The 137,617-nt window shown below is 53.7% G+C and overlaps 7 protein-coding genes and 1 long non-coding RNA gene across 9 annotated transcripts in view; 3 read left to right on the plus strand and 5 right to left on the minus strand.

The window, feature by feature from the left end:
- The window catches only part of BAK1 (BCL2 antagonist/killer 1), a 15,825-nt gene extending 6,647 nt beyond the window's left edge, over positions 1-9,178 (minus strand). For both annotated transcript variants that reach the window (XM_068419467.1, XM_068419466.1), the window contains exons 1-2: positions 9,099-9,178; positions 5,002-5,119 (exon numbers count right to left, since the gene is read on the minus strand). In XM_068419467.1, the coding sequence (XP_068275568.1) occupies positions 5,002-5,089 (88 nt within the window). In that variant the 5' untranslated portion in view covers positions 5,090-5,119; positions 9,099-9,178. The remainder of the gene's footprint in view (positions 1-5,001; positions 5,120-9,098) is intronic.
- Positions 9,179-30,692: 21,514 nt separating this feature from the next.
- ITPR3 (inositol 1,4,5-trisphosphate receptor type 3) lies at positions 30,693-72,331 on the plus strand. Its single transcript, XM_068419491.1, has 58 exons — positions 30,693-31,071; positions 38,392-38,462; positions 42,131-42,252; positions 45,394-45,480; positions 45,670-45,828; positions 45,945-46,043; positions 46,164-46,247; positions 47,164-47,310; positions 47,697-47,792; positions 48,926-48,976; positions 49,547-49,689; positions 49,835-49,934; positions 50,217-50,377; positions 51,076-51,217; positions 51,454-51,615; positions 51,761-51,933; positions 52,061-52,180; positions 52,343-52,525; positions 52,603-52,854; positions 53,142-53,286; positions 53,453-53,600; positions 53,743-53,939; positions 54,092-54,221; positions 54,506-54,563; positions 54,773-54,938; positions 55,105-55,269; positions 55,478-55,546; positions 55,990-56,115; positions 56,277-56,399; positions 56,580-56,780; positions 57,149-57,400; positions 57,486-57,611; positions 57,912-58,037; positions 58,158-58,278; positions 58,997-59,181; positions 59,313-59,461; positions 59,642-59,750; positions 59,915-60,005; positions 60,234-60,403; positions 61,085-61,259; positions 61,342-61,526; positions 61,889-62,089; positions 62,624-62,734; positions 63,003-63,098; positions 63,375-63,476; positions 63,751-63,837; positions 64,491-64,601; positions 65,095-65,287; positions 66,252-66,377; positions 66,892-67,064; positions 67,178-67,342; positions 67,820-68,012; positions 68,507-68,602; positions 69,028-69,152; positions 69,429-69,594; positions 70,319-70,479; positions 70,982-71,143; positions 71,481-72,331. Exons 1-58 carry the CDS (start codon positions 30,983-30,985, stop codon positions 71,547-71,549), a joined length of 7,995 nt encoding a protein of 2,664 aa, XP_068275592.1. The 5' UTR covers positions 30,693-30,982; the 3' UTR covers positions 71,550-72,331.
- A 1,104-nt stretch (positions 72,332-73,435) lies between these two features.
- On the minus strand, positions 73,436-77,245 carry UQCC2 (ubiquinol-cytochrome c reductase complex assembly factor 2). Its single transcript, XM_068419076.1, has 4 exons — positions 77,074-77,245; positions 74,749-74,823; positions 74,339-74,408; positions 73,436-73,614 (listed from the first exon to the last, which is right to left on the minus strand). Exons 1-4 carry the CDS (start codon positions 77,209-77,211, stop codon positions 73,520-73,522), a joined length of 378 nt encoding a protein of 125 aa, XP_068275177.1. The 5' UTR covers positions 77,212-77,245; the 3' UTR covers positions 73,436-73,519.
- LOC137674013 (uncharacterized) lies at positions 77,054-78,662 on the plus strand. Its single transcript, XR_011049791.1, has 3 exons — positions 77,054-77,244; positions 77,953-78,113; positions 78,492-78,662. It is a non-coding gene; the product is annotated as an uncharacterized lncRNA (long non-coding RNA).
- IP6K3 (inositol hexakisphosphate kinase 3) lies at positions 78,555-93,283 on the minus strand. Its single transcript, XM_068419075.1, has 6 exons — positions 92,646-93,283; positions 88,737-89,063; positions 83,402-83,624; positions 82,234-82,406; positions 81,347-81,522; positions 78,555-80,116 (listed from the first exon to the last, which is right to left on the minus strand). The coding sequence occupies exons 2-6, from the start codon at positions 88,933-88,935 to the stop codon at positions 79,646-79,648; spliced, it is 1,242 nt and encodes a 413-aa protein (XP_068275176.1). The 5' UTR covers positions 88,936-89,063; positions 92,646-93,283; the 3' UTR covers positions 78,555-79,645.
- A 5,241-nt stretch (positions 93,284-98,524) lies between these two features.
- Positions 98,525-111,595, minus strand: LEMD2 (LEM domain nuclear envelope protein 2). Its single transcript, XM_068419391.1, has 9 exons — positions 109,903-111,595; positions 108,550-108,590; positions 107,817-107,892; positions 106,482-106,558; positions 105,752-105,831; positions 103,238-103,383; positions 102,082-102,183; positions 101,888-101,990; positions 98,525-100,735 (listed from the first exon to the last, which is right to left on the minus strand). The coding sequence occupies exons 1-9, from the start codon at positions 111,560-111,562 to the stop codon at positions 100,585-100,587; spliced, it is 2,436 nt and encodes an 811-aa protein (XP_068275492.1). The 5' UTR covers positions 111,563-111,595; the 3' UTR covers positions 98,525-100,584.
- A 4,585-nt stretch (positions 111,596-116,180) lies between these two features.
- Positions 116,181-120,304, minus strand: MLN (motilin). Its single transcript, XM_068419460.1, has 4 exons — positions 120,188-120,304; positions 118,585-118,701; positions 117,084-117,192; positions 116,181-116,267 (listed from the first exon to the last, which is right to left on the minus strand). Exons 1-4 carry the CDS (start codon positions 120,302-120,304, stop codon positions 116,260-116,262), a joined length of 351 nt encoding a protein of 116 aa, XP_068275561.1. The 3' UTR covers positions 116,181-116,259.
- Positions 120,305-133,278: 12,974 nt separating this feature from the next.
- LOC137674010 (green-sensitive opsin) overlaps positions 133,279-137,617 on the plus strand; it is a 4,485-nt gene continuing 146 nt past the window's right edge. The window contains exons 1-4 of the mRNA XM_068419074.1: positions 133,279-133,639; positions 135,384-135,552; positions 136,910-137,075; positions 137,189-137,428. Coding sequence (XP_068275175.1) covers positions 133,279-133,639; positions 135,384-135,552; positions 136,910-137,075; positions 137,189-137,428 — 936 coding nt within the window. The remainder of the gene's footprint in view (positions 133,640-135,383; positions 135,553-136,909; positions 137,076-137,188; positions 137,429-137,617) is intronic.

A 137,617-nucleotide genomic window follows, 5' to 3' on the forward strand; every position in this document is an offset into this window, starting at 1 on the left:
CAGGGGGAGCTGGCCTTAAGGTCCTGGTAACACTGTTCTTCCCAGTTTCTTTTCTAAGATGCAGAATTTGTAGGTGACAGAGATGGTATGGATGGCTCAGAGCCCTGCTCCTGTGGTGGAGTATCACCATTCAGGGTGGAGATTCACAGACATTAAACGAGGTGTAAAGCCTGGGTAAATGAGCTACTTGGAGGAACACCAGAGGCGCAGGACCCTGCAGAGCCATGGCTTTAGGTGATCGTCCCGCAAGGCGTGCTGGTGACATCTGCACCAGCAACGCTGTCTAGGAGCAGTGCAGCTCGCTTCAGCCAACCCAGCTGAAACCCCTTCCCAGCATCCCAGTACATCCACCTGCCAGACTGGCCATGCAGTTCTCTGGCCACTGGAAATTGCATTTCCAACGCAGAGATGCTCCTGCCTGAGCAACATCCCAGGGCTGGGAGGTGAGGACCTGGTCTGGTGGACACAGCTGTCCTGGCAACACTGCTCTATAAAACCCTGTATTGTCTCCAAAACAACGCTGGCCCCAGAGTTTTTCTGGAGGGTCACATCTACATGGCCCGTGTGTGGCTCTGGGGAGACGGGCCCAGGCCCGGATGGGGTGCGGGGAAGGGAGAGGACCTGTCGTGCAGAGACTCAGGTTACACCGAGTTGGGTTTGGGTAAATAAAGGTGAAGGGAAATGACAAGCCCTGGTCGCTGTGTTTTCAGGGGATTGGTTTTCGTTTTGCAGGAAGGGGGTTTATTTGGTGGTAAACAAATCACCCCCTTATGAGGAGCCAGTGACTGTTCCACCGAGAACCAGAAAACGAAACCGACTGACTCACAGTTTCAGCGAGAGGCCTGGCAAACACTGCGGGAGCAGAAGAGGAAGTAAGTGTACCAAAAAAATCCCTGCTTTTAATTACCCCAAGTGCTATTTTTAGCAACACAAGGACAGGAGAACAAGTGTCTTTTTCCCCCAAGTGCTAGCCCACAGCACCCACTGGGACCATCTCTGGGTCTCTCCCACTGAAAGGAAGCGGATCTGGATCAAGATTTGCCTTGTGGGCTCCCAGTACCAGCAGCGGAGAGGAGGAGAGAGGTTTGGAGCTCCTCTGGGGTCTTTGGGCTCCCTGTGGGATCACCGGGGTCATGTGAGGGGGCTCACGAGCTGCTGTGAACCCCCACACTGCAAGGGGGGGAAACCCGCTCCACTTCCACTTTCCCTGTCGTCCTTGGTCCCCAGCACCCAGACCAGACCTACCCCAACAGCCTCTTGCCTGGATCTGCACCGTAGACAACACTGACCAGACCCCAGCCAGCCTCAAACGTGCAACATCTGCATTTCTGTGCAAGATCCTTTATCTCTCACCATTCCTATCTCCAAGGGAGCAGCTGCACTACGGTAAAAACCGGCAGGTCTCACCAAAGTTATCCATCAGACCTTGTTACAACTAAATTACAGACTGTAATAACGACAGATGCAACCTGGCAGCGTCCCTTTGGAGCTCAGGAGACAGGCAGTAACGACACTGAGGTGCATCTGTTTGCACAGAGGGAGATACCCAGCCTGGAAACAGCAACTGGCTCCAAAAGAAGACAGCTCTGGGGAACCAAGAATGATCTCTGGAGCTTTCTGCCTCGAGGGGAAGCTTGACTCCACCTCATGGTAGTTGCAATTCAAGTGTGGGATGAGCAATGTCTGCGTTGATGGGTTGGGGTTAGCTTCAATGGGGCAAGGCAGCCCCTTGTGCAACCTATCGCCTGTCAACAGCGATGCCACCCAGGATCAAAGGCTGATCAACGTGATGCTGCATCGTGCTGGCATAACCCTGCCCAGCTTGGGCCCGAGAGCAGAGCCTTCTAGACAGGTAACTGGAAAACTGCCTTCCCCAGAGGCATCTGCACAGCACAAAGCCCCTTCGCCTTATTCTGCTCTTTAGAACAAATATCTTCCCACCCAAAAGAGGAGCGATGTTCTCAAAGTGCCCCCCTGCAGAGCTGATGGGCAAACACCCTCGGGTTTAAGAGGGAAATTAATCTGTCAATAAGAGAGATCCTCTGGACTGGACTGAAAAAATCTGCTTTAATTTTTATGTTCAGTGGTGCCCCACCAGCACACCCAGAGTTACAGGCTTGCAGCAGGGGCTGAGGGCTGCAGCAAGGTTTTTGCTCTCGTATTTTGCTGCCCAAGCTGAGACCTGTCCCATATTTGCTAATCTACTGAACTGGGAAGGGAGGCTGGGCCCAGTGCTCAGCGGGATGCTCAAGGTGGGTGGGCATCTCAGCTCTGGCGATGTACCTCCCTCAGCCCCACCAAGTTCTTCATAAACGGTTTCTTTTGGGCACCCTTTGCAGGCCAGAACAACGGAGTGAGGAGGCAATTCCAGAGCAGTTATTTCCCAGCACAGCCATCAGAAGGATGACCTTTTTTTAACTTTAAAAAACAAAAACCACACATTGATGGGAGCTGCAGTTCAACAGGGAAGTCCAATATTCTGTCTGTGCTGGAGATAGGAACTACATGAGCACCAGACAAGAGACAAGTATGTTTAAATGGTTTCAGTTGCTCTATAGAATATATGAGAACCCAGGCTTAAACAGGCAGCTCACATTTTTCCTACTCATTCTGCAGGTGGTCCTGGTGATGAAGACACAGAGATGCTCATAGATGCATGGCGAACGTCCCTAAGCAACTATTCATCAGTTCGTGACTTGCTTCACATGCAACATCAAGTCCAGAGCTAAGGTAAACAACCAAGGACCAAACCTCACGCCTCTCTAGGTGTGTTACGTGAATATTAAACACACACAGACGGATGAGAAAGCCCAGGTAATCCGAGGACGAGACACAGCAAACTATGAGTCAGGGTGGCTGGGCTTTCCACGCGCAACCCTGCCACCTTGGACGTCCTTGTAGAGACTCACATCAAATCCATAGTAGTAATAAGTGCATATAGCGACACATCACCTCTCTTAACAAAGTGCTTTGGGATTCCAGCTGACATGGTCCACACAGGAGCCAAGTGTGACCACATAAGCAATATTTTCATCACATGGACGAGCCCCTCTGCAGCGTAGGGCAGCTGAGCTGCGTTGGCCATGGTTACCTGCAAAAGTGGGGCCAGCCATGCCCGTGGCTTGTCCCACAGACCTAAACCTCAATGGAATTATCCAAACCGTTCCTGCAGCCGTGTGTGTGCCCTGGCAGCACGCCTGAACAGGGAAGCACTGCCGTCCCTGTGTCACAGATGAGGACTGAAGGAGGGCAAGGTTAATGAGTTACTTTTCTGAAGTATGAGCCCCGTTTCCTGAGCTCGGTTCAGCACCGTTGGTGCTGGGCCTCCCACCCCTCCTTCTGCAATGTTTGCTCCCCTTTGCATGACTCTTCATGAGCTAAGCTGCTCCTCCTCTTCATCACGTACAGCCAGGAGTAGGAAGCTCCTGCCTTTGTCTACAATGCCCTAAAAACACCACAAGTGCAAACTGCCACCCAACCTAGACACGAGCAGCAGCGTCTTGTCCCTGCCCTGAGGAATGGCTGGTACCACAAGGGCTCAGAACAACGCTCCAGCAAATCCTTGAGCAGAAGATAAATCTCTTTGCTCCCTACCGCATCTGAAGATAAACAGAGTGAGCAAGCACTAAATGAAAACCAGGCTTAATACCTGCTGACGAACGCCTCCTTCCACCCCATAATCCCACAGCACGTGTTGGTGGAAGCCGCGTGTTTCTGCTTCCACTGGAGTCCATGAGGCTTCTGCCTAAGAGGAGTGCGGAGATCCCACCTCCAAATTCCAGATGGACGCCCCTGACTTTTGGGAAGCAGAGGGATGCCGGTACTGCCAGTAAGTGTTTGCGAGCGTACAGGAAGCATGACTGTAAAACTGTGTGGTTAGAGCTCGGGGCCTGATCCTCTCACGGGTTTTCACATCAGCATCTCGTTGGCCTCAACAGGAAATCAGCCTACGTAAACAACTGCTCTTATTTATTTCTTTTCGTACCTTGTAGACTTTGGTAAGGGAAGGACAGGGTATTTTTTTTCTTCCAGGGTATTCATGCAAGATCTAGCACAAATGGTACTCTGAGATGGAGAGGAGTCCCGGTAATACCAGAGTATAAATAACGTTATCAGGCCAATAAACCAGCTCTGAGCTGGATCTGAGCTCCAATACATAAACATTTAGGGATAGCTCCTAATCTCCGTTATTGACAGAGCTGCAGTGACTCAGCCTATTTACAAGTCCACCTGCAAAACAGGTTAAGAAGTCACCCATGTCTAACAGCTCTCTGTGCAGCGGCATTTGATCATTCCGGGATGAAACGGGAGCTGAGGATTTTCCTGGGTTCCTTTCAGCCCCGTTCCCAGTTTCACCCATTAGTGTGAAACGCAGTTACCCAGTCTGCTGGGCTCGGCACACACGAGAAATGCACCGAACCGCTTCTGAACGCTGGCGAGCCGGAGCTGTTCATCGCTGCTATGCCACGGCACACCGGAGACCTGATTTCATCCAGCAGCCCATGCGGCAAGACTGAAACTGGCTGCCCGAGCCCAGGCACTGCTCAGCGAGGCGTGTTTTGCTGTGTGTGTTTGACACACCGAGCACCTTTCACTCCCTTGTGCTTAGGGAAGGGAAAGTCAATGGCAACAGGCACCAGCCAGCTGGGGCGATCTGCCCCACGCCCCGGCCCCTCTGGCACCTCGCTATGCCCCACGCTGAGCTGCCAGCGTACCCCAGCCCGGCAGCTCCCTGCACACTATTTTCTCCGTGCCTTTCAAGCCCCGCTTGCTGCCCACCACGCTGATCCAACGCCAAGCATCTCCTGAAAGCATCGCGTGTGACCTCTCCCCGTTCAATTCAGCATAGCTTTACAGAGCTGATTTGTTATCCCAGTCTTGCAAAAGGCCCTGGAGGTATGAAAAATCCATCTTTTCAAAGAAACACAGCAGAAAAAGAAAAAAAAAAAAAAAAGAATGAGTTGAAAATGCTTTCTCCCCTGAATATCACAAGCTTTTTACCTGAATTGGGCTCTTGTGACAGCCTGCGCCCATTGCTTCCCCGGCGTCCGTGGGCCCTTGGTGGGTCACCGTCGTTCCCTGAGGCCATTGCAGAGATGCTTGGGAGTAGCAGCTTTACCTGGAGCGAGGAGAGATGGTGAGTGCACCAGGTTATGAGCAGCCAGCCTTGCTCCCTCACACACCTCCCAGGCCAGACTTAGGAAGCCCCTTGGGCTGAACCAGCGCTCGGAGGAGCAATGCTGCCCGCTTTTATCTCTGCCAGCAACCTGGCTCCTCCCTTCCCGGCACGCTCGCTCATTCCTGGCCACACCAAGTCCCTGGGCTAGATTTCTCCTCTCTTCCTGACTCTTCTCGGTAACGTGTTTGCAGACAGTCATATGCCAGAAGAGGAAAGTCACCCAACTCCCCACCCTTGCTGGAAACCTGACAGCTACGCTCTGACCCGCTCAGCAAGTGCCACAGGCTGCCCCGGCTCGTACTCGGCCCAGCATCTGCTTCACACTGGGATGAAAACAAAAAAATCACAGCCCAAAGGGCTCTACGACTCCGCGGCTGCACCCAGAGAACGTGTCTGGGAGCTGCCCGAAATGCTGCTGCCCCGACCTGCACCCAATGGTTCAGAGCGTGGCAAGAGCAAACCCAGCCGTGACCAGGGCGAGCCGCGGTGGCTCCTGCGCAGAGCTGCGGGGCCCATCCCTCCTTGCAAGCACCTCTGGCTTGTTTTCCACAGCTTCCACAAGAGATGAGCTCTCTGTTTTCCTATATCCAGAGGCTCTAATTCCCCCTATTCTTTATGTTTCTTATTCCGAGCTCCTCTCAGAACGAGAAAATTAAATGAGAACCAAACGCACAGCTCATGCTGCCCCTGAACTTCACAGGTATCCTAAACCCAGCCCTGGGGTTTAGGGCTCATCGCAGCCCTCAGTTCCTTTACCCCCTGCTCGTTGCACTGACCTCACCCCCTGGTTTTTGCAGAGAAGGAAGCGAGACCACGCAGTTGTCATCAGCGTTAGAGAGAGATCTCTGCAGCTCCCAGCCTGTTGGCATGCCAGCACATGTTCCCAGGCCAGACCTCTGCAGGGCTAAGCTGGTGGCTTTCCTGATTTGCACCAGGTCTAAGTTAATGAAGGCACATTGACACCCAGAAATTTAAATTGTATTGTGGGCAAAAATTTTTAAAAAAGCGCTGGTTATGGATAAATAACCACCTATGTCAAGATTAAAAGAGCAACAAATGGTCCAAGCTCATAACTTCACATTAATTATTCAGAAGAAAAAATAAATTGAGCCCATAAACAGTAATGTAAAGTACAGCCTGCAGTCAAGGTGGGGATGGGGGGCTGGAAATGCAAAGCTTAGCTTACCAGCCTGGCTTAGGAAGCCATCGTGTGTCTGCAGAGCTGCATTCAGGGAGCCTGAGCCCCAGTGACACACAGATGGAGATGCTGTTTTTTCCTACGTGCCTCCGAGGACAGGATTTCCCTTTTCCTCCCCAACCTCAAACATCGCCATCCAAGGAAAAGCTGAAAATGTGATGAGGATCAGCAGCTGGGACGGAGGGTAAAGCTGGGAGGAGAGCTGGCTCCCACTTGCCCAGATCAGCAGAGACCTGGGCTCCAGAGCTGCTCCTCTCCTTGCTCCTCTCTGCTCTGGGACATGGTAGAGGCAGCTCAGGGAGTGCTTGGGGCAGATGGACGTGCCCCCATGGAGGAAACCCTCCCACGCTTCATCCCCAGCCCCTCCTCGGGTGCTTAGCAAGGCTACAGCTGCAGCCCACCTCAGTGCCCTCGAAGGGGAAGCACGACCAGGCTCAGAGCAGCTCTCTGGAGCACGTGGGTAAGCAAAGCGGTGTGAATTTCCACCATACTCCACGCTGCTACAACCCGAGGCTGTACTGGGCGCTGGGGAGGATGTGGATGGGTCCAGACAGAGAGTTCAGCTGCCTCTGGAGCTCCTACAGTTTGGTCTATAGGTGCAACCGGTTGTGTTTCACATCAACCCGCTGCCTCTGACCCCGACCTCAGCCACGAGTAACAGGGAATTTCTGATGCAGACCGGCCTGCCCAGCACGAGGGATGGCTGGTGAGCAGAGGACTCCAGTGCCCCAAAGGCAGCTGACTCATGTGGTTCCGCACGCTCGCCGTCTGCCAAGCCCTGAGGAAGCAGCAGGCTGCGACTGCGGCCAGCATTTACGAGGAACTTTCATTTTCAGTTTCCTTCTCAATATAGTTTCTTGCAGCGCTTTCTTCTCTTGCAACACGGGACACCGCAGCCCTTCTGCACTCACGCACATCTGGGACTGGCTGCTGTGTCCCCATCAGCATGCTGCTGGTCCCCAACCTGCTCCCAGGGCAGAGCCCTGAACTCCCCCTCCTGCAAACCAAGTGAACGCCCAAGGTCTCTCACTGCCAGTCTCTGCTGGGGGTCAGAGTGCCTCGGACCATCCTCTCCAGCATCAAGAGCGCTGCTGCCCACATTCCTCCTGCTTCCCAGCGCAATGCTCCTTGGATTTCCCCCTTTGCTATGAGAATACTGTGCTGGAAGAGAGCAGGGAGGGGCATGAAGGAGGATATGACACCCATACACTTAAAGACAGCCCAAGGCTGCAGAAAACAAAGACTTTCCAGGACTTGAGAGAGGGCTCGAGAGAGGGTTGGGGGGAAGCTGCAGGTCACTGGGAGCAGTGTCTAATTCTCAGCAGCTGCTAAAAGATTCAGCTCCACCCTGACTTTTTGCTCTTGTAGGAGGCTGCAAAGGGTTAAAAGCAGCAGACAGGACCTAGGATGTGGATTTAGCAACACCTCCAAGGTGGCACAGGAATCTTATCTTTATTAACGAGCACATGCCATGCAAAGAAAGAGCCTTCCTGGAACCTGACATCTTTCCCTAATAAAAAAAAAGACCTTTGCCTCAACTGTTTCTCATTTCACCTTCATCTCCTTTCCTTAAAGGCCTCTGACACATTTCCCGTGTGCCCTCATGATGTGCTCACCACTTCTCCCAACTTTTCTCCAGAGGAAGGTGTCTGGGTGCAGGGAAGATGGTGGGACTGGCCCAGAGAGGGAGGCAGAACTGCGAGCTGCAGGAGCAGCCGTAACCTGGCTATGGGGCTCTGAAGTCACCCCCTGACGCGTTATGGAGATCCTGTTCCAGGAAACGCGTGGAGCATCCTCTGGGATGAGCATTTCACGGGTCTGGCCCTAGGCCCGTGCCTGGGAGTGATTCCATGGTGCGGCGTGCAGGGCAGCTCACCCTCTCCAGGACAGAGATCCCGCAGGACCCCTGTGCCCCACTGCCACCCCTGCACGCACAGTGCAGGACCGGCCCCGCTGCCCCCAGCCTGGCCTAGGAGAGCAGACAGGTGGGTGTGCCCACTTTGGTGTTTACCCACCCAGCATGGCACCGGGGTCTAGCTGGCCCACGAGCCCCAGCACATGCAGACATTGCAGCCAGGGTCCCCCCACACCCCCTGTGCCCACGTCCCGGAGGTCCCCAGCGCTGCTGGGTGAGAAACCGTGTGGGCAAGCCTGCAAAGCCACACATACCATGTCCGTGTCTGAGGTCACAGCCCAGAGCGGGGTGAAACACATGTCACCCTGGTCCCCAGCGTGGCATGACCCTTCCCACGGACAGCTCACACAGGCCTGTCTACCCTGCACCCCTACACTGAGCGCTGGCACGGGGATGCCGGGTGCGGCTGTCACCATGCAAGGGGGGCAAAAAACCCCAGCTGGAGAAAATATCATTAAAAGGGGCAATATTCCCTCTCTGGGGCAACGATCAGCTCGGAGCGAGACCTTCCAGCCCTGGCCCAGCTGTTTCACACACCAAAGTGCTGCTCGCTGAAGTACCCCCACGTACTTTCCCCTTGTTCACCGGGCGGTGCAGGATGAGGCCCTGCGGCTCTGCCCACCCCTCCCGCCGTGCCAGGCTCCCCCAGAGCCCTCCGGCACCCCGGGGCTCCCGGCGCATCCCTCCACCCGCACCCCGGGGCTCCCGGCGCATCCCTTCCCCATCCCTCCCCCGGCTCACCGGGCCCGCTGAATAAAGCTAACCCACCCCGGGGGAGGCTGGGGGGTCCCCCCCCCATAACTCACCGCGTCCCGGGGTGTCCCGCGGAGCTAAGGCATCCCGGCGGGGAGCTGCTCCATCCCCTTCCTGCCTCCTCCCCGGAGCGCGGCGCGGGGGAAGGAAGCGAGCAGGGCCGGGGAGGAGGAGGGAAAAGGAGAAGAGAGAAGAAAAAAAAAAAAAAAAAACAACTAGAAACCCAACCCCAGACCATAGATGCAGCCGCGGAGCCGGGCCGGGCTCAGCTCCCTCTAGAGGCACCTTCCCCAGAGCGTGGGAAAGCGGCTGCGGTGCGGCTCTGCGCAGCGCCGGGCACCGCGGAGGGGCCGGGGGCAGCGGGGGGTAGCGGGGGGGCAGCGGGGCTCCCCGGGGGCTCAGGGGGTTGGGGTCACGCTGGGGCATCGCCTGGCTGCAGGACGCTGCGCAGGGCTGGGGGTTTTGCTGGGTGCGGGGTTGGGGGCAGCGGTGCGGGGATGGCACATCCCGTCCCGGCACCCGCCTCGCCACGGTTCCCCGGGAGTCTTCGGCTTCTCCGTGGGTTTTCCAGTGATTTTCTGACCTTTTTGTTAAGGCTGCGGCACCTTAGCACCATCGGTTTGCCCTCCATCGGGTTCCCCAGTATGTAGGGCCAGGAGCCCTGTTACAGTGATTATTAAGAGCATTTCTGGTGTCTGGTAGGAACCTTTGCTGATCCACCAGAAAAAAAAAAAAGAGTGACTGGTGGCAGAGGTGATTCAGGCCAAGTGACTTAGGGAACTTGAAACCCACTGAGATTACGAAAAATCACAGTGGCTGGAGGAAAGGGTGTGATTCACCCCAGGGAGCGAGACAGCTGCTTCGCTGGAGGTGGCTCTTGGGCTCAGCAAGCTGTCCCAGCTGCTTTTCCTCCCCTTGCTCCTTGGGACGCTGCCAGGGGCTTCACTGTTGGTGCTGAAAAATGCCAGATAAGGAGAGGTTTGGGGCCGGTATAAATGCCTGACTGTTAATTATCAAATTACCTGTCTGTCCATGGTAGGAGCACTGTTCCTGCCCTGGGATGACATGCCCCGTGGGATGCTCCCTGCCTCAGAGCTGAACAGAAAGATTTTGGAATTCTTGACTTACTTGGCTCAGCTTTGCTGGGGAAAATGGGCCCCTGGCTGCCGAGGGTCCCGCTCTGGCTCCAGAGATGCCCTCTCCCCTTGGCGGTGGGGGCTGCTGGGGACGTGGCCTTGGCAGACCTTTCTGAGGGTGGGAGCTGCATCAACACCAGTGAAAAGCAGGTTGTGGAGGGCAAAGCAAAGGATGCCTGCGGGGGCCAGGGGCCAGGAGAGGTGTGCCCTGGCCAGAAGTGGCTTTTGGTGGGGTAAGATCATCATGGAGCAGAGGAAGATGAGGAATCAGCTAATGGGGACTGTCTCCATCAGTCTGGTAGCAAGGGGGTCTGCGTTCCTCCTGACATGCACTCGCAGAGAAACTCCTGAGGGGGAGGCTCGAGGTCTTGCGTCCGGTGTATGATATTCGTAGCTGCTTCTAATCGCATTGAGCAGCAAAAGTTGTGGAAAATAAGCTGTGCAGGAGGCTTGGACAACTCTGCTGTGTCCACAGCAAGGAGTTTGTGGGGACTGAGCTGTGGGTGGGCAGCAGGGACTCAAATCGCGATGTGTCCACAAATGGCTGCTGGAGAGTGTTAGAGAGGGGGGAGATATCAGGGATAGAGGGAAATTAGCTTGAAATCACCAGCTCTGTTATGGGAATGGCCAATGTGGACATCAAGACGTGATGGTGGCAAACAAGTATTTAGGAGATCATTTGGTGAGTGGTCTAAATCCTGCATGTGGCTCTGGTGTGGACACAGCCTGCTTTGCTACTGCAGTGGCTTTAAGATGTTGAGGCAATAGGGAAGAAATTCCCAGCCGGCTCCGCCACAGTGGTGCGGATGTGAACCCACAGCCCCTTTTGCTGGTGTAAATAGAGAGATATATTTCCTGGGGTAAATAAGAGGTGCGCGGCAGACACAGAGAAGGACCCTCTGCTTTCAGGATTCACATGGCCTTTTAGGATGTGGCTTCACCAATTGGTTGGTGTAGTCTAAATCTGTGAGAGGGGGCTGCACTGGGCTGTGCATCCCCAGCCCTCCTCTTGTGCCAGCAAGAGCAAGGGGCTGGCATGAAAACACCCTTTTTGTGGTGAGGAGCGCTGTGGTCTGTGCTTCTGCGCTGGCCTCCCACGCCTGGAGATGGCAGAGGAAAGGAAACTGGAGGGTGGGAGAATCTCCGTTTTGAACAGTCATGATGACATGGCAGTTTTAGATGAGTTTTTTAGGGGGAAAAAAAAAATCCAACCCCCTTCTTGCAGCCAGCAGCTTGTGGGTTAGCTGAGCCAAGGATGAGCAGGCACTGGCAGAGGCAGGCAGAAGAAACACCTAGCACGGAAGCAAAGCTGAGCTCCTGGCAGCATCCCTCCGTGAGGGATACGGTACATCAGCGAGAGCAGCTTTACACCACTGTTACAGCAGCTCTGTGCAGCGCAGGGACATGGCGGGGAAAATCCTGCCCCTGCCTGAGACCACAATCCTGGGAAAATACCCCTCGGGAATGTGCCTGAGTGGCTGAGGGATAAACAGGTTCTTGAGTTTGCTGCTGTTTCAGTTCCTGCCGTTATTGTCACGAACGTATCGCGTCACGATGGCAGATGCAGACGCTGCTTTTAAAAGCCGTTTGCTCTGCTGCTGCCTGCAGAAATGGTCGTTTTGTACCTGTCTCTTTTTGGCCGTGGTACTGCACTGCTGGAGGGGTTCTTGTGTGTTTTCATGAGCCTTTCCCCTTCCTCCCACCCTCCCTCGCTGGTGTGAAATTTTAGGGCTAGGCCAGCCCATGGCGGAGGTGGGGATGCTGCAAGAAGGAGTCGCTGTGGGTAGAAGGGAGGCTTCGCTTTTTGGGCCCCCTCTTCTCCCCCAGCCCTGGGTTGTGCACCCTTTGCCCCCCTGGGTGCTGCCTTGCCCCCCCCCCCCACCCTCCCAGCCTTGTTTCAGCCCCTGTCACTGCCTCAGTGCTGCAGCTCTGGGCGGTTTGGGGCCGTTGGATTCAAATTCAGTTCTGAGCCGTTGGGCCACCGGCCTACCCAGCAGCCCCGCTCCCAGCGCTGGCACCAATGGATGCCCCAACGGCCACCGCAACGGCCACCGCAACGGCCACCCAGGCTCCCAGCCGTCCGTCCCTGCTCCGGCTCCTCAGGAATCTGTTTGGGCTCCCATGGAGCATGCAGGGGGCTCAGGAGCCCGGAGCAGAGGGGCAAGAGCTGGGTGCCGTTGGAGGCCGCAGCAGCCCAGTGGAAGACCAGCAGGCCTCATACTGGGAGCCCTGTGAGGGTGCCGAGGGGATGAGCACGGAGCCGCTGCTGGGGGAGCTGGAGGAGCTCAGCCTCGCCAGCTCCCTGGGCAGCAGCACAAGCAGAAGCTGCCTGACGTTGAGCACCAGCAGCTCGGAGCTGGGGCTGGGCAGTGAGGAGGGGGACAGTCCGGCCGGCAGCCCGGTCTGGCAGCGCGCAGGCAGCGGGGTGGCCAGCGAGGAGGGGACGGCCAGCGAGGAGGGGACAGCCGTGTCAGAGGCTTTCGGTGACAAAGATCTGGAGATGTAAGTGTCGGGGTGGGGTGTGACATGGGGCTAAGGGCCCGACTTGCTGCAGTGTCCCTATCGAGGGAGCATGTCCTCATAGGCACGGGTGCCCGAGAGGGACAGGGAAAAGCCGGCTTGGCTGCATTGGTCTTGTCAGACCCCGATCAGCTGGGGTTTTGCAGAAGGCTGCTCCTTTGGACTTCATAAACAACTGCTCATTTGGAATTTATAAAGTCTGGTTTTCCCTTTAATTCCTTCAAACATTGAAATGAGCCCAGTGTTTCCAGTAAGGCTGCAGTTGGCTTCCAGAAGCCACACAGCTTCGGGGCATCCTGCATCCACAGCAGCCAGGATCCGTTCCCACCGCTGCCTGTGCTGCTCTTACCTCCCCAAAGGTCCCCAGGCAGCTCTGTATGGAGCGTGGCACCCATCAGAGACCCGAGGTAGAGCCCTTTGCTGGCCTTGGCCTCTCTAGGCTGCTGACAAGGGATGCAACGAGGTCCAGCTCTGTTAGTGTTGCTGCTAGAGGGTCAGAAGTCGCAATGCTGGTGCTGCTGACCTTCATTTGAACACACCTGGCTGTGCTTTGCCTCCAGGGATGAGCTGCTTCAAGGTCTGGATGCTGATGGTGAAGATGTTTCCTGCAGTGCAAGCCCCGAGCTGATGTTTTCTATGGACTTTGATGCTGCACAGGAGGAAGAGCAGCTCCTGAAAGGTGAGAGGATGGCTCAGAGGGAAAGGAAATCCCCACCTTCCTCATCCCTGAGGACTCGAGGGCTGCCTGGGGCAGCTGGTTGGTGGGAGAAGTCCTGAGGAGTGAGTGGTAGCCCCTCTCCCAGCCTGTGTGCTGCTTTTTGTGTATGAGCCTTGGGGCTAGTGCTACACGCTGTCTGCTGGCTCAGTGTTGGCATCAAAGCTGCGTGTTGGAGGAGACCAACCAGGGGGATTGCCCAGGGAGTCAGATCATTTGGGAGAGTACCCAAGGGCCAGGGCAGAGGGCACTGAAAATTGCCCAGGGGACGCGAGGGGCTGGGGCACTTTGTCCACTGAATTCAGTGCCCCGTGTGCCTGGCAGTAAGTCCTTTTGCTTTGCTGTGCTAGAGGATCTGGACCTGGCATGGGACCCTTTTTCAGACACTCTACTGTGGGCATGTTTAATTGCTGTGCCAAGGACCACACTGTTTTCTTTGGGCTTGTTTTAAACAGCAGATCAGGGGGCAGGATCCTCGAAAGAGAAGCTGTCCCAGTGGAACAGGCTCTTCAACACGAACAGACATCGCTGGACTTCACATGAGGTTGGTGAAGGGATATGGGGCTAAGGAGGTGGTCCCTCCTGAGAAGGATCTACGTGCAGGCAGATCTAAGTGCCCTCAGGCCTTGGAAAAGGCGTAGGGATAGACCAGCATAGGGGATGCTAAAACTGATCCCTGGCACTGCCGAGGCACTACCGTGTCAGGGGCTGTGGGCTTTCAGGGGTGTCTTTGAGGTGGTTCTGTATCTCCATGGTCCTTTTCAGCTGAGCAGGGAATGGTCTCGGGATGCTGCGGGTCAGGGATGGGCAACACGTGGTGTTGGGACGTTTGCTGAGATGGGATGGATGGGAGTGAAACAGGGATAGTGGCAAGAGCCAGGCCTTTGGGATTCCCTTCCTGGTCTTTTTACAGACCCCCACTGTGACCGTGGTTGTTTAATTGGGGTAAGTCGTTACCCAGCAGCTCTGGAACAAGCTGTTTGTGCAAAATTATCTTGCCATCCCTGAGAATCCCGTTGTAATAGCTCCTGGATGTCCCTAACACGTCTATCTAAATTAGAACAGGACATGCTCCTGCAGACTAGGTCTTCATCTGAGATGAGGGACAGGTCAGGGATGCTGGTGATTTCCCCAAGTATCTGCAAGACAGCGTGAGCAAGCCCAGAGGAGGCCACGGGTGGAGCGGGGTGGGTGTCTCCAATCCAGACAACATAAACAGGGCAGGTTTGCAGCAGGGAAACGAACCTGCAGCAGAGCAGAGCCTCCAGCTGCTGGGTCAGGGCCCTGAGAGGTGCTGATAAAGATGCAGGACCTGGTAGAGCTGCAGGAAGCAGCTGGGGTGGCAGAAGGGTTGGTGGTTTAATAAAGCCGTTCTGCTGGAGCGTGGGTGTGGGGTGTGAGTGGTGCAGCATGTAGATACAAGACAAATGAGGCCCCCTCTTTGCTGGATGGTGAAGTGCATTAAATCAGCTCTGAGAAATGGTCCATATTTTGTTCCAGACAGCGAAGAGGGACTCCAGGGCAATGTTTTAACAGTAGCCTTGGGGAGCTCCCTGAGGCTGTTAAAAGTTGTTTTTTTAATAGATTTCCTTTCTACATGGCATAACCACACTACAGATCCTGCCACTGCCTGGTAAAAACAGGAGACAAGAGCCAAGTTAACAGTCAGGGTGTGGGAGCCTGGAGACCAGACGTCTGCTGGGTTTTGTCGCTCGCTCCCTGTGTGACCCAAGGCCAGCCTTTTCCCTGGCTTGCCTCAGTTTCCCATCTGTGCCAGGAGACATCTATTTGATTACACGAAGTGCTCTGAGATGTCTGGATGATAAATTGGCACTGCAGGGCGAGGGAAGAGAGGTAGAATTTGTTTTTATTTTCAAAATCACTGTTCTGGTTTTGCTGGGATAAAATTTATAGGATCAATATTCTGTTCCACGTTGTTTCAGTCTGTGGCCAGCTGTGGGCTGGTGATCAAGGCCATTAGCAGTTAAAACCAGGGCAGCTGACCCAGGCTGGCCCACAGGTGTATTCTATAGCATTAACATCACGTTCATTATAAATGGGAAAGCTTGTGGGGATGGGGGGCTCTTTGCTCTGCTCTTTTCCTTTTTTCCTACTCTTTTCTCAACGGTTGTGATCCCTGGAGGAACTTGCCACCACTCTATTGGTTGAGTATAACTTTGTGGGGTTTGTATTAGTATTGGTATTGGTTTTCTTATTTTATTAAATCTGTTTAAATTTCAACCCATGAGTTTCACTCCTTTTCCCAATTCCCTTTCTCAGCTGGGGAGGGGTCTTGGGTGATAGAACTTGATGTTATTTAGCCCTGAGTGGCTAAATGGAGACAATCAGCTGCTGGAATTAGCGTTACCTCAGAATCAAGCTGTTGTACAGAAACACTTTATCAACTCTGACATCATATTTATTTTTTTCCTCCCCCACTGCAGCCTTATGCCCCGGGAAGCTCGATAGAAAGCGAAGAGGAGCCTCTTTTGAATGCGGCTGCCAGTAGCTCTGCAACCTCAGGTCCCCTCCTCCTGCCTGCGGAGCCCTCGGATGCGCTCCTGCCCCCGAGGTGAGCTCCCCCGCTCCCCCCTGCCCGTCCTGGGAGCGGGACCCCCCCCGTGTCCCCCAGCACCCTCTCAGCGCTGCCGGGCCAGCCGTGTCCGGGAGCACCAGGTGGCACTCTGCGCCTTCCGACCGAGCCGAGCCGCGCCGGGCCGGGCTCCCCCCGCGGGGACACGGGCACGGGGGGATGTGCGGGGCCACCCCGGCCCCCTGCCCCAGCCTGGGGGTGGGGACAGCGGGATGGGGTGCATCGAGGGACCATCTCTGCACCGGCCAAGGAGGTTTTCCATCAACATGTGCAGGGCTGGTCGCCCCACGCTGCGTGGGTGTCAGGTGGGCAGGATCGCCTCCTGCCCAAACCAGGACCCCAACCCCTACCCGAGGCTGCGGGGGACTGTGGGCTGCGCAGCCCGGGGCCGGTGACACCCCATGTCGCCCACAGCTCAGTCCAGCCTCGCCACAGCGGGGCTTCCCCGTCCGGAGGGTGGGACTGAGGGACAGTCGCTCTCTGCTCCCCTGGGTGCTCCGGAGCTGGGCAGGATGGAGCTGGGCCAGCTCACCTGGCTCTGTGGCACCCAGCTCAGCGGGGCGTGATGGCTCTCCAGGGATGCTGCGGTATGGAAAGGAACAGCAAAACCCCTGTTGTTCATCAGGTTTTACCCAGGGTTCCCTCCTGGTTCCCTGCGGGGTTGCTGGGGGAGGCAAAGACACCTTTCCCAGTGGGGCAGGGTGGGAGGGTGCCAGTGGTGGCAGTGCCAAGCGCTCCGGGCCGAGGTGGGAGCTGTGATGCCCAATCTCCCCACAGAGCACAGCCACCCTGCCAAGACCACGGGTGCCTCCACGACGAGTTTATCACAGCCGTGTTGGCTCTGGATGGAGAGAAAATACGAGACTTCAAGCAAAGCGCTTCTCACATGCACCAGATTTATCAAATTGATTAAAAAAAACCCCAACAGATCCTGGCCTTGTTCCTACAATAGCTATTGGAGCATGTTGGACGTTAATCAAACCGTGTTTGCTGTGTCCAGAGAAGCCAGCGTAAGCCAGCTTGTGCTTTTCAGGCATTGGAAGAGCTGTCAAGTTATAATCTGTTTAGGACAAAATAACGTATAAATACACCTTCTGATAATCTGTTGCATAAATATGGGAAGAGAGGGGGGTTTCTGTGACTGCGTGTATCTATCAGAGGGCTGATAAATCTGTGCAAGGCTGAGTGTCATCGTAAGGGCTCCCAGCAAGAGGGGAGGCAAGGGACTCCCGAACTCTCCTCCTCCTCCTTTCCACCTTTGTCCCTAGCAGAGAATTGTTCTGTCCAGACCATTCCCTCCAACTTTTCCCGTTGGATTTGAAATATTTCAAATAACAGAGCTCCCATCCCTCCCCTCTGGGAGGCACACCATGGTCTCCTGGGTATTTTTCCTAAGTAGGTAAGAAAGCTTAACCCATCACGTCCTGGCTGTGAGTCCTGCAAGCACCTTGAGAAGACTCTCAGCTCCTTGGCATGTCAGCACAGAGAGTCCTCAAGCTGGGGACTTTTCTGGGGTCGATTCTTGGCTACGAGGACATGTTCAGAGCGTTATTCCCATTTGCTGTAGTACTCCGGGCACGTGTCTGACATATTTCTTTAACCCATGTTTTCTGAAGACAGAGCAGGAGAAAGCGTTGGCTGCTTTGGGAGAAGCTGGATACAGCTGGGAGCAAGCAGAGCAGGAACCCCTGGAAAAGCCTGAGGTCAGTCTAGAAGAGAAAAACGCCATTGGTACACTGACACGGGACATGTATCCTGGTGCCATGTGCCACCATGGTGCTCTGTGGCCACAGATGTAGTTCTATCTCCGTCAAGTCATTGTGGAACCAAGGGCAAGGCGCTTGGGCCAGTATGCTTAAAATTGCATCGTGTCAGGTCCATAAACCCATTTTAGAAAAGCTGGTGGCTTCTGTAGGTAAAAAACCAGCATGTTTTAGTTGAGGTTATTTATTAAATGAGCCTGGTTTTAAGTCTCCCCTTTGAGAAGTCTGGCTCTGCGCTCCCTGCCTCAGTTTCCCCTTTCATACAAGGGCTTGCATACCAACCCCTCCCCTCCAAATCACCCCATGGATCAGTGCCATATTTCTAAACACCTCTGAAATCTGGGCTGACAAGGGTTCCAGGCAGTACCAGGCGACTGGCTGCGGAAACCCTCCATCACCGCGTGGAGGAAAGGCGGGGAGCTGCCAAGCCTGGCTCGGCGAAGGCAGATCCGCGCTGGTTATCGCTCCTCGCTGGTGAGACGAGGGCAGCTGAACGCCAGCGCGCTCCTCCCGACGGCAGGGACAGCCCAGGAGAGAGGAAAAAGCGACTTCCTCTGCTCCCTGCGCAGGAAGAGCATGTCTGGGAGGTGGGGAAGGGGTGCTGGGGGGGCTGCCTGCCCCCGCTGCCCACCGGGCACATGCGGGTCACCCCACAGCATCCCATCTTCTCCCTCGTGCAAAGACGTCTTGTCTTCAGTAGCTGCAACAGGGGGATGGAAAACTCCCAAGCAGCATTGGAAAAGGGAGCGTGGAGGCGGTTTCTTTGTCTCAACACCGTGCGGGCCAGGAGTTGTACCGGGTTGTTTGCTTGGTTATTTTTTTCCCTTCTGTTCCCAGCTCTCTGTGCAGCCACCTTGCTCTGCAGTGTGTGGGTGGGCGCAGACTCCCAGCGTTTAGGAAAGCACCCGGAGTTTAGCAGAGATGCTGCTCTGTCCGAACCCATGTGCCATGAGCCAGGGTCTGACCCCGAGAGCCCGAACTGTGGCTCCTTTCAGCCTCCGAGGGGGTGGCTGCAAACAGACACCGATTCATAAGCGCGGTCTTCACGGGCAGATAAAAGCAAGGGCATGGCTGGCACGGCTCCCGGAGCCGCAGCAGTGGGGAATTGCTGGTGTCCAGCTTCTCTGAGGCAGTAAATGGGGCTGGAGGCTGGAGGGGTCCAAGCAGCCGGGCGCCAGCGGGGTGTTGGAGCAGCCTTGCTTTGTGCTGATGGTGTCAACGTGCCAGCACGGGTCCAGCTCTGGTAGCGAGAGGTGCTGGAGGTGCCCAGGGCCCCGCGCTGCCCAGTGGCTGCAGGTAAGGGAAGGGAAGAGCCTGTTTTGGGGCGCAGGGCAGCGCCAGGAGCCCCGTCAGGCGGTGGGAGTGGGGCAGCGAGAGGCAGTGCCGCTCTGTGGGCGCTGATCGGTCCCTGAGGTGCATCCTTTTCCCTCCCTAGATCCAGCTACTGGAAGAAGTGGGGAGCAGCCCCCGACGGACCACCCCACATCAGCAGCACTCCCAGAGAAGAGATCCACGCTTCCTCTCTGCTCCCCACCTCGGTACTGCTCGGGCTCAGCCCTGTCCCAAAGAGCTCCTCAACTCCAGCTTTTTCCTCTTCTTTCCCCTCCACTTCCCCTTAATGAACACACCACGTTTCCCTTTTTGCTTTCTCCTTTCCTTTTCCTTGGGAAGGACCTGTGAGTCTCACCCTCCTGGTTTGATTTTTTTTTTTTAATTAGATATTTAGTGTGAATAAATTGTTCTCACTTCTCCCTCTGATTATTCACTTTCCCTTATTAAACAGGTCTGTGTTGAATTACTTTTCCTCCTTTTCCAACCCTTCCATCCTCCAGCTTTTTCTCGTTTTCCACATTAGTTATTCTCTGTGGCTTTTAAGGTTTTTTGTTTATTAATTTTGGGGTAAGAAGAGACAAGCCTCTACCTCTGTTCCCCACCCACTGCAAAAGGATTGGTGAGATGGCCTTGGCCAGCGGTGAGCTCCATCCCCTGGGGCCGACAGGCAAAGCCAACCTCTTCTAGAGGTATCAGAGAGGGGTTGGGGGGTCCTGTCACCATGAGGTGGAGAAGTCCCCCCCTGCTCTTCATTTTCCCCTGGGTGCATGGGAGGGGGTGTCCCATCCCCGCATCCTCGCCCCATCCCATCCCCTGCCTCCGCTCAGCAGCTCTGGGCGCTTGAACCACTGACCTCGGCGGCAGTTCCCAGCCCCGAGTGGCTCATTCACGGCCGGGCCGGAGGAGCTGCTGGCAGCACGGCTCCTGCTAATCTGGGAATTGTATGCCAGGAAGCACACACCCAGCCGACCTGCCCCAGACAAAGCCTGCAGTGTGCGCACCAGCTCTCCCCAGGCGTTCCTCTGCACAGCTCGGGGCTATTTCTGAGCGGTCCCCAGCGCGTGGGTCCTCGCTGGTTCCCTCCCTGGGTTTGCTCAAGGGTCAGGCACCTGCTTTGGCTGCAGGGAATTGTATGCCAGGAAGCACACATCCCAGCCTGGCACAGCATGAGACGCTCTCGCAGCCATCTCGTGCTCCCGCCAGTCTCTGGGGCATTCGTAAAATGGGGTTGTAGCATCTAAACTCTGCTGGCAAACCTGAAAGAGATAAATCCCTCCATGATCACCTCAGGGTTGTTTACTCTGGACCCTAACAATGGCAAATTAACCACAGCCATCATTGCTTCCTTGCTAGGCTGGTTTGTCAGATCTGTCCTGGCAATAGATTCTTCCCATGTAGCCTTCCTGGGTACCAAAACTCTGTCCTTGACACATCCTTAGAAGCCTTGAGCTCCAAATAGACTTGACTGCTGTGTAAAACCATCTGAGATTTCCCGAAGAAAAGTGCTATATAAAATGTAGGTATTATTAGCAATCTCCCTCTGCCAGGTCAGATGTCAAACACCAAGCACAAGGCTAGGAGGTGGTAGGAGGAAGGGTTTGCCTTGGCTGAGTCATTTCATGGCAGCTTGTTTCAGGGTTATGTGCACCTTTTTGGGAAGCAGCTGGTGTCATCTGCTAAATTAGGTTTGGCAGAGACAGCAAGTCATTTCCACAGCACCCGAGCATCACAGGGCAGCGTGGTCCTTGTCCCCACTGCGTAGGTGGGACGTGGAGTCACCTCCGCTGAGCTGCCCTTGGTGATGCTCAGGGCGGGCTGGTGGAAATGAGCTCGGTGAGTTATTCTGCTCTACCCGTTAAGGGCACAGTCGGGCCCGCTGCCTCGACAAGAAGCTCACGTTCACGTGACGCTCCCACATCCTGCTCGCTGTATTTTAAGAAGGTTGTTTACAAACACCGATGTGGTGCTAGAGCGAGCGAGGCTGCTCACAAACCCTGTGAGACAGAAAAGCCTCTGCAAACCTCATTGTCTTCCCATGCGCTGAGAGAAGATGATCCGTTGCTGGAGTGCTCTAACTGCTCTTCCAGCTGTGGAGGTGGATGGGCTGGTGGGACCGCTCTGGCACTGGGAGGCTCCATCCAATCTTCTGTATCATCCAGCGCTTGGGTGCAACCTCGTCCTGAGATGCACGGTCTTGCTCTGCTTATTCTGCATCTCCAGTAGCACCACGAAGCCCCAGCCGTGGACTCCTTTGTGCAAGATGCTGCACCAACACGGTGTAAGACAGACAGCCAGTGCCTGAAATAATTTTCAATCTGAGATTTCCACAAAGCTGATGTAAAGTTGCATTACAAATGCGAGACACTCAGCTATTACAATGATACGAGCTAATAGAATAGAATATTTAAAATGAAATATTCATCTGGATCCTCAGCCTGTGAAAGGGATAGAGCTCTGCTGGCTTCTGTGGACTCACACTAATTTATTTTTTATTACGACCCATTTGTATTATGATGGCGGCCGGGAGGTTCTAGGAGCTCGCCTCCAGCCTAAGATCCCATTATTTCAGGTGCTCTAAAATCACAGAACAGCTTGACAATCTGTGCCCCAAATTCAAAACCGCTAAGGATGTAGCCTGGTATTTTTTAAAAACAAACCTGTTCTCGAACACACACACAGAGCACTTCCTCCACGCAGGGCGTCTGCACAGGCAAGGACCCTTCCCTGGCAATTCAAAAGTCCTCTCCCTCTGCTGATGGTGTCACACCAGCTGAGAAAAAGATTGTCATTTAATCAACAAAGAGCCCTTACAGCCCCAGACCAGACAGGAGAAATATTTGCCAAACAAAGACTCTATTTTCAAGGAAATCCTCAGACTTCTGCATCGAATGAGAGAAATAATTCAAGCTCTGGAGGCAAGTGGCCGAGGCTGCCGTGGGTAGGAAATTCTCGTGTCATGGGCTGAGCCGTTCTCCTGGTGGAGTCACCCTCTCTGGAGGGGTTTAAGAAAAGACTGGACATGGCACTTAGTGCCATGGTCTAGTTGACAGGGTGGTGTCAGGGCAATGGTTGGACTCGATGATCCCAGAGGGCTCTTCCAACCTGATTGATTCTGTGATTCTGTGATTTCCAGCCAGCGTGTCCTGCACGGGGCCGGGTGCTGTGTGCTGCTCACACCTCCCTCCCGGCAGCGTCAGGGCATCTTCCTCGCCAGAGCCATGATTTTGATCAAAGGAAACGTTAGTCATTGGAGACTCAAGCCTTTGGTGTTAAAATTAAATGCTAGATGTGAAGCTGGTATCCATGATAAACAAAACTCCGCTTTACCAGCACGAACGTGCTTTGTGTCCCAGTTTAAAAGTCCATCGAGGAAATCGCATCCTGCCTCTGTGCGGGCTGTTCATTAGCTGTGCTGAACTGGTGTTGCTCCGGGGACAGCCCGGATGGGTTTTTCGAGCCATCCATTGCTCCTGGGACAGCCTGGATGGGTTTTTGGAGCCATCAGCTGCCCAGCCAAGATGCTGATGCCTTCAGAATTCGTGGTCCAGCTGCTGCTCTGAATCAGGCAGGAAGGAGCTGCGTCTGCTGCAGCATATAAAAGAGCTTTTGGGTCTGTTGGGGGGATATAAAATGCAATACAACACCTATAATTTTTAAAGCCAGCTCTGGTCCTGCAAATAAAATACCTCTATGGTTCCTTTTTTTCTTTTCTTTAACAGCTACAAACTCTGCCCAACTATTTCTCTCCCCTCTCATCTTGTGACTGTCTTGGTTTATGGCACCATCACAACCTCCTGATTGATTTACACGTGAAGTCAGTAAGCAGTCGCTCCCATCCTCTCCCGTCCCGTATCCCAGGGCTCCGGGGCTGCCGGGTGACTCAGCACCGTGGAGCACCAGCATGACTAACTCTTCCCTCTACAATACACAAGGATTTTTCGGGTCTTTGTTCAATGCATTCCTCCGCGCTGGTGGAAGCTGCCTGAGGAACCGCCCTGGCACAGCGGCGTGACTCATCCCCAGGAGCTGCACCCCGATCTTGGGGACATGGAGGATGTCCGGGTCCTCCAGCGCCGCTTCTGCACGTATCCTGCTGCGGGAGCCAGGGCTGGACCCACGCACGTGGCCGTGCCAGGCTGGAAGCGGGCAGAGCAGCCAACTTTCTCCTGCCCTCGCCAAGCCTGGCGCTCCCTCGATCACACCCAGCAAGTGTTATTCTCAGAACTGGATGTGGCCAGTCCCTTGAAATCAGATCTCAGGCTGGTTATTATCCATCCTCCCGGTGCCCTTGGGGCTGTTTCCTCCTCAGCAGCGTTTGGACCCGCTGCAGGGGTTTGTCCACCACAAAGCTGATTCATTGCTGCTGGAGTTCCCGTCCAGCCTCTTGTCACCCCCAGCATGATGAGATGGGTTTGGGAGTGAGGATGTCCCTCACCTGGGACATCCATCCCTGTCAGGGGGCAAACGTGTCCGATGAGGCACCACTACTGCACACCCCATCTTTCCTTTCTCTCTTTCCTGAGCAAAGTTTAAGCAGGAAGATGCTGAGAGCCCAATTCTCTGCTCCAGCAACACCCAAGTGAGCCCACCCCGGCCCTTTAATTGAGCGGTGGGTGGGGAGCCTTTAAAGGGGAGGGAGCCAGGGGGGCAATTCCCATGGGGCTGGGGGAGTGGGAGTGTCCTTCTGGCAGCCTGGGCTGATGCAGCTCTGGGGCCGATGGTGTCTCTGGTCCCTGACCACGGCGGGTCCTGCACTGTGAGTACTTGCACTGGGGAGGGTCTTTGGTAAGTAGCTGGTGCATGTGGGATTTGCTGCCTTGGGGCACATGCAAGAGGGATGTGAGCCTCGAAAGCTGCTCCCCCCACGCTGGGCTCACTCCCCCACCCTGTGTGGGGCTTGTCTGAGAGCAGAGGGAGAGGGGGAGCACAAGGCTCCCCTGGGATGAAAGCAACCTGTGTGCTGGCTGCCTCTGAGGGTGTCCCCATATGCCCAGCCCTGGCACCCAGTCCCATCCCGTGCTCCTGCTGCAGGTTTTCTGCTGCCCTGGGCTGGGTTTAGCTCTGTCTATATGCAGCCCCCTGGTCAGGACACAGGCACAGTCCCACTCCCCACACTCACCTCCCTTCACAGTGCCCATGGCTGGGATCCCCACGCTGAAAGGTCCTGAGCCCTGTGTGGGACCTCGCCATATCGAGCACCTGTGTCCCCATGTCCCCCCTGTGATGGGGTGCTGGGAGCCCTGCTCGGACCCCAGTGGGGCTCCTGCATGTTCCCGTTCTCAGCACGCCCTCGCCAAAGGGGAGCAGCATCTGCTTGTCCCCCCCATCCCTTGGGGATGTGACCGGTGTGACGGAGGCGGTGGCATGGCCCAGGCAGGGAGGCAGCTGGTCCTGGCCCTGCGCCGCATGGTAACCCAGCCTGTCATTCAGCAGGAAAGCATGTGGTTATCTCAGCGAAGGCTGTAATTAGGCTGCTTGGCACTGACTTGTCTCAAAAAGCCGGGGAGGAGGGAAGAACCTCAGATCAGCCATTTTATATGAAACTTTACAGGGAGAAATGGAGGCCAGGGCAGGAGAGGTCCGTGATGGGAAGCTAGCTCCTCTGTGCTCTGCTCCTCCTCTCCCTGACGTGCTCACGCGTCCCTGCGCCCCTCAGACCAGACCCACCCCAAGAGCAGCTGGACTGGGCGCTGTAGTTCACCCTGTTCAAACCCAGCCTGGGGGAGCATCCCCATCCCAGCTGGGACGCAGTGGGATGGAGCCGGAGCCCGTCCTGCCGCCGGCAGCGCGCGGAGGTGGGCAGCGTGCCCGTCCCGGGCTGTAGCTCGAGTGCATTTCCCATCTGCTCTCCGATAAGATGTGTTGTTCATTCATCGCTGCCTGCTGACCACGAGCCAGGCGAGAGGGCCTGCGTGGTCTGCTTGGAGGCAGAGGAAACGCTGCTTGGCATGGCAATCCATCTCCAGAAGAGCTCTTGAAAGAGGAGGCTGCGCCGCTGGCTGCTGCGTGCTGGAGCGTGGTTTGCAGCAGATCCCTCTGGATTTCTTCAGGGGCTGAGATACGCTGGTGTGCTCCGATTCCAGCAGCGCTCAGGGTCACTCTGGAGCTGCTGGCTGCTCCTAAAAACCTGCCCGTCGATGGGGACCGCGTGAAGTCGAGTCTGGGTCCCTGCCCTGATGTACGGGAGCGAGGAGGGCTTGGGGAAATACCAGGAGGCTTTGCCTGGGATGTATATCAGTGTGTGCCCTTGGAGATGAGCCAGCAAAGCTGTTAGTGATGCTCTCACATGGGCATGACTGTAGTGGGCAAGAAATCAGCTGATTTGGAGCAAAACCGTTGTGCAACTGTGGAGGAGTTGGCGTGGCAGCTGCACACAGGCGATGAGCAAGGTGCGGGGCAGCGGCCGGCCAGCCGAGCCAGGGAGGGTTGTGCAATGCAAAAATCTCTTGGGCAACGCACCAGAAGGGATGGGGAAATGGGGAATGGGGCTCTTCCCTCGCCCGTTCTGCCCCTGCCGCTGGCTGCCATCCCGGCCCATGGCGAGGGTACGCCGGGCAGCCCCAGCCCCTGCTCCACCCCACAATTAACCAGTGTTTGCTTATTAGGGAAGCTACAAGCCTGTGCAAACACTTCCATTTGCTTTTGATAAAGTGAAGGTAGGAAAAGAAAAAAAACCATGCCCATGAGGTGCGGCCAGTCCCGGCAGGCTGCTCGCGTGTGTCTGGGTCGTGCCAGGTCCGGGCTCCCGAGGGCCATCTGCCAAGGACCGAGAGTCCCCCCCTGCTCCGAGCACCCGGCTGATTCCCGTGTCACCCAGCCGTGCTGGTGGCTGTCCCCAGCCTCGCTGCTCTCCAGACAACCACAGCGTTTGTCCCAAACTTGGCCTGGTGTCGCTAACGGCAACTGCTAATTGTTCTCTCGTTCTGTACTATATTTAATTCCCCACTATTATTTTTTCCCCTTTTAATCATAAAAAGCCTAAATTTCCCTCGGGGAAGGTTATGGGCTCAAGTGTGGAAATATACCTGCAGCTTGGACGGAGCTGAGCCACCGGGGCATTGGCTGTATTTTTAAACCCAAGTACAAAGTGTCTTCGAGGCGAGCGTCGCTTAACCCTTCTCGGGGAGGGAGGATGGGTGGGAGCAAGGGGTCTGTCTCCTCTTCTCGGCTCCCGCTGCTCACCCTGCCCATCCTCGGGGTGGGATGCACCAACCCATGTGCTCGGACGTGTGGACAGGAGGGTGGGCAAGGAGCAAGTGTGGGACTGGAGGAATTGCTCCATTTTGCCCTATTTTCCTGTGGTATCCTCCTCTCTGTCCTCCTGGGGTGAGACCAGCGTGTGGGCATCCTCCAGCGCACGGTGAGGGTCAGGCTGAGCAGGACCATGCGTGCACCAGCATCTTCTCCTTCCCAGGCCATCTCCTGCCAACCCTGCGGGGATGGAGGTTCAGGTTCTCCGAGGTAACCCGGAGCCTCAATACCCTTGAGGATGTGGGACAAAGTCATCCAGTCTGAGAGCTATTTTGGGGGAGCGCGGCCGCTCCCGGGAGACCGTTCGCACAGCCACAGTCGGAGACGGCCAGGCACGAGCGGAGGCACAGATGGGACAGGCAGGAGGGAACTAGCCCTCGTCTCTGTCGGTTAATGAAGTCACCCGAGGGGGTTTCAGCCCTGCCCCGACAGACCTTGGGTCACCTTTCAAACAGCTGCTGGGGGGGAGGTTTGGGTTTGCAGCTCAAACAAAGCAGGTTTGGTGTCTCGCCCTGGGGATGCACATAGCATCTTCTGCACCAAAGGAGCAACATTTTTTCCACTGGTAGTTACTCTGGGCTCTGAAATCCTCACCCAGAAGGAGAAACAAGGTTAAAAAAAACCTTTTTTTTTGATAGCTGTAGCCTGGAGTCGGTCCTGGCCCAACTCTGCTGCTCTCTGTGGGGCGGCTGGGGTGGGAGGATGGTGCAGCAGCGTGAAAGGCACCATACAGAGCCCGGACGGCCTTTGTGTTGCATCAGCAGCAATGGGGTCACAGCACACCCAGAGCCAGCAAGACGAGGGGGCAAACTCGCCTCCTTGCCGAAGAATCCCCCTCTTATGTGCGTCTGTCGGCAGAGCCTTCCTGCTCCCCGCTCTGCTCGCGCACAAAGCAGCGAGTGTCTCCCTTCCTCCCCCTCGAACAAAGGAGGCTACAGTTATTTTTCGCTTTCTTCTTCTAAGTGGCTTCACCCTTGAGTTCCCGGCCCTGATTTGGGATGCTTGAGGAGACGCATGCAAAAGCCAGATGGGGACCTGGCAGGGTGCAGGGATGCTGCTTGGGTACCACTACCCCACCTGCCTCCCCAGCCAGCATCCCTGCTCGCTCTCCTCGCCATCAGCAACATATGTGCTCCCAAAGCATCTGGACAAACCTGAGCTCCAGTTGGGCTCCTGTCCAACCCCAGGGGGCTACAATCCTGGCTGAACCTGTCAGAGGGTTGTGGCATGGTTGGGAAGGCAACACCATCCCACTTTGGGGAGTTCTTTTGCCAAAGGAGCATCCTGTGGACAGGGCTGGAGGGAAGGAGGTGGCCCCATAGGTTGAGCAGTTGCCTGCAAAGGAGTAATTTCAGCATGTGAAAGGAATGTGGCTCCAGCCTTGCCAGAGATGGAGGCTGTGCCTTAGGGATGGGGATGACTGCTGCTGGACTGACTCACCGGCTTCCTCGCTGGGAGGCAGAAACTCCCAGTTTATATTTATCACGTGGTTTAAAAAAGGGGGTAAGGAAGGAAACGCTCTTATTTTTAACTCCTCTATCTCCCCGGGGCCTGGGGTGAGCAAGTGCTGGCACAGCGAGGTGGCCATCCTGCTGCATGTGCCTGTGAGCATCCCCATGGCCGGGGCTGCTCCCTCACCTGAGGGCTGCAAACTGTTTGCAGGTCCCCACAGTATTTTGGGGTCTGAGCCCGTGCACAAAATGTCCCTGCAGGGTGGGAGCAGCCTGGAGACCCTGTGCAGAGTGGGGACATGCAGGGTGGGCAGCGTGATGGCTCAGTGTGGTTGTAGCTACGTTGAGGGCAGCTGAAAGCGACTGAGCCACAGGAGAAATGCACTTTTTTTTCTCCTAGAAGCGACCTGCCCGTGCTGCTGCCTGTGTGTTGGCAAACCTTGTGTGGCAGATGCTGGGGGTCCCTGTTCGTGCCCACCACAGGGTCAGAGCTGTCATGTCCCAGCTGCTTGGAGCTGCATGTTGCCCTCCCAGGGCTGGAGGATGGGGAGGGTTTCATCCATCCCGGCTCCATCCAGGGAGGGTTTGGAGATGCAGTGTCACCATCCCCAGGGTGCAGGGTAGGCAGGGCTGCACCCCAGAAACATTTTGGGTTCCCCATCCGCAACTGAGCTGATTTGGGACGTTCAGCCCCGAGGACGGGCTGGATGGGGTGTCCACCACCCTGGCACGGGGACGGGGCTGCCTTCTGCCGTGGGATGGGAAGGAGACGTCAAGAGGCTTTGTCTGGCTGCTCCCTGTTCTCCTGGGTGGGAGAAACCAGGCCAGACGCCTGTTTGTTTAGTGTGATGGTTTTTTTGCATTTCCAGATGATTTTTATTGCTGGGCACTCTGCAAACATGAGCTGTCCCTGGGGTTGAGGGATGATGGGTGCATGGGGAGCCTGCTTTGGGCCAGGCTGGGAGAGGCGGTGTCCAGCCTGGCCGTGCCCAGCGAGGCTGGTGGGACCGGTGTGGGCACCGGCACGGGCACACCGTGGTGCCCCTGGGTTGAGATGCTGCTTGTGCCTTAGATCAAAGCAGCTGATCTGTGCACAAAGTTTTGGTCTGTGATTCCTTGGGGGCTTTCTTTGAGCTCCTGTTGTGAAACCTTCATTTGCTTTTAACAGCAGCAAGTTTTTTTTTCTTATGATCTTCTCTTTTCCCCCTCTGTTGCCCTGAGATAAAGGCTTCTAAATTTGTCCTGTGCTGAAAACGCAGCTAATCCTGATGGACCTGAATTCGCATCTCCCCCAGAGGAATTGCACTAATTTTTTTCCCTTTGTTCTGCCAGGGGACCTGTCCGTTTCCTAGTGGAAAAAAAAAAAAAAAATCACTATTTAGGGCAAGGTTTATATTCCTGAAACCTGTGTGTTTGTTTGCGAAAAAAGAGGACAGGAGGGAAATAAATGAGAAAAGCATCATGCTTTTTTTTTTTTTTTTTCCCTTCTGATATTGTTTTTACAGCAGGCAAGTTTTAATTAAAGTGAGGAACTAGGGCACTTGTGCTGTCCAGAAGATGCTCTGAGGATGCGGTCCTTTCCCACCAGTGTTGTATTGGGAGCCTGGAGCTGCTCGCCCAGCCCTGCAGTGTTGGGTTGGCTGCGGAAAGGCTCCTTATGGGCTGCAGGGACTGGGTTGGCTTTGGAGGGGTGGGGGGAACTCCTTCCTGCCCACAGCTCCGGGTGGTGATGGGTGGGTTGGGTGCGGCAGTGTTGGGTGCTGGGTGAACCCTGCGGCACCGTCAGGCTGGATGGGGATGGGGATGGTGGCTGGAGTGTCGCCCTGGTTTGTGGGTGCAGGGAGAGAGCTGGTGCATTGGACAGGGGGAAGGTTTGGGTGATGGTGCGGGAGCAGGAAGGGGACAGAGGTGGTGAGAGGTGAAGCGGGACTGAACTAGTCCAGCTTGGGAGTGGCAAGCTGGCAGGAGGCAGCTGGGCTTCAGGAAGCCGCAAGCGCTCGCCTGGGGCAGAAAAATCCAGCGAGAGCTGCCATGTCCTCACCCGGGGCTTTCCCTGCTGCGGGTGGTGCGGGATCCCTGCGCCTGCCCCGGCCTGGGGGACGTGCTGGCCCAAGGGCAGCTCTTGGGGTGTAGGAGCAGGGGACGGAGACAGAGAGCTGCGGCTCCTGGTGTCTGCTCGTGCTGCAGCGAGGAGGGGGATGAAGCAAATGCAAGAGCAGGAACTGAGCTGTGGGGTGCTGGGGTGGCAGGAGAGGGGCTCGGTGGGACAGGGACTGGTCGCAGGAGTCGGGGGCCTCAGTTTCCCTCTGCCACGTGTGGGAGGGTGCGGGGGCAGCGGGAACACCCCAACGGCATCGGCCACGGGCTGTTGGGGCTGGAGGCTGAGGATGGCATCGCAGCCCGGGGCTCTGGCTGGGTGGACCCTCCGTTCAGCGAAAACACCCCAGGACCCCACCTCGCTCGCAAAAAACCCCCGGAGTCTTTCTAAGCAAGGGCAGCAAGCTCGGGAGACCCCCCGATGGGGCGGGCTGGGGGGTTTCTGTCCTGGGGAGCAGAGGCCGAGCACCCCGGGAGCCCCACTGGCCATGGGGTGGGGGGACACGGGGGGCGAGCACCCCGGGGAGCCCAGCTGGCCATGGGGGGGGGGACCCCGGGGGCCGCTCCAGGGCAGGGGGGGGTGCGCAGCCCCCCTAGCCCACGCTACCCCAAGGCAGGAGGCGGGGAGCGGAGGGTGGGGCCTCTTTTTGGGCACCCACCCCGAGGCAGCTCCGGTTCTCCTCCCAGGCCAAAACTATTTGCATGCTTTTTCGAGCAGGACTTCCTGATCGCCCTCCATTGGCTGCAGGTAGAGCTGTGCGGGGAGGGGGGCACGGGCAGCCGGGCAGAGCTCATGCAAACCCCTCACTGAGCTTCATCCCCCCCTCCCCAACTCCTCCTCCTCCTCCTCCTCGCCGCCCGCCCGCGCCTCCCTTCCTGCCCCGCACATGTAAAAGTTGTGCGTGGGGCTCTCGCTGCTGCCCCGCTCCCCCTTTTGCTGCTCGCAGGGAGCCAGCGAGAGCCGGGCTGGGGTGACACCCCCCCCCCCAAACCGGAGCAGGGTCCCCCCCTCCAAGCTCTGCTCGCCCCATGGTGGATTTCGGCAGGGGAAGGTGACTCCGGGAAGAAGCGGCACCACCATGAATGAGATGTCAAGTTTCCTGCACATCGGGGACATCGTCTCCCTGTACGCCGAGGGCTCCGTCAATGGTTTCATCAGCACTTTGGGGTGAGTGAGCTGCTCCCCGTGTCTGCCAGCCAGCCAGCCCGCTCCTGGGGCAGCCGGACACCGCAGCGGGATGGGACGGGACGGCGTGGATGGGGTGGGATGGGAAGGGAAGGTGGTGCTGAGCCTGAACCCCGTGGGAAAAGGGGCCAGAAAGCTCCAGGTGCTGCAGCAAGGATGGGCGCAGGTGCTGGGGAGGGGAGGCTGTGTGCCTCTGGGCTCTCCACCGGCTCCGGGTGCTGCCAGGGGCGGGATGTGGCCCTGGGGGGACCCTGCAGCCCACCCTCTCTGGCAGCCGTGGCCAAAACTGTTTCCCCCCCATTAGGGGCTGGGGGAGATGAAATGGGCTTAAGCAGTGAGAGGGGTCGGTGGGGTTAGGGAGGGGTTGTGTGTGGCTGAGCAGGATGATTCAGGCAGCCGGGATCCCTCGGCAGCACAGGGTGATTAAGTGCTTCCAGCCCTGTCCGCTGTGGCTGGAGGCTGCCGTCCCCTGGGACAGGCAGTGGTGGCTCTCGCTGTCCCCCCTCGGGGTCCCACACACCCCATGGTCAGCAGGGATCACTGCAGGGTCACCAACACCCGGGGGCCACCAAGCGCTGCTCAGAGCTTAGGGGACCAGGGTGCTGCCAGGTCCAGGCTGAGCCAACTCCTTGCAGCCCCCTGGACATGTCAGCATGGGCGAGGGGATCTCACAGCCCGACCTGGGGAGATGAGCAGAGAGCTCTGGGACCTGTTCCTTGTCCCCACTGTGTCTGTGCAAGCCAACGGTGCTGCTGAAGTAGGACCTGGGCAAAGCCAGGCCAAGACCTTCAGCGATGCCCTTCTCCATCCACTCTCTGCTCGCGTTTGCCCTGCGGGGTGGGGAGATGCCGTGTCCCCGCTGTGGTGAGGGCTCTGGTGGGGCTGTCGGATGCCCCTGGGCATGGGTGGGTCTGTTCCTGACCCCAAAGCAGGAACCCAAATCTTGCCCGCAGCCCCGTGCGGGTGGACGTGGGTCTGTGCCAGCGCGCCTGCCCCACGCTGCGTGCAGGAGAGGCTGAGCTCGGGCAGGAATGCTGCCTTGGATGGGATTCCTGGGGCAGGAGCTGCCCGGCTCTATAATCTGCGATGAATGCACTTGCTCCCACATGCCTATGTATAACCGGAGCTGTACATACCTTCGCCTACGTATGTTCGCTCAGCCACCGCTGGGCACGTGCAGCCTCCGGGCTAATGCCCGCCGAAGCCTGCCTTGGGCTGGCTGTGCAATGCCGCCCAGAAATGAGCTGCTGGGTGCAACTGGGTGCAGACCCGGGCACAAAATCCCTGTGCGTGCAACTATACGGTGTCAGGCAGAAGGTCCTGCACGTGCAGGATGCAGCCCGTCGGTGCCCAGCCCTTCCTAAATGGGTGGGGGAACATCCCCATGGTCCTTTTTGGAGAGGTCTCCTTGTAGCTGGTCCGCTCTCCCCGTGTCTGCGCCATCCCACGGCAGGGGCTGCAGCCTTGGCGGCTCAGCGCTGAGCACCCATCCAGCCTGACTGTGAAATCGGGTCTGGAGGATGCTCTGCTGGGACCCAGCACCAGTTATTAGCCCACGCAGCATGTCCAGTGGCTCACCAGCAGCTGGATTACGAGGTGTTTAGATTATTTGGAGCTCCGATCCCTTTGCACCTCTGGCCCCCAGGTCCCCCTTTTTTTAGGATGCTTCCCTAGACTGACTTATAAGCATCTGAAAAGCAGCGCTTGCTTGGAGAGCCCCTTCTCCCAGACCCCAGCCCTGCTTTCTCCGGGCTGTTTCCCACCCTCTGAAATTGTTTTCCCTTGTGCCCCACGACCTGGGAGACCCAACCACACCTTAAATCACTCCTGCGATAAGAGATTGGGTGACTCACCGAGAGTGCTTCTCCCTCGCCCTCGTGCCACAGCTTTGGGACCTTATTTAACTCATTTGCAAGGCAAATAGCCCAGCCAGCCCCACGCGGGTGCTGTGTGCCAGGCTGAGCACCCTGCCCTCCATCCTTCCTCGCAGAGGGACTGGTTTGGCTGTGGGATCGCTGGGGGTCTGCAGTGGGATCCTCTTTACACGGGATGACACGGAGTGTCACGTTAGGGACGTACCCCAATGTGCCGGTGCTGTGACATCCCTGCGCCAGCGTCCCGGCAGGGCAGTGGGCTCCCCCCGAGAGCGCTGCTGGGGTCTCTGGGGTGTCCTGGCTGATGTGGGTGTGAATGTCAACTAAATACCGACCCGGTGGTGCTTACAGATGGGGCCGCGGGGCTCTGTCTGTCAGTGCTCGGGATGCCCCGCTGGCGAGGGGCACAGCGGAGTTTGGAGAGGCTGAGGAAGGGGAAAGGGGTCTGGGGAGAGCACGGGGAAGGAGGTGGGGTGCACGCTGGGGATGCTCCCTCCTGCCTGGCCCTGCTGTGGCTCGTGCTTCCCGTTAAACCCATTAACCCCAGTGCTTTGTCACTGGTGGTGGCTGGCCCAGGAGCCCTGCCGCCCCGGTGACAGCCCGCAGCCCTGCCCTGCTCTGCGGGGAGATGGGCTGGGGCTGAGCCAGCACACGGGGCACTGGCCTTGCCTTCAGAGGGACGGGGTGCCGTCCTTTGCAGGAGCTCGCCAGGCTCTTAGCAGCTCTGCCACGAAAGCAGGAGCTTTCCCTTGAGCCCCGGGTGCACGGGGGTACCTGGGGGCTGACCGGCCGCTCACACAGCACCGGACTCCCCTCATTAGATCGGTGTCCCACAGTCAGTGGGGTGCCTTGAAAAGCAGTGAGGAAGCAGAATCAGGCCCCTTATTAACACTAAGTTTCAATTGATTTTATTTTTTATTTTATTTTAGTCTATTTTATTTTATTTCATTTTTTGAAGTGTTTTCCTCCCTTCATATGGGAGCTTGCTGAGGATGATGGAGGGGGTTGGTGGCAGAGGAGGCAGGGGGAGCCCTGCAGCCCCCAGCTGAGCCTCCTCTGCTCCCAGTCCCCCCAAATCGCGCTGTCAAAGGCCCCTGGGCACAAACCCTTCCTCCCACAGACCCTCTCCGCAGTGGCCGGTTGCTCTTAAGGAGGAAAAACATCCCACTGAAGGGTGGGGTGTCCTGCGTGCTCACGTGCTGGGCTAGGTGTGGGAACGCTGAGCCAAAATACCCAAACTAGCGAAAACAGCCCAAAAGGAGGGGGTTACTGAGGAAGCCCCGTGGCAAGGCAGGGCGAGAGCTGGCCGCTGTAAAGCAGCAGCCCCCCGAGGTGTCGGGGAGACCAGCCACGCTGCTGGTCTCATCCCTCAGCCATGCTGCTCTGCGCCCTGGGAGCGACACGGTCCCTTGGGGGAGATGGGGGACGGGATGGGTACATCAGAGATGCCAGAAGTGGTTTTGAGGACATGGGGAGGTGCCCAGGAGGAGTTTGTGAGACGCAGGGACCCGAGGGTGGTTTGGTTTTCCCTCTTGGCTCGATTTGAGGTGGGGAAGGGCTCTGCGGGGCTGCCCGACTTCGCTGCAGTGGCTTCGCTGCTGCAAATTAAAGGTGTCCGAGGAAATGGCAGCTTGAAGTGGTTTGGGACAAAAGCAGCTGCGTGTGTCAGGGGTGTGGGGTTGGCGCTGAGCAGCAGCTTCGCCAGGGCACGGCACCCCTGTGGAGCTTGGCTGTGCGGCTGCTTTGCTGCTTAGGGACTATGGCTGGTAACTCCTGGGAGATCCAGGCTTTTGGGACCAGGTCTGGGATGGGGGGGAACCAGCCGCTGATATGGGGTGCTCTGCAGGGATCATCCAGGCGAAGCAAACCAAGCAGGGAGAGGAGCTCGGAGACCTTGATTTGGTTCGTGCTGCAGCGTGATGGATGTTGGTGATGCTGGGAGCCCTGGGAGACACTGCTGTGACGAGTGTCCCCATCCCATCTTGTGTCCCTGATAAGCCAGCACCGAAGGGCCAGAGCCAGAGAGGAGCAGAAATGCAGTGCAGGTGCCTGTGCTTTGCCAGGGGCACGTGCTGCCCCGTCCCTGCCATCCCCGGGGCTCCCAGGACGCGCCGGGGGCTTGGGGACAGGCACTGGGGGCTTGCAGAAGGGTTGGCGGCAAACCTGCCTGGATGGCGGCTGGCTGTTTGAGGTGAAATAACACCTTTGGCAGCTGTAATTGTGATTGCAGGTGGATTTGCAGGGTGGAGCATTACGGGGAAACGCAGCTGGTTAAAGGGTAACTCCAGCTCTGCCGGGTCAGGACGAACTCGCCTCTGCGGGGAGGAGAACGTGAGGGCGAGAGCGGCTTCCTCCTCCCGGTGCTGGGACAGCGGGGGGGAAAAAACTGCATTTTTGTGGCTTTATTTTTATTTTTATTCCTCCCTGCGGGCTCAGTGCCCATCCTGCACCCCAAACCGGAGGGGCTGACCCAGCCCTCTGCCCAACAGCGAGTTCTCCTCCTCCTCCTCTTCCTCACCTCCAGGGGCTGGTGGGCTTTGCAGTGGGGTGCTCCTGCCTGAGCTGGGGCTCCCCTCCTCCCAGAGCTCTCCTTCCCTGCGCACCCCCGGACCGTGCCGTGCCGGGGCTCCCCACAGCCAAGGAAGACCTCTCCTCTCCTCTCCTCTCCTCTCCTCTCCTCTCCTCTCCTCTCCTCTCCTCTCCTCTCCTCTCCTCTCCTCTCCTCTCCTCTCCTCTCCTCTCCTCTCCTCTCCTCTCCTCTCCTCTCCTCTCCTCTCCTCTCCTCTCCTCTCCTCTCCTCTCCTCTCCTCTCCTCTTCCCCAGCCCAGGTCCCCGTCGCTGGAGCGGCTCCTCTGTGTCAGCCCCAGCTGGCCGCTGTCCCCAGCGAGGCTCGGGGTGTCGAGCTGGACGAGCTGCTTTTCCCCTGACCTCCGGCGAAGGCTCTGCCTCGTGCGAGGCCAAGCGCGCTGGCCCCGGGCCAGGGAATCACTTTATGTTCGAATTTTATTTATTTTTTTTTTTTTAAAGCATGCAGAAAGCCCCACTGGAACCACTTCAGTGACTTGCACGGCTTAAAACTAACCAGATGCTTGCCCGCGCTTCGCTGGGCTCAGCGATGCGCAGGATCCGGCCCCTCGTGCTCCCCAGGGGGGTCATTTGAAAAGGCAAAAAAGGGGATGTTTTCATCGGCGCATCGAGCCTGCTGCTTCGCCCAGGATCTCCCTCCGGGTGCTCACACACCAGCAGCCTGTTTTCTCATTAACACCTGAGAAATGAAAGCCACCCCTCCGTGTGCCCGGCGTCCTCAGCCCCGCGGCGCGGCCCCGCTGCTCTGATAGCAGAGGGAGCTCCGCTCTGCCCCGTCCCGCCGGGCTAATGCGGGTTGTTAGTGGAAATAATCCTGGCCCCAGCAGTCACCCAGGTGCCTCGTGTCCACACTGTCAGAATCCTTTTATTTTCAGCAATTTTTAAACTGAAGAATGTTAGTCTGGAGTATTGGTTTAATGAAAAATAACACTTTGCGTTCCTGCGGAGTGTGTAATCCTAGGATTAAAGATGCTCAGACTGCCTTGAGATTATTAACTAATTAAGACTTCCAGCCTGGCAGGTCACTATCTCTGATCCTGCGTGGGGGAACAGTACCACCGGGTGCAGGGAAGCGGGCAGAGCCGGTGTGGGTGGGAGGCTCCCGCGCTGGTTACTTCGGCACTGAAAATGGGCCACGCGGGTCAGGCGCTTCCTCGGAGACCCCCCTAAGTGTGATGATGGAGGGGTTTTAATTTGTAAAGTGCACAGATGAATTGAGCCTTCTGCTGGCACTGGTGGGAGCTGGGCACGTGCTGAGGGTTGGTGCTTTGCTGGCCCCGTGGGTCAGCCGGGGCTCAGCCTTCCGTGGTCTTTGCTCCCAGGCGCATCGAGAGTGTTTGTTCCTCCCTGTCCCTCGTCAAAATAACAGTAATAGAAACCAAAACCACCTACAAGTGGCATCGGGGCTGGGCTGAGGCTTTGCATAACTCCTGTGGGGCGTTTGCTGAAACCCCGCAGGTTTTGGTGTTTTTTAACAATCTTTGAGGTCTTTGGTAATTGTTTGTAAGCTTCTGCTGCCACCAAAAGCTTTAGAGATACTGGTTTTCTCTCTTTATTTGAAATGTAAGGTTAATCTCCCCCAACCCCGGGGAGCTCTAAGGAGCTGGTGGCAGGGCAGTGGCAGCGCTGGGTGTTCACAGCACCCTCCCAGCCCGCGCCGCCACCGCCAAGGACGCAGCAGCGCCGGGGTCCCCAGGGTCCCAATCCATCAGCGTGGAGGCCAAGTTCCTCTCTGCCGAGCTATCCAAAGGAATTTTCCCCTCCTCCGGAGAGCTGGGGGAAGGAGGCTGGATCTGCGAGCTGGATTTCTGTCTCTCTTGCCAACCCTTTGCAGCACAACACATCCACCTCCGGCAACGTTTTGGCTGTTGGGTTTGTTGGGGGGGTCGAGAGTCCCTTGGGGAGCGGAGGGAGCAGCACGGGCTCCGCTGTGCCCTGTGCGGCCGTGCCATGTGCATGCAGCTCGTTTCTCCAGGCTGCATCTTCCCCGCTGTCCCCAGGACAGATGGGTCTGTTCCTGCATCCACTCGCTCACTGGCTGCCTGAGTTCAGCCTCCACAGGTGGGGACACGCTTCTCACTTCCTCGCCTGGGGCAGGAGCAAAGTTTCTCTCCATGGTGCATCACTTCCCAGGGACTGGGAGAAAGCAGGCGAGCGGGTCCAGCCTGTCTCGCTGGAGCACCCAGTTCCCTTGAAAGCCCGTGCAGACCGGGTGGCCCCGGCACTGCGAGCCCCTCAGGCGATGCTCGTCCCTCCGTGCTTTGGGGGCTGAGCAGAACCTTGTGCCGGGTTATTCTTTGCTGTTCTTGATAACTTTGGAAAGCAACGTCCCATCTAACCTCAAACTGGTTCTCAGCACCCAAGGCCAAGCCTGCAGGATTTTGCTCAACGTTGGGAAAACAAAGAGGTGGGCAGGGAGGAGACACGGAGCCCTTCTCATCTGATGGGCAGAGCCACCGCCTCTGATCAGATAATAATTAATAACTGGTTTCGGGGGGGCCCTGCTGCCTCCATCTGCAGCAGCTGCACCCTCTGCGTCCCGGTGAAGAAGGAGAACCATGGAATGAAAGTTGAACCCATCACGTGCCAGAGGAACAGTGAAAGAAATGGCAAGTGGTGGCGAACAAGGGGCGATGTGTCTGGAGCAAGCACCCGAGAGGGGCTGCTCACTCCAGGGGCCGAGCATTGTCCTGCTAAATATTTTTAGAGTGCAAATGGGTGGAAAACAGGAGACGCAGCTTTAGGTGTTGTCGGTTTGGACCAGGTGATGGTGGCGCAGCTCAGGCCCCGCTGTCACCTCGTTGTCACTGACCCCCCTGCTCCTGCTTTTGTCCCCGCGCAGGCTGGTGGATGATCGGTGCGTGGTGGAGCCGGCCGCCGGCGACCTGGACAACCCGCCCAAGAAGTTTCGAGGTGAGACTGGGGCTGGGCTGGGGCAGCACCGTCGCTGCCATGAGCGGCCTCGGGGATGATGCTGGCATCCGTGCCGGGGATGAGGACCAGGGTCCCAAGCATCCCAGCTCGCCCGGGGCTGGGACGTGCTGCTTGTGCTTTGCAGAGGAGCCCGGAGAGATCTCAGGCAGCCTCCGTAGGCTTGTTGCTGTGGCTTGGCCAAACCACCTGCCTTCCTCTGTTTGCTTCTGGGGTCGTTTATGCGTTTATTGGAACCATGTCCATGGTGGGATGGTCCTTGGGACCCCTTAGCCCAGCCCTAAGGAGCAGGGGTGGCCGGGAGCCACCCTCTGCAAAGGTGGGTCCGACCATCCCGAAGTGCATCCCTAGGAATGCTGGCAGCGGGGTGTCTACCCACCAGGAGCCAGGGACAGGAGGAGACGGACAGAGGGGCCGTTGCAACAGGCAAACTATTTCAAGGCGAGCCTGTTTGTTAGCACTCAGCACTAATTACAGCTGCTGTGCTTGGCTGCACCTCAGAGAGCTGGGGGATTAAGCCACCCATTTAGGAGGCAGGCAGGGCTTAGGGAGAGATGGTAAATCCTCATCTGTCCTCAGCCATCACGTTTTGGGCTGCGTCGTCTCCTCCGGTGCTCAAGGCTGTGCTCATTATTTCCCATTTGGGAAATAACTCCGGGCAGGAGCGGGCAGGAGCAGGCAGGAGCGGCCAGGTCCAGGCGGAAAAGGGGATGAGTCAGTGGAAGCCAGGGCGGCTCCTGGCCCATGGAAATGGTCTGGAGAAGCCAGGACAGGCCGCTGGGAAAAGCAGGTCGTGCCTCCTGCTACCCCGGTTTGCAAGCCCTGGGGCTGGCCAGTGAGGTGGCCTTGACCTTCGGGCTCCCCAGGGAGCAAATGGCTGCGCTGAGCCCAGGGGATCACGTCCCTGTGTCCTGGTTGGGTTTGAGTGCCCGATGCCCGGAGCACATAGCTGGGGAGCTGTGATATTTCCCCAAACCAGTGATTGTGGCGTGGGATTTGGGTGTTGGTTTAGGGCAGCCGTTCCTTTCATCCCAGCTACTGTAATTTCAGGCCCCTCTTTTAAAAAGATCTATTTAAATATGGGTTCCCCGCTTTGCTTTGTGCCCCCACCTCTTTCTCAGGGTGGCTTTAACATCCCACGGCAGGGACCCTTCCCCATGGGGGTCCCACCCAAGCAGTGACCTGCCTCTCCACGGGAGCCATTGCCACTAATTTGTCCTGGGGCTAATTAGCGAGCCATCCGACAGCTCCCCAGAGCTCTGCACAGCCCGGGGAGCCGTCCCGCTCCCAGACATTGGTGGGGCTGGATGGGAAGAGCTGGAAGCAGCCGTGGGGTGGCCAGTGCAAGCCTTGTCCCAGCAGCTGCATTGCCTCCCTGCCTGGCCATGGGCGGGTGTTGGATCTCTGTTCCAGGCCAAGGACTGGTCTCGACTCAGCCCTGCTCCACGCAAACCCTATCAGGATATCCAGGCGCTTGTTGTAATGGCCGGAAAAGTAGCGGTCTGCCTTCTTGATAGCTATCACCGCGAGGGAGGTAAAAACAACGGGCTGCTGCTGTTCCCCTGCGGCAGCAGCGAGAGGCTTAAGAGGATTTTCATGTGCTGTCGCCGTCCCCGTATCCTGTGGCCGGACCCTGCCCTATCCTGCGCTGCGCTGAGGCCCGGCTTGGCTTCCCGGTGGGAAAACAGGACCCTTCTCCCTGAGTCAGGTCCAAATGGTTTTTTGGACATGGCAAAACCCAGCTGGGAGCCTGTCCCTGCAGCGAGGGACGCCCGAAGGACACCTGGCACCTCGCAGTTATTTGCTTTTCTCTGTGGTTTCTTTGCCCCTCCGAGGCTCTTCCCAGCCCCACGTTCAGGCACATCAGGAAAAAAAGCAAATAAAGCGCTTCAGTCCTGCGCTGCGATGGCTGCGGGACCCCGGCCGGGCCCCACTCCCCCCCGGGGGGGTTTGCAGGAGGTTTTGCCTCCGTGGCCGTGCTGGGTCGTGGCGGCTCGGCCCAGCCTCGCTCTGCTGGGTTGCTCTCGCCGGGCAGTGCTGACGTGGGAGCTTTCCTCTCCTTCCCACTTTTCCGCCCACCATCCGTCTTGCAAAAAATTATTGTCGGTGCTTAAGCCTGGGGGCCAAAATCTCTGCCTTTCGATGCTGGAGCCTTTCTGTGTGCAAACAACTCTGTGCCTCAGTTTCCCTCGTTGCAAAACAAGGCTTAGGATTGAGAGGGGGACGTCAGGCAGCTCCTCAGGGCAGGGTGTTTGATTTGCACCTATCTCTTAATAGCTATATTGGGGTTTTTTTCCCTCCCTTCCTAGTTTCTACTTTCTACCAGGTCCTTTTGCAGCCTAATTAGCAATTTAATGAAAACGATTTAAGGTGGTGCAGGTGGCCCAGGTGTTTCTGTAGCCCTGCTCAGAGGAGAAGGTGGGAGAAGGCAGCCGGGCGTTGCAGCAGCTACGCTGGGTCCCCGGCTCCGAGCCCGGCGTTGCAGCCTCTCTGGCACGGGAGATGCCGTTAGCAAAGAGACCTGTAAAACGAAATGTGAAACTTGGCCTCTCCCCAGCAGCCCGAGCCGGTGAGAACTGTGCTCTGCGCTTGTTTGGTCGTCACTCCCAGGTAAATAAATACGTGCTTGCCAGCAGCTCGGGACCGGGGCCAGAGATGGAAGTGATTTTTTTTTTTTTTTCTTTTTGTGTCTGAAGTTTCTGGGCTGCTATTTCAGGCATAATTAGGGCGATCCGGGCTGCAGAGCCCTTCCTGCCCTCGCCCCGCACAGCTTCCAGCCCCGGACAAGGGTTTGGGAGGTGTAAGTGACTCCTCGTCTCCAGACATCTGCTCTCGTGCTTCGGTTCCCAAAGCCTGGACCTGGGTGTCTGCACTTCCCGACCCCCGTCCTGGGGTAAAACAGGCAAACCGGGGCAGTCCGCAGAGCAGAGCTACGCTGCAAGTGTTTGGGGGAGCTGGGATGCAAACCTGTGCCTTTTCAGGTCCCCAAATTGGTGCTTTTAGGACTGGAAATGCAGCTGTTGACATACAGATGTTGGGAGCGGTTGCTCGTAGCTTCCAGCGCCGGGGATTGAGGCTCCTTGTGAGCAGTCACGGGGCAGCAGCGGCGTGTTTGCCAAACCGGCGTGTGCCGATGGCACGGCTCGCTTGGGGTGGCCGGTGGGCAGGTAACGAGGGAGGTGTGGAGACGTCTGCTCGTGTCCTGGTGTCATGGTGCCCATGTCCTGCTGGCTTCCCTCCCTCCCAGCGGGATCCTCTCCTCCTCTGGTACAGCTGGGCTTCATCAGTGCTCTTTCTCCCCCTGAAGTTTTCCTTCCCAAATTGCGCGGCCGTTTCCGATGGGAACACTTCTATCGTGAGTCCAAGAAGTGGAGTCACTCCTGGACTCATTATTTACCCTGATTTGAAACTAATCCACCAGCTAGTACAAGGTGACGTGACCCTCCACCAGTCCCAGCCACGTCTCCCTGGGACCCCCCCAGCAGCGGACGGGGTTGTGGTGGGTCCGGAAGACCATCTCCCAGTGATGCTGCTGGGATTGGAGCAGTGTCCCAGAGGAGCACTCACCTCTGCCCCTCGGTGACGTTGGCCCTGCTGGCTGGTGGCCACGTGGCTGCTGTAGCCTCACGCTTGCCTTCCTTTCCTCCCAGATTGCCTCTTCAAAGTATGTCCCATGAACCGCTACTCTGCCCAGAAGCAGTACTGGAAGGCCAAGCAGACCAAGCAGGACAAGGAGAAGATTGCGGACGTGGTGCTGCTGCAGAAACTCCAGGTGAGCGGGGCTCCTCGGGGCAGGGGCACGAGGGACCGTCCTTCCCGGGGTGGACAGTCCCTGTGGGTTCATTGGGTGACGATGCCCGAACCTCTTGTTGTGCAAATCCTGATATGTTTTGCTTCCCAGAAAACAGCCTGCGTGGGAGGCCAGGACCTGCCCTGGCTTTTGCTGTATCCCTCTGCTCAGCTCTGTTGTCTCCTGTCCCACCACCCTCCTCTCACCATGGACCATTAGCCACAGCCCCTGTTTCTAGAGGAATGGCTCCTGTAGCTGCCAGCTCTTGATTAGCCATGGGATACTGTGTCTAATAAGGGGGTTTTGAGATAGGAGCCATGTGAGGTCCTTTGCGCTGGCACCTGCAGGACTGAGTGTCACAGTCCCAGATGGACCATCCCTTCTGCGCCCTGGGTTACCCTTCTTACGAGGTGCTCTGATCTGGCCTCTGATGTGAGAGGCAATCGAACCTTGGGTCCTGCCCCAGGCTCCTGATGGGGCTTTCATGCCATGCCTGCACGTGTGCTCCTGGCGCAGCGGGGAGCCCTGGGCAGCGTGGCACGGCCAGCCTTGGTCTGTGCCGTGATGGCGCAGGGTGAATACACCAAGGAGCCACAGATGATTTTGTTGCTCCCATGCAAGGTAGATGTCCCAGGGAAGACCTGCAGAGAAGGAACCAGGGGACTGAGCCGGCAGGGAGAGGAAGGGAGGGGTATGATGCTGCTTTTGGGGTGAGAGGTGGTGTCCACTTGCCTTTCCACCCTCATCACCGTGCCCAGCTTTTGCTGTCTCAGCCCTTCTGATGCTCCTTGTGCAGAGGAGCCCACGGCAGAGCAGGGAGAGGTGTTCTGCGAGCACAGCCCCGCACCCCCCGCAGCACCCAGGGGTGCCTGGCACGGAGGCAGCCGGGACCTGCTCCAAAGGGCTGTGGAAGAGAAAGGCTCCTGTTGACTTCCATGAGGTTTGGAAAAGGCCCATGTTAAACATTGCATAATCGCCTCAGACAGCTGGCGAGGCCCCGAGGATGATTCATAAAACCGAAGCTCAGGAGAGATTCATTAAATCATCTCGTCAGGCTTCAAGCCCAGCCCCACAGGTCCCCCAGTTTTGCCTTTGGGGAGCGAGGTCTGATGCAGTGTCCGGACTGGGCGTCCTGGCTTGGCTCGGCGATGCCGGGACAGGGTCGGTGCCTCCTGCCGTGTCCAGCTGTACGTGGTCGCTGGCGAATGGAAACACTATTTTCCTGCTCCGGTTGGACTGTAACTTGTAATGTCAACAGCTGTACTGGCCACGACTGGACAGAGAGGCTCATTTCTGAGCCTGATTGATTGCACCTTCGTTAAGATTTGTCTTAAAGAGATTCTGTCATTTCCTCGCTCCTTTCCGCTGCTCCCGGTGTTGCCCTTTTGGCAAACGCTCCCGCGCATCCGGAGCCAAGTGCCGGGGGAGCCCGGGCAGGGAGGGAGCTCTCTGCAAACCGCTGCCCGTGCTGCTGCGAAGCCCCTGGACGTCCTGGCAGGACGCTGGACTCCAGGCTGCGATTTATCAGCGTCTCCCGCAGGCTGAAAACATCTTCCAACCCACGGAGATAATTTCCAGACGTGGGAGCAGCCTGGGTCTCGAGTGGAGGATCCCTGCCCAGACGTCCACGATGCCCCCGGTTGCCTTCCCCAGCTTGTGCTCTTGTGCCGTTGCTTTTAAGTGGGTTTAAGGCTCGGTGATTTGCGGCTGGCTAATTGTAGGTGCAGCCAGACACCGTGGAGACGTGCCGTGGAGGCTTTCCTCCCGCTCTGCTGATGTCTCCCCATTCTCCCTGCACCCTCCTGGGCTGCATCCCTGACACCCCATCCCACCGTGGCTTAGGGACAGACCCCATCCCATCCACGGGACAGGCTGGGAACATCAGCCCCCACCGTGGGTTTGCGCGCTCGGGGCAGCCGGTCCCCGCTCCTGGCCCTGCTGGTGTTCGGCGAGGGAGGAGCTCAGATCTGGACGCAGATCTAGGACGTGCCACGGTGCCAGATCTCTTGCCGGAGCCGTGTTGCTCCATGGGCTTGTTGTTAAACTCGCAGTTCTGCATCGGTGCGGGAATTCTTGGCAGCACGTTTGTTTTCCTGATGGCAGCAGCCACCGCCGCGGGGCTCATCCCCCGTGTGGCACCCAGAGCTGCGTGGGGACAGAGCGGGGACTAAAGGGGTGGTGACATTCAGAAGAGCGAAGGGTTTGTACTGCCACGACATGTGCTGGGCACATGCAAAGCCCTGGCGTCACCTGCTCGGGCACTCAGGGACCACCTGCCCCATCCTCCCGGTGCGGAGCTGCGATTCCAGCTGTGTTTCCCAATTCCTTCTGCCCTTCAGTGAAAGGGGGCAAAAGCAGGATAGGAAAGGGAGGGAGATGCTCTCCCAGCTCCATCCCTTCCCATCCCACCTGCGGGGGAGTGCTGGGCTGGCGCTGCCCGGGCTGTGCCCAGGCTGGTGCCGGCGCTGTCAGCGCACCCTCACCATTCCCAGACACATCCACTGCAGGAGCAAGTTCCTGCCTTGCTCCGTGTACGTTGGCATCACTCCTCCGACTGCCAGAGCCACCGCACGGAAAATGTCTGTGGTTTTGGAGAGAGGGGCTGCAAGAGGTGCTGAGCAATCTGCTCTTGGGGCATCTTGGCTGGCAGGGACACATCCTGCCGCATGCGCTGCAGCACGTCTGGACGTGCGGCCGTCTCTGGGCACGGTGCCTTTTGCTCTTTGGTCTCGGTGCTGCCGGGAGCCCCCTGTCCCCACAGCCCTGCTGCAGTGGGGCTGAGATGGGTGAGTTGCCCACATGCACAGGGTCCCTTTTTGGTGCTGCCCTATAAGACCTGCTGGGGTTTTTGGGGAATTTGGGTGCCATTTTGTCCCTGTCCTAAGTTCTAAGTCCTTGGTTTAAAGCTTGCATGGACTTCATACAGCTGGTCAGGGCCACACCAGGGTCCTGGGCTGAGCTCTTGGATGCTGAGGACCATATTATAGCTCTGGGGGATGGAGGGATGCTGATGCTGCATCCCAGCCTGTCCCATAGCTGAGGGTGCAGGTAGCCCCTCCGGGGCTTGCTGCAGGGGGTGAGGAAGGTACTGCTACACTCAGCTCTTCTCCTTTTGGTGTTCAGCATGCAGCCCAGATGGAGCAGAAGCAGAACGAGACGGAGAACAAGAAAGTTCATGGGGACGTGGTGAAATACGGCAGCGTCATACAGGTACGGGCGCTGGCTCTGCCCTCCTCTGTGCTCGGCCAAGGGGTTTTGGGGGGAGATGCACAGATCCAGCACACGTGAGTCGGGCAGCTGCTGGGAAGGGGCTCGCAGGATCACTCCTGGGTACGACCAGCCTGGGGACCCTGGGGGGGGCTGCACCGCTGCAGCCCACCCCAGCGTTCGCCTTCCCAGCTCCTCCACATGAAGAGCAACAAGTACCTGACGGTGAACAAGCGGCTGCCGGCCCTGCTGGAGAAAAACGCCATGCGGGTGACGCTGGATGCCACCGGCAACGAGGGATCCTGGCTCTTCATCCAGCCCTTCTGGAAGCTGAGGAGCAACGGAGATAACGTGAGCGAGGGGCTGCAAAGCCCCCGAATGAAGCTGTGCAGAACGCACCACGCGTGCCGCCTGCCAGGGCCGCCCGGGCTCATCCCTGCTCCCTCCCTTCCCATTTTGCTCCCTAGGTAGTCGTGGGAGACAAAGTCATCCTGAACCCCGTCAACGCCGGGCAGCCGCTGCACGCCAGCAACTACGAGCTCGCTGACAACGCCGGCTGCAAGGAGGTACGGGGAGGCTGGGCTGCCTGTGTGGGGTTTGGCTTTTGGGGCTTGCCTGGGTTTTTGCCTTTTTCTTCCTTTTTCTCCTTGTCCCAGGGATCATGACCTCGCTCTCTTGCTCCTTAGGTGAACTCGGTCAATTGTAACACCAGCTGGAAAATCAACCTTTTCATGCAGTTCTGTGACCACATGGAGGAAGTGCTGAAAGGGGTAAGGAAGGAGGTTCGGGGCTGCCGGCTGCGCGGGACACGGTGGGCTCTGGGGCCCCGGTCCCCTGCGGGGGCAGGACGTGTGAAGCCGTTTGGCTGCGTGACAAGGGCAGAGGAAAGAGATCCTGCCTTGAGGACCTTGATTTCTAGGAGAATTCATCACTTGGAGAACTTAACAGCAAGCTAGAGTTGGATATTTTAGTATCTCCTGGCAGCAGGTACCCAGGGGCGGGGGCATGAAATTACCCTCTACCTTATTGTATTAAATTGGCTCTCGAGGACAATACGAGGCACACGCAGTGCCAGCCGTGGCTTCGAGCTGCAAGGACAATTTGGGGCTGTTTAGCCGTGCAGCAGGGCTGGCTGTTGCCTGGGAAAGGAACTTTCCCTGCGGAGCTATTGTTCGGGGCTGAGGTCTTCCAGGAAGCATCTGGATGGATATTGATTGTTATGATCTTACAGACCCTCGTCCCCAGGCACCGCACTTATCCCCGGCTTCCCGCATCCCCTGCATCCTCCTCCCCGGGGCCTTAATGCCTTAAACACATTGGTGAGCTCCAGGGATGTAAAGTGGTGGGTTTGCACCCATTTTACAGCCTGGGGAGGGGAAGCAAAGAGAAGTGGCTTGCGGGTGTAAAGGGAGTGATGGCGTTGCAGGGTGCCCCGTGCCCTCCCCTGGGTCCAGAGGAGCATTTGTGCTGCCAGAGGCATGTTTTAGCACAGCTCAGGGAGGTAGGACTGGAAGATCTGACGGTGCCCTGTGATGCTCAGGCTCACACGGTCCTGCCATGCCATGACTGGGAGCTGTGCTCTGCTCTGGATCGTGTACCTTTGCAGAACACGGGGTCACAGGAGGAGATAACGTTGGCTTGCAGGACAGCCATGTTCTTGGGTCTCACCACCATGTCCTGGTCCAGGGGGATGTGGTGAGGCTCTTCCACGCCGAGCAGGAGAAGTTTCTCACCTGTGACGAGTACAAAGGCAAGCTGCACGTCTTCCTCCGCACCACCCTGAGACTGTCGGCCACCTCGGCCACCAGCTCCAACGCCCTGTGGGAGGTGGAGGTGAGCAGGGAGGGGATGGAGCGTGTGTCCGTGGGCTTTCGGGGTACCTCTGTGGGCTGCTGTGCTTTCCCCAGGGGGGTTTGCTAGAAGCAATGGTTATTTCTATACATTTCCACCTCTAGTAGCCTGACTGCCCTGGTTGAAGCCAGCACAGGGCTCGAGCTCCATGAGAGCGCTGGGAACTGCAGCTGCTGGTGGATAGGCACCAGTGTCTGAGCTCTGCACCCCGAGTATATTTGCACCCTGAGTATATTTTTGAAATAGGACGGGGCTCTTATCACCGGTGTGTTTGCCCCAGGGTCAGCAGAGACTCAGAGACCCGACCGGCATCCCGGCTCCTCGCAGCTCCATGTGCCACCAGCTAATCTCTCCTCTGCTTCTCCTAGGTGGTCCACCACGACCCATGCCGAGGGGGAGCTGGGCACTGGAACGGCTTGTACCGCTTCAAGCACCTTGCCACGGGCAACTACCTGGCAGCAGAGGTAAGGGGGCGAGCAGGGGGACACAAAGACCTGCCCTGCCCTCGAGAGGCTGGTACCTTCCCTCGCAAAGGCAGTGCCCACCAGCCCTTAGACAGAGCGGCGGTGCCCAGGATTGCTTCTGGCCCCGCTCCTGTTTGCCTTTGGAGCCATCCTGCCCCGGGCCTCCGCGGCTCCTCCTTGCTCTCCGGAGCTGTTGGCACTGGGGCTGTGAGCATCATCGTCCTCTGCCTGTTTGCAGGGCGAGGCTTTGCCCGCTGAAATCCCCCACCCCACGGTGCAGGGGTTCGCTTGCCAAAATTGCTGTGCACTGGCACAACCTCCTGGTGAGGTGGAAGTGGGAGATATTTCATCCTGCTGTGTCTAACTCTTCCCGATCAGGTTCTGCCCATCCTCATCCTCTGGTCCATAGCAGCATCCAGGGCTGTCCTTGCCTGAGGAGGGTGTGGGCAAAATCTGGGCTTGGGAAACATCATTTGCCAAATTTTTTTTGCTCCTATTTAAGGTCAGCTCAAGGCCTCCTGATAGAGGCACAAAGAGGTTTCCACGCTTAGATAATGTGGTTTATATGACATATAAGCTGCCAGAACCAAGGGAAAGACAGTGTTACACCCTGCTGCTGGGGAGCAGAGATATACCGGGGTGGGTCTTGGTGCACCATATGCCAAAGGTGCTCCCTAGCTGGAGAAGACAACCAAAGGCAGCCCCTAGAGCCCCTTCCACCACTGCACGATGGAAAACAGCAAATACTGGGGCACTGAAATGGCTGCTTTAAACCAAAAGACACTCAGGTGACGTCTTCTGCAGAGGAAAGAAGATCACAGATTGATCCCCATCCCAGGCTGGTGCTGCCTGGCTTGCGTGGCTCGCTGAGACCTCACCCTGGGGCCTCGAGGGATTTACAGCAAGAGCTCGCCTTGTTGCAGTGCAGAGCCCCGGGTCTGCTCGCCGGGGCTCACCCCGTCCCGCTCCTCGGGGATGGGTCACGTCCTCCAGCCCCGTCCGGGCAGGTTTCCTCCCTCTGCGTTGTGATTGAGGAAGGCAGGAATAGAGATAACACCCCGTGCTCAGGGTTTTGGAGGGACCGAGTGGGGAGGACTGATAGCTGTCTTTCATCTCCCTCTTTAACTTTTCAGGAAAATCCAAGTTATAAAGGAGACGTGGCTGAGCCCAAAGCAGCGCCCACGGTGAGCTGTGTGCAGCCTCGCTAGCAGAAATGCTGCTGCCGCTGCCTGAAATCACGCCGTCTCTTAGACCCTGCCTGAAAACAGGGATATGCCCCGAAACAGAGCCCGCCACGGGGACAGGGACGGGGCCGAGGCTGTGGCCGGAGCCCGTCCCGCTGCCCAGCAGAGCATCCCCGCGCCCCGCGCTGTAGAGTAGCATCCCTAAGTCCCGCTTGCGAGAGGACCCTGCCGAAATCTCTTGGAGGGGTCCCCAGTGCATGTTGGATCCCCAGGCCACGGGGAAGTGCTGGTAGAAGAGAGATTTGGACTTTCAGGGGGTTTTTTCCTCTTTGCCGTTGGTGAGGTTTGGAGAAAGGGGTGGCCTCATAGCTCAGGTGCATCACGCCGCGCTTGTGCTCTTGCAGCCCCTTGTGCATCTCCGCGCTGCAAGGCTCAGCCCGGCATCCGAGCGAAAGCTTCTGCTCTGAGCGTAGCCGCTGCGTGTCTCCTCCGATGCCGTGCGCGCAGGGAGGCTGGGCTCGGCGGGGCGGCCGCCCTGCGCCGGGCTCAAAGCCGCTTTCCCCGGGGCAGGGGGGCAGCGGCCGCGCCAGCCGCAGGAACACGGGGGAGAAGATCAAATACCGGCTGGTGGCCGTGCCCCACGGCAATGACATCGCCTCCCTCTTCGAGCTCGACCCTACCACGCTGCAGAAGACCGACTCCTTCGTCCCGCGGTACGTGGGCCCACATCGCCAGGCAGGGGTTGAGATGAAGAAGGGAGGCTCTGGGTTTGGGGATGTTTGCTGGGTGCCAAGGGAGGTGGCGGGTGCTGGCGTGTCCACGTGGGGACTGCTCACCATGGTGCCGTGCCGTTTGCAGGAACTCCTACGTGAGGCTGCGCCACCTCTGCACCAACACCTGGATCCAGAGCACCAATGTGCCCATTGACATCGATGAGGAGAGGCCCATCCGCCTCATGGTACGGCCCCGCTCCCTCCTCCCAGCTGTGGATTTATCCCCTGTGCCCCAACAGCTCTTAGCATGCTCCTTCCCACCCAGCACCCAGGCTTTACCCAGGGACTGAAATACCCTGATGATCCAAGGGGGTGGCTGGACACCAGCCTAGAGCCCATCCCAGTAACCTAGAGCCCACCCCAGCCCTTCTGATGGGGACAAACTGGGTCACTGACTTCACCCGGGTTGGTGGCAGATGGTGGGGACATGTTTGGCGCTGCCCTGACTCTGTGATGCTGCTTCCCAGCTGGGCACGTGCCCCACCAAAGAAGACAAAGAAGCTTTCGCCATCGTCTCCGTGCCCGTGTCTGAGATCCGGGACCTGGACTTCGCTAACGACGCCAGCTCAATGCTGGCCAACGTGGTAGAGAAGATGAACGAAGGTTTTCTCAGCCAGAATGACCGGAGGTAAAAAGTCATTTCCCCTGGGAGATGGTGCCGTGCTGGGCTCCCCCAAGGGCTCTCCAGCATCGCTGCAGGATGGGGCCCCTGCCTGGGTCTTGGTGCCAGCACTGTCTTGCTTTCCTGCCCGCAACCCAAATCCACGCCTGCTTCTCCCAGGAGCCTGGCGAGGAAACCAGATAACGCCGCAGCCCCGCTCCGGCCCCTCCTTTGCTGCTAGAAAAATATCAGAGGGGCTGAGAGATGGCCCCACGATAGGGGCAGCCGGGTTAGTCACGGTATTATTTTTAGGTGGGTGGGTTCTTGGTGCTTCCTGAGCAAACACAGGTCCCCCATGGGACAGAGCCGAGCCGCTTCCGCCCTGCCAGCCCACCCCGCGCGGGTCCCACAAGGGTGACTGAGGGGACAGAGTCGTTGAATGCAAAATCCCAGGCGTGAAGCACGAGCAAAGGCGCCTGGCATTTACCCTGGCACGTATAGTTTCCTTAGGAACCATAGGGGCTGTAAAACCTCTTGCTTCAGGGCAGCCTTTAACCTCTAGCAGGGAGGGGAGGATCGGCCAGCAGCTTCCCTGGCAGTCTTCTGAGCCCTGGGCGTGGGCTCTTTGGTCCTCCAAAATGTGCCGGCATCATTGCAGGGACCCAAGTCTGCATGGGGTGGGTGAGCAGCCCCCCCCAGCCCACTTGCACCATGCTCCTTTGCAGGTTCGTGATCCAGCTGCTGGAGGACTTGGTGTTTTTCGTCAGCGACGTCCCCAACAATGGCCAGAACGTGCTGGACATTGTGGTGACCAAGCCCAACCGGGAGCGGCAGAAGCTGATGCGGGAGCAGAACATCTTGAAGCAGGTCAGTGGCCCTGGGGCCCTGCATCTGAGCAGGGCTCAGGTCCTGCAGAGATGTCCTGCTCTGCCCAGGGCCATGCTGGAGGCCAGGGATCTAGAAAACCCCATGGAGGAGGTGTAGCTGGTCTCCAGCTCATGTCCCAGTGGTGCACCAAGCCCTCCTGGCAAGCCCGGCTGGTGTCCAGCCATGCATGGAGGTGGTGGTGTGACATAGCACTTCTCATCTCTGCTTTTGGGCAGATCTTTGGGATCCTGAAAGCCCCCTTCAAGGACAAGGGTGGGGAAGGGCCCCTGGTGCGTCTGGAAGAGCTGTCGGACCAGAAAAACGCTCCCTACCAGTACATGTTTCGGCTCTGCTACCGCGTGCTCAGGCACTCCCAGGAGGACTATCGCAAGAACCAGGTACGTGGCGGGTGATGGGGTGAGCCCCCATGCCGCCACATGCTCCAAAGCCCCGAGGGGCTGCCGAGGTCTCGGTGGGGCAGGGGAGCACTGCCAGATGCCAACACCCAGCCCCGTGCGTTCACCACCTCTCTGCCCGCTCCAGGAGCACATCGCCAAGCAGTTCGGCATGATGCAGTCCCAGATCGGCTACGACATCCTCGCCGAGGACACCATCACGGCCCTGCTGCACAACAACCGCAAGCTGCTGGAGAAGCACATCACAAAGACGGAGGTGGAGACCTTCGTCAGCCTGGTGCGCAAGAACCGTGAGCCACGGTGCGTGTCCAGAAAGGCCCCGTCCCAACGGGCTTTGTGCAGCGTGATGGGTGGGATGTGCCTCGACCAGAGGTGGAGAGAGCCCCCGTGGACCCCCCTCTTACAGCGAGCTGTCTCTGCTCCATAGGTTTTTGGACTACCTCTCGGACCTGTGCGTGTCCAACCACATTGCCATCCCCGTCACCCAGGAGCTCATCTGCAAGTGCGTGCTGGACCCGAAGAACAGCGACATCCTCATCAAAACTGAGTGAGTAGCCAAGGGGAGAGGTTTTCCACGTTCAGGGTTTGGTGCCTGGTCGTGCCTGTTGCCAGCTCCTGCCGTGCCCTGGTAAAAGCCCCGTCACCCCTTGAGGTGCAGCCGCTCCCCGTCCATGGGAGCATCTCCAGTTTTACCCCTTTTCCACCCCAGGCTGAGGCCGGTGAAGGAGATGTCCCAGACCCATGAGTACCTGAGCATCGAGTACTCGGAGGAGGAGGTCTGGCTCACCTGGACGGACAAAAACAACGACCACCACGAGAAAAGCATCCGGCAGCTGGCGCAGGAGGCCCGGGCTGGCAATGCCCATGATGAGAATGTCCTCAGCTACTACAGGTGATGATCCCACAGCATTTTCTCCCCAGGTGAGGAGGTAAGAGTTGCACATACTCCCTCTCCCTCTCCCGTCCCAGGTACCAGCTGAAGCTCTTTGCCCGCATGTGCCTGGATCGCCAGTACTTGGCCATCAAGGAGATCTCCCAGCAGCTGGGTGTGGACCTGATCTTCCTCTGCATGGCAGATGAGATGCTGCCCTTTGATCTCCGGGCATCCTTCTGCCACCTCATGTTACACGTGCATGTGGACAGGGACCCCCAGGAGCTGGTGATGCCTGTGAAGTTTGCACGGCTCTGGACCGAAATCCCCACGGCCATCACGATCAAAGAGTGAGACATGTTGGGGCTTGCAGCAGCTTTGAGGGACAGGGCAGGAGGTGGGATGGCAGATGCCATCCTGTGTAGCAACTGGCTTGGCTTTAGCAGGAACTGGGAGGGGGGCATTTGTGGAGTGAATTTGGCAGGTCTCAGCCTTCAGAAGGAAGCAGGCTCCATCACAGTCATGAGCATCACTTCTGGCCCTGATGGCTCAGCAGCTGCCTGGACAGGGCTCCTTCCAGGCTGGGTGCGAGGAGACTCGCTGCCATCCAGCTCACCCCCATCATCTCCCCTGGCAGCTACGACTCCAACCTCAACGTCTCACGCGATGACAAGAAGAACAAGTTTGCCAGCACCATGGAGTTTGTGGAGGACTACCTCAACAACGTGGTGAGCGAGGCGGTGCCCTTCGCCAACGAGGAGAAGAACAAGCTCACCTTCGAGGTGCGAGTCCTGCTGGGGTCACTGGCATGTTGCAGGATGCAACACGGTTTGGCTGCAACTGCCTCTGCTACAAGGGTGGCCATGCTGGCATGCCTCTGCCCCACGTCTGTTTCTTCAGCTCAGCACTGAGCACAGCGAGGTCTGGAGTTGCCTTGTCCTTCCCCAGGTCGTCAGCCTTGCCCACAACCTCATCTACTTCGGCTTCTACAGCTTCAGTGAGCTGCTGCGCCTGACGCGGACACTGCTGGGCATCATCGACTGCGTCCAAAACCCCCAGCTGATGATGCAGGCGGTCTACAACGACGAGGTGACGGGTGAGTCCCTGCTCTATAACCTCCTACTCATTCTTTGATTAATATCTACAGCATTTTGCAGTCTAAGTGGGTCCTTCCGTTGGTCCTCTGCCACCTCCCTTTCCATCTGCATTAACTCTGCCCACTGTGGCCGCCTCTGTAGGGAAGAACGTGCGGAGGTCGATCCAGGGCGTTGGGCAGATGATGTCCACCATGGTGCTGAGCAGGAAACAGTCCATCTTCAGCACTCCAAGCCTCAGTGCTGGGACTGCCCCCGAGCAAGTGGACAGAGGGAGGAGCGTTGAGAACGAGAACATTGTGGTGATGGAGACCAAGCTGAAGATCCTGGAGATCTTGCAGGTTGGAGCCGGTGGGGAGGGAGAAACATTGTGGAGCTGCAGGTGGGACCAGTGGGATGAGGTGGTGAGGGGAAGACATGGGTTTCTGATGCAAGAGACAGCTGGCATGAAGAGGGCACTCACTTTTGCTTTCTTCTTCTTCGCTGCTGCCAGTTCATCCTGAATGTGCGGCTGGACTACAGGATTTCCTACCTGCTTTCTGTCTTCAAGAAGGAGTTTGTGGAAGTCTACCCCATGCAGGACAGTGCAGCCGACGGGACGGCTCCAGCTTTTGACTCCACAAGTAACTCTTCCACTTTGCTCCTGGTACAGCTTCAACTCAGCAAACCCCACAGGCTGGGGACACACAGGTGGAGGTGACAGCTCCAGCAGCTCTCCACCCGCCGCTGCTGCTGGCAGGGAGCATGGTGGGGGACTGGAGCTTGTGCAGGAGGGATGAGGTGTCCTGTGTCCATCGTGGATGCTGAGAGCAGGGGCCAGGGAGCTGGGTTGGTTCCTGTGGGGTTTCTGCTGGTGCACAGGGATCATGTTGGCCACCCCTTTCATCTCCCTTTCCTCTCCCTCCAGCTGCAGCCATGAACTTGGACCGGATCGGCGAGCACGCAGAAGCCATGTTCGGTGTGGGGTGAGTCCCTGCCCCCTCCAGTGCATAGTTAGCCTGGCCATAGGGCTCTTCCTCTCCTGTCCATACTGCCGAGGCTGAGAGCTGCAGGTGATGAGGAAGATGAGGCTCTAAAGGCTACTGCAGCTGTCCCCATCAGCCCCACGGGGTGTCTGAGTGCACGCGAGCTCCCACGTGGCTCCTAACACCAAGCGCTTTCGTCCCGGCTTCAGGAAGACGAGCAGCATGTTAGAGGTGGATGACGAGGGAGGGAGGATGTTTCTGCGGGTGCTGATCCACCTGACGATGCACGACTACCCGCCGCTCATCTCCGGCTCCCTGCAGCTCCTCTTCAAGCACTTCAGCCAGAGGCAGGAGGTCTTGCACACCTTCAAACAGGTAACCCTGGTGGGACTGCTGCTCTGGAGCATCTCTAAGCCCACACTTGGCTGTGGGTGCAGGACGTGGGATGGGTTCTGGCCGCTTTCCTTGGGATGGAGGTCTGGAAGGGGAGGGGAATGGGATTCGTGCCCCAAACTGGAAACCTCTGGAAATGTCACTGCAGGTTCAGCTGCTGATCTCAGCCCAGGATGTTGAGAACTACAAGGTCATCAAGTCGGAGCTGGACAAGCTCCGCACGATGGTGGAGAAATCAGAGCTCTGGGTGGACAAGAAAGGCAGCAGCAAAGGGGACAGCACGGTGGAGGGGAACAAGAAGGAGAAGAAAGAGGTGAGAGCCCTGAGCAAGACCCTGGGAGCTGGGGCAGGAGAGGAGTGGGAGGCAGAGGAGCAGCTAGCTTCAATCCAACACCTAATGCCTCTTGATGGGCCGTTCACCCCTCTCCCTGGAAGAGCAGGGTCAGGGAGGGTCCTGCAGTTCTGCCCCAGGCTTTAGAGAGGTGCAGTGGGACCCTGGTGCTGTTTCTGTCCCCTTGCAGCATGCTGCTGACGAAGAGGTCATTGCTCCGGGAGAGAAGAGCAGCGAGAACTATCAGATAGTCAAGGGGGTAAGTGAGACCGACTCCTGTCCCCAGGGCTGTTCCTGGAGGCGCCGGCAGCGATGTCTGCCTGGCCTGGGCTGGCACGGGTGCACCCGCAAGAAGGGAAAGGGTGAAATCCTGGGGGGGATTTCCAAGCTCTCCTGTGGTTCAGTAGAAACGAGTCTAAGCCAGGACTTGTTCCTGCTGGCTCAGCGCGAGGAGGAGCCCTGTCACATCCCCGGGGCTCGGGAGTGAGCCTTGCGCTGGGGGGACTGGAGGGGAGAGGATCGGTGACGGGTACGAGGGCTCCCTGCGTGGTGCTGGAAGGAGGATGTCTGAGGGGGGTGCCAAGACTTGTGAGCGATGCAGGGAGCACCTGGGTTTATGGAGGGCACATCTTGCCATGCTGGTGGCCATCCTGATGGGCTCACAGGCTCAGTTCCCCTCTGCCATGGCCCTTCTCTCCCCAGATCCTGGAGCGGCTGAATAAGATGTGCGGGGTTGGAGAGCAAGTGCGCAAGAAGCAGCAGCGCCTTCTGAAGAACATGGATGCCCACAAAGTGATGCTGGATCTGCTGCAGATCCCTTATGAGAAGGTGGGTGGGCAGAAGCTGGCTGGTCCTGAAGTGCCCAGGGCAAGGGGTGGGGGATGCAGGGACCCCTCTGCGTGGCTGGGTCCTGCAGCTGGGCAAGGCAGGAGGTGCTGCTCTCCATCCTTTGCCAGCTCTGGGTATTTCTCTTCTCTGCCCTTCCTCAGGGTGATGCCAAGATGATGGAGATCCTGAAATTCACCCACCAGTTCCTGCAGAAGTTTTGTGCTGGCAATCAGGAAAACCAAGCCCTGCTGCACAAACACCTCAACCTGTTCCTGACCCCGGGGGTAAGGAGAGGGGACCAAAGGGTGGTCACAGGCAGCAGCACAGGGACACACTTCAGTCCTGCTCCTGCAGAGCAAGAGCTACAAAAGCCAGGAGCAGAGCCTGGGAGAGGAAGGGTGAGGGCAGGAGGGGAGGCTGTTCCCCGCAGCCCCCAGCCTCACTCTGCTCACCTGGTCCCACAGCTCCTGGAAGCTGAGACGATGCAGCACATCTTCCTCAACAACTACCAGCTCTGCTCAGAGATCAACGAGACGGTGCCGCAGCACTTCATCCACTGCGTGGCCACCCACGGCCGCCACGTGCAGTACCTCGACTTCCTGCACACCATCATCAAGGCCGAGGGCAAGTACGTCAAGAAGTGCCAGGACATGATCATGACCGAGGTGAGCACCCCTGCCCCCAGCCCGTGGGGCATGAGCGTGGGGTGTACCAGGGCACAGCTCCCGAGAGGCGTGTGGTTGGCTTCTTCCTTGAGGAAGAGCCTTGCTGGCCATGCTGGCTTCTCCCTGGAGTAGGAAACATCTCCAGGAGCTCAATGCAAGGTCCAAGAGCCAATAACTGTTTTGGAGTCCCACAAGCTGCAACTTTTGATTGCAGTGCAAATGCCTCCTTTTCCCTGTAAATGCACGGCCCTTTCACCCTTCACCGGGTGCTCCCTCTCATCGCCCTGCTGCAGAGGACACCGTTTTCTGCCTTGCGAGGTTTCTGACCCTCCTCCTCCAAAGCGGTGACCACTGACCCTTCCCTGCAGCTCACCAATGCCGGGGATGACGTGGTGGTTTTCTACAACGACAAGACTTCACTGGCCACCCTTCTGGAGATGATGACAGCAGCCAGGGATGGGGTGGAGGAGAACAGCCCGCTGATGTACCACATCTCACTGGTGGACCTGCTGGCTGCTTGCGCTGAGGGCAAGAACGTCTACACGGAGATCAAGTGCACATCCCTGCTGCCCTTGGAGGACGTGGTGCGGGTGGTGACACATGAGGATTGCATCACGGAGGTACGGGGTGCCCAGCGAGGAGGGTGCTGGTGGCTTTGCTTTGATTGCCTTCTCCTGATGGTGCCTCTGCCTCTCTCCTTGGCAGGTGAAGATGGCCTATGTGAACTTCGTCAACCACTGCTACGTGGACACAGAGGTGGAGATGAAGGAGATCTACACCAGCAACCACATCTGGACTCTTTTTGAGAACTTCACCCTGGACATGGCCCGGGTGTGTGGGGAGGGCTGGGTGGGAGGGACACGGCAGCAGCAGCTGCTGCATCAGATGGGGACAGACTGGTGTCTCCAAGGCTCCCTTGGAGCCTGGGGAGCCAGTTGTGGAGCATGGGCACCATGGGGACTTGTGTAGCTGCCACACTATGGGCTGAGGAGCAGTCAGGGCTCTTTGGCATAGACCCAGGAGCTGTATCACCAGCCACATCCCTTGGCTCAGCAAGGTGCCAGCGGCATCTGTCCAGAACACGTGCTTGCCTCGCCCTGGTGCCATCAGCATCCTCCCTTCTCCCCACAGATGTGCAAGAAGCGAGAGAAGCGCCTGCCGGATCCCACGCTGGAGAAGTACGTGCTGACGGTGGTGCTGGACACCATCAACGCGTTCTTCAGCTCCCCCTTCTCGGAGAACAGCACCTCGCTGCAGGTAGTGAGGTGCTGCATGGCCAAGCTGTGGCCAGGGGAGGAAAGGGGCTCGTCGAGTTCCCCCGAAACAAGCTCTGGACACACCTCGCACTGATACATACCCACTTGCTCTCTCCTGCAGACCCACCAGACCATTGTGGTGCAGCTTCTCCAGTCCACCATGAGGCTGCTGGAGTGTCCCTGGCTGCAGCAGCAGCACAAGAGCTCGGTGGAAGCCTGCATCCGCACGCTGGCCATGGTCGGTAAGGGGCCGTGCCGGAGGGATGCCCTGTTCCCCACCGACCCCGAGGATGCAGCCACCTTTGGTTGCCTCCACTCCAGCAGCAAGCAAGAGCCGTTGTCCCTCCTGCAGGTCTTGGCAGGGCACCTCGGCGAGAGGCTGCCGGCCGGGAGCGGGGAGGTTGGACTCTGGGATGTGCTTTTTTTTTCTTGAGCTACATCTCCAGGCATGAGCAGGGTGGTGTGGGGGTAACCAAAGCCTGAGCTTGGCTGGGACATCCCTGGTGTATCCCTGGAAACAAAGCCAGCATTTATGGTGGTTTTCCCTCGCCAGGACTTTGCCCTCAGCCTGCCCGTGGCCGCCTGACTCAGGAGAAGGGTTGTTAGCACTGAGTCACTGTGCGGAAAGGATTGCTTGGTGGTTAGACACTGGGTGGGGATTTGCCTCTGTCATTTGAGGCTTACAATGTCTCCATGCTGGGCTTTCTGGAGGTGGTGCCTCTTTTCATCCTACGTTGGGCTGGGGGACCTGTGGGCAACGTTGTGCTGCAGTGGGGAGGGAGGGATGGAAATACTCTACCCCTCACCAGCCTGGAGGACTTTCCTCTTGTATTTAACCCAAAGCTTTGGTGCAAATGAAGGGCTGGTGAAGGCGTGCCCAGCCCAAGGCAGAGGGTAGGACCCAGCCGATGGTGTGGGCTGGGTTGTGGCTGTCCCCAACCCTGGCTCCATCTCCTGCAGCCAAGAGCCGCTCCATCGCGCTGCCCATGGACCTGGACGCCCACGTCAGCTCCCTGCTCAACAGCAGCTCCACCAGCACCGTGCAGAGGAACACATCCAGCTACAAGACGGCCACGCGGACCTTCCCCCGTGTCTCCACCACCCCCAACCAGTGGGACTACAAGAACATCATAGAGAAGCTGCAGGTACGGGGCAGGGGGGTGACGGTGGTGTGGATTCAACTAGCAAGAAGGCGCTGGTGTTGCAGGGGTCCCTCTCTGGTGCTCGTGTCTCCTAGGCATGCATTGGCCCTAAAGGTGTGTGCTGTGACTTGTAGGACATCATCAACGCCCTGGAGGACCGCCTGAAGCCGCTGGTGGAGGCTGAGCTGTCTGTCCTCGTGGATGTCCTCCACCGGCCGGAGCTGCTTTTCATGGAGGGGACGGAGGCGTTTCAGCGCTGTGAGAGCGGAGGTTTCCTGTCCAAGTGAGGATGCTTTGCAGTTGCCCAGGGGTTGCTGGGAGTGCTGGGAAGGGCTGGTGACCTTCATCCTTTGTGGTTTGTGCATCCCGGGGTGTGCCTGCAGCCTGGAGCGGTGGCGGGGATGGTTCCCTCAGGGACCCCCTTGTCCCTCTCGGCTGTGTGACGGTGGCTCTGCTGTGCCAGGCTGGTACAGCACACCAAGGACCTCATGGAGACGGAGGAGAAGCTGTGCATCAAGGTGCTGAGGACGCTGCAGCAGATGCTGGTGAAGAGGAACAAGTACGGTGAGAGGGTAAGCACCATGGTCCTATGGCATGTCCTCAGCCCCGCTCCTTGTCTGGGCAGCCCCCCTTCGCAGGCTGGCAGTGCCCTCCCCACCGCAGCCCACGGGTGCGCAGCCTTGTTCTGCTCCAGCGCTGGCACTGGGAGACTCACCACGTTTATTTGTCTTGGCAGGGCAACCTGCTGCGGAAAATGCTCCTGAACAATTACCTGCAGAACAAGAAGTCCAGCTCCAAAGGAGAAATCGTGGATGTTGCTGGGGGAGGTGAGTGCCCGTCTCCTGCACCTTCCCTGTCTCACACACACCTTGAATGCTCAGCTCCCGAGCCATGATGGGCCAGGTCCGTAGCTGGCCGCCATGCCCCCATCACCATGGGTGTAAAGCATTTGGGGAGATGAAGGGATGGGACTAAGATGCCCCTGGCAGTGATTTAGCGGTTCTCATTCTCCTGCACCACAGCAGCATCACGTCCATCCGTGTCCTCTCATGCAGGCCAAGACCAGGACTGGTCTGCTATCGCTGCTGTCCAGTGCCGGCTGGACCGAGAAGGGGCCACCAAGTTGGTGGCTGACCTCATCATGAATACCAAGAACGAGAAGATCTTCCAAGAGAGCATCCTGCTTGCCATCCGGCTACTGGACGGGGGCAACACCGAGATCCAGGTGCTGAGCCCTGGCTGCGTGGTGGGCAACAGCCCTGGCGGGTAGCCCCGGTTTGATGGGTGCAGTGTAATGGTCCCAGCACTTGGCAGGTGTGGGTGCAGGGCAGTCCTCGGTCCTGGGTTGCCCCTGGGCAGCAGGATTTGCCAAAATACCGTTGGGTTGCATGTTTGCTGGCTGGCTGGAGGAGGAGCTGCAGAAATCTGTCTGGTTTGGGGTTTTCCAGCTGGTGGCTGGATGCTGGGAAAGGGGCAGGTTGTTGCAGGTTGGTTCTGGAGCAATGCTGATGCCCTCTGCCGGGTATCGCTGAGATGGCTCAGGGCTGCAGCTCTGGGGTGGTAACTCGTGGGTTATCTTGAATCTGTTATCACGGGGAAGTCAACAAACCGTCCATGCAAAAACCAGTAGGGCTCCAGACCTGGAGCTGCTGTAATCGCTGCTTGCTCTGTCCCTAACCCTGCTTTTAGGGTGAAGGAGAGCAGGAGAGCACAGCGGCAGGGGATGATCCACCCCTGTAAATCCAAGAGGACTGTGATGTCCAGGACGGTTGCACAGAAATAAACCTGCTCACCAGGTTATCTCGGACAAGGTCTTGAGTGCTGGAGGCTACCAAATCAGAGGGGCAGGCAGGGACAGTTTGGACTTCATGATGGAGACTTGAACAGCTGTCCTCCCTCCTCCCAGAAATCCTTTTACAACCTCATGACGAGCGACAAGAAGTCGGAGAAGTTCTTCAAAGTTCTGCATGACCGGATGAAGAAGGCGCAGCAGGAGACCAAGTCCACGGTGTCTGTGAACATGAGTGACATCGGGAACAAGCCTCGTGAGGACAAAGATGAGCCTGACCCTGGCACCAAAGGTATGGGGCTGTGTCCCCTTGGTAGAGCCGATGTCTGTCCCGTTGGATAGCCCAATGCTAACGAGGTTGGATTGCCCTCTAGGACGAGGAGACACGTTCCTGATGCCTGGCACCCCCTCCCGATACCCGATGGCCATAGGGTTTCGGAAGGGCCATGACACTGGGGAGCAGGGTCAGAACAATGAAATGGGGGTGACGGTCCTGATCATGGAGCCGATCCTGCGATTCCTGCAGCTGCTCTGTGAGAACCACAACCGGGACCTGCAGGTTGGTTACGGGGGCTCCTAGGGTCCAGGGCTCAGGGCAGAGGCCTCAGGGGTGTGGGAAGGCTGGGCTCTGCCTCAGTTTGGTCCAAAAAGGCACTGCACCAGCTTCTGTGCCTCAGTTTCCCCATCTGCAAATGCATCATCCCTATGGATAACTTTTGGTGTTGTGGATGGAGCAGTTCATGACACGACTGTGTCCGTGGGACTGAGTGCTGCTCTCGTAGGTCTGTACATTACAGGGGTGGCCCCAGCCCCATTCTCCATCGAACTGCAGCTGGAAGGGGTGTTGGGAGGGGGATCAGGACCACCCCCCCCATCAGAGCGGTGCTGCTCAGCCCTGTAACTGCATGCTTTGCTCAACAGAACTTCCTCCGGTGCCAGAACAACAAGACCAACTACAACCTGGTGTGCGAGACGCTGCAGTTCCTTGACATCATGTGTGGCAGCACCACGGGGGGGCTGGGGCTGCTGGGCCTCTACATCAACGAGTACAACGTGGCCCTCATCACCCAGACCCTGGAGACCCTGACCGAGTACTGCCAAGGGCCCTGCCATGAGAACCAGGTCTGTGGGTATCGCTGCAAGTCTGGGTCGTTCCTGGTGTGTTTGGGGCATTTCGCTGCTTCTCAGGGGCACCCAAGGGAGGATTTGGGGGGGGATGTGTGGGAAAGCAGTGGGCACAGGGGCAACTCTTGGTTCCAGGGTGTGAACGGGAGCAGAACGTGGGCAGCAGAGGATGCCAGGGTGCACGGGGACACTGCATGGGTTACGAGCTACTGCTTGGCTAGATGCAAATGTAAGACTGGACATGGCACTTAGTGCCCTGGTCTAGTTGCCATGGTGGTGTCAGGGCAATGGTTGGACTCGATGATCCCAGAGGGCTCTTCCAACCTGATTGATTCTGTGAAATGGGGGTTAAATAATATAGTGATGCAAATGGTGCCCTGTCCATGGGGAGAGGAGATTTGGGGCTCCTGGGGTAATGAGGCAAGGTCAGCGCTGTAGGCAGGGCACTGTTTTTGACCTGGGCAGTGTTGGAGGGTGAAGCCGGGAGGACTGGCAGCATCCGTGGAATAACACATTGCATTGCTTCCCCAGAGCTGCATCGTGACCCACGAGTCCAACGGGATCGACATCATCACAGCCCTCATCCTCAACGACATCAGCCCCCTCTGCAAGTACCGGATGGACCTGGTCCTGCAGCTGAAGGTGGGCAGAGCCTCGGGCTGGGGTGGGGGGGTACATGTGCGTGGGCTCACTGGCGTGGCCATGGGGTGTGCTGCGGGGGTGAGGAAGCTGCTGTGTCAGGTCGTGGAGCGTGTGGACTTCGTGGGACCGGGCTGGTGCATCTCCACTGTGAGAGGTTCAGATGTCTCTAGCACTAGGGAGTTGCAGCTGACCAGGGAATGGGGGGTTGCTGCCCGACCTGGGCAGAGGCAGGGCACAACTCCCCTCAGCAAGGGCTTCTCCTCACCAGGACAATGCCTCCAAGCTCCTCCTGGCCCTCATGGAGAGCAGACACGACAGCGAGAACGCTGAGCGGATCCTCATCAGCCTCCGCCCGCAGGAACTGGTAAGGGCAGACAGCGAAACACCCACAGCCTTGCCCCAGTGAGCCCCCAGCCTGCCCTGGTCGTGCCCATCGCTGGACCTCTCTGCCCGTGGGTCCTGATGCAGTTTCTGGTTTACAATCCAATAAACATCTCGGCTGTTGCCGCAACACCGGTCACACACCACCTCCTGCATGAGCATCCCTGCCTGATGGTGCTCCCAGGGCCACTCACGGATGGAGGAGGAAGACAAGGCGAGGAGATGGGGAGAAGCTCACTGTCCCTCTGCTGCCTTCCAGGTCGATGTGATTAAGAAGGCCTATCTGCAGGAGGAGGAGTGTGAAAACGCCGAGGTTTCCCCCCGGGAAGTCGGCCACAACATTTATATCCTGGCGCTGCAGGTACTGATGCTGCAGTCTGCTGTGACAGCAGGGTCCCTGCCAGGCTGGGCTCCCCGCACTGTGCTGGGCTCCCACTCACCAACTGGCACATCTTTCTCTGTATTTATTTACATTTCCTCCAGCCAGGCTGGCCTCCTCGGGGAGGCATGGCTGGGAGATGTGCTTTTGGCTGCTGTGAAGAGCCAGCCCTGCAGCTTGTTGTCCATCCCCCTCCCCTGCGCACCCCGTGTCCCGCTCCCCTGTGCTCACCCAGGTATTCCTGTCCCTTTTCCAGCTATCCCGACACAACAAGTCTCTGCAGCAGCTCCTGAAGCCGGTGAAGCGAATCCAGGAGGAGGAGGAGGAGGGCATCTCATCCATGGTACCTCGGGAAGGGAGGCAGAGCCCCCCCAGACCCTGACCGGGGACCGCACAGAGCTGCTTCTCCCACCCTCGCTGAGCCACCCTGCGTTTTGTTGTTTAAGATTTGATGGGTTTTGGTATTCCCCAGGGGGACTAAAGACAGACAGACTTATCAGTGGCTTTGTAGGCAAAACTACAAGTCCAAAGGCACGTGCACCAACCTGTGGAGAGCCGTATTTGTGGGGCTCAGCCATAGCATGACACCCAGCTTGCCACAGAGACAGGCTGGTGGCCCTGATGGGGTCCTGCTGGTACCCACTTTCTCCCCTTCCCTTCAGAAGAGGAAGGACGGAGTCCTTTGCTGTCATTACTTGCCTAGGTACCTTAGATCCCCAACGAGATTCAGCAGTAATACGATTTCCCTGGGGTTTTCTGGGCATTGATTTGTAATTTGTGGATTAGCAGCATTTGGATGTAATTATAGCAGGGAATCGGATGTCTGTCACCTCAGGGAAGGCTTGTACCCCTTTAGGAAGCTTTAATTCATTTGCTTTTCCCTGAAATCTCATCAGCTCTGGTAGATTTTGAGGAACGCTGTTGTCAGGGCAGAGTTAGACCTGGCTCCTGCGGCTGAGGCCACTCTTATCCTCTCTCCCTCTCCCTCCCTCCCAGCTCAGCCTCAATAACAAGCAGCTGACGCAGATGCTGAAGTCGACGGCCCCGGTCCAGGAGGAGGAGGAGGACCCGCTGGCGTACTATGAGAAACACACATCCCAGATTGAGGCAAGACCTGTTGGGTTGCCAGAATGGACGCGGTCGGTGAAGCCCACGCGGGCTCCAGCTCCCCCGTGCCCGGTTATTTTGCACTAGGAGCCTTCCCATCCCTGTGCTGGCAAGAAGCAGATGGACCCTTGGCTCTGCAGGGAGCTGGTGGTGTCAGCAGAGCCCTCGGGTAGCTGGGGAGGGACAAATTGCCCCCAAACCCTTCCTTTTTCTCCCAGCAGCAGTGGGGGTGCAGCCGTTTTGGCAGCCCCGTCCCTGTGTGCCATCTCCTCACCCATGGGCCAGCGCGGGTTCGTGCGCTCTCAGCTTTCCTCCAGCACAGCCAGGGCTGGTTTTGCTGGGTGGATTTTACAGCCGAGTGATCGGTGATGTTTGGAGCCTAGCGGAGTGGGAGGGAGGAGGGGAAGGCACAGTTGGGTCGAGGAAAGAGGAAAGCGAAGCGTGGCAGGGGCAGGATCTGACGGCACCCTCCCCTTGGCCCTGCTTCCTGCAGATTGTGCGCCTGGACCGCAGCATGGAGCAGATAATCTTCCCGGTGCCTGGCATCTGTGAGTTCCTCACCAAGGAGACCAAGTACCGGCTCTTCACCACCACGGAGCAGGATGAGCAGGGCAGCAAAGTCAGTGATTTTTTCGACCAGTCGTCCTTCCTCCACAACGAGATGGAATGGCAGAAGAAGTTGCGCAGTAAGAGCAACCCAGCCCTTCCCTTGGGGCTCCCCCCCACCAGCACGGGCACTTCGAATAGCCCCTGCTGTGAAACTGGGAGGCAAACCCTGGCAGCAGCCTGGAAATCACAGCTCCGAGCTCCTTGTGCCCCTTGCTCTGTGGAGCACAACACAGTTTGCAGGGGGTGGAGGTTAATCAAGGTCCATGGGATGTATTTCCTCCGTGCTTGTTAGTGCAGTTCCTGCATAGTCTGAAATGCATCTTACAGCCCATTCCCTGGGATTACAGCTGCAGGTGTTTTCCCCTGGAAAACCTTCTCTTCATTTATTTTCAGTTGCCTTCTCCTAAGCCAGGATCTAACAGCTACATATGGGCAATAAAACTTGTTTCTCTGCACCCCGCAGACCCGCTTAGGTGCTTTCAGGGCTGCATCAGAACGGAAATCCTGCCTTAAAATAACAGGAGCTTGATAAAGAGTCGCACTGTAAATGCTGCGATGCAGCTAAGGGGTGGTGCAGCAGCTCTGAAAACACATGCAGATCCAGTCAAAACTATCTTAGGAATTCAGCAGGAAACAGCTTCCCAGTATGGATGGGAAATTGCTGGCTGGGTCCCCTCTGGGACCGAGCACCAGCGCTGAAAACACAAAGACATGGTTGTTTTGGAGGACGTGAGGCTGCAGGAGGTGGGAGATGGGGAGGAGGGTGAGGAGAACGGAGCCGATCTGATTCCAGGGTGCCAGAGCAGGTCAAAGGGCCGAGAAGCCAAGAACTGTGAGCAGTAACGCTTTGAACCTGTGCTCCTATTTCAGCAGATGAGGAGGGAGCTTTTATTAACCTTTTTGAAGGGAGTGGGAGGCGAGGGTCCCTCTGGGCCTACTAGCTGTGCTGAGCCGAGCCCTTCAGGTGTCTGGGAGGACAAAACCTTCCCTGGTTGGCACAAAGTTGGCTGAGATTTGTGTGTCTGCCTCCTCTCCCTCCAGGCATGCCGCTGATGTACTGGTTCTCCCGCAGAATGACACTCTGGGGAAGCATTTCCTTCAACCTGGCTGTCTTCATCAACATAATCATTGCTTTCTTCTACCCCTATGTTGAAGCCACTTCCATGGGTAAGTGCCCCAGCAGCTGCTGCTCCTCGAGGCGCAAGAAAAAGGGGACATTCACATGCAGGAAAACTGGTCTCCTTACCTGTACTGCCCCCACCCTCAGTCTCCTTTGGACTCCTAAAGCCCCAAGTCCTTTCTGCTGGTCAAAGGAAGGGGATTGAGTCAAGATTTCAGCCCTCCCACTGCTTCCTTCATAGGGACAAGTCTCTTCTCCTTGGGCTGTGCTTTCCCTGTTGGTAAAACAGGGGAAGCAACAACAGCATACGTACCTGCTGTCAGCAAATCCTCCATCATTTACAGGGGCTTTGAGACCTCGGATAAAAGATGGTAGAAAAATGTATCAATAGGAACCATCTTAGTCGATTGTTGGACATTGTCTTTGCAGTCAAGCATAATTTCTCTCGTTCTTCCTTCTGGTAATCTGCACATTAGTTTTCCTGGACAGCAGCACAGTGTTGGGTTGGCAGCACGCATTTAATCTCATGCCATTTAATTGCTGTGGGTCTCCTCTTCCCAGGAGTGCTGGATTCCCCACTGATCTCGCTGCTCTTCTGGATTCTGATCTGCTTCTCCATCATGGCCTTGTTCACTAAGCGCTACGGTGTCAGACCGCTCCTCGTGGCACTGATCTTGCGATCGATTTATTACTTGGGGATTGGACTCACTCTGAACATACTGGGAGGTCTCAATGTAAGTTCTCCAGGTGCTGGAAAAAGAGTGTAGCAGCCCACGACACAGGAGGGTCTTCTGCGTTCATAAAGTGCAGCAAACCCCACTCCCTCCCATTTCTGGTTGTTCCCCAGCTGACCAACAAGATTGTGTTTGTGGTGAGCTTCGTGGGCAATCGTGGGACCTTCATCCGAGGCTACAAGGCCATGATCATGGACGTGGAATTTCTTTACCACGTTGGCTACATCCTGACGAGCGTCCTGGGACTCTTTGTGCACGAACTCTTCTACAGCATCCTGGTACAGTAGATGCAGACGTTTGGGGCATGGAGTCCCCCTGTTAGGGGCTAGAAGTTTCCTGTGACACCTTCCAGGGGCTGATCAATAACAGCAGTGAGAACAATACACTGTGCTCTAATCTTGGTATAGGGTGATCTTTCTGCCTTCCGACAGTATCTATTACTGTCTCTCTCCTGGCCTTTTGCTATCTCTCTTTCTAATCACTACTGTGTACTTTAACTGGGTCAGCTGGGAGACAACTTGAGGTGAGAGCAGAGGCAGGGTGCATGTGTCCTATTCTTGGCCCTCCCGCTGTGATAAGTCCCTTCATTCTTCTCTGCTTTGCTAAAGTAAGCTGGGAAACTTAAATGCTTTATGTGAAAGTTAGTCAAGGTCTGCTGAGTGATACAAGATCTCAGGATAAAAGGCACTATAGGTAGGTCAGGCATTATCAAGAAAAGCACCCCACGGCATTTCTTTGCTCCTGGGTCCTTTCAGCTGTTTGACTTGATCTACCGTGAGGAGACCTTGTTTAACGTCATCAAAAGCGTGACGCGGAACGGGCGCTCCATCCTGCTGACAGCCCTCCTGGCTCTCATCCTCGTCTACCTCTTCTCCATCGTGGGCTTCCTGTTCCTGAAGGATGACTTCATCCTGGAGGTGGACCGGCTGCCGGACAGTAAAGCCAAAGGTTGTTCAGCCCTTGCCCTCGCTGGCTGTGGTGCCCGGGCTAGAGAGGGACGGGGCAGAGCGTGGGTCCCCTTCTGCAGCGGGACCATTGCATGAGACCCTGCTCCCTCCCCGCTGCAAAAGCACACACGTGTCTATGTGTGAGAGCATCGTGGGTTTATACCCTTGGTGCAAACTCTTTGTAGCACTGGTTTTGGAATTGGCAGAGAAGACACCTGTGCTGACTTCGGGTCCTCATGCAGGGTTTTGGGGCTATAAGTGATTGCAGAGAAGGGGGTGGGCAGCTACGAATGGAGTTTTAGCACTGTAGAGGCCTTACTGAAACGTGAGCAAAAGGTTCAAAGCCTAGGAAAGGAGAATGCAAAGCAGCTCTTTTTTTCCGAAAAGCTTGAAAGCTACAAGAAGAGGCAGTTGAAAAGCACCCGTGACAGCAGCGAAGAGCGTTACTAAGGCAAGCTGGTGCTCTGACAGGGCTGTGGTGTGTTTTACTTGCAGATGACCCCTTGGGGATGCAAAGGAACATGGAGACCTTCATGGAGTCATGCAGCGGTGACAAAATTAGCTGCTCTGCTGTGCCCGCTGCCTTGGAAGGTAAGGGAGCTCGTTAGAAAGGTCAGCTCTGTTTGTTAGACAAACAGTACGTTGGCTGCCTGGTTTGTCAGTGAGCTCAGAAAAATCCGACAGTAACTTTTCAAAGATGGAAACAAACCACCCACTCTCTGACACATACGAGGCAAGAGGCCTGCAAATTTTGCACTGACCCTGGCATAAAAAAATGTTGAAGTAGATTCAATTTAGTCATAAAGCAAGCGGGAGCTTCAGGAGCGCTCAGCCAAACACCTCCACAGCAAGAAGGAAGCTGGAGGAGCTGCAGGGAAGTTGCTGGTTGGGAGACCCACAATGAGCAGCTGCTCCCAGGAGATTTGCCACTGCGTCACTGCAGCAAGAGGCATCCCTGCAGCTCTGGATGCTTTGTAATGCTCTGGGTTTTTTTACTTCCCCCTCCGGTACTCTAGAAACAGACGCTGACCAGTGGGAACGTGCCTGCGACACGCTGCTCATGTGCATCGTCACTGTCCTGAACCATGGCCTCAGGAACGGCGGGGGCGTGGGTGACATTCTGCGGAAGCCATCGAAGGACGTGAGTTTGGGCAGCACACGGGACCCCTTTTTTTCTGCTAAGTCCTGCTGCACACACTGCTGTGCAGCTGCCCTCCCTCCCTGGGAACTGGGCCACTTCCAGCTCTGTCCCCCACACTGTCCTCCAGTGCTTCCCTCCTCTCTTCCCCTGTCACATCCCTGTTATTCCTCCTCACCTGGTACCCTCAGCCCATGGCCCGTGTAACGAGGCAGCGCTGTTGGAGTGGCTAGAGGAGATGTGCAAGAGACACACGTTTGTCCCTTTCATCCATTACAGGAGTCCTTGTTTCCTGCTCGGGTTGTCTACGACCTCCTCTTCTTCTTTATTGTCATTATCATCGTCCTTAACCTCATCTTTGGGGTCATTATTGACACTTTTGCTGACCTGAGGAGCGAGAAGCAAAAGAAGGAAGAGATCCTGAAGACGACCTGTTTCATATGTGGTGAGTGCTGGGACCTCGGTGTGCAGGAGTTGCCCCAAAGCTCTTCCTCTCCGCTAAGGTTGAGGAAGGAAAGGAGTTTCAGCTTGGTTTCTGCTTTTCATTTGGTTCACAGCAAAACTTTAAAACTGTTCACCTGTGGGTCACTGCAGTGTGAGGAGGCTTAAACAAGGCCACAAACTGAGAGGGGAAATTGGCTGTATTGTTCCTCACCCTCTATTAATGAGGTGTTAAACTAAAAAGCCACATTGTGGAGTTCATGTCGCTGTGCCTCTGTCACTCCTGAGACTGTCACTTAGCCAGTGGAAAAAAAAAAAAGCACCATATTACCAAGGAAATAAAATACAGAAAATGTTCTGGAATGCTTTCAGTCCTCGGAAGGCATCCAAACAAAAGGGAGAAACCCAGTAAGTCTAGCTGCTTTTTTCTTAAAAGATCCACTGGGTGCATTTCATGCTTTTAGATACAGAGGCAGGAAGCATAGCTAGGGGTGCTTTAAATAGAAGCCTCCTGAATACACAACTGGGTTATTTTCCCCCTGTTTTAGATGCTTGTTGTGTGCTAAATGCCAACTAATTATTAAAAGCACTTCTTGAAAGTCACACCTGGGAGAGGATGCAATTATCTGTACTTTCACATTTGTTTGCTTGCTCACTCCCTACTTTCTCCTCCCCTCCCCTCCCCATCTCCTCCCTCCACCTTCTCCCTTCTCCACTGCCTTTCGCAGGACTTGAAAGGGACAAGTTTGACAACAAGACCGTGTCCTTTGAGGAGCATATTAAATACGAGCACAACATGTGGAACTACTTGTACTTCATAGTGCTGGTTCGAGTGAAGAACAAGACAGACTACACAGGGCCAGAGAGTTACGTGGCGCAGATGATAAAGGTATGTGTCCTCTCAGGGCAGCTATTGCAACCTGCCTGCCCGCAGGAAATACTGGAGAACAATGGGCTTGCCAAAGAAAAACAGGTTTGGGAAAATATTTAGTAACGTTGTTGTGCCTTAGTTCTTTCTTAGCTGGTTATTTCCACTTTGCAATCTCAGCCAACAACACGTTTTCTATTTGATGTTTTGTACTGTGTATCGAAGGATTGAACCAAAGGCAGAACCAAGCAGTAGAGAGTGTGACTTCAAGGGGATTTCAAGGCAAGAAGGGAGGGAAAGGAAATTTAGAAAAGAAAAACTTCTGAACTTGAGCCCAGAAGGCTGTAAGAAAAAAAAACTAGAAATGGACCATGTAGAAAATGTGCAAAGTTACAGACAAGAGGAGCCTTTGAGAATTCCTTTAATCCCTAAGCACAGGCAGGTTTCCTGTTAAATCCTACCACGTCTCTTCCCTCCTCTTCACCCCCTCTCCAACTCCCGTTCTCCGTGGTCGCTTTTCCAGAACAAGAACCTTGACTGGTTCCCCCGGATGCGAGCCATGTCGCTGGTCAGCAATGAAGGGGAAGGGGAACAGAATGAGATCCGCAATCTTCAGGACAAACTGAACACCACGATGAAGCTGGTGTCCCATCTCACCTCCCAGCTCAATGAGCTGAAGGAACAGGTACTAAACATTTTTAAAAATAGGAACATTTGAGGAGCACCTGACTGTAGAAACCTGCTGTCCTTACCAAAATAGACACCGACTGCAAGGAACAGGAGGCAGAACCAGCCCAAGCCAGTACAACTTCAGATACAAAGTGCTCCTGCAGCTCCTTTTTGGGGGGTTCCAGGGACGTGCTTTTTGATTACTTTACTTCCTCATCAGCTAGAGTCCAGCTCCCAGGGTTTTCTGGCAGATGCTTAAAGCAGCCTGGTCAGTCACACACTGGAGGAGCCTGTTAGTAAATGGAAAGGTGGTCTGGTTTCCTACCTCACTTGTGTCCTTGTTTGAACTCTAGATGACAGAGCAACGGAAGCGCAGACAAAGGATGGGGTTTGTGGATGTCCAGAATACCATGAACCACTAAGATGGAGAAGAAGCATCAGCTTCACCCACCGAGGGACTACACATATGTATCAGCTAACGAGGCTGCTTCTTCCTGGTTCCACACATGGATGTCACCGTCAGAGAAAAACGGACCATGTGGAAAGGCTTCACAGTCAACGTTTCCCTTAGAGCTCTTGTAAGCAATTTGGGAACCAGGGACTGGCCAGGATTCTTCATGATACCTGGACCCACAGGTTATTCTCATGCCCTTGTAGGAAGATAAATTATACAGGACTTTTATTCCTCATTGCAATAACTCTTTATTTTGCAAATGTGGAGGGTTGTATCTTTATCTCCATGCGCTACACTCTGACGGCCTCCACCTCAGGTGTAGTGTAACTAGCTGTAGGGCTGCAATATTTAACTTATTCCAAGAGTGGCACTAGTACATGTGGATCTTTGCAAACCAGCCGTCGTATCTGCTGTACCTGCTCCATGCTGATCCCTCTCCATTTAAAGAATTCTGTTCGTCACTGTGGTGCAGTAAAGAGGAGCTAAACTCAAGGAGATGGATTGGTTAATTTAACTCACCAGATGAGTATCCAAGCTTGTACTAGTGTGAACTAGTCTTTTGCCTTCTGTGGACCAAGGATATCTGGGCAGTAGTAGGAGGAGACTGCAGGTTTACAGGAGTTCACTGTGAAGGGGTGTCCTGTGTTTTAGTTTCATCTCTGGTGTAATGTTTTACTTTTTTTTTTTTTTTTTGTTATTGTTGTTACTTAAGAACTAAAGTGTAAATTGCCTTAACTAAATTAAATACAAAATCATGTTATAATAAAAACAACTTAAACATGGTAAAGAAAGCGCCCTTCCTGTTTTTTCTGGTATCTCATGGGGTTGTGATAAATAGAAATACAGAACAATCCAAAGACCTAAAGTGCTCCACAACCCCATGCTCTCCGCTCCAGCTGTTAAACATTAAAATATGGTATCATGCTCCAGTCAGAAGCTCAAGAAGAATGCTACCATGGAGAATTACCTTGAACACCAGCCTTGTTTTCTGAAGCTCTGGATTAGAGCCTGCTGCAAAGTTTTAAAGTCTTTCACTACTTGCCAGGAAACCACTGTTCAAACCCATAAAAAGGAACAGCTGGTGGTGCTGCCTGGAGCCAAGCCGAGTCCTGGCATAGCTCTGTTCTAGACACTCATCCTCCCAAGCCAAGCAGTGCTGCAGCCACCCCAACTACAGTCCTGTACCTCTATCTCCCAAGACTAGACACTGATGCAAGCATTAAAGCTTTAGAAAGGGATAAAAATAGGCCATAGCAATGGACTAAGCACACTTGAAATTTGTTTATGGCCCTATATATGAACAGATCAAAACCTCTCTTTATCCCTCAGCTATGCAGTAACCCATATGGAACCTTCTCTTCACGCTGAGGGAAATCTCTGTATAGCTAGCTGGAGCAGCAACACACTGCTGCAGCATGTGATTGAAATATCAATTAAACTCTTACACTGCTCCACTGTCACCATGGTAAACTCACCCTCAGTTCTCTCCTGCGTCTTCTCAAAAGAAAAAGAAATGTAATTATTAAAGTTATCCCTCCCTCAATTTCACTGTTACCAGTGCTAACTCACAGAAATACAAGCATACTTATGTTTTCACATCATCACTATTGTTATCTTCACAAGCAAATTTAAAGCTAACACCTACTTGCTCTGTGCATCTCCTGGTTGTTCCACTTCTTGTAATACAAAGCATCAGGTCTAACACCACAAAGTGCTTTCTTCTACACTACACTGCTCCAATATGGCTTTAGCACAGATGTGTTAAGCTATGTCCTAGATTTTCAGGAAAAAAAGAAGAGGGGAGCACTAAATATGAAAGGTGTAAGGTGTGGGTCTGAACAGAAATGCTGTTGCTAAGAGGCATAAATGGTTTTATTCATCATGGCAACATACAGTGCTTTAGGAATATATACAGTGGAGAATCGGGGAGTTAGCCTATCACTTTGAGTCCTCGTCAGGTTTCTTGGCATAAAACTTCTCTCGCAGTTTTTTCCATGTCCCTTTTTTCATGTCTTCCATCTGTTTCAAAATGTCTGGAAAAAGGAGAAAAGAGAGATGGGGAAAGAGGATGAAAAGAAGACAAGCAAAGGAATTAAAGCCCTCTTATAAAAGCTTTGCCTTACATATATTTCCCTTTTTTTGACTTTTCATCTTAATGAATTTCTATTTCAGGGCCTGAGGCAAGTTTGTTTTCCCTTCCAATCAATTGTGCGGGGAGTCCCTTATCACTAACAACTAATATTCAGTTTCCACGCTCTGCAATCTAAGTTAGGAACTGGAGCAGAACAAAATTGCACTAGCAATTGCACTACATTGCACTTAATAAATGATCTGGCTGAGAGTATTTCTGCACTGTGGTACCCTGTTTTCTCTCAAAGTCTAATACGAAAGGAGAAATACTGAAGGGAATTTGAACGTGGTGAAACAGAAGCTGAGAATTTTTAGTATGATATAGCAAACATGCATTTCTTTCACACAGCTCCTGCTATCTGATCTCAAACAGCCCTTGCAAACCCTCTGCTCTTCCTGCCCAGTGCAAAATTCAATTGACTTTTCGCCCTGATAGATTACTGAAGATCTCCTCGATTATTCCTGAACTTACTCCTCATTAAACATCCTAATATACTGGCACGGCAGTCCCATTCTGTCCTTTAGTCACAGGTGTTTAGTAGAAGTGATGCAGTGAACACCACAAAGACTAGAATGTACTTTATCTCCTGCACTGACTTATTCTCGAATCAAGCACAGTATTAGTACCTGTTGCTAGGATCATCTTGCAATCTTCCACTGTCACTCCAGTGAAAGTTGTGTCCTTCAGGCGTGGATACTTCACAAACAAGAAAGTAGGTTTGAGAAGGAGAGAGAGGGAAAAAATGTTACTTGCAGTGCATTAAAACAGGCAAAAACATCCCCACACAGCAGGGTCCGAGCTCATTTTCAGTCACGCTCTGAGAATTCTGTTCATCCCTACCAAGAACTATCATCTGCATTGTTCATACATGTCACAGAGGTCTGCAGCTTTCCCGGAGTGACCAGAGGCACCAGCTAGTGCTGCATCCACCTGAGCGCTCATTTGTCTGTTACACATTCCCAGAAAGCCTGCTGGGACGAGGCAGCCAACCGACTCACCCCCTAAAAAAGGGATAATGGCTAATGCCAAAGCTCACCTTGTTTTTGTAGTAGTTGGTGTGGATTCTGACTAAGCTCTCATACATTCGGTCACAGGTCTCGGGGTCAGCAATCTGGAAAGGGATAAAAGTATCACATAAGTCTTATTTTAAACCTCCATAGCATTTTAAACATCACTTCAAGGCTTATGAGGACAGTCAAGGAGCAGCTGAGGTGACTTCTCAGTGCAATGTAGGATGCTGGTGACCCCTACTATGCTGCTCCAGAACGCAGATCATTGTCTTTCCCCTCCACTGCTCACCAGCTTGGCCTACAAGAATAATGAGGCATGTGATTTCCAGAATGGACCTTAAACTCTGCTCAAAAAAGATTTGACAGATCAACTGTGAATACAGTTACTGAGAATACTGCTGGACAGTTTTCTTATGCTTATTGGCCACTGCTGTGAAATCTGCGAGACTTCTTGCTCAAAGGCCAGTTTTGCTGCCTGTTTTATTCTAAAGCATCAAACAGGATAACGTACCAGGATGGAAGTTAGAAAATCCCAGTGCAAGCTAAAAATAGTTTATAATTGATAAGGGAAAAACAGCATGAAAGACACTGAACAGTTTGTGAAGGGTCAATGGATTTCTGTTTTGGTCCCGTAAGTTGGAAAGATCTTGCTAATACCTTAGCAGATCCATCAGCCTTGCAGAGCCATCTATTTAGCAGCGTGGATGGCACTTCATCTTGTTTTTCTATTTTACAGTGGGGGCCAACTCACCCAGAACTCTGCATTGCTGCTCGATGACATCAAACAGAAATGATTCAAACGGATACATGAATAAGAATAGTATCAACAGAAACATGTCAGGATAAAATGACACAGCTCATCTGCCCTTGGGACGTTGGCACAGGTTCAGCACAAGGCGGGTAATGCGTCCTCTGTGCAAACTAGGAAAACTAAGGCAAGGCTCTTCTTATTCAGTAGGTAATGGCTGCTGCAGGAGAGAGGACATAGGGACAGACACACTGTCAAGAGTAAGCACCATCACACTGCAGGTGCTCTTCAGCTTAACGTGTCTTGCAGTCACATTTCAAATGACCCTGCTAATGTTTTAGTAATGACAGCAGAAATAGCTATTAAATGGGTAGCAGAAACAGTATTCCCCCCTCATAAAATCAGCAAATCTTATTCCATGTGAATAAAACAGACATTAAACTGACAAAGTATCCTTTATGGTCCTAGTTCTTTTCTCAGACGTTCCTCCTGCTGTCTACCAGAACATTTCCCTTTGCTGTATTAAGCCTTTATACATACAAATTGACATCAGTGCTGCAGGCATCAGTTTAGATTTTCAAGACGAGTGGCAGCTTTGGGATCTTGTAGCCAACTGGTGCAGCACATTCAGCTGTCCTGAGCATATGAAAAAGAAATAAGTGCTTTCTGAAATGTCTGCTGCAGCCTATTCTGGTGACCAATATAGAATTAGGTGCCTGTAATGGCCCCTTGAAGTAGAAAACGCATCTGGAACAATGTTTTTATGCTAAGAAAGGGCACATTTACATTCCACAGCAGCACCTCCAAGCCTGTAAAGGTCTGCAGCCCAAGTCAAGCACTAACTTCTCTAATTTATTTCAGGACCAAAGCCTAAACTCCAACACAATTACAACTGTAGCCAGAATCCAATTTTATAGCCGCTGCATCCTCACAGTGCCAGGCATTTCGCTGTGTCCTCCGCACTGCATCACACTATCATCCTATCATTATGGTAAGCAAACCACACTAATTAATTCGATTCCAGCACGGTGCTTACAAATTCACAATGCTTTGTATCCCACTTCCATAACCACGGGAATGGGGCTCTCCAAAGCACCTTGTATGGAATATGGCATACAAGGCAGCTTGGAGGGAGGGAGCAGGGTGCCTTCTATCACCGCAGCTTGTTCTATGCAGGGAATAAGCTATGCTGGGGCCTGTGTTTTAAAGGTCTGTCCTGGCCCCTGAGGAGACACGGGGGAGGCTCTGCGGGGCCCTGAAGAGACCCAAGGAAGGCTCGTTTCACAGCGGGGCCCTGAGGAGACCCGGGGCAGGCTCATTTCACAGCGGAGTCCCGCAGGCACAACCTCCTCCTCAACTGCAACCGTGAGAGCTCCGAGGCGGGGGGGGCGCCACGGTAAAAAAAACCCGTGTCAGCACCAAACTGAGGTTTGCGCTCAGAAACCGCCACAGCCACCTCCGAGAGATCGTTAAATCGCACCCTCGCCACCCCCGGCCCCCCCGAGCCGGAGGGATGAGGCGCCTGCGCGGCCCAGGCCCCGCCTTGACACCCCCCCAGCCCTCGCAGGCCGCCGCCGCGGTGCGCCGCCGCCGCCGCCCTCACCTGCGTGTTCTCCCCCTCGCGAAAGGCCTGCGCCACCCGCTGCCGCAGGAAGACGCCCAAGTCCCGCTGCCGCTTCGTCTCCTCCACCGGCCACTCCTCGCAGAGCTTCAGGAACCGCCGGTACCTGGTGGCCGCCATCGCTGCCGGCGGCTCCGGCCATGGAGGGGTCACGTGAGCTACGGCGGGCGAGGGGGGTCACGGGGCTGCGCATGCGCGGGGCGGGCCCCGGCGGGAGGGCGATGGCGGGGGGGCGAACGGGCGCTGCCGCTCAGCGCAGCCCGCCGGGGGGCAGCACCGAAGCGGAGGGCTGGGGGCGTCCCGGGAGGCTGCCCCGTCCGCCTCCCCCCCGTTCCTGGGGGTGCTTTCGGTGAGGGCTGGGAGAGCTGCCAGGCGAGGCCCGCAGGCCGCCCACGGGGGGGGGGTCGAGGCCTGGGGAGCTGCGCTGCTCCTCAGCGGCTCCGAGGAGCGCCCCGGAGGGCTCGCAGCCTCCCCGGAGGGCTCGCAGCCTCCCCGGTGGTGGTGAAAGGCAGCCTGGCTTTGCCCGTTCATTTGCTGCGTGGCTGCCTGCGCTGCCGAGCGCCGTGCCTTGTGCAGCTGGCAAAGGGATCTTGCTCCTGCCGTGCTGCAGATACCCGGGCCATGCAGCCAGCAGTAGCTGCCTTAACGCTTGGCATCTGGCCGTTTTAAAACCTAGAAAGCCTTGCCTCTTTTTCCCCTTTTCCACGTGGAGTACATAACACTGTATGCTGTCTCGGAGCTCCTCTTGGCAGGCAAATGGTTAAATACTTGATAATTATGTGCTGTATATAAGGGGTGACAGGGAGGGGGCAGGATGCCTTCTATCACTGTGCAAGCAACAGGTTGCTGTTTTCTTCCCAGGAGCAACGGCAGGTGAGGCATTCAGCCAAGGAGGATGTGTTGCTCTGCTGACGAGGGGGTCTGGCTGCTGGTGCCGTGCTTAGACCCTTCTTCACCCTTCCCTGCTTCCAGATGTGCACACATCCAGCCAAAAGAGGCTCAGCAGTGATGCAGATGCTGAGGTGGGTCTGTAGAAACCCCATCAGCAGAGCTGTTCCCAGCCACAATTAGCACTGATCACCTGTGCATGTGTGTGATCCAAGACAGCTGATGACTCAGTCCTTTCACTACTGAAGTGGAGTGTTTGTGGGGTTTTTTTAGTTGTCTGAGTTTGTGGGCAAGAAATACACAACACTGTGAACAATATCCAGTAAATAATGAGGTTTTTCCGAGATGGACCTTAGGCCAAGTGAAATATGCAACTGGGCCAGATGACTTAAATTTTCTGGCCATAAATTGTAGCAATTCACCAGCTGTATGCAGTAAAATACAAGTGAAGGTGTCTCTTGAGATCTGGTGTTTAAACCTGTGGAAATAACAGCTCTCTTCAAAACACACAGCCCTAAACAAAAGATAACGTAACCTAAGGATGCTGTGGAAGTGAAAAAGAGATGGACAACAGGTGAGAGTTAATTAGACAATTTTATTTATATCCCCACTCCCCAGTAACGGGGTTCTGTAGCTCTGGTCCTTGTGTAAGGACTTCTTTTTCAGGTTTCCCACGCCATGCAGGAAGGAATTGTGTTTGTTCCATAATAATAAAATCTGTCCTCAAAAGCTGTAAACATTATTGTGAGTCTTTTGTTAGTGTCTCTTCCAAACACACACACAATATTCGTATCAAAGAATTTCTAGGTGACCTTTAATGTCCAGTCCCTGACTCAGTCTCACACTTTTTTTAAACTTTTTTTTTTTTTTTAAGCAAAAATACCTCGATGTGAATGCTTTTGTGACTGGTAGCTGACAGAATCATCGCATTCCCATACTTCCAGCCCCTCCAGAGCCCCTTGCTTAGAAAGTTTCTGAAACATGCCCTGTTATAATCCTGCAGGGATATTAAACCTTCGCAAGGTCCCGGTCTTGGTCTGAGGTCCCCCTGCTTTTACACCTTCAGCAGCACAGAACCTCTGCAGCATCTTCTGTATCTGTGTTCCAACACCCGCGCCGTACAGAGAGCACCCGGCCGTCTCACGGCGCTGGGCGTGCGGAGCGTGAATGTCAGGGGGTGCGTTTTTCTGTCCCGCTTGTGTCTCTGCGTTCAGCTCGTAGCGTTGAGCGTGAAAGTACTGCCGCAATCTGTTCAGACCTGCCAGCTCATTTTAGTAGTCTCACTCAAACGCGCGATATCTCCTCAGCCCGCTTGGCTTCATGAGCGTAGAGGTGAGCAGGTCCTCTTTTATCATTAAGACTCTTTCAAGTAATGCTTGCTTTCTGCTCACAAATAAATCAAGGACAGCAGTAAAACGAGAAAGGAGAATAAATCTCCTGATTGATTGCCCAGAGAACAGATTCTTTCAGCTCTTTCCTTTTTACGCTTGAGTTCAGCAATGGCACGTAGTGGTTTTTGCGCTCTCCTAGCAAGCTGTCCATGCTCTCATTCCAAACCGTGCACGTGACACCCAGCAGCCGTGAGGGTCCCGTACAACCGACCCAATGCGGTACTTCTCAGGGCTATCGGTCACTAGGAAATCCGGGGTCTATTTCACAGAATTCGTCATTTTCCTTCTGAGATATTCTGAAGGATTTTGATGAGATTCTCCAGGCCAAAAATATAGCCGTGGTCTGGGCCGTCGTAAGTGGTGTGATTGCATTTGGAGCCTTTAAAAGTGGTGTGGGCAAAGTCTATCATGCGGACGTCAACTCGGCAGTGACTCGTGCCGTGAGACGTGGTGCAGTTTGTTCTTTGGAAGTGAAGGTGATTGTCCAAGGGTGCCATGTTCTCCTTGTGCTCCTGTCCATCGTAAATGATGAGAAGTGAGCTGGAGTAGAACCTGTAAGAGCTTTGCTTCCTAATGACAGAAAGCAGAGCTCTCAGCCGCAGGACGATGGGCTCCAGGAGGTCCGTTCGGAGGTGGTTACCGTTGCACAGGAACTGGCGCAAGGTTTGCCTGAAGCCCTCCGGCGAGAGTTTCCTGCCGTAATATTTATCTTTGCAGAGAAAATGGCCACTGTCCACTTGGTAAACCTTGAGGAAAGACAGAAGCAATCCAGACTCAGTTGTTCAGTTTTCCCAAAGCTCTAGATTTCACCCTAATCTAAAAAGTTCAGCCCTAAACTGAGGAAGGGGACACCAATTGCAGTCTAGCAATATCTAGCAGCGCTGGCAACGTGCTGCAGGCTTCTCCCTGAATCCCACCTCCTGTCTTCTGGAGATTTAAACTATTCAATTTAAACCACTAGTGCAGGTTCTTGTTTTGAACAGCTATAAATGACACCTCTGTGAAACCCAAATAGCTGTAAGTCATAGCCGTGTCACTAATGATTTACAGCGTTTTCCCTCCGGCTGTGGTTGGAGTTTGCAGCGGTACAGGAATACCCCCGCTCTGTACCTTCTCGTAATGCATAATGCGCGGGTAGCAATAATCTTGCATTCTTAAACACAGAGAGACAAGATGTAGACAGAAATTTGTATGTGAGGCTCTGCTAACACTGAGTAAGAAGCGAGGGAGTGAATTTAGAATTAGCTCACACGCCAGTTGTAATTTAAAGGATAATCTGCTGAGGATGTCAGAGACCAGAAAGGGACACAGGGTTTGACACCGTTTACGCTGCTATATATGTGCTTTAAAATCATCATGCTCGTAATTATCCTTCAGGCACAGCAGAACAACATTTTGAAACCTGCTTGAGAAGTGTGAGTGAAACAAATGCATGGTTTCGGTTTCTAGGAGGAAGGGCAGCGATTTTGAGCAAGAGGAACCATAATATTTGGGCACAAAATAACCCCCTCGCTCTTGCGGTGACAGGACGAGACAGCTCTGCGAAGGCACGAGCCGGGCAACACGATGCTCTTTTGTTGTTCTTTTTTGTGCAGCAGCCAAGGGCTGAGCAGGAGAGGGGAATCTGTGTTCATGAACAGGCAGATTCTCAGCTGGGGTAAACTGGTTCCAGCTGCTCATACTGGTGGCAGTGGTGCAGGGTGGTACTTACACAGCCGAATCTCCAGAAGTCAAAGAGGGTTTGGGGAAAGGGTTACCCAATATGTGCCCTATTCTGTACTCTTCCCTAAGCATCCTCTCCTGTTTGAGGATCACACACGCAGCCAAGTGGCCAGTTCTTACAGCCTCATTTGCTGGGAGTCGGGAATGAAACTGCTTCAATTTACACCAAGAAAGGAAAGAGCCCCTTTAGATTTCCAGCTTGGGTTCCAGCCGTGTGTCGGGCAAACACCAAAAGGTCCGAGGCTCTGTCTTACCTGCATCCCACAGATGCGAACGCCCAGGGACGCAGAGGTGCTCTGTTCACACTTCTTGATGTGCCGGGCTTTCTTCTCCTCCGAGGCGTCATCGCCGTGCTGCCGGGTTCCCATCTTTAAGTCCAGGATGCAGGGATAGTTGTATTTCGATACCACGTTTTCAAGCAAGAGAAACTCTGAACATGAGTTAAGGGAAAAACCAATACTTTTAAATTCTAATTGAAAGAGGTCTTAAATCAGAGCAACTGCTGACGCTCCCCGTAATAGCTCACAACTGCAAGGAGACTTTCTGAGCCAATTTTACCAACGTGTCATTGCTATGGGCCCCTTGCTGCCAATTTCAGTTAATTTACTGTAGTACAGTCCTACCAATTAAAGCACCAACAGCTCCATTCTCTGGTGGCACGATCGCCCTGGGCTGTCAATCTGACACCTTGCCTTGGCGCTGTGCTCAATCCAGTGGGTGGGGGGGAAGTTGTTAAACTGTATTACTCACATGACTGGTGGGTAATGAAGTGTAATAGGAAAATAAAAGGCGAGGCAGCTGCTAATTCCTATGTAGTTGTGTTTTTAAATGTATGCCAAGGGGATCCTTGACTTATGCTGAATGCTCTTTATGGGAAGTGTTTTTTTCTTTTTCTTATTTATTTTTTTTTAGAATACAATAGAATATTATAGAATAGAATATTTCAGTTGGAAGGGACCTACAATGATCATCTAGTCTAACTGAACAGTGGGAGAAGATAACAGAGCAAATATATTCTGTATATTCTATATTTTCCCAGGGAAGAGGAGGGATGCATACCCTCTGCAATAACACACACATTGATTACGAGCTGTTATTTGTAGTCAAGGCTATGCCGGAGGGGAGAGAGGAAAAAGGATACGATGAAGCTTGTTCTCATTATGCTTGGAGGACATGCGGTTCAGGTGCTGCCGGTGACAGTGCAGTCCCCAGGGGTTGTAGCTGTTTCTTTCTGGCTGGTTTCCGTTTGCATCTTCCAAAAGTGAATCTGTGCAGTACGGAAGGTCTGTCCTCAATAGCATCTTCCCCGGGCAGCTAGACAAAACACACAAAAGAACACGTTTGATTTATAAGCTCCAGAAGAGAATATTCCCTCCTCTCCTCTTTTGTAGAGCCTCAAACTTGATAAGGTAAATTTTCAGGGACTCTCAAAGGAAACATATTCATCACATCCAACCTGCGGAGATCCTTTGTTACTCCGTAAAAGTAATTTGCAGAAAGCCAGCTATTGCTGGGTGCCAATATTTTCTTTCATTATAATTTCAAAGTGTGCTTGGCTCCTGTGAAAAGCGCCATTCATAGCACCAGTGACCAGGAATCTCTATTTATCTACCTAACGGGCACAACACAGGCAAATTGTCCAACAATAGGAATGATTCTCAATTTAGAGGGGCCGGCTTCAGGGAGAGAGCGATGAGGAGACTTGTTCTCCTTGGAGGGTCATGCCTTGGTCTCGCTCATCCAAAAACCATAACTCCCATCACGCCGAGGGCAGCGGTTTCACGGTAGCAATATTGCACCCTTCAGTCAGAGCTGACCTAGGTCCTTTCTGAACCAGTTTGAGATGAAAGATGTCTTGCAGAAAGCTTCTGGCAGCCCTGAGGTCACGGTGTGCTTGCAAGCACCTCAATGCCTGTCAGAGACAGCTCTCCCCAGGGATGAGGACGGGATCGAACCACCTCGAGGCGTTACGTGCTGTGTGCATGGTGGCTGTTCTCATGGGGCCTCTCCTCCTTTTGGAGCACGCTGCGCTCCGAGGAAACAGGTTTAAAGCAGAGTTTGAGGCACATATTTGAGCAACAGCATCTCAGCGACAGCCAAATCTGCCCTGCTCCATCCACAAGCTGTGGAAGAGATGAACCGTGAAGCCACCAAGCTGGACTTTGCTTTGCTTCACCTCGGTTGGGCACGGCTTTTGCTCAGTTTGCCTTAAACCAGGAGTTGTGCCACCAAAGCCATCCTGGTTAGACCTGATCCAAAGCAGCAGGTGAGGACCAGGAGGAGGTTTGCAGGGAGCAGCAGACCCTCACCTGTCTTTGAAGGTCTTGGTGAGCTGTGTGTGACTCCACTTGACAAGCGTGTGCTCGGTGCTGGTGCCGGTGCTGGCAGCCCACGTGCACTTGTGCCATATTGTCACCGAGGAGCTGCTGATGGTGTTATCCAGCCGGGTGCAGCTCTCCGGCTGCAGGCTGGGGCTGGCGATCAGGGTCAGGTTGCCGAGGCTGTCCTTTTTGAGGTGCACAGAAACGATGCCTGGACAAAAAAAGGGGAAAAACCAAACCAGAATGAGATTAACCCATGAGTTACCATCCAGGCTTGGCCATCATCTGCACCAGCCCAAGGTGGTCCAGCCTTCCCGAGAGGGCTGGCGCTGAGCAGGACAGCTGCCTCCCACACTGACTCCGCTCTGATTTGGGGCCCAGTATACACCATTAGTCTGAGACTCTGGAATACAGCCACAGGCTTTTCTAATGATCCCTCCTCTCATGGCTCAGCTCGAAACCTGCCTCCTCTGAACATCGTGTTCCTTTGTCCTCTGTCCCTCCAGGCTCTGCTGTGCCGCAAGTGACCCAGCAAAGACCCCTGTGTTGGACCCGGAGCTCCTGGATTATTTATGAGGAGGGATTTAGGTCTCACTTTTTAAGAGGAGACAAGGTTGGAAATGCTTTCCATTGGCAGGAAGCGAAGGGAGGGTTGGGGACCAGGAATTTTCCAGAGACAACCAGCATGCCAACTGCTTCCTTTAACTGGAGAGCCCCCGGGAGCAAGGGCAGAGGCATGAGCACAGGCTGGCAGCGCTGCCTGCATACGTGATGCCTGTACATTGTCATGGTCGTGTCCTTCCCCAGGCACCAAGGACCAGCACCCAAATGGTTGACAGGGAGGACTGAACCCTTATATGTCCGGTATTCACACAAGGAGGAACATGACCATGATGACCGGGGATTATTACTTTCCAACTTAAGTGCTTAAAACACCATTGTGTATTTTAGCACCGCGATTTTCCCCTGACTCTAACAGGAATCTCAGGGCTCAAATGCCATTCAGCCCATCACATATTTAGCCCAGCCTCAGCCCATTCCTGGCATGGGGACGGCTGCCTCCGCATCTCAAATGACAGAGCAGGAATGGCCATGGCTCGCGTACCAGACGGCTCTGACCTTTCTGGGAAAGGCTGATAACTGCAGTCCTGCTCCTGCTGCCCTCTGCCAGGGCTGTCTGAGCCTCTCGAGGCAGCAGAGGCATTTTTAGAGTGTCGCCCGTTGGGTCTCAGAGGGGATGCCAGCCGCATGAGCCGCCCGGGGTGATACCCTGCTGCTTTCACGTCTAGCTGCTGTAAGGCAGAGCCAAGAGAGGACGGTTGGGGCTGTTGGACCAGCAAAACTCATCACTGGAAAGAGCTCCCATTAGCAACACGTGGAGCTGGGTTTTATCCAACTGTAACCGCAGGGCATCCTCACTTGGTCTGTGGGGCGCTGCGGGGAGATGTGTTTCGGCAGCTTGACAAACAAGGGAGCTCTGTTCTCCCAAGCAAATTTGCCAAAGCAAATAAAGATCCAAACTCCCTTCTCTCCATTTAAAGGGAGATTACGGTACGTAAACACAGACATGAGGGTTTGCCCTCTCTGTGTGTGCGCAGAGCCCTGCCTGGTGGGTTTCGCTGACTGAGGGAGGTTTTCACCGCCTGGATCGCAGCAGCCCCGTGTGTCTGCAGCCCCCGACCACCTCCGTTAGCCTTGGGGTGCCCATTCCTCCCCCCATAACCCTGCAGCTCCGGCTGTATTTGGATGCGCTTCCCTCCATACAGCCCCTCTGCTCAGGTACCACAACCATTTCTGTTCCCTTTTGCTGTAAAATCAGCATTAATCCAAACAGCGAGCCATGGCAGGCGCCGTTAAATCAGCTAATTTTGCACTGAAATGGGGGGAGGAATACACACAAGGGAGCTGGGGGGTGGGCTGGAAACCTTAATTAGGGGGTAAGTAATATTTTTAGCTATCTCAGTCCCCTGCTCATGGTGATGGTGAGCACAGGGAGCTCTGTCCTCCTCAGGCTCCCACCTGATCTTTCGCTGAGTCCCATTCGTAAAAAAATCCGTATTACAGATCCCTGAGAGCAAGCGAAATTCCTATCAGCTCGGCTGCCTGCTTTGAATTTTCAGGGGAGGTAGGCAGGAAAAAAAAAACCAGCATATCTTTTGCTTAAATTAAAGCCCTTTTATTTTTAAAAAGTCACTGCGAGGTGAATGGAGTCCTCAATTCCAAATCCAGCTCAGCTACGGAGCTATAGCAGCCTGTAACCTTAAAACCTGTCCCAGTTACGCATGTGCAAGCCAGTGGAGCTGTGCTGATTTACATAGTGCTGACAATCTGCCCCTAAAAATGTTATATATAGCATGAAACTAAGAGTTCTTAAGTATCTTACATTAATATGAAAATTAATGGGGAGATTTTCAAAGGCAAGACTGAGCTGTTAAATTGCAAGGGAATGTGATCCTCTCCCTCCTTCCAGCTGAAAACTCTGCCTGCATCAACCTACGTCTCAGCTTGAGAAACACCTTTGTTTCCTGCTGTGCTTCCGTATGGGTTTTGCATATGTCCTGCAAGTGACCTACGTGTGTGAAACAAACGTACAGCTACCGACCTTCTCTTTTATTGCAATAAGAAAACATCTATCTGGGAGCAACGGCATGTTTAGGTACTTGCCTCTTCTCCCAGGCAACTAGCGACAGGACAAGAGGACACAGCCTCAAGCTTCTCCAGGGGAGGTTCAGGTTGGGCATTAGGAAGCATTTCTTCTCAGCAAGGGTCATTAGCCATTGGAAGGGGCTGCCCAGGGAGGTGGTGGAGTCACCATCTCTGGAGGGGTTTAAGACAAGACTGGACATGGCACTTAGTGCCCTGGTCTAGTTGCCATGGTGGTGTCAGGGCAACGGTTGGACTCGATGAGCCCAGAGGGCGCTTCCAACCTGGTTGATTCTGTGATTCTGTCTTTGCTGGCCTTTTAGTGACACCAAAACCACAATCCCCCTCCTGCCCCAAGCCGGTGAGGCGCCAGCGGGTATTTACGGGTGCTGTCACCACGCTAGTGGCATCCCAGTGATGCTCAGGAGCGTTTTGCTATGTAGCTTTACCCTCAGGGATTTATTTTTAAATTTCCAAGTGCATTTATTTACTGTCGCATGCAATAGGAATCTGAGCAGAACCGGGCTTGAAATCAAGCCCAGCATCACCTCGCAAGGTCAGCTCAGGGCAGGCAGAGGTTTGCAAGGGGTTGGTGGGGGGAAAGCCGGTCCCAAGGTCACCAAGCTGCCTGAGATGGTTAAGCATTTTTTAAGCAGACAACTCGGCGTTCAATTTGAATGATGACATTTGATCAACATTGGACATAATGTCACCATTACATAATGGTCCCTGAGCCATCCATGCCCCGCAGCCTAAGAATAGAGATGAGGAACATGGACACGTGTGAACCTGAAGACCTCAGGATTATTCCCCCTGATGCTCATCCCCTCCATCACCCTCGTGGGCAATTGTTCCACCTCTAATTTCCCTGGCATTCAGGGCTGGGACAGTGAGAAGGAGAAAAAAAAATGTGTGTGCCCAATGCCAAATTGGAGAAGAATTGCTATTTAATTACCCCTCGTCGCAAAACTCACTGGGACTTGCAATAGAAGAAAAAAAAGGTGTTAATAACTGGGCCACCCCTGAACCGATAAGCTGGGACTGCTTAACATCTTTATTAGAGAGATATAGCAAGGCCCAGCTCTCCAGCACCAAACCCTGGCCCCTGCTAAAGAAAATTGCTTAGAGGAAGACGTGTTTTCTTTCTTAAGTATCTTTTTAATGTTGTCCCATAAATCTGCAAAGGCCCCTGACTTTCTGGGAAAGGGAGAGATTGGATTGGAAGCGCATCGAAACCACGGCTGACGCTTGGAGCTCTTTTCTGTACCGCTGAAGGACCAAAAGATATTTTAAGTTTTTTTACGTGACAGCTGAGCTTCTCGCCTCTCGCAAAAACCCAGGGTCAGGAGCTTTATGAGCAGCACAAGTCTGGCAGTAAAAGCAGAAATAGTGAGGGAATAAGAAAGGGAGGGATGGAGGATAGGTTTAAAAAAATGCTGGACCCCTGCAGACACCAAGAGCTGATTTTCAATGTTTAAGCTGAGAAATTCACTGGGAAAGTGGTTCAGGGCAAGGAGAGTCAGGGCCAGGGAAACTGCAGGGGGGACGGGGCAGTGATGGGGGCACGGAGCAGAGGGGCAGCGGGAGGCTCTTCCCTGTGCAGGCAGGTCTTGCTTGTGGCAGGACACGTGCCTGGATGTGATTTTTAAGAAGTTAAGTTGTCTGTGCCTCTGATTTTCCAGGGCCCAGAGCACTGGGGGGGAGCAGGGCTTGGCTCAGGTGCAGCACCCAGCAAAAGCGATGCCTGATACATCCCTGGGCTGGTTCTTCAGGCTCGGTATTTCACGCTGGCCCCAAGGACCATCCCTCCCCCAGCCTGTGCTGATGCTAACCCTGACCCTTTCCTTGCCCTCAACAGCTTCTCCTCCTCCAACACAAACCTTCACCTCCTCTAAAACCAAGGCCTGGAGCAATGGGGCCGTGCACGTGGGGCGAAAGCACCCTGAGCTCTGCTCCTGGTACAGAAAACCTGCCTTATCAGGGGATGCTGATCCAAAGCTCCACTGAATAAAACGCATCATGTGTCAGATCTTGAGTCTGCTGACTTGAACAAGACTCTCCTGCTTTCCTGCACCTATTCAGTGCTGCCATTCACATGCCATCAGACCAGCTTATCTGGGGCCACAGCCTGCAAAATCCCCAAAGCAAACACTGTTGGGAAACCCCGTCCCATTCCTGCCCCTTGCTCTGTTTTTTCTGTGTTCACCCCCCCTGTCCCGCTCCCCGGGCTCTTGGCTCCCGGGAGGGGATCGTGTTCATGCTCTCAGCCTCCCTCTTCTCATGCCTTTCCCCCACCAATTTCAGCCCTATTTGACATAACAGCAGTCCCCTGTGTCACCAAGGCTGACCATGGCAGTGAGGGGATGGGCAGAGGGGACATCTCCTGGTGCCATCAGCCAGCGCTCAACCTGTATTAGACATCAGAGACTCCCCCCAGCCACAGAGACCCAGGAAACCCTCCCAGGCCCACAGCCCTGCTCCTGGGCACACACTCACAGGGAAGCATCCTTGCTCGGCAAAACCTGCACAAGCGACGGGGCTCCAGGACTCAGACCCAGCCCCACCGAGCCAGCCGGTACCTCCCGCGCAGCCACTCGCCCCACCAGCCCTTATCCCACTCTCAGGACTAATCCTGGTGACAACACCAACCCTTAGCTCCTTCCCCAGCATCTCTCCTTACCTTTGTACTGGGGCGTGAACTGCCTCATGGCCAAGGGCAGCGACTCGTAGAAGCTCAGCTCCTGCGAGACCAGGGGCTTGCAGACCGTGTGCTCGTCGTACTTCATCATGCTCATGTGGCCGCCCACCTGATGGACGAAGGGCTCCAGGAGGACGGCGGGCCTGCTCTCACCGGGGTCCCGGGGGCTCTGCCCCACCATGGTGCTGGGCGAAAGGCGGAGGGGGAACTTACTCCCCTTTAGCAGCAGCGAAGGGGGCTCGGAAGCAGGATTTAGGACAACCTGTGCTGGGCCAGTTAACGCCCACGCTGGGATTTCACCGGCGGTGTCTGCAAAACAGAGGGGATGAGCATGAGAAAAAGGGACAGGCCACCACAAAGCCACCATCTGTGAGCACAGCCTGGCCCCGCACCGGGCAGCCAGGTGGGATGGGATCGTTAGGTGCCCAGGGACTGGCAGGGAGCCCCAGACTGAAATGCAGAGTCCAGAAAAGACCCCATTTAAATATCTTGGGGGAAAAAGAAACAGAGGGGAATGATCACGAAGAGCTATCGAGTTAATGCCGTGGCCTTGTCCAAGCAGCTGGATCAGGGCATTCCTCGGACCGGTAACGCCGGGTTATTAATACGCTGCATTAATGACACCCCTTGCTGTCAAACAGCCCCAGTTTGCCTTACGAGACAGTGTTAATGATGGTCTTAGTCTTTCCCAAGCTGGGACACTCCTTGCAAAGGAGGTTTATTAATAAAGCCTCTGCAGGCTCACGTCCCCAGGCAGTCCCTTGCCTCTTCACACTGCTGGTGAGGTTAGCAACATCTTCTGCACCTTCTAAAGAAACCTCAGTTTGGGACATTCCTCGTCATCTAACACCAGAGCATTGGTAGGAGCATTTCCTCCACCGTGCTAACACGTGGCAGGAGAACCAAGACGGTTCGCACCCAAGCGCTGGCTCCCCCGAGCTCCCCAGCCCAGCTACAGCCCAAGGGAGCACTCCCCAACAGCTCCGTTCCTGATTTTAGCCCCTGAGAGAAATTCCTCCTTGCTCTTGACAGCAACAAGCCCTGGCTCTGAAAAGGAAAGGCAGGAAAAGCACAGGCATGGACCTCATCTGTGCTGTGCTGCCTTGGTTTCTCTTGCAAGCACCCAGCAACACCCACCCCTGCACTTTATTCCTTGCGAGAAGCCCGTGGATGAATCTTACTCTGGTGGGCATCAGGCAGGGGAATCCATCCCATAGCCTCTGAGGAAGACAAAAAGGCAGCTGAGCTAATATTTACACTGGAGGAGCAGTCTGGCTTCATACCATCGAGGCAGTAAAATCAGAAGACACACCAGACCCCAAACTAAAAGGGACGGGAAAAAAAAAATCATCTTTTTGAGGACTGGCCCGTGTTCCTGCAGCTCTCAAAAGGGTGTGCAGAGCCCTGGTTTGCCTGCCCCTGTTAGCACGGGTGACTTTCTCCTTGTTCTTGCAGCTTCAGCCTAGCTTGGAGACTTTTGCATCCTGTTTTTCTAGAAGAAACCCAATGCAATAGATAATAACAACTTTGGAAGATGCATTTCTCTCTAGCAAAGCCTCCGGGATGTGCTGCTGGGTGAGCGACACCACCTCTGCCAACCCCAAGCCTTGCTGAGACCAGCACAGCACCATCACCCCCTCCTTAATCAGGAGACACCCAACAGCAGAGGGGTGGTGGTACCTCCCTGCTCACACCAGGAATAAACCTGGAGCTTCCCAGCACGGGCAGCTGGCTGCCAGGCTGCTCCTGGGGCCACGCGAGGAGGGCAGGCTCAGCCTTTCCAAGCTCAGCCTTTCCACTGGTGCCAGCACTTACAGCCCAACCTGTGAGCTTCAACCACTGAAACGCAGCATATTCCTCATCCTGCAGCAAGGAGCCAATGCTCTGCTGCTGAAATTTCCCCTTCACGCTTCTCCTGCTGCAATTAAACCACGGAGCAAACGAGCACTCGGCGCAGGTGCCTGTTTTATTTTTCGCCTGGAGGAGTGGGATGAAGTGGGTTGAAGGCAGACAAGGGGGAGAAGAAACCCTCCTGCCTCCCAAACCCACGGAGCAGCTCCTTTACCTTTCCCCCGAGGTGTTTTTATTTTTCCTCCCCCATTTTTCTATTCTTTCCTCACCCCACACTTTGGAGTTGGAATTTCTACACTACAATTACCCGCCTGTACCAGCGGGGAGGGAACAAAGCCAGGCCACTTAGATGAGTGCTTTTCAAGCAGGGAAGAAAGCAGCTCTTCAGAGCTTTTCTGGAAGTTAATAAAAGCATTTAGCACTTTGTTAAGTTGTGGCAACTTTTTTAAGAGGATTTCTCCCTTGAAAGCTGGAGGTTTGTGGTGGGTTGGGTAGGTTTTTTTTTCCCCTCTTCCCCTAAAAAAAAAGAAAAGCAAAAAGCAAACGGATTTGTCATAACACCTCTTAGGAGTGCAACATGACTTCAACCCGGTATTTATTGCTTCAGAGGCAGTTCAAGGCTGAAACTCAGCTGATATAACACACAATTCTGGCAACCTTGGCATTGTGAAGAGTTGGGGGGGAAAAAAACCCACAATTTGATAAGGCTTTTATTATTTTCTCTTAAGCAAAACTCAGAGCAAGATTTGCAGTAAGAGAAAGGGGCTCTTTTCATTTCATTTTTGTTTGTCCATTCAGAGCAGATAAATGTTACTGCAAACACTCCCTGAGCTGCTCTGAGCTCCTCTGAAACAAGACACTCTTGAAATAAATCGCTTCTGCCGGCTCAGGTTATCGTGAATGCCAAAAGATATTTACGTCACTAAAAATACATGGAATTACAGATACATCTGTGTCCTCAAAAACAAAACTAGGAACCTTGAATATTTTTCCTCTAGCTAAATAAAAGAAAAAGAAATGTGTCCCAGGCACTGCAGATGAAGATGAGTCAGAAGATATTGGAGCAGGAAAATACATCTCTGTATAGAGAAATCCCTCGGCAGTGAAAAAAATAAACAAACGAGATACTTTAAAGCATCCGCAAACACCCATCTCCCGGTGACTGTCCGAACACACCAGCTGCCCTCCCAGGGCATCGCTGCCCTGACCCAGACCTGCGTTTCACAGAATCACAGAATCAATGAGGTTGGAAGAGCCCTCTGGGCTCATTGAGTCCAACCATTGCCCTGACACCACCACATCAACTAGACCAGGGCACTAAGTGCCATGTCCAGGCTTTTCTTAAACCCCTCCAGAGATGGTGACTCCACCACCTCCCTGGGCAGCCCCTTCCAATGGCTAATGACCCTTGCTGAGAAGAAATTCTTCCTAATGTCCAACCTGACCCTCCCCTAGCGAACCTTGAGGCTGTGTCCTCTTGCCCTATCGCTAGTTGCCTGGAAGTGATGGGGAGGGATGGGAGTCGCGTTATGTGGGGCTGGAGGGCTGCTGGCAGCCCCCTGCCCACCCCTGGGGTGTTGGGAGACAGTGCGGGGCAGCAGCAGGGCTGGCGAGGGCTGGGCGTCCCAGCGGGACATGGCAACGTGCCTTGGGACCGCGGTAGCGAGCTTGGGGCTGCCAGCAACACCGCAGGATGGGGGGACATGGTGCCACCGCGTCCCACGGGAAAGGACACCTCACCCCACTGCCCAGTTTCTGCCTTTCACACCACCAAACACCACCTGCCCTTTCGCCGAGCATCCCCGCGCTTTCCAGCGATACCACGAGCACGACGGAGAACCGAGAGCTGCCAGGCTGGGTTTTGCAGACCCCGGGTTGCTCCAGAGGCTCACACCAGCCCCCTGGGTGCCAGCTGTCCCCCTCACCCCCGTCCCTTCCTACAAGCCACAGCTGCGCTCCGAGCCTTCCTAATAACATCCCACCCACACTCCAAAATCAAGTGCTTTTTCATCCTGCCCTGGAAGCCGCCCTGGAGCTCACCTGCTGGGTGTCCGTGCCGGTCCGGGCTCAGGGTGCTGCCGGGGCTCGGGGTGCTGCCAGCACTGGGTTCCTCGCTGCTTCTCCGCGTGGCTCAAGTAGAAGTGAGGGAGCGGGGGGAGCCCGCAGACGTTTGGGTCGTCACCTGACTGCCGCCGGTGCTGGCAGGCGCCTGGTATGTCCAGCTGACAGCTGGGCTTTAAGGGGGGAGAAGCACCCTTGGGTGTTAAACAAAGCCACGTGTGCGAGAGGGTTAAGGATGGAGGGAGAAGAGGTCGGCTGCGTGTGAGGCTCTCCAGAAAGCGTGACCACAGTGCCGGCTCCCTTATGCAATAGTCTGTCCAGGAAAACAACTGTTGCGTGTTTCCCATCTGTTTTCCACCTGCAAAAGCCCCTCTGGCTCAGCCCCACGGGTGTTTGTCACAGAGGGCACGGGGCTTGCAGTGGGAGCAGGATGGACACTGGTTTCCTGAGCTCCCAGCAAAAAAACCCACCAGCTCTTCGCTCCCTGCGTGGGGGAAGGTGCTGGGGTGCTGCAGGGGCAGAGGGGCTGCGATGGCTGGAGGGAGGTGGCGAGAGGAGCCGGGATGCTGCGGGACAAACCGAACCCCTGAGCTAAAGGGGCTTGGCAAAGGAAAGCTGTTTGTGCCAAAGGGAGACGAGGCACCGGGTGAGAGCGGGGCTTGGCTGAGGCTACGCAGCAGGGGAGCGGATCAGGGAGCGGAGCCTGCGGATGCCCAGCCCCAGCCCTGCCAACAGCCTCATGCAGGGAAAAAACGACACGCCGTCACTTTGGGACTGGTGGGGGAATGGAAAAGTCCCAGGGAGGTTCCTGCCAGGGCCACATTGTTTCCTCCAGCGAGTCAAGGGCAGTGGGTGCCCCTCCAGACCCTCTCCACCCGCTGCTGGGCATCCTCTCCAGCGTGTGCCAAGGGCAGGCGTGCTCTGGCCATGCCACGCTTGCCCATGCCAGCCCCACACATCCCAAAAGACAGGACCCACATAGTATTTAGGGGATCCAGGCACCCCCCAGGACAAGGAGGGGGTGGTGCCCACTGTCATCCCCCCACCCCGGGGGACCCAGACCAGTCCCCAGCGATAACTTGAAGGACATCAGCACAGCAGCACCCCCGACTGTGGGTGAGGAAGGCGCTGTGAGGACTTTGCAGCGAAACTGCAGGAGGTTGGGAAGAAAATCTTGCTGTAGAGATAACGATTGATGGATGTGGTAATTCTCGCTAACTGGAGGGGAGAAAACAGGCTCACGAAGACCAGAGAGATCGAACTGATGGTCAGGGGCAGAGGCCAAGATTAAAGACAAGGATGAAACAAAGCCCCTGATTCCCAAGCCCTGACTCCACTCTGCTTTATGCTGGTATTTTAGTTCAGGAAAGTGCCTTTTTCTTTTTTAAAGCTTGGTTTCTGAAGAAAAAAAGCTGACGTGGTCACTCGGCAAGACCAGCCGTGGTGCATCCCCTGCCAACAACTTCTGAACCCATCGGCCAATCTCAGCAAAATGCAACAGCAGTATCAAAACCTCAGGGTGTAAATCCCCCCACGGTCCCTCGCTGCCCTCCAGCGATGGGGTGAAACATCCCCCAGCCACGATTCAGCTCTGCTCAGCATCACCTGCACCTCGACAGCCCTGGAGCAGCCGGCTGGCTCTCCTGGGTGTCTGGAAAGGGCTCAGCATCACAGGACAGGTTGCCCGTGGGCCACGGCTCAGCATCACCAACCATCCCAGCAGCAGGAACATGCTGGTTCCCAGCATCTGCTTCTCCCTTCTCCTGTTGCCTGAGTCAGGCTGGTCTTGGCATTTCCTCCTCCTTTTCCAGGACACTCGGGGTAGGGCAGGTCTCCAAGCCAGGAGAGCCACGAGGCTGGCACAGGCAAGCAGCAGGTCCTGACATCCCTTATTCTGTCCTTCACGTGCTATAGCACATTGCTCCAAAGCCCCTGGAAAGAGAAGCCATGCCAAACATTTAAATCTGATCATCATTATTGAGCTGGGGGGTCCCTTGGGTTCAGGGAGAAGCAGGACCGAGCACCCAGGTTTGCCCTGTGGCCCCCTGGGTGCCCCTGTAGCACGTCACCAGCGCACACCTTCCTGCTCTGCACAGCCCGTCCTGCTCGATAGCGTATGTATTTTTAATGCATGTGTTAATTGAAGCAATCTCATTTTTATGTCGGGCATATTGCCGGGCCAGGAGATGTGTCCTTTGCAGTTATCGCTCCATTAAAACCAGCGCGTGGAGGATGCCCGAGCTGGGGAGCGGCTGCGGGGTCCCTGCGCAGGCTCCTCGCCGCTGCCCCACGGCCGCAGAGGCAATTACTCAGCCTCTTGTAAAAAGCAGAGCACTCTAAGGGGAAAGCAACCCTGGCTCATATTAGAACTATGCTAATTAGGAACTAATTACGGGCACAAAGATATTATTACCCTTGGCAAGGCTGCGGGTTGCAGCCGCGGTCCCGACTCCAAAGCTCTCCCAGCCCAGCCCAGACTCGGGGCAGGGTGGGCACGCTGGTGTTGGTACAAGTGGAGGCCAAGGCTCGAGTGAGCCAGGGCTGCCCAGTCCCCAGCTCCCGGGTAACCTCAGCACCACCGAGCCTCATCCTGACATGACCTGTGCAGGGCCCTTCTCATGTTAAAGGACTAAATTTATATCTGCAGGAGAGCTGGAATAAAACTGCACGGCTGAGGAGTGCCTTGGATGCTACAGAAACCCAACGAGAACTGCTGAGGACACCCAGGGAGCTGACACCGACCCTGCTGGGCTGCACCCACCCTTCCCCTCCTGCACAGACACCAGCAACGCAGGTTTTTCCCTTTCCCACCTCCAAAGGCTTTGGACTATCCTTAAGTCTTGGTTGCTGTTTTATTCTCTGCTCTCTCCCCAGCCAGGCAGCGGTGCCAGATGGGAGCTGCAGCCATGGCACGGTGATGCCAGCACAGCCCCCCCAGCCAGGCTGGGTCACTCACTCGCCCCGAGCCAGCCCTGGCGCTGGAGATGCCCGTCGTGCTGCTGATGGGTGCTGGAGCCTCACCCGCTGGCTGGCAAACACATGTAACCCCTTGTCGAGGTGCCCCCGCTGCTGGTGGCACCTTTGGGACCCCGGCTGGGAGCAGAGCAGGAGCTGCTCTCCCAGAGGGAGCACGAGGACCCCCTGGGACCTGTTTCTGAGGTGTTTTACGTGGAAGTGGCTCAGCTGCCCCCTGCGAGCCCAGCCCTACTCCCAGCCCCTGGCCAGCAGCTCCTCACCACCCCAGGGTGTTGCTGTTGCCTCTGCAGTTGCTGTTTGGATGCCAAGAGCTGTTTTGGAGCCGGGATGTAAACACTGAATGTGGCCCTAGAGCAGGTCGCTGCAAAGTGACACGGGGCAGGTGGTCTCCTCCGTCAGGGGGGAGATCGGGGGAGGCTCCGGTGTCCTCCTGCCACCCGAGAGCATGTCCCCAGGGAGCCGGGAAGGGGGAAGCATGGGGGGGGGGCTCCTGCGGCACAGAGCCCACACTCTGCCCCTGGGCGAGACGAGCTCGAAGCCGAGCAAGGTTTCCACAACCAACTGTGGGTCTCGTCATCTTGGAGAGCCAATTCAAAGGCACCGGTGGGCTTTGCATCAGACCTCACCAGCCTTACAGAAGTGTTCCTACAAAAATAAGGTGCTACTTCGGGGTTGGCACAGAGGCCTGGTGTTGGCAGCCCCGCCAAGGGGTGGGGAGGCAAGGACGGGACTCACACCACGCTCTTCGCTGTAGCGAGGGCCCTTGTGCAACACCTACCTGGAGGCTGTTCTTTAAAGGTTGGATGAAGTCACGGTGGACATCCCAGGGCAGGCGCTGGGGAGTGATTGCTTCGGACAGGGGCTGTGCCGGAGGGAGGCGCCTGCGGGCAGGACTCACTGGCCGTGCTTTTCTTCTTCTCTGGTTCACGTTGATCTTTCCAGGAGAACTGGCACGGCGCCCTGCCTGCGCCCCATAAATAAGGCGCAGCATCAGCTGTCATGTCAGCAGGAGACAAAACGTGTAATGCGAAAGGCTATAAATGGCAGCAGGAAATGAAAAGATAAAGGGCAAATTTTATTTTAGATGCCTTGTTGGTACATATTTTCCTTTCTGACAGTAAGGGGATGCGATGGCTTTATCAGCCCACCGGTGGAGAATTTATTTATAGAGACTTAATACTTTGCAAGAAAGCGGGAGGGGGATGTTAGCAACTCTGGTTGAGCGAATGCAAGTTGCAAGGAGAGCTCGGCAGGGGGATGAAGAACCCAGCTATTCCCTCTTCCCTGAACGGACCCGGGGTTCTGGGAAAACTGCTGCTATCAATACAGTTTGTACAGAGCAAGCAGGAGCTTGGCAGCAAGCGTGGCATGAAACCAGGCTTCTCTGCTTTCAAGATAGCAGATGAAAGAGGGGACACGGGGGGAAGACTATCGCAGAAAACATCATGGCAGCTTGATTGAAAGCAAACATCCTCTGGCACGTGTAATTATACCAAACTGAAGACTATTTCCTAACCTTGAATATATTTCAGCTGTAACTTAGCAACCTAGACTGGGTAAAAGCATCTGAACAGGAATGCGGGTTCAGAGGAGAGATTTAACCTCACATTCCCTTTTGTTCCCAGACCTTAGCACCAACTGAGCACCAGAGGAGGCAGCCAGCTCCCACCGACTTCCACGGCAGCCCCGGAGCCAGGCTCCTTCTGTGCCCGTGGCAATCTCCCCCTTTGTCATCCAGACCTACACTATGAGATTAATTAAACATTTCTCTAACCAAACACGAGTGAGTCAACCATGTCCACAGAAGTTACACAACGATGATTCATGGACTACCCTTGCCGCTTCAGGAGCAGGCTGTGAAGAAGTTGAAACTCGGGGTAGCACATGCTCTGAGTCACTGACACTCAGGTGAGAGAGGAATTGAAAATACTCCAGCAAATGGACCCTAAAGACATCTCAGACTTGCCATCAAGATGTGCTTGTGTCTTCTACTCACCAGGCAACCTTGGAAACCTTGGGGATCTGCTAAATAGTCAGACTTGGCTTTTTGCCTTTTTACTTGACATAAATATCCCCTTTTACAGTGCTTTGTAAGAGCCTTGCTTAAAGTGTGTTAACCCTTGGGACACACGGAGGGAAGGGATGAGTCCGGTGACAAGCAACGGCCTGGGAGCAAGGGCAGGAAGGGACACCCGTCCCACTCCAGCACCGGATCCAACGCTTCCCTCAGTACTTCCCAGTCTTCCTCTACCATCACCTGGCACTTCACATCACGTCCCAGAAAACAGGCAAGATAACCATGGCCCGAGCATGCCGCAACACACAGGCTCAGCAGCTTGGACCAGGGTCAAGGTTTTCCACAGCAGCTGTTGACTTCAAGACACCCAACGTGTGAGGGATCTGCCTTTCAGAGGACAAGCACAAAACACGTTAAGCTTGAGGCACCCTCTCTCCGTCACCACAGGCTCATTGCACCATCCCCTTCCCTGCTTTAAATAACAGCTTTATGATGGGCCACACGAATACTGATCAACCTGCTAAGCTAATACTTAAGTTTCACAACCCTCCAAGCTGTCAATCTCTACAAAACGCAGCTAAAACAAGCTAACTGCTTTTTCATACACACCTCTGCTTAATGCCAGCTATTCCCAAAACACAGATTTAATTTGCAACCAAACACTCGAGACTGCTGGCTATGGCACCGAGATCACCGAGCGTCACAAGGGTCCACGTTGCCTCGTTAGGCTGTCATGCAATCCCCATGCCATCTTCAGTCTTGTTTTTAGAAACCATGAGCTCCCCGGAGCAGGATCTATTTGATCTGCCTAAGTGAAAGCACTTGGAACAACCTGTGACTCCTCAATGAAAATAAAGGTAACAAATCATTTGTAATAAATTTATTTTATATATTGATTTACAGAGCTAAATTGAACATATAAACAGCACCAAGCGAGTGAAATTTATTCTACAAAAACAAGCGGAATACAAAAAGATGACTGCAATGCCTGACTCTCCACTTCTGGATTTGGACGGTTAAAAAAAGCTAACCCAAACCCCATAAATATTTTAAAAAGGCTTAAGAATGTAGGCACCAGTGTTTGCAAAAATTTCTATGGCAGCGGTGGCGATCTTGTTAACAATATTTTAGAAGAATCAAGGCTGCCTTCACTTTATACCCTATATTATTAACAGTGGAAGAAGCTGGTCATTGTCTTGAAGGCAGCTGTTGAGTCTCCTCTTCTGTTCTAATATTCTACTTTTGCAACCAAAAAGAAAACACAGGGTAAGAGTTAACTCCACACAGGATATTTCCCTCCCTGTGTTTTGTCCCTGGAGAAATCTGCTCTCTCCAGTCGTTTTGGTTGACGACCACCAGCAGCAGGTACATAAGGAGTCTCTGCAGTCCTTCCGCAGCAGCCTGCGGGGTGCATAGGTGGAAAACCCCCCAAAGCCAGCAGCGGGGTGGAGGAGTGCAGGCTTCATACTGGGAGGTGAGCAGGGACTGGCACTAGGAACCCACCTTGTACGTGGCATCACCAGCCTGCAAAGCAGGGAGCGGGGCTTTGGCAGCTGTCCCAAGCCAACCCAGAGCCTGGAGAGGAAGGTCTCCCCGCATCCAGCATCAGAGATGAACACAAGCATTCCCATTGTACTGTGATGCTAAGGAGAACATCATCCACTGGTTCCACGGGTTCAAATCAACGCTGGCTTCTCTCTGCAGGTTTTACTAGCTTATGCCAGAAATGAATTTGGTCCCTGCTGTCTTAGTAGTGAGCTGGACAGCTGGTTTACAACATTGGGAAGACTAGATTAAGGGTATCTCTGCCTAGCCTAAACTGCCTCACACTGGTGCTATTTTCTTGGAAACAAACACTCCTTTGCTGGACATAAAAAGAAACTTAAGTAACCAAACGATTATAGATACAAAATACCATGCCTGCAGCACAGAGGATTGATTGCTGCTCCTTGTACCCGTTGTGAGGCTGAAGGAACACTGAGCTGGCAATCCTGGTACTGACACTCCATGCATGGTACATCTGCTCTGACACACAGTACACACATTGCAGCTGCCCAGGATAAACACGTACATTCAGCCCCAACAGCCTTTCCAAAGCTGCTCTTTAATAGCCCATGAAGCAGTCCCTTTGGCTGTAGCCACAAGAAAGCGCTTTTGGAAGCTTCCTATATCCTTTACTTTCCACCCAAATCCCCCCACCCCCCCAGAAATCATAAAGCACACAGACTGCAGACTTAAAAAGTGTAACAGGGTCACAACCGCTCCTCCATCCCACCCAAGCCAGCCCAAACCACCAAGGCACGTCAGACTGCCCTCCCTCTAGGACTACCTTCACCTGACTTTTCCCCCTCTCCCCCATTTTTAAAGGGTGAAGCCGACACAAACATTTTCCTCGTTAGGAAGCAGCAAGTGCTTTCCTTACTGCCCTTGTACTGATAAAAACAAATCCTCACAAAATGCATCTCAACTGCCACCCTAATGTTTCCATGGGAAATGTTAATCTTCTTTAAACACATTCCCTGGTGGACGCTGCCACCAGTTGGCTTTTACAGAATTGAGGTCAAATTTTAAACACTTAACCTTTGTCAGAGAGATCCTAAATCCCTCGATATTAGGTATGCATTTTTTTTTTTTCTTTTTAAGAAGTTGTTCCAGGTTTGCTTGCCTCTGGAAGCCAGATATCTGCTGGAAGGCTAACTTTGGTGCAATGCTAGCTTCCCACCAGCTCAAACCCATCTTCTTTCCAAGCCAACTTTATTGCCCTGAATTTTTGTGTGTGGAAATTTTCAGAAAGAAGAGCAAACAGATACGTGCAATCCCCAACCCGAGGAGATCAGGACTGTGACCTGCTCTTTCCCACCACATGAGAAGGGACTGTCCCCTTGCAGAGGTCCATATCAACAGTTGCTCAACTCCTGCTCCCCTTCAGTGCTCCGAATCCGAGACATAAGAAGGCTGAGTCCATCTCCACACCAGCATATCCTCTCCTGCTACTCGGTGCGACTCCGTCTGAATCCGTGACTCATTTGAAGCCAGAAAGTCCACGGCTCTCTCCCACACCCGCTTCATTTTTTTTCTGTGAGAAGCAGCAACAGAAAGAAAATAAATTAGAATCGTATCTTCCTTGTGCTTTCCTGCTTACAGCAATTGTGGCTGCTGATCAAGCTACTGCTCCTGCCTCCTGTTCCCTGGGCAGACAGTAAAGGAGATTAAACCAGGACATGAAAACACAGGTCCTGCCTGGGGGCGGTGGGGAAGACGAGACCCTCTGTCAGTACCAGTAATTGATGACTGCCTTGAATTTCAAGCTTAATTCATATTGTGAACAGACTCCATTAGCACATGGCCCTCACCCTTCCCGCACGCAGAGAGATCTCAGACCAGGCAGGACAAAGTGAAGTTCACCCCAGTTCTGAATCAGTGTCTATTAATTCTGGGCACCACACAGAGAGATTGGTTCAAAACGGCTGAAATAACTCCTTTTCCTACTGGTGGTACCGTGACTGGTAAAGGGTGAGAATGTTTAAAACTTGCAGCACATGTGGCGTTTTGTGCTGTTAGAAGAACAAAGTAGCTGCATTTAACCAAAACACAAGGAACATTCCTGCAGAGATGGAGCAAGTGGCACGTAAACCACCATAAACCAGGCTGCAGCCCCCTGGCCCCACCACCATGAAATCTCTCACTTCAATTCCTTTTTGAAAAAGCACCAAGACCAGCCACCTCACTGTATCTCCCTTTCCAAGCTGCCCAACTGGTAACTTTCCAGGCAGCAACATACACAACCACTTCAGCAGAGTCTCCCAATACCCTGTTCAACCCATGGGAAGGTTCATTCTGAAAAACACACCACTTGTCTGGAGAGTAAGGTATGACAGCTGAGAAAGAGGATAGTGTCCTACACACATTAGATGAAGGACAGAAAATCAGATGCTCCCTGCCCAAGCAAAACAAAATCCAATTACTGTTTGATAGAACAATGACAATACACCTGTGTGACTGCACAAAATATCAGCCCCAGGCCTGTCACATTAATCTGCAGCAGGTTAAGACGTAGCCTGAGTTATGTCAAAATCCTTTATAAACTGAAAGGCCAGACAGACTCTTCTTGCAGTCCAGCTTCCCATCAATTGTCTGCTCATGGTCCGTTGCCCTGTAACTGCAGTTTTTAGCTGAGCTGAATAACATCATGCTGACAGCCCTCCTTAATGGATAAAATTCAGCTCACCTGCTTTGAGGAGGGATGAGGCTGTCCCGAACATGGAAGATGCCGACGTAGGGGTAACGCTCCAGATTCCGTTCCCATTCCTTATAGTGGTCGTGGACAACAGCTGGAGGGTAGGAGGACAAAACGGTGAGATACCTCAACATTGCAGAGAGAAGAACAGGGCTACTTGCATTTACACAGCTACTGGATTCTACCTATGATCTTCTTCACCATTTCATACATGGCTTGTTCCTCTTCCTCCATCTTCCGCCAGCGATACCTAAGGAAGATCAGGATTCCCCAGAGAGTTATCAGACCTAGAAGAATAAAAACAAACGGAATTCAATCACTGATAGACGTGTACTTGCTGGATGCTAGCAGATTTATTTCTGACACTGCCTCTCCCCAGAGGCAGCTTTCACTCCCTGCTACCCAGGCCTGCTTGGAACTGAATACAAGCAATTCATTTTGTTCACCAGCGCAGCTGCGCCCCACAAAACCCTTGGTACAGACAAGACCTGCAGCAGAAGAGCACGCAGGCATGTGGGAAGAGGTGGTCGGAAGGCCTCATCATGGAGGTTTTTTTCCCCCACACCAGAAACCTCAGCACAACCCACAGGGCTTCAATTCTCCAAGGCCCAGAGCTCTCTCTTTGCTAGAGGCCTCCCTCACAATAATCACTTAGGAAGACTGTCAAGCTCCACTGCTCCGAAGATAGCTGCTTGATAAGGAAATAAAGCCTGAGGCTCCAGAGCCAGCCCAAAATTCAGAAGATCTATATTGAAGGTTTAGCATTGACAAATGCCCCCGTTTCAACATGAGCTAACTTTGGTATCTCAGTCTCTACAATAAACATAACTATCCCCTTTCACCCCCACCTTGTCTGGCTACATTATGAACTCTTCTAGTCAACACTCATCTCTCGTTATCACCTCACTCAGTAAGACCTCCGTCTCAGCTGGGGCATGACAGACTATTCCAATAAAACCTCTAACTCTGAAATGCTACAAGCCATTATTAAGGAGGCTAGAAGGCTTTGCAGCTGAGTTCAAGAAAAGAAAGAAAAAACAAATCTTTTAGGTAGGTTAACATACTTATTTTGCAGACCATAGTAATGAGTACTTGAGGAATACCCAGAGAGCTAATCAGCTTGCTGATTTAAAGTAAGCATTAAGCGCTCACAGCACAAGAGCAGGTTTGCAGGTCTCCCTCTGCTGCCAGAACAAAGGTTAATTAGAAATTAACTCATCAGCAGATTTATTTCACCTCTGTTAGTAATTTCATATGGCTGGGAGAACGTGTGTGCGCGTGCACAGGTTCATCTCTACAGCTAGCAAGGGGAGAAGCTGCTTACTAACACCCATGACTTACTCCAGAAAAACAGGAAAAGGTTCATAATGGCAGTGACCACTGCCCGACGGAAACGGCAGCCCAGCCCCATCTGAGGATGGGCCGACTCGAGACAGAACACATCCTCCACTTCGGTAACTGGTTCCGAAAGGTCTCTGCCTTTCAACCTGATGGGAAGAGGCAGAAAATCATCACTGAAGAGAGCAGACACTCCAACTGCAGTCTTTAATCAAGACAGGGAAGAACAAACAGACTGTGGATGCAGTAACTCATTCTGTAGCCCACACAGAAAATACACCGACATCCTTGCAGCTCCTCTTTCCAGAACATTTTGGGACTGGCTGCTTCGCAAGGAATGGATATGGCTTTAGAAAAGGCAGCAGGGCTGGAACTCCCACTGGTAAACTGAAGTCTCCCTCTGCAGACTCTCTGACAGCACCTCTCAGCGTGCAGAAGATTAAACTTTAAATTGGATTCCCACCTCCCAGCACGGAGAAATGGAAATGTTTACTGAGTCACTCATCAGCAATTGCAGACAGAGCAGCTGAGGGAGACTGCGAACGTCCGTGGAGGTTGTGCTGTTTTCCTCGGTACAGATGAGCATAAACAGTTTAGCTAGAAAAGTGACAACGCATCAACTGTATCTGCACTGAGAACAGACACACCCTCGGAAAGCATTCATGGCAAAATCGATAACACGTCCTCCTGCAAAATCACTTCTGCACACCTGCTGTGCTACCCGATAGGCTTTTAACTCACTTCTTTGTATACACATCTACACTGATGCCATTTCCTTATTAGATACTCTAAGCCAACAGGCACCAAGTAATCCAAGTGAGACCCATCAGATTCAGAGCAATTGGACTAAAGGGGATTTAGGGTTTTTTTAAACTACTAATTCATTCTGGGTTTGCAATGAATAACCTATGAGACAAAGACATTTTCTCAATTTACTAATGCACAGCTCACAAACTGCTGACAGCTTGTATTTGGTTACTGGATTCTACAGTAGCTGGAGACATGCAGTTGTTTCCCACCCCCTTGTCTTATTTACAATCCAAATGCCATGAAAATATTTAAAATATGCAGCAGAATCACCCAGCGCAGAGCTCATTTTCAGTTCTGCCTCTCAGACTAGCACCTAGAAAAACAATCTCACGTAGCGTTTGCTGAAAATGCCACCCGCAGGTTTTTCAGCACGCTGAACACTCATTCCTCATGCTCTGCAGACGTCGGGAAAGTGGATCCATTCAGCGAACAGCCAGCAGAGCTGCTAATTATGAAAGTAATAAAATAAAAAAGGGGGAGTATATTGTATCACACAGCTCCTGACATGAGCGGTGATCCTGTGTAAAAATATGAATCTGAAAACTCTGGAGCCCAGCCCACCTGCAAATCCAAACCTGTCACTAAAGAAACGATGTCCTGCGCTGGGAATTTGCCACACACCAATAATCAAAGCAGCAGAAACTGTCTGATCCTTAGATCACAGCAACTGCAGAAATTTTTTTAAGAGAAAATTGAGCAGTGGGAATTCATACAAGCTATGCCCACCAACTCCAGCGTTACTACTGTTACAATTCATTTAATCAGAGATACATTTAGCAATGTTAAAATGCAAACAAATGTTCGACTTCAGAGTTGACACAGACTGGAGGCAGCCTACAGTTCCCAGAGGAAGATAATGATGTCTGTGGACTCTGGATAACAGTCTTTCATTAGGTTATGGCCTGAATGATGCATTTTTTACCTGAAAAAACTAGTATTTCTGCTATTTCTCATGGACTAAGGAGATTGCTAGCCAAGAAAACCAAGAGAAAAAAGTCCCACTGATGACAAACCAATACCCTAAATGGTCAGTCAGATCGTTCATTTTAACATGTATTGTGTGTTCTGCCAGAAAGACAACTGACACTAAAGAAAAGATACCATTCAACAATCCATTTTCCTCTCCTCCTCATTGGGACTTGCTCCAAAGGATCCCAAAGCATGGGTGATGTTCCCTACGGAAGACAGTACTTTGCTGTCCAATCAACCCTTTGGTCAAAGGATGCAGTTCCATACAACGCTGAAGTTCTGTCTACAGTAACAGTACTGAAGAAAAGTTATCTTGGGAAAAGTGACTACATGGGCAAGTTTAAGAAGCATGCTGTAGTCGCAGGGCCATGGGCAGGACACCAGGACCATCACTTCTAAACCCTGCAGGAAGCACAACACAACTGTTGACAGCCACAAGCAGCCCTGACCTCAGATTTATGCCTCATCTGCAAGACAGTGCGTTCATGAACGCAATGTCCCCCAGTGCACAGGCTGGGAAAGAGACTCCCAAGGAATGAGCTCAGCTGCCAATTTTTCTTGCAGGGCTGTACTTTTCATTTGGAAGCCTGCCCAGCAAGCGCTGACAAAGCCAATCCCAGATTACCTTCTGAAATCTAACGAGGTATGGGAGCTTTTAGGGCACACCACAAAGGATGTCAAATTGCATATCAGCCAACGCTGAAAAACATAACTTTGACACAGTGGGCTTCCACTTACCATATTCCTAAATCCTTGTTGCTGTTCAGTATCCAGTGCAGGGCAGCTTCAAACTTCTGTGGGGAACTGCCAGTTATATTCTGTTCAAAAGAATCCATAAGAAGATTAGTTCTCCATTCATTTGAAATACTGCACAACATTATTTCATTACAATAGTTGGAAAATTTATTCTATATGGTCTGTCCCCAGGTTAATTCTAATCATAATTCTGCAAACTGGAGGAAGGAGAACTAAATCTGAAGGTCTGTCTGGAGTAAAGTCTTCTGACTATGGTAGATGATGCATGAAGCACTCTGTAAAATAACACTATCCCGGACTGTTAAGACTAACCACTAAATACAACATAATCTTACTGACAGTTTACCATGAAAGAAATGGAATGCTAGATCAAAGCAGTCTGTCTTCTGACACTTTGGGGTATAGAAAAATCCTTCTTCTGCCCAGCCCTCAATCCAGGGAAATTTCTGGTTTCAGAAGACTGATGACTATGGTGAAACAACAAACCATTAAGCTAGATTTACAGGGGCTGAATCAGAGATGTAGGAGAAGATTATTTTCAAAAGAACTGCTGAGAACAGGACTGGCCAAAGGGGAAGCTAGAGATATGGGAAAGAATCAAAACAGGATGAGGAAGTAAAACAGATGGTGAATTGCTTTAGTATCTATTATTTATTGCCTTATAAGAGATGAAGCACTATGTTATAACAATAGCTGTTCACAGACTACTCACCACCACGTGATCCTTCGCTTCACTAACCCAAATGCATTTGCTTTTTAGATTATCAGGGTTTCCACATTCAAAATTACCTGGTAAAAAAGTCAAATAGAAATAATGTTTTGGAAAAAAGCCCTTGAACAGTTCAGAAATACACTGAACTGTCTGGAAATGCTATCCTTTAAAAGCAGCTATAGCTCTGGGCAAAATGATTACAAGGTAAGATTTATACTGTAGGCAGATAAGATTATGGCTATTAATGCTCAGCCACTGCATGTAGGTTGGGTAAGGGCAAGCAAACCTCATGCTTTGGTGTGTGAGCTACTCAATACAGAATGAGGGGGAAAAAATACTGTTTCTCCCCCTTGCAGAGCACATAACCACCTCTCTGACCTAATGCCCTGCAGAGAGGTTCTTTCCATCAGGTATCAAACACTGCAGTGCTGGAGTTAATGGTCAGCATTCAAAATGCTTCTAAGGAGCCTAATCACAGCTCTACCTTTTACCCAGGCAGAGGAATGCTGGCGAGGAACTAAACCTTCTAAATCTTGCTTCACAAAGTTGACTAAACAAATGTGCTGAGAGACTATGCAAAACTGGTGGAAATTCTGCAGGTGCCAAAGTCTGATTTGAAAAGATTTAGAAATTCTGTGAAGCTTCAGTATCTAAAGGCTTCCGCCTTGTTGAAGTCCGAGATCTAGAAAATGAAACTGAAGCACTTTTACCAATTAACACTGTTATACATCTTGCTGAACAGGTTTCTACTCATCCACTGAATTTCTAGCAGCCTTCTCCATCACAAAATACTAGTTACGGACCAGATTTGCTCATACATAGCAGAGACTGGCTGAACTACTGTGCTCGGTTAGCTCCTCAGCTAAGAGAGCCCGTCCTACTCTGTACTGAGAAAAAAAGAGAGGCACTCACATCATCAGCTGCCACATTTCAGCACAGAGCTGGCAATTTCTTAAGTTGCTTTAACTTTGTTTGTAAGAACACATCAGCTTACACTTACTGGCTCTGAGTGTCCTGAAGACAATTTCAAGATGCTGGCAGAAAAGAACCATAGAACTGAATATTTCTACCTCAAATCCCCAACATATCAAGTGCAAATAAGGACCACTCCACAAGAGTACAGGGATATGAGTGCATTAGCTAAGCACTATTCAGAATAAAAATAAACATATCTTTTGCTATTTTTCTATTACCTGACTTTCTCAGAGCTCTTCAAGTGGAACTGACTGTTCCATAAACCCCTCTCTTCAAACTGAGGTTAAAAATGTCCAGACAGCTGGGACAGGCAGTTTGCTGAATGCTCCTAAGTGTTTTATAATGACAATTGGAACTTACCAGCTTGTACAGACAAGTAGTTATACAACTCGTGCAGGATGTTCATTATCACGTCCTTCCGTTTAGCTTGACAGAACTGAAAGTCAGAAACAGGTAACAAACCGGACAGTGGTCAGACTAGCTAAAAATACCAAACCAAACCACCAGCAGTGGGGTTTGGCTCAGTGAAGCATCACTAGATCGAATTAAACACACCTGCAGCAAAGATCTACAGTTTCTGGGTCAAAAGCAAGCTAGGACATCCTCAGAAAGTGCCACCAGCCCAGACTGCACCACCAGACATCCCCTCTGACCAACCACAGATGGATTCTTTGCCTCCAGAACATCACAGGAGACTAACCACAACTCAGAATCCAATACGAAATTTTCTCTCTCCTAATAGTACATTATGATAAAAGAAACAGGGCTGAACAAACAGTTTATGATGGAGTTCAGGGAATTAGCTGGATTAAATCTTGCATTGTTAAAGCCGAGCACAGCTTTATTGCAAACCAATATCACTTCTGCTACAACTATTAAAGAAATTGATTCACATAATTGGGAATTTAAATTTTTATCTTTTGGAGTCTCATATACAGTCCTAATTTAATCTGGCCCATTAATTCCAACTCATCACAATTTTTCTGTAAAACGACAGAACTAATAATTTTACAGCGATACCGATATTGGAAGAATAATTACTCTTCCGTGAGAATCCCCTACCCACAATACTTGAAGATAAATAGATGCTTACATCATCCGTTCTTTTGTCACAGTCCACAGGCAAGAGATTAACTATGAGACAGAAGGGGAAGGCAAGTTAGCTGGCTGCAAAACAAGAGCTTTGATCAAGAAAGTAATTAACTTTTTAAAAGAAGGTTCTACTTTAAAGCCTTATTCTGCTATTCTTAATCTCACTCTACGCAGCACCTTGCTATGCAAATAGCGCATTCAAAGCTCTGCTTTGGCAGGCAGCGCTGAAAGCAAAACAAGTAAAACGGGTGCAAGTGATGAACTGTTCAGCTGAGAAGTAAAAACTGGGGTCTGAGTGTTTTAACAGCTCCTGTTTAAGTAGACATTTCACACTCTTTTACTATGCGCTGCTTCGCACTGAGCTTTTACAATCTAGTAATGCCGTTTGCTGCACGCCACGGTCACCTGAAATATCACAGTGATAACAGGGACTTAAATCAAGGCCTCCTCAAGGCAAAAGCAGGGGATTTATTTGAGGTGGAGCTGTTAGCTCTGCAAATTACAGCCTCTGGTTTAACGGCTCCCTCCCACCCTGGCAACTGGATGTACACCGGCCACTGGTCCACCACACAGTACTTTGTAGCAACTGTAACTACCTGAGAATTTAAAGTATTTGCAGCTGTGCTACAAGCTTTCTTGCTTCAAAGTACCATTGGTTTCAAAATCTCTAACAAAGCTGTAAAGGATGCACCAGAAATTCCCTGATACTGGACAATTTTGACTTTGAGAAAGCAGTAAACAGCTTTCCCAGCCCATGCAAAGTGCACAAACACCTACAGGCACAGCGTGCCGAGCGTCAGGACTCCCAAACACACCCCAAACCCCTTCTTCTTTCAGTTCAAAGCCATGAAGTGACAATATTTCCATCTCCTCTGCTTTAAAAACTGGTGATGGGGAAGCCCTTTTTCATCTCTCATTGACGCTCTGCTGCACTTGAGTGCCCAAGTACCAATTCAACCACTGCACTTCTCCCGTGGCCAGGATAAAGGCCGTGAAGGGCTGCGCTTCGCGGAGGCTAACATTAAAAAACCACAATGGGCAATTACACAGACATTAAGTGACACAATGGACAATCATAATATACATCCTTGGCCTAGCAGGAATGTCACTCTCCATAAACCCCATGGCTTTGAAGAACCGAAGGCCAAACTCATTGGAAAAAAAAAGCACACACTTGACTTTTACTTTCCCTGACTAATAAGGTTTCCCATGGGCAAGGGGAGATGGGAATGGGGACAGAAGCAGAGATGTCAGGCTACGGCAATAAGAATGATAAATGTGATGGTGACAGAAGAAATAAAGGGAAAGCAGAAAAGAATAAAGCTTAAAAACAGGATTAAACCAGCGCACGTACAGTTCTCCTCTCTCTTGTCAAGCCAGCCTGACCCCATCATCTTCACCACGAGGATGCCCAGAAAAATCAGCAGCAGCACAAAGCTGGCGAGGCAAAGGAACTGCGAGAAGTAGTACTCGAGGCCTTTGCTCTTCCCTTCCGTCTGCTGCTTCGGGGCTGACCGCAACAAGTGAGTGCGGGGGGTTATTGCCTGTCCTGCTTCCCACCGGCTCCCCGAGGTCAGCCCTGCATCGCTCGTAGCCCTCCACGGGAACCGCCGCATCAACCCCCGGCCCCAGCTGCTGGGGTTCAGCTCGCTGTCTGCCTCCTTCCGAACACGGGAAGCCAAGTCCTCTTTCCCTCTCCCAAACTGGTAGCTCAACCCCCCAGGTCCCCCCGAGGTGACCCATTCGCTTTCCCGCTTCCATGAGCTGTTAGAGGAGAGCGCCCTCCTCTCCCCCTCTGTCTCCCACTGAGCTCGGGAGCTCTGCCCCCCAATTCCTCCTCCCGACGTGCCCCAATGGCTCCTGGACTTCACACCCCCGCTCTCATCGCTGGAAAGGGGTCTGGAGGTGAGCCCCCCGCTCCTGCCTGTGGAGGTGCCCCAGGAGGACAAGGAGCTCAGCCCCTCAACCCCATCCAGGGATGTCCCTGAGCCAGCCCTGAGGCTGAGCCCCTCACTTCTCTCTGCAGATGGGCTCCACTGGGACGTGGAGTTCGACCCTCCAAACCTGTCCAGGGACGGCCTCAACCCAGTGCTGAGCCCCCCACTTCTCTCTGTTGTCGTGCCCCACTGCAACGAGGAGCCTGAGCCCCGAAACCCGTGCAGGGATTGCTCTGACCCAGCGCCGAGCTCCTCGCTTCTCCCTGCTGACGGGTACCACTGGGACGTGGAGCCTGGCCCCCCAAACCCATCCTGGGGTGCCCCCAGCCCAGCACTGAGCCCCCTGCTTCTCTCTGCAGACATGTCCCACTGGGACGTGGGGCTCAGCCCCCCAAACCTATCCAGGGATGGCTTTGACCCTGCCCCAAACGCCCCACTTCTCTCTGCAGATGCGCCCCACTGGGAGGGGGAGCTCAGCCCCCCAAGCCCAGACCCAAGCCCCCCACTTCTCTGTATAGACGTGTCCCACTGGGAGGGGGGGCTCAGCCCCCCAAGCCCACTCAGAGATGCCCCCAGCCCATCTCTGGCCTCCCCACTTCTCTCTACAGACGCCCCCCATTGCGCCGAGGGGCCCAGCCCCCCAAAGCTGTCCCGGGTCAAGCCTCCCTCAGCCCTGGAGCCAAATCCTCCACCCCGGCCCGGGGGGGACCCCCGGGAGTCCCCCCAGGACAACCCACCGCCCTCCCCAGACGTTCCCCAGCGGGACGCGGGCGATTGCCCCCCTTCCTCCTCTTCCTCATCCTCATCATCATCCTCCTCCTCACTGTCGCGGGCGGCCCCGACGGGGGCGTTGAAGCCGGAGCGCTGCCGTGAGGGCGAGGCCTGCTGCGGCCTGGCGGAGGTGCGGGCCGGGCTCGGCGGAGCGGCGCGGCCGGTGCGTTTGGCCGCCGCCACCTCGGCCCGCAGGCAGCCCAGCTTCCTCACGTAGACCTTGCGGGTGGTGGCGGTGATGGGGCCCGGCCGGTAGCCGAGCGCTACCAGCTCCTTCCGCAGCTCCGCGTCTGTCAGCTCCGCCATGGCCGCGGCGCTGACACCAGGCCGCACCGGAAGCGCTCGGAGAGTAGGGAAGTGCGCGCGCCATCTTGGGAGGGGCCGGCCACGTGACCCCGGGGCGGCCATCTTGGGAAGGGTAAACGCGGGGCTCATGCGGCCGCCCCCGCCCGGCGCCATGTTGGTGGGGCGCCATGTTGGGAAGGTCGAGGGAAAGCGCCGCTTCCCCCTTACCGCCCCCGCCATCTTGCGAAGGCTGGGTCGCTGCTGCCGCCATGTTGGGGAGGGCAGGGGCGCTGTCAGCGAGGGCATGGCGGCGGGAGGGAGCTGTGGCTCATCTCGGGAGGGGGGAAACGGGGGAGAAATGAAGGTGGTGAAGGGCAAAAGCAGCCTTAGCATCTGGGGCCGGCCAGTGTCACCGCCCCATCCCTGTGGGGGACCCTGCTCAGGAGCAAGCAGGAGGGTTGAGCACTTCTCACCTTGCTCTGACCAAGCTACACTGTTTTTTTTACACTTTTAGGGACATTTATGAAGAGAAAGAAGTGTCTTTCCCAGATACCTGCCACCCCCCCAACACGTTTTCCTCCTTCCTCTCATTGCTGCCAAGTTACAGTCGTTTAACTGGCACCCGTCAAACGGGCTGGAGCTTTGCCACCGCTTTCAGCAGGATCAGGGTCTGGGTCCTCGGGATATTTGCCGGGGAAGGAGGTTCCTTGCATACTTCGCAGCCTAAAAAGGCAAAACTAAGCGTCAGCTTGAAAATTTATTTTGGCAAGGCAGTGATGTACAGTAATTGCTTTTTCCTGCTGCCGCCTATAAAGAAAGTAATGAAAGTGGCTGAAATACTGTGGCGTAATATTGGAATTTAATTAAAGATAATGAAATAGTAGTGATGAATGCGTGCAGGCTGTCTGTGCATCGCTGTTTTTAAGATCGACGCTTGATACCAGAGTGGTGGAAACTTGGCAGTCCCGCAGGAGTGGGACCTACAGCTGGTGGGAGCTGGTGGGGGCTCTGGGAGGGCTCAGCGTGGACCCCACCAATGCTACCATGAGGCTGGAGATGCTAAACTGTGCCTCCGCGACAAAAACTTCTTTAGGGATACCCCTCCTTTCACGCTGACTTTGCTGCTGTGCCCTTCTTGTCTAGGGCACCAGACAAATCTTGCCTCGCTCGGCCCGATTTACACAAGAAAGCAGCAACAAGGTGCTGAGGTTTGTTAATCTGGTTAGCAACAACAAATATACACTTAGTAGAGGCCAGGGAGCCCGTTAAAAGAGCATACTCAGTTCCGATGGGAAGTGTTAACGTGCTAAGCCGAGCCTCCCCTGCTCACTAACTGAGAAGGACAACTGACAGCTAATAATTTGGAGCGGTGTCTAATGTAAACACAGAATTAGAATATGCTCTTATATACGGTTTTTTCTAAGCTCACAGCTTTCAGTTTGGAGAAGCTCACCTAGACATGCAGATGCATGCTGGCATCTAAGCCTGAGCTGATAGAAGCTCATGAATTAAGTGAACTCCTCTTGCTTTGGAGAAAAAGAACAACAGCAACAACAACAACAAAAAAAACATGAACCCTTCAACTTCTTGTGTTTCTGGAAGCCAGGGAAGTTACACCAGGACAGAGTTTGGCCCAGCAGCCTCATTGCGTGACCTTCAGAGTGGAGAACATGGGAGGGGTGTTCAGGAACTGGAGGCCTGGGGAAAAGCTGTGATTCCTTTGCAGAAGGGAGGTTGGTGGTGCCAATGCTCAGCAGGAACAGATGCTGCTTCTTTGTGGAGAGAAATCCATGACCCCTCTCTCTTCCTCCCTAGCAAGACAACCCTTGGGATCATCTCTGCCTTCCCTGGAAGGTACCTGGACACCACAGAGAAGGCAGCAGGAGAAGACAGAAGACAGCCCTCTGCCTCTCAGTCAGCCTATATCCTCATGGACAAGCACCTAGTTGTTCCCATCACCCTGCCCACAGTGCCAATGACGAGGCTGATAGCAGAGTTTCTGCTTTTTGCAGCTCCTTCGTCATCCCCACATCCCTGGGCAGCAGCAAAGGCTGCCACGGCAAGCACAGGCTTACTGATGCTGCAGATGGGCTGCGATGCTCAGAGATGCTCGGCTGTGAAAAGCCAGTTTCCCAGCCCACGGTGTAGCTCTCAGATATCTTGGCTGTCAATATCCTGAGCTGGATGTGGGAAGATGGGACAGCGAGGAGGGGAGAGTCTCCACCTTCCCTGCTAGCCCAGAAGCTGCCTTAGGCCTGCTGGCAGTGACTCAGATATCGAACGGGAAGAGCAGGCGTGCCGTGCCGTCTGCTTCTCCTCTTGAAGTACCAAGACAGGACTGGTGTAAGCAGAAGAGTGGAAATAGATCTGCACCATCTTCACAAGACACCCGAAGAGGGGAGCGTGCTGTACCCTGAAAAGCACGGGCAGCAGATGAACCCTTCCACCCTTTACTGAGGGGCTGCTGGAAAAAAAACCCTCCATCCCACCCCCTCTTCTTATCCCATGGCATTTGGACGACAGTCCTGCATATGTCACCAGGGGAAGTGTCAAATCTTACTTGGAAGCCGACTGTGCTGATTTAACACCCTGTCACTCACAGCCGTGGCACAGGTGTGACCCAAGAACACCGCTTCTCATCCTCCCGATCATGTGTCATGTCCTCAGCCTGACAAGCTTCTTGGAGACCATTTTGCTTCTTAACAAGAGATATAGCCCTGACAGTGGGAGTCATGCCTGGGAGGATGGTTGGGGTCCATCCATCTTCTTCCAGACGAAGAATATCTGCTTCTTTCCCACTATCCAGCCTCTGAGGCTGGAAGGAATTTAATTCCAAAAGCTGAAGGTCCCCTTGCACTTTGGTGCCTATTTGGACAGCACAGTTGTTGCTGCAGGACAAGACAGAGGGTTCATATGGTTACTGTCATAACCAGCCGTACATCCCCAAACTCATTTATAGCTGGGTCAACTGGGAAGGGCTACTGGCACAACTGAGGGCTGGGGTAAAAGCAGACCTTTGCTGCTGCAGCTCGTCTGGGTCAAAATGTAAGAGCAGAGGGAGAAATCCCAGCAAAGTCACATTGGTGGAACTCTCCGCAGCATCAGCCCCACCATCACCATGGTGAGAAATAGTGTAGGAACCAGATCCAAGAGGCTCGTGTTCACTTTCTTTCTTGCTTTCACTGGGCAATGTTCCTTCCTCGATGGCACAGGGGAGCTGTCAGCCTGGGAAACCGCTGGAGTGAAAGAGCTGGGCAAGAGGCCATGCTATAGAGACAGCTCTGACCTGCAGTGGAGCTTGTGTCAGGTTTTTAGGAGCAGTTTGCCCCTCAAGGGGAAACCCTCCTTGTCATCCCCTGGCAGGGCAATTTTAAACCTGGGGTAAAGGTTGGGTATTTCAGAAGGGATGAGGCAACAGTGCCCCCTTTAAAGGAGACAGCCTTGTCTCTGATTTTGCTGAGCAGTGGTGTAAATGTGGTACAGCTTCCCCGGTGATTTCCATGCTGGATCGCCCACAGATATCACTCCACTGCAGACTGATTTGCGCTGGCTGAGCTCCTAGCCCAGCAGTACATGCAGTTGCTTCCACTTTCTGCCTAATGGAATGTATTATTTTCTATCTTCCAACTGCTCAGACTCATTTATAGTGATTTTATAGCTCAACTTGCCTCAGCAATAATCCCTGCAAACTTTGAGTTACACTGAGCTGATCAGGCCATGGACTAGGAGAGTGCCTTTGAATCAAATGTTAGAGCTGGAAGTCACTCCGTGCTGGATATTGCATTATACATTGGGAGATTTCTTCTCTCCTAAGGGATGGCTTACAGCAGAGAGCATACCAAGGAGTGTTGTTCTAGCACAAACACAGCTATTTAAATGAGCCACAGTGAGAACAGAATTTGTGTTAGGTTTGAAGGATAAAATTGGATTGAAATTGGATATATTCACATATATACCATTGATCTCATCCATCCTTACTTTACATATGTTGGATTTCCTGCTGCCAATATAGAGGAGCAGCTCTAAAATAAGCCAAAGGTATGTAAATGGAGAGCAATATGTTCAAGTGGAATTACAATTTCACCTCTAGGTTTGTTTGAAAGACAGAAATAAGACCAGAGCTCTGCGTAGTTTCACACACGCTGTGCCTTTTCACACCATAGCTATGGGAAAGGTGCTCCTCACAAGGTTATTTAGGTTTATATGACCTGGGTGAGCAAGAGGGGGTTAAGAGCTGCAAATCAGGGCTTCTGCTTTTTCCCAGCAGTGTGGGAGAGAGGGCCCTTCCACGTCCGAGCAGGGAGCCCAGGTAGGGACACCCAGGTCCCCCACCCAACATTCCTTATCCTATACTTGTGTCACCAGTTTGGCTAGGAGATCCAGTAAATATTTACCTCAGTTTCCCCCATTGCAGAAAGGGAGGGCTAAAACTTCCTAGTTCACAACAGATTAATTAGTCAGGCTTTGCACTTCTCAGGAGGACGGTGATGTTACCTAGAACTGGAAACCCTCTCCCTCTTCTTTCCCACACTTGCTGCTTGCCATCTGGCTGAGAGGCACGCAGAAAAGACAGCACAGATCCTCCATTTAATTATACTGTGCATTTTATTATCTCACCTCAGATTTTGTTGTTAATATCTTTCACAGATTTCGTTTACATAAGTGGAGCCTTTTAGCTTTAGTCAGCTACATCGCTTTCTCTTCTGATTCTGCAGACATCAGTCAGCTAAAAAGAAAAAGAGGAAAGAACAAGTATCCTTAAATTCGTCATTCAGTCTTTCCTAGGCTTTATAGTATTGTTTCCTCCTCCACAACTCCCTAACTAAAGAGCTAGAAGGCAAACTGAAATCAGCACAGCCAAAGCAGAATAACAGCTCCCACAGGGATAGAGGGGACCCTCTTGTTTGGGACATTTAAGCCCAGATAAGACACAGGTCCAGAGATAACGCTACTGAGACCCACTCCACCACCCCTCGAGTCTGCAGGCAGGAACAGCTGCGTAACATACTGCCTCTGGATGTTGTCTTTTGCAATTCCCATACACTAAGAGCAAAACCCAGGGCTGGATTTGTTAGCACTCAACACCTGGAACTGCAGCTAATTCTAGCTGTAATTAAGTGTTAGTGTTAAACCCCTGCGCAGGGAGCAAGGTGTTCAGGTCTGACTGCAGGCGCTGAGCTGCCTCGCAGGTGTAGCTTGTGTTATAAGCTCTGTTGGAAATTGCACCCTGAAGACTGAGGGCTTTTTTGGGAGGAGCAGTAGGGAAGTGGGAAGCAGTGCCAAGGAGAGCTGCTGGGAAGGGTTGCAGTGCTGCTAACAGAAAATACCAGCTCTAGGGCACAGACAGCACCCTAAGAGATGGAATAACCTTCCCAGAAGACGAGCATGTACGTGAGAGCGGGTGAGGTATCTGAGGACTGTGTAAGTAAGCAAACACAACACAAAAACCCTTCTGAGGAATATAAATATCTCTGTGATGATGAGCTGGTGAGAGGAGGGAAAGGCAGAATTCCCAAAGCAGAAATCAACCTCCTCACAGTACCATCTGGGGTGTCCTGTAACATCTCTGCTAGCAGTTTCTCCAGGACATCTTGGTATTTTTCCAGCTGCCTTGGGGTGAGCCACATCCCAGCTTTGACAGGAACAGTTAGCTGTGGAGGAAGGCAGAAAAGTCAGAAGGAAAAGCTGAGGAGAGCAGAGGGAGGCAGGTTGGGGTGCTTTGACCCCACTTTGCTCAGGTCAGTAGAGGGTCTAGGGCTGATTTGAAGGGAAGAGGATAATCCTTATATAGGGAAAAGCAACATTTTTAAGTCAATGCAATCTTGTGCTGTTCAGAGTGCCAAAGTTTTCATGCTTGGATCATCTATGGGCTGACTCAGAAACACAGATAAAGGTACCTCCTGGCAACAGAGACTGTAAAGAAGAAAATTTCTGAACCGTATAATCCTCCGCTATCTCACACCTTGACCCTTCAAGCCATGAGCTGTACTGATGCTGGTGAAGCACCCTGCCTCAGTAAAGACTGAGGATGAGGCATCATCCTGCCTCCAGACTGACTGACTTTGAGCCAGATGTACCCAAAGTAAATAGAGTTGTTCCAGTCATGGCTGGAGGCACAGAAGGGCTTGTGGTTGCAGCAGGGAGGGGTGGTAGACACTGAGATGTGCCAGTTATTTAATGCTTTGAACTGTGAATCCTTGCTGTTTCAATCCTATTATTGATTGTTGGTGCACCACGTTTGTGAGAGTAGTTGCACAGTAACCTGTGTCTTGGCCAAATTCCCATCCTGCTCAGTCTCTCCCGCAGTTTGGGGGGGACCTACACACTCCTTTTGCTGGCAGAGAGAAGGGCCAAGCTCACTGCAGGAGTAGCTGCACAGACAGGGCAGAGAGTTCCCTGTATTCAAGTGGAAAAGCACAATTTTCAGACTTGGCTAACCAGGTAAGCATGTCTTTGAGGGCTTAGACTGGCTCTTAAATCCCTAAAATTGGCAATTTTCTGCTCTGTATAGAGACTTTGGGGGGGTGCAGCAGTGTGGGCCCAAGTTTATAGATAAAGTCTTGCCAATGCAGAGGACCGTGAGATCGGAGGTGACACCGGGCAGCTAATCTGGAGCTGGGTGAAAAAGTGACAAGTTAAACCCAGAGCTGAAGCAGAGCTGCAAATTCCTGCCTTGCAGTCGGCTGGTGTTCACCGAATGGCAAAGACAGACCTCATGTTGTTTCTGTCTTCTTAAGGGAGAAGCCAGGTGGGTCTGAGGGGTGACCAGGCTGCTGAGTGTCCAAGATAACTTATAGGGTGGAGTTAAAACCTTTCTCTGATGCAACCTGGCTCAGTTTCCCGGCAAGGCTAGGCAGGAAAAGGGTGGTATTCCTTAATATTGACTGTGAGCTCCCTGATGACACCCGCTGTCTTCTCAGGCAGCACCACCAAACACTCCTGTAGCCAGGCCCTGTGGGTTGGTTCTTGGGCTACTTTTCCCCCTGTGCATCCTCACGGGCTCCTACAGAACCACGTGAACTATGTCGCATGGTTCAACGTACCTGGATGGTCTTGACCTTGTTGACATCTGCACCAGATTGCTCAGAGAAGCCTTCCTCTTCCAGCTGCTGCAGCGAGGTCAGGGATTTCTTCTGCCCCCCTTTGTTCCTTTCCTTTTCCTGCAACTTCACAGTAGAGAACAAACAGGGCAGTGATGCTGGGACGCACCATCGTGCGGGTACCACTCTGCACCATATCAACAGCGTGATGCCCAGGAGCCTGCGGAGCTGGGCACAAAACCAGAGGGACTGGAGGTCTAACCTCATCCTTCCTCAGGGCCGCAGCTCACTGAGAAGGGACCCATCGGCTGTGGTCAGCGTGGCCTTGGGGACTGAAATTCTGACATGCAGCAGAGGCTGCAATGTTGGGTGTAGGGTTGGGCTACAGGGTTGTGTGTAAAGATCTGTAGCAAACATGGCACTCGTAAACGACTCTGATCTATGCGAGGTAACACTGTCAGCAGGATGCGGTAGCCAAGTGTACTGACCTTACAGAGCTGTTCCAGAGGCCTGGTCCCGATCCTGCTCTGTAGCAGTGGCAATAAGTTTAATAAAAGCTTGCACAGCCTCTTTGCAGATGGAGAGCTCTGTGCAGACATTAGGTGTTACCAGCCTTTCTTGCAGGTCTGTAATGTCAGTCCTTTCCCACTTACGGGGCTAAACTTGGCTTCAGGACCCTCCCTTTCTTCCCAGCCCAAAGAGCAAAGGTAAAGTTGCTTTGGGATATGACAGGACACGTAAAATGCAGCGAAGGCTGTGCTCAGTACCAAACTAACTGCTTGCTGTGTGCTTGCTTTGGTTTGAAATCATGCTCAGAGGAGAGGAGGCAGCCTTTGGAAGACTGATTTCACCCACGTACACCTAGAAGACCCTCAGTCACTAGCAGACACATAGCTACAAGGGTCATGATGTGTGAACAGTCGATCTGGGGACAATGTGTGGGTCCCCATCATCTTCCTCAAAGAGGCTGAAGGTTGTTTGTACTCCCCACAAAAACAATTGCTATCCAGCGAGTGGATAGGTGTTGGAAACAAGGTTTCTCCCCAGGATCAATGGGTTGCGTTGTGCAGGGGAAGATCACTTTGGCTGTGTTTAAGAAGACGCCGTCTCTGAGGCTGCCTGACACCTCTCAGCAGTATTAGTTTCACATCAGAAGAAAACACATTCTCCTCTCTGCACATCCCAGAGGTGACAACCATCTGGAGGATGGTTAATTATTTGTTATAGAAAGACCCATCAAGTACAGTGATGGGAGGCTGCAGCTTCTCTATGAAAATTACAGCTACTAGCATGGAGGAAAGAAAAACGAGACCCACCAGCTGCAGATGATAACCCACACTGGTCTTTTAGTTCTTACGTAAAAGAGTCCAGACTCTTCCTTTCTAGTCTCACATCTTAAAAGTTGTCTCTGCCCTCTCCCATAGCCCTTTGGGATGAGTGAGGGGCTGCCAGTATCAGAGTGTCTCCTGTTTGAACAGAAGGAGCAGATGATGGGAACGACAGCGGCACGGTGTGAATTGGCAGAGCTTAGGGGATGAGGGAGGGAGAAACACCTTCCCTGGTTTATTCGGGCTCCAGCCCCTGCAGGCCGTTTCTGAGGGGTTACCTGCATTTTCCGGAAGTCGCTCTGGGTGAAAAAGGGCACGAAGCCTTCGGTCTGCTCAGCCAGCATAGACACCACGTACACCACCATCAAACTGGCCACCACCTTCTTTGAAACCATCATGAGAGTCTGAATGACACAGGAAAGAAGATACCAGGGTGAGAGTGAAGAGGGACATTTGACAAGAAACCTCCTTGGCTTTTGATCAGCAGCAACCTAATTTATCCACCGGCTAACTAGAGGGGTATATTTACTCTTCCAGTTGCTCTTGATCTGAGAATAGAAGTGTCTTGACTGACAATTCTCCTCTCAAACCTTTTTCTGTAAATAGATCTGTTCTTGAGCAATATCTCCAGAGACTTCAAACCCAGCCCTTCAGTGCTGTTAAAGACTCCCTCTGTTCTGCAAGCTTTAGCCCTCCAGCTGTACTGGTTTAAGACCCACACACATCCAGAGCAAAATGCTCCCATCAATCCCACTGACAGCAAGGGAGACAGAGAGCTGTAAGAGAGGAAAAAAAAACCCTTAAGACAGCTGTTTTGTTAAATTTTGTTTTCACATTTCTCGCCCCTGAAAACCTGTCTTGATGGACTGAATCTTTTAATAAGCCTCACTGGGTCCAAGAGAGCTGGGAAGGGCATTTCCCAGCCTGGCTCCATAAGAGCCTACTATAAAGGGCTTTAAAAACTACCTTCTGAAGTGATTTAACAGCGACTTCACATCAGAAGAGGACTTACGTAAACATTAAATGTTCTCTTTAAATATTAAAATATTCTCTCTGGACGAATTTAATGAAGTCTGGTCCCACAGCTTAACACTCTACCTGATTGGAGCCTGATGCTTAATTAGTTTCAGAAACCTCTTGGTTTGGATGTGATTGAAAAGACATTGTTAGGTCAAATTTGACCCCTAAATTAGATTTCCCATAAATATCAGGTAGTATTGAACCGCAGGCCAGTGGAAGTTAATAAATATTCCCTTCTGCAGCACTTGCCAGTCACATGCCTCCACTGTGTGCCAGGCCAGGGGAGGGCTGATGGCTGTAGCCCCTCTCCTCTCCCTTGGCACTGCTTAGGGCAGCACTGGTGCCATCTCCCCCCTGCCCACCCACGCTGGGGCATCAAAGCTCTCAACTGCACTGGGACATGGCCCTGGGTGACCCAGCCAGATGTACTGCAGTAATCAAGAGGATTTCTCAAGCTCTCCCCTTGTAATACAGCCTGTTGATATGCGTGTGTGCTGATAACGCTGCGTTATCTCAGCAGCATCAATCTTCTGTGCCTTTTCATTTATTCTATCACCGCAATAAAATACTGCCATATACAAAGAAACAAACCCAGTCACCTCCTTCATCTCTTATTGACTATCCCTTTGTGAATTGATTCGCTCCCTCTTCCCCTGGAGAAACACCCCCACATGTTACTCCAGTCAAAAAAATATCATTTCTGAACGTCCCTTCCTTATTTCGTAAGCAGGACATGTCTTTCAGACCTGAGATCTCTAGCTCAGTGCCTCTCGAGGCGGATATGCACTTTGTTGTTAGTGAATTTGCTTCCCAGCTACAAAGAGCAAGCACAAAGCAGGAGGATCCCAGGTTCAGCATCAGCACAATGAAGTACTGCAGTCGCATTTGGCTGGGTGCAGCATCGCCCAGCTCTGCTCATACCTGCATAAAATGGGGTGAAATGCCAGTTTGGGGGCAGGAGGGGTGAACATCCACCTGGTACTGGTGTGAGCATGGTGACAAGACAGTAGGTTTATCTATCGAGCTGTCTTCCAAAAAAAAAAATCAAATTGTTCCTGTCAATAGGAACTGTCTGTGACTCATTTTCTGTCTGTTCAAAGCAGCTCCCCGAGTGCAGAGGGCACCCAGGGCTCCCTGCGCCTCTGCAGCACGCTCCGGGGTCTGCTGGGTGCTCACGACAAGAAGGGAGGCAGGAGCTGGTGGAATCGATGCTCTGCAATGGGGGATGAGCAGAAAGCACCTTTCCCCTTGTTTAAGCATTGATTTTGTTTCCTCTTTCTTGTCAGAGCTCTCTCTGCTGAAGCCAACACGTGCTGGTAACACCAGCGCCTACCTGAGCACCCATGAAGTGCCCACCCCACCGAGCCTGCAAATGGGAGCAGAGCCCAAGCACCTACCTGGCGAGCTGGAGGTCAGACCTCTCCTTGCTCCTGTTCACGATGGGATGCTCCTGATGGCTTTCCCACCCTTTATATATGTGTACAGGCACCAGTGCGCAGTCACTTACCTGCGCAGGTGCCCCAGCTTCCCATGGAGCTGACGAACGGCTGCCTGGCCTGCATGGAAACAGGTCTGCTGGACAGGGAACAGTGGTATTTGCATTAGATTTTTAAGAGTTTCTCGTTTCCAGGAAGATCCCCTTCTCCTCCCTCCCCAGGCTTCTGTGTTTAGGCTGGCAGCTGTTCTTGGTGGGTCCCACAGGGTCTCTCTGCCTCAAGTTCTCCATCTATAAGACAGAAAAATTCCTTTCTCCCAGCTTGTCTTTTTAGATCGTGAGCCCTCCAGGATAAAGCTTTTATGATGTGAGTGTACCAGCGGTAAAATAATGCCCGTGTCTTAATTACATTTCTACTGTAATGCGGACAAATCACAATAACAACAACGATGCCACAAAATAAGCATAATGCAGAATGAAGTTTGTCCCACCAGCATTTGAAAAAACATAGATTTAAGGTAATAAATCCTCCAGCAGGAGCTAGAGCTAAATATTAAAATAATAAATAAAACTATACATGCTAAATCTACCACCAAAAAGCTTTATAAACTGAGCAGACAAGTGGGGAGATATCAAAGCGGTCCAGGGGATTTATCTGTCCATTTTGAGTCTTCATGTGGCCCCTTTTACAGTCATAACTGAGCATCTCACAGTCCTGGACACACTGATCCCCCTCAGGGACACAAAACTGTGCACTGGCATCTCTCTCCAGACAAATGAGGTGCAGAGAGAGCAAGTAGCTTGTGTCAGATCTCATCTTCGCTCTCCCAAGACCATCAGCTGGGAGCTGATCCTGGAGGGTTTGGGATCAGGCCAGAAGCATCCCGGTGCTTCTCACAGATGGGTGGCTACGCAGGAGGAAACCTGAGAGCAACCAGATGAGATGAATGAGGAAAAAATGAGTTGGGGAAGCAATGAAACCCTCCTGCATCACATGGCTTCATGCGGTGTCACAGCAGGGGTGTGCAGCAGCATTCCTGCCTGGCTGGAAGCTGAGGGAAAAGAGCTACTGCCCAAGCCCGTGAAATGACTTTTCTCACCCAGCTCCATCACAGCTAGTCAATACGCCGTGTACACACCGCACTGCACATCGGTCCTCACGAGGGACTTGCTGCTGTCACTGCAGTCAATAACGCTCGATTTTGGGCCAAGCCCCTCCTTAAAACATGTGCCGGTCGCTAAGATGCTTCCCAGATCCCCGTGCATTTACCGCAGCTTATCACCAGGCAGTAAAGTGGTCTTAGCTATAGAACTACCAGAGACGTCAACATAGTTTTTCTCCCTGGGACCACGCGTATGTGTGCTGATGAAAAGAACATTACATGACAGGTTATTATTTTCTCCCCCTTCCCTTGCTAAAGAATTTGCACAAAGCCCATTTGACACCGGTTCTCATTTTAATTGACTTTTCCAGTATTTTTTGCATGGTTATGATGGATGCAGCTGACGAGTCAGCAGATGGTGTTGGGAAGTGACAAATTAATTACCAAGAAAGGTCACTTTTTCAAAGCACTAAACTCTCCCATGTCTTGTCCCCTTTTACCTCAACAATGTGGCTGGCTGGCAGGTTTCCCATCCATCTGCGACGAAGCTTTCCTCATTGGAAAGGACAAACTTTAAAATAAAAAGGGAAGATTAAAATTAATCATATCTGTATTAGCTGGATGCTGTCTGCCAGGTTCACCTCTTAATTATGCAAGAATACTCAAAAGGGAAGGGAAACGGAGAGCTGAAAATAAGGGACCCGACTCCAAGTCTTCTTCAGTGGAAGCACCAGAGTGGGTTGGAGCAACAGGCACTTTTTTGCTCTAGGTTTGCCCAGTGCATAAAAGCAGCTTTTGGTGTGTCCCCATTGCCAATGCAAAATGAAAATAAATGAAAATTAAAAAAGTCACAGCTGGAAATCTCACTCTCCAGCATTATAATGCAAAAAACCTGTCCTGCTACAGTCCCCGTAACGGTTTGCAATCTGCAGCCCCCCTGAAACCCTCCTTGTTTTATGAAGCAAAATTGCAGCAGAGGTTAGAAGCTTAACAAAAATACAATGTACAAAATGGAGCTGCTTGCAGTGCCGCTCATACCTACATTAAACGTTTGCCATAATTGGGAGTAATTTTAACAGGCAACTGGCAGCAGCAGCAGAGTCCATTAAGCCATGCATCAATTGCGATGTCAAGGAATCGAGGGAAAATGAGCTCCCTGTGCCAGTGACACTGAGCATTTGTCTCCATGTCCTGTACTTTTCCCTCCAAGTCGCTCTGTGCTCGGGGTATTTTGGCAAGTGGGTTGCATAAAACAACAGGAGATAGAAGCCAATGTGAGTCTGAAGCTGAATTTCAGCCCTAGGCTAACGCAGCGGACAGAGAGGGAAAGACTGAAATCCTGCACCTCCGCTCCGCCTGACTCCTGGTCAGGCATTGGGGTGTCCCTCAAAGCTTCCAGTTTGGGGGTGACCATCAGAGCCGTAGCACTAGCCCTGACAGCCACAGAGGGCCAAATCACCCTCTTTTCCTCCATATCCAACAACCTCCTTGGATGAAGCTGGCACATATGAGAAAGGAGGACACTGATTTCTGCATGTCCAGTTTGCTCTCATAGCCCCACCAGATCCACAGCAGCCATCAGGCTTGGAAAAAAAATGCATCCTGCAGCCCCAGTTCCCCTTCCCAATGCCCACGGGAATATCTGCCTCACCCTGCTCACATTAAATTATTTTTGCTTGGAGTCGGATGGGTCAAAAACGCAGCGCACGCTCTGCTGAATGGGACCCAGAGGTCTCTTCCAACTGGATTGATTCTGTGATTCTGGGTAAAGAGTTCGTTTTATGCTCCCTGCTTCAGAGGTAGGAGCAGAAAGCTCCTTCTCCCAGCCCAGGCACCATCCTCCAGCTGCTGCCTCTGCACAGAGACGTTACAGATTTAGCAGGCGCTGCTGTCTGTGGCTGCCGAGTGCTCCTAACGAAGCACCAGTGGCAAATTTTAATGCCATTTTCAAAATATTAATGCTAGATAAATATTTGAAGAATCACAGGCTTAAAACACACGTTAATTTGCAGCATAAATGCTTTAAGGGCGCAGACTTCCCCCTCCTGTCCCCACGCTGCTCGGCGGTGTAATTCACAGTAATTCACAGCTGCGCAGCCGGGCTGGGTGAGAATCAATAGCAAGGATTTAACTCCTGCTGACTCCCCAAAAACAGTTCACCCTCCTGGTTCTAGCAGCAAATAATGATCTCACAGATTAATGGGGAACTTGTCTCACGCTGTTTCTCTCTCCTCCCACTCTGCCTGGTTTCTCCAGCCAACCCAGAGAGCGGAGGCTCTTCTTGCTGACAGCAGCGAGCTGTGGGTAAGGTGCAGGTCAGATATGGGGAAGGAGGTGAAGGTTTGGATGTGCCTGGAGACAGGCATTGGCCAAAGTGTCCCATCCCCTAACAATCATCTTCCATCAGAATTAAATGGAAAAAAAAAAAAACACACCACAAAAAAAATCCCTTTTTCATATAAAACAGATTTCTGTGCTTATAAAAACTTTATAGTCTCTCAAACAAGGGGAAAAAAAATGAACAAGAGAAAAATGTTTCCTTGCCTTGTTTTTCTTCATTTTTGGTCACTCCTTTGCCATTCTCTCCCCGATCTGGAACAAGTGAAGAGAGAAAGGAGAGGAGGTGAGAAAACAAGATAGGATGCATCTCATCTGTTTCCATTTTGGTTTTCAAATCCCAACCACTGGGTTTTCAACTTGAAGGCTCAGGAATATTTTTAGGAATGGTAGAAAAATGCAGTTTGATGTGCAGGCTCGTCCCTCACGTCTGGCTGCTCTCCCTTCGCACCCGGCTGCCCCAGCCTCTCGGGATGCTGCAGACAGGGCTCGGCTGGTGGGGATGCAGGGGCAGGCGAGGTGCCACCATCAGCGATGGGAGACCCTGCATCTGATAATCCAAGCCCTGGGCTGAGGCTCTGAGGCAGGGAAATCATTTAGCATTTCAGAAAAGGAGCTCCCTTCCCCACTCACAGGGAATATTTATTAGATTTGATGAAAGAGTAATTTAGCCTTAACATACACCAGGCACCCACTGACCTTTTATTTTCTTATTGCCTTCTTTTACCCCTCCTACTGTTCCCACAAACAACAGTATATCAGGTTAAGCATAGCAAGACGAAACGCTAAGGCACGGAGAAGTGCATTAAATCGCTGCTTGGCGGGACCACTTGCGCTGTCAAATCAGCAGGGGATGATGTATGACATTCTGGCTCACACGCGGGATGCAAAATTCAGTCCCGTGGTCACCGTTGCGATGAAGTTTGCAGGTAACCCTGTCTCACAGCAGACGGTGTTTTGCGGAGAAGGGGAGGTGAGAGCAGTCGGGAGCCAACCTCCAGCGTTTGCAGTTGTTGTCTGTGGAGATTATCCATCCATGGCATGAAAAGGCATTGCTGGGCTCAGTGCTACCAGGTCCTGAGAGATTTCCTGATACAGCGGACTGGATTACGCTGGGTGCCCAGGATTTATCAGCGCTTTCAATGGAGAGTCGCCCTTCTCATTCCAGAAACCCTCAGCAGTTAATAGGAGTTTATCTGCAACAGGAGAAAAGAGTTTGCTGCTGCTTTATCTCCTTCCAGACTTTCAAGGCACCAATTCATTCTGTGAGGCAACAAGGAAACAGGGTCAGATGTCTTCAGGGCGAAAAAAGAGGCGGCGCACACGGCAAGCCAACGTGCTCACCAGTGAGTGCTTCGCATCAGAGAAACCTGGCGATCAGCGAAACACAGCAGCACATCCATCCCGGCTGGGACATGGGGCCAGGAAAACCAAATGGAAAACTCAGAGAACAGCAGAAAGATCTGCAAAGACATGTGGGCCTGTTCAGCCAACTCTGATTCCAGCACAGGACTCAAATTTGATCAAAAGCCCGTTTAATCCATGGGTATTTTTCTTAGGTGATGAATAGCAACCTCAGCGAAAGCCTCTCAGCCACAAAGGCTTTAGAGAGCGCTAAACAGTAGTAAAGATTGGGAATTAAGGAAAATAAATATTAATGAAAGGAGTGGAAAAAATAATTTTTCCAGACAATCCTGCCATTGCTTTGCTCCTCTGCACAGGACCGTTGCATTTACCTCTTCTCTCATGCCGTAGGACCACGTGCTCAGGGTTCGTGCAGAGCCAAGACCTGGCAAGAGAGCAGAGATGCCACCACTGCACAGGAACACAGAGGCTCCCCACACATCACACAGGGAAAGGGACAAGAGGCAGCAAACAGAGCAGGAACTGCAAAAGAAAAGCGTCGTTGTACCAATGTGGGACTCAAAGCGCACCAGGAATCGGTGCAAACCCCTCCACTGCTTTCATGGCTGCAGATCAAGCCCCGAGCGGCACCAGCCCAGAGCCAGCGTCGTTACGTAAAGGGATGGGGAGAAGCCCGGGGTGGGCTGGGTGGAAGAAATGAATCCAATTATAGGATGAAGGGCAAAGGGAGAGAAAGGACACGTTTGGTCTGGAGCAAATCCCGAGAAGGCTTTAAAGAAGGGACAGGAAGAAACGGACAAAAATGAATTCCAATGCAGGACACCCAGCTGTCACCGAGAGGAACAGGGGCCTCAAAATGGGGCAAAAAGCAGAGGATGGGGCTCTTCAGCTGACTGAGAGTGTGGCCAAGGACAGTGACATGAGGGATTGTCCCTGGGAGACCCAGAGTACCACCAGGACATGGGAGCTGGAACACCAGGTTGGCTGTTCGTGGTCCTATGGGGACACTGGAGCACGGAGCCAGCCCAGCTCCCACAGCCCTGCTGGGAAATGGAAAACAAGCAAGGAAAGCCCAAATTCCCTCTGTACTATTTCCCAAAAGATTATAACCCATCTGGCTGTGTCACAGCACTCTCCAGGCTTCCACAGAGAAAACCAAGGGCTCCGCACTAGAAATGAAAAAAAAATAATTGACCCAGTTATGACAAAACGAAACAGCATGTGTAAAGCATCGCTGCAGAGGGCTCCGAACATCCACAATAAGGCCCTTGGGAATAACAAGGATTCAAGTTCAAACGAGATTTACAAATTAAAAAGAGCTGGATTATTTCTATTTGCCTAAACTGCATTTTCTGACTGCTCAGCTGTTCTCAAAGCTGGGCCCCGGCAGGCGCTGCTGGACGCTGCAGGACCAAGGTGGTGGTGCTGTGCTCTTGATCCCTCTGGAATTAAATGAAAGCTTTTCTTTTGCCTCCCTGACTTTGCAGTTAAGTACCTGCCACTTGTTGGGCAAAGCAGAGCTTGGAGAGAAGAGCTGGACATAGACCCCCTCACTCCCAGCTCTCCCTGTTAACTCCTGCCTTAGCACCTACCTGGCTCAAACAGCCCATAAACCAGAACAAAATCCAGCAAGGGATCGACTGCAGTTTGCAAGACAGGAAGATCTCACAGGAGCAGACAACACCTTCTCCCTTGCGTTGGCCATCACCCTCGTCAGAGGACGGCTTGCTGCCTTGCACAGCTGCTGACAGCCAGAGAAAGGTGCTCGTGCTGCTTGGATCTACTTGGATGTGCTGGGCTGTGCTGGCTGCTCGCCCCACGGTGCCGCGTGGCCGGTGAGACCGTCTTGCAAACCTACCCACTCTGCTACAGCCCTGGTTTATCACTTAGTTAGAGGTGTTGACAGCACCACACGGAGCGGTGCAGGTTCACAGCTGAGCCGGGATTGCTCAGCTCCTTGGCAAGAAAACGACAGGTTCCCAAGACTTTCTATCTCTCCAAGGAAATCCTACGGTGCTTGCAGGGATGTTACCTGGATCAGCAGCAGGAGGAAAAACCTGGGAGGTGACAGGGACCTGCTTGCTTGCGAATACCATGCACATGAGATGATGTTGGCAGCGGTGAAGCTCTCCCCACTTCCCAGCTGCCTTCTGGCTCTGGTGCATCCACCCCCTGCGAGGCTGCACTGGTGGGGAGAGCCTGGAGAAGGAGCTGCGATGGGGAACCTGCACAGAAAACAGGAGCTGGGTTCCTCCTGCCAAAGCCCGTGGGTGCAGCCCCTTGGGGGCTGTGAGCAAGGCAGGAGACAGGCTTTGGCGCACCTTATTTTTTAGGAAAGAAGCAAGGGCATGGTACAAAGAACCTCCCTCTGCACCACCAGATCCTTGTCCTGGATGGATGTGACCATACAAGCCCAGAGGAGCAGCAGGCAGCCAGCCCCGGCATCACGGCTGCTGGCAGAGGGCACGGCTGCCTGCTCGGAGCCGCCAGCCACAGCCGAGTTAATCCCCGCTGAGGGAGAAACGGCCCATGGAACAGAATTGTAAATACATCTGTGTCCTCCTCCTCCCTGCCACACATGTAAATCTATTTGATCCACTCTAATGGATTGATCTACAAGTTTGTGCACACACATCCTGCTTTGGACGGGGCGGCTGGCGGCGCCTCGCCCATCACAACCTGTCAGCTCCACTCAGCCTCACCTCCGTGAGAGACAATCCAATTACAGGATAAAGGGTTTTCTTCCCCTCCATATGGTCCCTGTAACGCTCCGGCTTTATCTTTCTTTAACCCTTTTCCTGGCGAGGGAGCTCACAAGCCCGACGTAAGCGGCTCAGCGCAGCGGCCGCGCGTGGCTGCTGTCTGATATGGGGAGACAAGGTCTTCCCAGGGCAGTGGGGGGTACTGGGAGGCACCACAATATTTGCACCTTCCTCCCTCTTCTCCTGCCCTCCAGGGAGGAATGAGCCCCTCCAGAAGGGAGATTCAGGGCAGCACATTACAAAAGCAGCCAAAAGCGAGCTCAGCACCATTTTGCATTCAGCATCAGTGCTCATGGCTGAGGTTCAAGGTCCTGTGCGTTAGTCCATCGCCAGAATTTAAGCACAGATGCTTGCTTCATGACTGATTTCTTTTGCTTTTGCATTTCTCTACACCTTGCTCTGCAAGTCATTCCCTGTGTGCCCTTGGGCAAGTCACTCCCGTGCCTTTGCCCAAGCAGCAACCAAGAGCCTTGCAATAGGGGATGGGGACAGGCACCTGCTGCAAAGGGCTCCCAGCTGCCACCTCCACCGGCACATCCACGTGGTTTGCTCTGCCTGTCACTCGAGTGAACCAACCGTATCAGCTCAGTGCAAGTTAGGTATTTGATTATAATTATCATTTCTTGCTTTACACAAGACATGAAAGCCCAGAGCAGCTCAGGGTTCTGTCACGCAATGTGCTGACAAACAATGAATAAGAGACAATCTCATCTCAAAGAGCTTAGCAAAGCAGAAAAAAACCTGCAAGAGGGAAGAAATCCCTTCCTTTTCATAAGGACAAACACAAAGAAAGCAAAGCTCTCCTCTCACATTAAACAGGGCCCTGAATTTTGCTATTGCCACCTTTGTTGTAGAGTCAGCACAGAAAACAATTGAGAGCTCTCTGGGAGACAGCCCGTGAAGTTTCCCTGCTAAGAGACACCAAATTAAAGCCATCACTTTCCATTTCTGTGACAGAGACAGAGGAAACCGAGGTTGCATTCAGGACACGTCCTCAAGGAACCAGCTATCCTCTCCGGTGTCATTTTCCTACGCTGAGTTTACGTGAGGCCTTGGGCATTGCTCCGGCTGTCGCTGACCTGCGGAGCGCTCTAAATCCACCAGCCCCCCGTTAGCGTGATGGAGGCGACTCAGGCTTACCTGCTCCATATTCAGCTCCCCAAAAGGCAAAATGTCCTGGTCCAGATCTAGTTGAAGGTCAGGGGAAAGGCCTCTTGGTCTAGTTGTTGGCAATCCTCTGTATAAAAGGTTTCTGGGTACCATGGATGAAGCTAAAGTTGCACCACAGCTTAGCTGGAAGAGGGGGTGGAGAGGGTTTGCACTGATCAAGGGAAAAAAAAAAAAATCTGCGCAAAAAATACTGCTGATCCTTTCCCACAGCACCCAAAACAGACTGTCATGTCACCTCTTCTCCCCATAGCTGTGCTTCATTTGTACAACTCTTTAGAAGACCACCAGACTCTTCAAAAATGTGGCAGAAAGTCTCACAGAGATGGGAGGTGAAAATTGCTTTCTGGGAGATGAAAATTAACTTTCCCATGAGATAGCCGTGTTCGTATACAAAACCTTGGAGAAGCACCAGAGCTTTCAGATGCTGCTGGCACTGGCAGCAAAGTCCAAATCTTTTGAAGGTGGACCATCGCAATGAAATCTGGTAGCTGAAAAGAGTTTCTTTCTACCATGGAAGTTGGGAGGGACGCACTGGTATTGAGATGCGCATCTGGACGTGCCTGTTTACGTGTATTAGCTCTTGTGGTTTCTCCTTTAATAGTCAACTAATTCTGCAAAAACATGCCCAATGTTTGTATGTCCAGAAGCCTGACTATGGTCAGGAAAGGCATGAAATACCTCCAGGGAGAGCTTTGTGAGAAGGCTATGGGACTTTACAAAACTCTTCGTCTCAAGGACAAGCTTGTGGACAGCGTAGAAGAGACCGAGACTGGAAATTTAATGACTGGTGGTTTCACGGGATGTGCAGTGAGATACTTCTGAGAGGCACAGACATCCCATGGGGAGTCCTTGTCCCATGGCACCTGAGGATGATGTGACCCACTTACTCTCACCGTGTCCTAGTTCTGCTCCTCTCAGACCAGTGCAGACAGATCAGCAGGTCAACGATTAGGACATCATTCATCCTACCCACACCCCTTAGGCTTCCGCTCCTGCTCTGAGACACTCTGGTCTTGCAGAAGACCTCATTCATCCAGCAAGACAGCAATGACTTTTTCCATCCCCCTCGTCTTAGCAGAAGGCAGCAGTGGGAAAGAGGCTAACAGCTTACCTCATTAACAGCTCAGGGCCATTAATGCCACCAGATGTCAGAGATTAATGGAGGAGCTTCGCTAAGGCGCCTTAGGCAGGTCTCCTGGAGAAGAAGCACACATGACTCAGAAGGAAAAATTGGGGAAAGAGCTTGGGATGGAGCTTTGGTGCTGCAAGCTGGCACTGACCCTGCTGAGAAGGGTTTCACAGTCTCAGTGTGCTGGGATGGGGATCCCACATCCCAAACTGAGTCTTAAGAGACCAGGAAAAGGTTCTTTCCATCCTGCTTGCTCTCCTAGTGTGGCTACGGGCTGGTGTTGTTCTCTCTGCACTGTCTCTGGAGGGAATTCAGGACATCAGCATTGCTGAGGCTTTATCTTCCCTCCTCAGGGGCACTCAGGTGGGGCTTCTCCAGCAAGTAGTGGCACATTGTCAGGCTCCTCAGTCCCCAAGCACTCCCGTGGAGTCCTTCAGCCACCCAGGGACACCCCAAAGGCTGTGACCCACCACGGACCCATTTCCCCATCAATCACCCAAAGGCAGCCGCTCCCCATCTCACCACCGCTCCTCCTGCCTTTGCCCCTCTTCCAAAGGGCTCCCCACCCCATCCCTTCCTCCCCTCAACTCCTTAAACAATATTAAACACTTAATGGCAATTAAGATGCTTTAATGCAGGTTTTGGGGCCAACTGACTGCTTAGAGGGTGCTTAAACCATCAACCCCTCTCAATCCCGTTGCCCTTGTCATACAAAGTTAGCCGAGCCCCTAATCCAGCCTCCCCCCGCGCTCCCTTGGGGAGTATAAAGGGTATAAAACCTCCCCTGGCACACGGGCACAGCCAGCCCTCAACGTGGAGCAGGGGTGGTGCATCACCTCCCATCCCCTCGGGATTTACTGTTGTTCTTATTAATTAATTCATTTTTTTGAGGGGGGGATGATTCTTTAGTTGGGTATTTTTCCACATTGGGGGGTGGGGCTTCCCTTTTTTTTAATTGGGCTTGAAGCAAAATTAATTAAAAAACCAGAACATTTCATTTAAAAAAAAAAACCCTTAAAAGCAAAGCAGCTGCCATAACGTTGGCAGAATGAATGGGACGGAAGGTATCAATTTTTACGTGCCTATGTCCAACAAGACAGGGGTGGTACGAAGCCCCTTCGAGTACCCCCAGTACTATCTAGCCGAGCCCTGGAAATACAGCATCGTGTGCTGCTACATCTTCTTCCTCATCTCCACCGGTTTGCCCATCAACCTCCTCACCCTCCTGGTCACCTTCAAACACAAGAAGCTCCGGCAGCCACTCAACTACATCTTGGTCAACTTGGCGGTGGCTGACCTCTTCATGGCCTGCTTTGGCTTCACGGTCACCTTCTACACTGCCTGGAATGGCTACTTCGTCTTTGGACCCAGGGGATGTGCCGTGGAGGGCTTCTTTGCCACGTTGGGAGGTAAGGGCTGTGGGGTGGGAGCTTGGGTCTTGCTTTTTCAGGGCTTTAGGAGCCCAATTCCACCCCTTCGTCACGCTGTTGGGGTGGCTGCAATACACGCAGCATCCCTCCCGTGCAGAAAGCCACCTCGCACACCGCTGCGGTGTTGTGGCTTGTTGCATGGGGCAGAGCTCAACATGGAAGGTGCTGCTTCCCTGAGGCTTGGAGACAGGGATAAAGAGAGAAATTTATGCAAGTTTGATCTCGATGCTAAGAAGCACCCATCTCACAACCAGAAGGGATCCTTGTTTGCAGGATCAAGCCTGAGGTCATCCGGCCACGCCGCCCAGCGTGCATTCAGGGGGTGTCATGTCAAGGTTGCGCAGCTAGCAGAGACCCACTGGGGGTGATCACATCCCATCCTTGAATTAATATCAAACATCTTTCCCTTTTTGGGAAAAGGTGAAGCATTGGGGAGGGTTCAGGGGGGAAGAGACGTCTCTTGAGAGAGGGACCCTGCAGAAGGGGTACAGGCGTGGAGAGAAGACAATGAGAGGGGTCACAGCTTATCTAGGGGTAAAAGGAAGATGTGGCAGCTCTTAACCAGAAGAGGAGAGCGGCAGCACTGAGGGGAAGGAGGACTCAGGTTTGTGCAGAGCTAGGGAAGCCAGGCCCAGGCTTCGCAGCAGTTGCTCAGCTCTTGTCCCAGTTGCACCCGATTTGGGTGCCCTTGGGAGCTTCCTTATGTCATTTCTCAGGGACATGAGAGCTGCTAAGGCTTCGCCCTGCAGAAAGACCCCGTGCAAAACAGGGAAGATTCATTTTGCACCCAGTGCCCACGCAGCCAGCCGGGCCCACACGACACCTCGTGATGGATCTGACAACCGCTAATCCTTGCTGCAGAGATCCATAACCACTGCAAAGACTTCACTTTTTTCCACCCCCACCCTTAAATGGGGCAATTTCCAGCAATGATGCTGATCTGGAAAAAAAAAAAAAGATGGATATTCTGCCAGGCAAAAGCAAAGCTCAATGACCTGATCCAAGCCCAGGGCTTGGTCTCAGGGTCAGAAGATCATATGGGTCTGCAGCATTTCTGATCGAGCGAGCCTGTGGGCTTTCGGGCAGCATTTCTTGCCCTTCCAGTGTTTGTGTTAGTAAAGAATAAGGAGGGTCCTATTCACAGGGAAGAAAGTTTGATGGGAAGCAGTCAGCGTGTGAGCAGCAGGTCTCCAGCGAATCCTAGCACAGGGTGTAGTTATCAGCAGATTATCACAGCTGGGGGCATTAGCAGGCTTACAGCACCGACTAAACACTCCCAATCCCCTGAAGTTTAATTATCCCTTATAAATACGTGTGCACGCATGCCCACCCACACAGCCTCCCCCACACACCGCTGGCGGAAGACTCATGAAATACACATTTAAAGGCATCAACAGGTTTGGATGCATCTGGCATCTTTGCCGGAAATTGTGCTTCCTCGCACCCAGGTGGGATTCACCCCCTTGATTTTTACATGATTAGAAAATCATCATGATCATCTCTGTCTCCATCACCAGCATCCCGCTGCAGCACAGACGCTCCCCTCAGCTCCCACACCTTTTGCACGTTACAGCCAGGAGATTCCCAGTTATTGAATAAGATGCTGATCCAACCCCTTGGTCCCTTCTGCTCATCGTTGCAACCATAAGACCACGAAGGGAAGATCAAGCCCAGAGGAACTCTTACCACCACCATACGCTCTCTCTTTCTCTCCCTCTCGCAGGCCAAGTCGCCCTGTGGTCCCTGGTCGTCTTGGCCATCGAGCGCTACGTCGTTGTCTGCAAACCCATGGGAAACTTCCGCTTCTCCGCAAGCCACGCCATGGTGGGCATCGCTTTTACCTGGGTCATGGCCTTTTCCTGTGCCGCTCCACCCCTCTTCGGCTGGTCCAGGTGAGTCGGAGGATGCTCAGTGGCGGCCCCAGCTGCTGCGCAAACACTCCTGTGGGACAGGAGATGCGCTCGTGGCTCAGACGTGGAACTCCCTGGGCTCTGTGTGAGAGGCAATGGTGTGAGCCAGGACAGAAGTGGGACCTCAGCTGCCAGCCTCACGATGGCTCAGTGTTCCCTAAGTGAAAGCAGCCACAGGCTCAGCGTGTCCAGCTGCAACAGCCCTTTGTGCTCCCTTTAGGTTCTGCAGTGAAAGAGGGTTTTGATAGGCACAGCTCATCTCACCCACGCTATGAGGAGCCCGTTTCTCTCTGCAGACCATGAAGAGCATTTGGACAACCAGGCCAGCATGCAAGGCTGCCCTGGGGAGGCAAACCTGGCCTTGCTGACATGCTGCCACCCCAGCATTGCTCCTGGCACCCCTGCCCCACTCTCCCCACAAGCCCATCTGTCCTGCTCCCAGCACATTTCAGCCCCCCACCAACAAACACCCCTCAACAAAACCAGAGGCAACAGTGGCTGCTCAAGCTGCAGGCTGCTCACTGGGCTCCAGCGAGTGTGTCCTCTGGGCAGCTGAAGCCCATGTCTGGCTCTTGCACGCACCCACATCCACGGCCATGAGCTGATGCAGCAGCCAAAGGCCACCCAGAGCATAAGGGAGGGGCAGAGGAGATGGAGGTGATTTCTCTAATGCTGCAGCTCTGGTCCCTCCTGACACCCCACTGCAGAGCTGCCCTATGGGGTCACAGCAAGCCCCTACCAGCCCTTTGGGTATGTCCAAGAGGTGGCTTTGGGGCAGCAAAGTCCCTTTACCATCCACCTGCAACAAGGCACAGCCAAATGGTCCCTCTCCAGCCTTGGATTGGGATCTCTGCCCAGGCAGCCAGTCCTTGGCCCCCAGCAGACCTGAGCTGCATCCCTTTGATGGGGAGGCACAGGCTGTGCACAGGTGCATCCCTCCACCCCATGCAGTGGTGGAGACAAAGCCCTCAAGAGCTTGGACCCGTCAAGCCAGAGGCTCTTGTACCCGCTCAGCATCCCTCCATCCGCAGAGGGAGAGCAGGCGGCTCCCGGCAGGCAAGTGCTCAGCCACGCAGGAAGGAAATAAATAGCCCATTCCCCGTGGGAGGGAGCGAGTGTCACAACAAACGGATGCTACGCACCCAAGTGCAACGTGTCGGCACAGCTCCCTGCCAGCCCCGGAGGAGCCAGCGAGGCCGGGCGCACGGAGGAGCTCACCCAGAACACATGCCACTCTGCAATCACCCCCCATCCTTGGGGAATTTGGTCCCCAGGCTGAACCCCTCCTGTTACCCCCAGGGAGGCTCCTGGTGAAGATCCTAACCTTTCTCACTGGCAGATACATGCCGGAGGGGATGCAGTGTTCCTGCGGCCCCGACTACTACACCCACAACCCCGACTACCACAACGAGTCCTACGTCCTCTACATGTTCATCATCCACTTCGTCATCCCGGTCATGGTCATTTTCTTCTCCTACGGGCGCCTCATTTGCAAAGTCCGAGAGGTAACGTTGGGAGGGGATGAACAGGGACAGGGTGGGCAGTTTGGGCAGGAGAGGGGAGGTGGTCCGGGGGTGGAAAGATGCAGGGTTCCCCTCACCACCCCCCCTGCCCGCAGGCAGCTGCCCAGCAGCAGGAGTCAGCCACGACCCAGAAGGCAGAGAAGGAGGTGACACGGATGGTGATCCTCATGGTGCTGGGGTTTATGCTGGCCTGGACACCCTACGCTGTGGTGGCATTCTGGATCTTCACCAACAAGGGAGCGGACTTCACCGCCACGCTCATGTCAGTGCCTGCCTTCTTCTCCAAGAGCTCCTCCCTCTACAACCCCATCATCTACGTCCTCATGAACAAACAGGTGAGATGCCCCATGTCATGCGGGGTGAGCCTCTGCCCTTGGCTTACCAGCATGTCTGGGGTCACCGCAGGCACCTTGCTCTCTCCCAGAAGTGGTTGAATCTCAGTCCGGGGGGAGCAGCAAGCTGCTGGTGGCTCTTGGTCCCACATCACATCCCCGCTGGCCCCTGATGCCATCGTTCTCCATTTC

Source organism: Nyctibius grandis, chromosome 27, assembly GCF_013368605.1.
Source record: "Nyctibius grandis isolate bNycGra1 chromosome 27, bNycGra1.pri, whole genome shotgun sequence".
Classification (NCBI taxonomy): domain Eukaryota; kingdom Metazoa; phylum Chordata; class Aves; order Nyctibiiformes; family Nyctibiidae; genus Nyctibius; species Nyctibius grandis.

What these genes read in the sequence shown, in the direction of transcription:
- LEMD2 (XM_068419391.1), bottom strand. Translation starts at nt 111,562, where the DNA reads ATGGCGGAGCTGACAGACGCGGAGCTGCGGAAGGAGCTGGTAGCGCTC. An exon ending in TGACAAGAGAGAGGAGAACT is followed by an intron (nt 108,591 to 109,902) that starts GTACGTGCGCTG and finishes TCTGTCTCATAG; the next exon opens with TTAATCTCTTGCCTGTGGAC. An exon ending in GTGACAAAAGAACGGATGAT is followed by an intron (nt 107,893 to 108,549) that starts GTAAGCATCTAT and finishes TCTGACTTTCAG; the next exon opens with TTCTGTCAAGCTAAACGGAA.
- UQCC2 (XM_068419076.1), bottom strand. Translation starts at nt 77,211, where the DNA reads ATGGCGGCCACCAGGTACCGGCGGTTCCTGAAGCTCTGCGAGGAGTGG. An exon ending in CCAACTACTACAAAAACAAG is followed by an intron (nt 74,409 to 74,748) that starts GTGAGCTTTGGC and finishes TTGTTTGTGAAG; the next exon opens with TATCCACGCCTGAAGGACAC. An exon ending in CAAGATGATCCTAGCAACAG is followed by an intron (nt 73,615 to 74,338) that starts GTACTAATACTG and finishes TCCTTTTTCCAG; the next exon opens with ACATTTTGAAACAGATGGAA.
- ITPR3 (XM_068419491.1), top strand. Translation starts at nt 30,983, where the DNA reads ATGAATGAGATGTCAAGTTTCCTGCACATCGGGGACATCGTCTCCCTG. An exon ending in GGAACAAGTACGGTGAGAGG is followed by an intron (nt 59,751 to 59,914) that starts GTAAGCACCATG and finishes TTGTCTTGGCAG; the next exon opens with GGCAACCTGCTGCGGAAAAT. An exon ending in ACGTGGCGCAGATGATAAAG is followed by an intron (nt 70,480 to 70,981) that starts GTATGTGTCCTC and finishes TCGCTTTTCCAG; the next exon opens with AACAAGAACCTTGACTGGTT.
- MLN (XM_068419460.1), bottom strand. Translation starts at nt 120,304, where the DNA reads ATGGTTTCAAAGAAGGTGGTGGCCAGTTTGATGGTGGTGTACGTGGTG. An exon ending in GCGACTTCCGGAAAATGCAG is followed by an intron (nt 118,702 to 120,187) that starts GTAACCCCTCAG and finishes GTGAAGTTGCAG; the next exon opens with GAAAAGGAAAGGAACAAAGG. An exon ending in ACAAGGTCAAGACCATCCAG is followed by an intron (nt 117,193 to 118,584) that starts GTACGTTGAACC and finishes CTTCCTCCACAG; the next exon opens with CTAACTGTTCCTGTCAAAGC.
- IP6K3 (XM_068419075.1), bottom strand. Translation starts at nt 88,935, where the DNA reads ATGGTGGGGCAGAGCCCCCGGGACCCCGGTGAGAGCAGGCCCGCCGTC. An exon ending in TAATGAGAACAAGCTTCATC is followed by an intron (nt 81,523 to 82,233) that starts GTATCCTTTTTC and finishes ACTCATGTTCAG; the next exon opens with AGTTTCTCTTGCTTGAAAAC. An exon ending in TTCGCATCTGTGGGATGCAG is followed by an intron (nt 80,117 to 81,346) that starts GTAAGACAGAGC and finishes TCTTTCCTCAAG; the next exon opens with GTTTACCAAGTGGACAGTGG.